Consider the following 144,179-nt stretch of genomic DNA (forward strand, 5'->3'; position numbering starts at 1 on the left):
TTTGAGGCCGCGTCGCTCTCTTATGAGCTGAAGGATAAGGCTACTGTCATGCAAATGACGAGTCCTGCTACTAATAGGGTCTTTACACCAAAGATTTTAATTCCCTTTTTCAGTAAATGGGTGCAAGTAGAAGTTTTCTCTTTTTTTTCAATGGCCAAACAGGATAAATACATCAGTCTTTTGCGCCGAGGGAGAGGTCTGAAGGTGGCGGGGGCTTGCTTACTGTAGAGCGCAAATCTGGACTCTTTTGAGTTTGTTTAGGGGACGTTTAGGGGGGCATCGACGTTTTGTGACAAAGACACAATGAGCGTATTCATTCAAGGCTGTTTTCGACAAGAGAAACAACGTAGATGTCTAATATGATACAAGAAACATCTTGTATAGGTTCCTGGTCTAATACGCGCAGAATATAAAGAGCGAAATGAGGTTTTAAGGGAGCCGCCTCTTGAAAAGTGTGAATGCTGTGGTGGTACATTACAGAAATAATACACTTTAAGAGAACGTACTTAAGTATGAACTTAATGTAGATGCTTGAAATTTCAGAGGCTTAACTGCAATTAAGTGAAATTGACCGACAAGCATCTATGATAAACGTAATTGTGCTTTAATGTACTTTCTATTGAAACGTGTATTTAAATATACATGGACAATGTGATTTAGTGCATCTAACTTATATAATAACACACTGAACTTATTTAAAGCATAACATAAATTATGGAAAGCAAACGCTTTAAAATGTGCTTGAGAGATTAACAGTTTTAAGCATTATTACTTTTTTTAAAACATACATATAAAAGTGCACTTAAAAGTGTTTTTAATATTACTTTAATCATATTAATGTGTGAACCGCACCTCAAACGTACATTTTAGTACTATTAGGCTTTAGTTTTTTTAGTTTTTTTTTTTTAAAAGGACTAATTGATAAATAATTAAATAAATAATTGATCGTTTTTATTTAACTTACAAAAATTAACCAAAATTTATGGTAACTTTATTAAAAATGTAAATATTTTAATTTTTATTTTCTATTTAAAATATAAAAATTGTTAGTGCTGTCAAATTATTAATCACACAGTTTGGTTTACATAATAAATGTGTGTACTATGTGTATATATTGTGTATGTATTTATACACACACACACATACAAGAAATATTTTGAAAATATTTACATGAATATATTGATATTCCTATATTACATATATTTGAAATTACATATTTTTTTATGAATGTATTGTGTGTGTGTGTGTATGTATGTATGTATGTATGTATGTATGTGTGTGTGTGTGTATATATATATATATATATATATATATATATATATATATATATATATATATATATATATATATATATATATACATATATACAAACAAAAACTGTTATTAATCACGATTTATCAGTTTGGCTGAACTATTCCTTCATGTCCTTAAATAAATCTGCAGCAAGTTTGCGATACTGTTTGCGAATATAAATTCGTAAAAACACCAAACTGCCGAACTATGTTGGTAACGGCAGAACCTGCGACCGACGAAACCCACCTGTTCCCAGACTCACGGTGTTTGCATTTTTTCTGGGAATTAACCTTTAAGCTTTTTAAACATCTAGCGGAGTAAGAAGAACCCGAGCCAACAAACCATTCTCAGGCTTAAGTAATTAGCGCTGTTCTCCTCTCTGGAGTCTGCTAATGTGGATGTGGCGGGCAGGTCGGCTCATGCCTCGCGCGGAGCGTTACGGATGGGGTTTTCTGGGTGGAGAAGGTCCCCGGGGTCCTGTTTTTGTGACTGCAGGTAACTCTGTTTTGCTTAAATTCCTCTGTGCAGTGTCTCGCTGGAGGGAGGAATCTGGTTAACGATAAATAATTCTCATTAAAGTCAAGTGAAGCTTGAACTGCTGCTGAATAACGCAAGGCGATATTAGCACATCGATTCTTGGATGACGCTGGTCAGTTGTTTGTGTGCTGGTTTGCCCAGAGCTGTGTTTAAGCGTGACTAATGTAAAGAACAGTTCGCCGTTCCCGTTTTTCCCCTTTAGGTAGGAATTTGCTCCCTCTGTCCTTACTAAGGATTCCTGGATGATGGATTTTGACAGCCTTGTCAAGCATGAGAAAGCTCTCGGCTAGCCTGACTAGCTGCTTCACCAGTGTGACAAAACTGTTAGCAAGGCCTGGCTAACACGGGAAACGGCGGGAAAGGGATTAAAAAAAGGAAGGCGTTAAACTTCGAGACATAACACATTATCACTTTTGTGTACATTTCAAATGTGTAATATATTTCAAAGTAGGACACGCAAGTTTCAATAGATGTTGTTGTTGTTTTTTTTATCGCAGAATACATTAAATTCAGTTCACACTTAACGGTACTCTTTCGTGCTGTTTCCTTAAAAAGTGTATTTCTCTTTCGCAAAGAAACCGAGGAGCGTGTTACAGGCGATGGACTGTTCACTGACCCTCGTGGCTGACAGCCTTTATACCTGCAGGACTCCTGCACTACGCAGTTTTCAGAGAATCGAAAAAGGACACGATCCATCCCCCAGTCGCGTTCGCTGGGAGCAAAGCCGACGCTCTTGGCTAAACTCCCCGTCTCCTCCGCTTCCGGCTACACCCCCAAACCACGTCGCAAACCGCATTTGAAAGATTCCCCACAAACCGAATCTCCGTTCACGCCTGCATCTCCTTCTGATTTCATCACGGAGTCTCATTTCTCAAACGTAGCTGAGGGCTGTTCAATGCTGACAGCAACTCTGCCATCCTGTATTTATTACTACACACCGCTAACTCTGCGCCGCTGCATTGTGTGTGTGTGTGTGTGTGTGTGTGTGTGTGTGTGTGTGTGTGTGTGAGGTGTTGTTGTAGTTTCAGGCCTAGAGCTACAGTTATATATAGACTCTCAACGGCCTTCCAGACCGCATTCTGTTTCTTTCAACAAAGCTGACAGCTTTTACTGACTAGATTACAAAAGTACGTAAATTTAAAACGTGTTTTTATGATCGCTCGCGATCTGCTGTTTAATGGCGTAGAATATAGAAATGTAATGTTACGCCTCTTTTTAGCAAGCCTCGCGATCTAACGCATTTAGTACGTTTAAGTTTGTTCGATACAGCGAAGACCGTCCCTGTCGACATGCACTGGCTACGCCGATGTCTGTTTGGTAAGAGAGCAGATTGTATCTTTACAGTAGCTCGATGCTGTCCAAAGTGACAGGACGGTGAATGAGACGTGACCCGGAGGGCAGGACAGAGGTACAGGAATGTGCTAATGAGAAATAGCAGTTCAGAAAATGCATTTGTGTCTTTTTTTTTGCAAACACCGTTTTAGGGTGCAGTATTTATTTATCCATAATGGAGCATTTATCCATTAAGACCGCTCACGGCCATTACGAAACTAATTTGTAATGCATATTTCCTATGAGCCTAGGAAATAAAATCATGTTTTTTATTTACGGTAAGTATGAAGCCTTTATTTATTTACTTATATAGGTCCTTCGGGGTATTTTGGAGGGGGGCAGGTGTCCAAGTCGCAACATCTAGCTACAGGGGTGCCTCAGGGCTCATTTCTAGGACCACTTCTTCTTCTGTCTACACGGTCTTTCAGGTACATATCTCATGTCACTGCTAAACTGATGACACTCGGTTCTACTCTCATTCCGTCCCGATGATATGGAACGATACCTATAGGTCACACCTCTTATCATCAGTTTGCGCTGGCTACCAGTAACTGCTTGCATGAAATTCAAGGTATCGATGTTTTCCTGCAAAACCACCACTGGCTGTGAACCAATTTACCTAAATTCACTACTTAAGACTTGCGTGCCTTCTTTTTGTTTTCTGAGGTGCACACATATATGCTCCAAAAATGACCGAAAAGCTCAAAAGTTCTCACTTCTGTCACTTCTTCTCACTTCTTCCCCAATTAACAATTATGTAAAAACTGACATGAATGAGAACTGAGAGCGACGTCAAATAACAGCAAATAACAATTTAACTGTCAGGTCTGTTTGTCACGCAATTCTTTAGAAGACTTGGAATACAGCCAAACCAGGCTCATTTGGAAAAATGCAGAAACGATAACATTCTCTGCAAAATGCAAATGTGAGATGAGAGCACAATTGCTGCATCGACTACGCCATTAACTTACTTTTACTTGCTTTTTGAGACTTTTTGCCTTTTATTGAGACTTGTGTTTTTCTGGGACTTTTTCCGTCAAAGTGCTCTGCTTTGCTGCTACCGGCTGCGCTGATGAGCAAGTTTTCTACTTCAGAAAACTCATATGTGTGGAGCTAGTTACTATGGTAAATGGTTTTTTTTTGGAGGTTATAACATAGAACTGGGCAGTAGGGGTGTGGGGAAAATGAATGTCTTTCTTCTACGGTTTCGAATCCGTTCACAGATATGAAAAAAGAAGATTTTGATGTCCGTTAATAGCATGAAAGTGGCCGTTTATGATGATGTTTTACTAATTAGAAAATAACTTTGTCATGCGTAGTTACTGGCACATTTTACGTTTTTCTGGCCATTTTGCCACCTCCTGCATGCACAGATACTTTTTACACATGAGGCACGCAACTGAGGGGATGAACGATACCTGTTTGTAAAAGTGAATAAAAATTATTTTCTATCTGAGGCCAAACCATTAAATATTGAATATGCACATATTTTTATAACTCCCAACAATCGACTATATTATACAACAATCGCCAATTTTTTTTTTACGCTCTTCAATAAATCTCTAGGTGAAAGGTTGCCATATTTCATAAAAAAATTTCATTAAAAAAGCAAAATGACTCAATTGAAATAAAAATCATGAGATTCCAAAAGATTCCCACTGCTACTGTGAAAGAAACCATACAAAAGTGAGTCATACAATAAATATATACGTTTTTACATTGCTTTTTTTGTCATTTTTGTGTCTTGACAGCCTGGATGTTCTGAAAGAGAATCTTTTTAATCTTGTTGTCACTGAGGAAAGAAGGTCATGGCAGCTTAAACAACACGGGGCGAGTAAATGACAGTATTTAATTTCTTAGGTGAAATACACCTTTCAAACTTGTCTTTTTTCCATTGGTTGATTGGCAAGTGTAATTTTAGACCAGGTTTGGGTTTGAAAAGAATCTCGCTGAAATTCACCGTCTCAGTCAGCTACACTGATAACTTATCTGTGAATCTAAATAACTGTAACGGGGCACGCATAGATCTGGGGTCAAACGGTGACTTTTGTTACCCTAGAGATGTGCCAAATTCCTTGTTAGAGTAAAGATCAAATGCTCCAGCTTTAATTATGACTCCTCCGGGCGTCTACTCAACTGTAGTTATCAATCAGTGCGAGCATGTCAAAGAGAAGTGACTGCTGACGGATGGCTTTCTCCTCTGCGCTTACTGTGAGAACTCGGCTTCAGCTGATTTATGTTGCGGTCAGGAAGCGCAGGTTGCTCATGCATAAACGCACACTGTATACGTGAATAACATTATTATGTTTATAGTAATTCAGACAGGTAGATACGATCTGAATCCAGCTATGATGAAGACAAAATTGTTCAAAGCGTTTGCACAGGTTGAACCCATGACCCCGTCATGTTTCAACTTATTTTATGCCCGATATTTACCCAGGCAACATTTATCTTTTCATTTTTTGGTTGATGTGCTATGGTTTGTTGATGTATTAAAATAACGTAAACTAAAACGTACTCAAAAATGATATAAAACGTTTCATTACGAAACTGTAATAACTTGGACCAATTAAATTTTAAAACTTTTCATTGAACTTTTCACGTTTAAGTCACGGCTTGCTGTAAATGCACGACTAAAAATAACTTTCTCCAGAATCTGTTTTTATTTCGACTCTGCGGCCAGCCTGGCGAAGCACAACATCTGTTCAACCAATAGTGCGCATTTCGGGCGTGGTCATTTGTTTTCCAGCCAATGGCAGATGAGGGGCGTGTTCGAGAAACGTATTAGGAAACGATCGTTCTCTTGTTCGTTGCGCACTTCACACGTTCTCCTTTCTGTACGCTTCATAAATTGCACCCAGAACACACTGGAAATCGATTTAATAAGAATATGCACAGGTGGAGGACGCTCTTGTAAAGTTGTCGCGTTTGGGCTACTTTTGCGCGCCGCTGCTCATAACATTCAACCCTCTGGCCATCCTCTGGCAGACAGCCAGCTGGGTGGAGACGGAGCTGTAAATGTGTGTGAGCGTTTAAAATTGCACTGTCCATTAAAGAGAATGGTTTTAATAGGTGTCTATTATACTGAATGAATTACTGGGGGCAAATACCTTGGCATTTTTTTTTTCAGGGATGCACGGGATGACCTTTGTGAAAATCAGCCCAAGGCCAGTATCTGTCATGAGGTGTAATGTATTTCAGCTTTCGAATGATTTCTCAGCTTGACTGTGCTGCTTTTAATGACTATGTTTGGATCGTGTGTTTTGCTGTGAGTTTAGAACTAATTGTAGGGAAAGTCAGTCACAAAACAAAAGTATAACTGACTTGCAAATCTTCAAAAAATCTTGATGCCCCTTCTATGAATATGGCATATTTTGTTATGCAGTTATGTATTTTAAAGCATTAGAAGTGCCCGGGTCCTATTTTTCCTCCCTTTTACTGTCATAAAATAACAGTTGACTTGCTCTGCAGTGAATGGGTGCCGTCAGAATGAGTCCAAATACCTGATAAAAACGTAGCAATAATCTACAAGAAATCCAAACCACTTCAAGTTAACATTTAGTGAAGTGAAAAGCTGTGTGTTTGTAACAAATATGTTTGCAAACTAATTATTATCTTGCTCATCTGTACTGACAAGACCAGAAAAGGTCATATTTTACAGACCTTTTGGCACTAAGAGCCAATATTTAACAATTATTTTTACTCCATTAAAAAACTAAACTGATTTAATGAATCAATCACATTAGAGAGAGACACCTGTTTAGGATAAATTGATTCACTTAACTTTAATTCACTTTTTCAGACTGTTTAGTATGAAGTGATTTGCTGACTTTCTTCACCATTTAAAACGAACTGAATCAATCTAATGAATTCGATTTTCCTGACTATTTAAAATAAACTGATTCGCTGGAATGAAATAAACTTTCCAGACCATTCAGAATAAACTGATTTACTATAATCAATCAAACTTTCTTATCCATTTATAATGACCTAATTCACAAGAATGAAAGGGCCTTTCAGACCATTTAGGATGAACTGATTCACAGGGATATATACGAGTTAAAATGAATGACAGTTTCCTGACAGTTTAAAATTAAAAACTGATTCACTGGAATGAATAAAACTTTAAAAACTGTTTAGGATTAGCTTGTACGCTGGATTGAATAAGACCATTATGGATGCACTAATTTGCAATAATGAATCAGACTTTATAACCATTTAGGATAAAACTGATTCACTAAAATAAATACAAGAATCAAAGGTTTGTTCAATTAGAATGAATGCGATTTTTTTTTTTTTTTTTCCTGACAGTTTAGGATGAACTGTTTCGCTGGAATGATTCAGACTTTCCCAACCATTTTGGATGAAATGATTTGTTAGAATATCTGACACTTTCCTGGCACTTCAGGTTGAACTGATTCACTAGAATGAATGAGACTTTTCTGACTGTTAAAATGTAACTGATTCACAAGAATGAGTGATCTTTTCAGACCGTTTAGAACGAACTGGTTCATCAGGTCACACATCAGTACACTTTTTATGATGAACCAAGTCACTAGAATGTAGCACAAACAGATTCACCTGAATGAATCAGAATTTCCTATGCTGTTTTGCGAAACTTTCAGCAAAACTTTCAATGTGATATGGATCGATTTTGTTTTTTTCTGATAAATGTTGACAACCAATCAGAATCCACCTTAAAGCAACAGCGCGTACTTATAATAAACAGTGCGTTATTGTCCATTGGCTTGTATGTTAAAATACTTAGTTATCTTGGTATTTATCATTCATGGTTTGAACTGGCCTTGAGGCTCCTTTTGTTATTTTGTTTTGTTACATTGCTTTTTTGTTTTTTCCGCCAAGCACTGAAACGTACCCACAATCCCCGAACTTCTTCAGTATGCACAGAACAATTTGTTTTGCATCATGTCACAGGAGGAACACATTGTGCATGTCAGCGAGCGCTTTGTGAGCGCAGTCAAAGCCCGAGAAGGTCACACAGTCAGCAGTGGGCGGAGCTGAGCGTCGCTCCTCCCCTTGGCTGTGGGTGGATGGATGATGGTCCTGATGGGGAATGTTGGACAGATGGGCTTGGCAGAAAAGACAACTGACCTCTCTCCACTCCCCCTCTGGCCCTGAGCTGCGCCTGGGAAGAACGGATCTAAAGTTTTCCTCCATTAAATGTCGATTATGGGAGACAGACTGCAGGGATGGCAGCTTGTAACAAATGCTCCCTTGACCTCTGAAGGTCAAGCTCAAGAGAGACAAAAACAATAAAACCATTGCAAAAGCTACACAAGATGTAGGCATTGAGAAAAGCAGCGTTGGTACAAAAAAATATACAGCATAAGAAGAGTCGTTATTATAGGTGGAGTGGAAGATGCAAACGAGAACCGTTTCAATTTTAGAAGATTTCTGTCCATGCGCTACCTGTCAAAAGTCTGGAATAATGAGTATAATGTTAATTGGAGAAGTCTCTTTATAATTTTCTATTCTTCAAACAATACTGAAAACAATATCACTGTTTCTACAAAAACAGATGATAATACAAACCATTATTTAAAAAAATAATGGCAATAAATCAGCATATTAAAATGATTTCTAAGGGATCGCGTGACACTGAAGACTGGAGTAATGATACAAAAAATTCAGTTTTGCATCACAGGATTAACATATGTATTTTAAAACTAGTATTCTGATCAGATGAGTGCAGAAGAAAACATTTAAAAAATAATAATAATACAAATTCTAAACTTTTGACCAGTAGGGGAGTATATTCCAATGTACTGTAAAGTTCACAGAGTGATAATTTAAACTAATTCAATTTTTAAGTGAATCCACCCTAATTATGTGAAAAAGGAAAACAGGAGCGACTCTAGAATGTGTGATGATTGACAGTGATATCAAATGGGTATATGTTTTGGAAATATGGATGCAAGCAAAGCTTTTTTTATATATATATATATATATATATATATATATATATATATATATATATATATATATATATATATATATATATGTGTGAGAGTTTTGTGTGTGTGTGACTTGTTGACTTTATTGTGTGTGGAATGGTTGTGTTGGTTCTGGACTCAACAGATGGTCCAGACACATAAAGGAATCACCTCCTGGTGTGTCTCTGATGCTTAAAGAATATTAACATTCCCGATCCACACTGATCTCTAGGAAAAGAGTGCAATGACCAATTAATATTATTATTATTATTATTATTATTATTATTATTATTGGTAATGTTGTGAAGAAGTTGACTTTAAAATACTTGATTATAATTTTACCTGAATTGTTTAATCCAATATTGTCATATTATGTAAGTACATCCCGATATAGTGTCATTTCTACCAAGTTCCACAATAAAAATGACATTTTTTGCTCTATTGTTTGACTTGTTAGGGCTAATTTATAAGATTTTTATGTGTTCTACTGTGAATATGCACAAATGAATAATATTCTCACACCTTCTTCCAAATATGACAGTATAGCTTGTTTTGACTTTGTCATGATCAGATCTATGCAAGATTTTTACCTGAGCCTTCCTGTGCTAGCTGTGCTAATATTACCCACAACTCCTTGTACAACCAACCCGTACAACACAAAATATGCGACATTTTAGTGGAACAAAAATGAAAGCGAATGCAAGTCTGAAGCAGTTTCTATTTGTGTGAACCTTTTAAAGTAAATAATTTCTTATGCGGGGTATTAAATTTCGCTAGAAGCTAAATGCTAATGCAAATGCTAACAGTATGCAAAAAAGGGAGTTTGTGGTTTTACTTACTAATTTTATGACATATTCCAACATTGTCAGTAATCTCACAGCTGTCTTCTCCCTCAATAATGGCAAAAAATAAAATAAAAATGAGAATCCTGCCCAAAATAACCTAGAAAATTCAATGGATTTAATAGTAATAATAGGAATTGTATTGGTTTTAATGGACACTATGATGTCGCCTACTGGTATATGGTGGATTATATTGGTGGGAAGTTAAATATTATTGAATAAATCGCCAAAACACACTATAAAAAGAAATAATGCAATGGTTTTTACTGGAAAAAGCGAATGGTTCGTAGTGGTTATTTAATGGAAACCACTGGAATTGTGATGGACTTCTATTGTTTTTTTTATCAGGCAAATTTGCCAAGACTCTAAACCATGCCAGCAAATTTTAATCGTACAAATTCCTACACAGCAGTTTCCACTGATTCTTAAATTTCTGAACTGAGATGTCCAAAGTCTTGCGAGCTGTGAAAGAACATCTTCCAACAGGCTATTGTCATATGTATGTTTTAAGCAGCCGTAAGTCCTGAAGTATTTCCCACTCACCCATCTGTTGGCTACATATGGCTCAGATAGGTGCATTATGTAAACTCCAGAAATCAAGTTCAGCCTGTAGACAAGCATTCAGCCCATCCGCCCATGCCTGCTGGCCCCCCGTCCCCTGGAAGAGACCTTCACGGGGCCGGCCGTCTCAAGCTCCTCTGCCAAGAGACTGAGAGAGCATGCAGTCTAGATGGTACCCAGCCAGGCACGGCCCCCCGAGGGCCCTCCCCGCAAAAGCCCTTTGGGTTAAATCAATTGTTTGGCCCCATTGATCCCTGACTGGCCATATTGTGGCTCTGTGGGATGTCACACGCACAAAAGCAGAAGGCCGCATTGTCTCACACTCCAAATGAAGAAGTTCACTGGAAAGCAAAAAAATCTGAGCTCGAGGATGTCAGAGGTCGGACTGAGGATATGTGTGTGTGTGTGTGTGTGTGTGTGTGTTTCTGGCCAAGGTATAAGTTTGAGGACATAAAAAAATGTCTAAAAGTATATTTTGAGAGTTGAGCTTAATTAGTGTTTGGTTAAGGGTTAGTTACTTGGGCAACGCTTCATTTTAAGGTGTATTTGTAACGTGTTACATGTACTTAGTTATAATAACAATAGTAACCCTAACCCTAATACAAATCATAATCCTAACCATATAGTACGTACATGTAGTCAATTTATTTAAATCATTAATTAAATAATTATAGTAACAAAGGCACCTTAAAACAAAGTGTAACCGTTACTTTTAATTAAATATTATTTACAATTATTGGTATAGTAAGTACCAGGTCACCTTTAATTAAAAAAAAAAAGCGTTACCTTTTTATAAGAGCAAGCCCCCCGAAGCCAATATATTATAATTAAGTATAATATAAATGTGCATGTAACATCTGCGACTATGTCACTTTAAAATATAGTGCGCTCTAGACAAAGTGATCTACCTGAGAGTTAGGGTTTAGTTTTGGGTCAGTTACTTGCAATTATGCAAAATTTACTGTTGTTACTCGAATAAGTACATGAAATGTGTGTAACATAAAAAAAAAGTGTTATCTTTTACAAACCAAAAGTACTCGAGGCCATTTGTTACACCGATTTTACCAAAGAGTTAGAGTTTGGTTTAGGGTTGGTTGCTCGTAATTATGCATAATTTGCTTATAATATGCACATGTAACACGTGTAACATCATTTTAAAATAAGGTGTTACTTTTTAGAATACCATTGCACTCAAGGCAATGTGTTGCAGTGGTTATACCTAAGAGTTTGGGTTGGGTTATAGTCACCTGTAATTATGGATAATTTACTATTATTATTATAACAGGTAGCTGTAATGTGTGTAACAGTGTCACCTTAAAATAAAATGTTACCTTTTATAAGCCAAAAGCACTCAAGGCCCATTTGTTACATTGATTTTACCAAAGAGTTAGATATTGGTTTAGGATTAGTTACTATGCGTATATTATCATGCATATAGTTGAATAATTTACTTATTACTAAAGTAAATAACGTGTAACTACGTTACTTTAAAATAAAGCCTAGCCTTTTAGAAAAGCAAGACATTTAAGGCCACGTGTTACAATGATTTTACAAAACACTCCAAATTTGTAGTTAGTTACTTGTTACTAATACTAATGGTAAATAATTTATCGTTATTACTAAAGTAAGCACATGTAACAACTTTTATTAGACTGAGGCACTCGTGTTACACTGATTTTACCGACGAGTTTGGCTTTGGTTCTGAGGTTTGGCTTGTGTCAAAAAAAGTCAATGGGAACTGACCATTCAATTAACCTAGTTGTGTGTTTGCGAGGAAGAGTTTATTTACTAATAATACATCAACCGTCATTCGTTTACCTAGATCCCTCACTCGGATGAGTTGAGGCAATATTTGAACCTGCAGGAACTTCCCGTTTGCATTATTTCTACAATCTACTTTCAATCTAGTAAAATGACATTTGGCATTGTTTTAGATCGTCAGCAAGACTCAATCTCAACGTTCACCGAGCAATCGAGGCGCTTGTTTTAAGTTTTTAATGCAGATTTGTTGATAATCGGAGATTAGCGCAATTAGTTATAATCCTCATTGCCAGTTCATTGCTGGCGCTGCTTTACAAACAACTTTCCCGAACTCTGCGCAGTTATAAGGATCTGGAAAATGAGCGTTCGCGTTTTCTACTTCTTCCACAAACCCATAATACCACTCCGCAATGCAAACCGCTATCCAAAGCCTTGTTTTCACTCATTAAAACAACTGTGTCCTTTGGAGCCACTTCACCCTGTTGGGTTTCTTTAGGAATTGAATTGAATTCAGCGTTTATTGTGCAGGCCGGACAACCGACTTTCCTAAAATAAATACGGATTGATATCGCATGTGTCATTAAAGTGTCGTTACAAACATAGGATTCCCTGTTTTATCAATTCCACAGTACAAATCCAATGTTTGCATGCGTAGTTTGACTTACAAATAGTGCCACTTTGCATATTTGATCTCACCGACACTTACAAAAAAAGAAGTTTATTCAAGTGCGCTGTTACTAAACTAAAAATAACTCCATTTGTTTGTAGTTCATTTCTGTATGAGATACAGCTAGTGCTGCTAATAAAGCTAATAAAGTTCAAAAGATATGCTTAAGTAAGTATTTTAAGTTCAATTGGCAGGTGATGCTCATTAATTTCGCTTTTGGTTTACACTTGCCGAAAATACAACTTATGGGGGGTTTTGCCCAACCCAGGCGGCAAAAATTAACGCAAAAGTAACATTATTCATTATTTTGTTGGAGAAAGTTGCTTTTAAATGCATTTTAATGCATTACGCTATGTTGTTGCTCTATAAAAAGTAACTAATCGCATTACTTGGTTACCCTTTATGGAGAAGCACAATGAAAAATAACGTTTAATAGGTAAAAATACCTGCTTTTAATACATTTTTAATAGAATTGAAAAAAAAGAAAATACAATGCTAAACTAGCCCTTTTGGTTAAATTTAGCCTTTATATAAGCTTATAGGTAGCTAAAAGTTTCATTTATAATGTTAATTCAAAATATGTTCTACAGCGCTGACCTTCACGAGCATGCAATAAATATTAAACTCATACGCAGCAGCATATCCTACAAACAAAGAGTTAAAGCTCATATTTTCTCAACGATCACCCCTCCAAGCTACCTTGAGTTCACCTCACACTGGAATTTTCCAAACACACACACACACACACACACAGCCTTGCAAAACACGGTCTGATTAATCTTTTTGCCCTTAAATATCCAAGCAATGAGTCTTTTATGATTTATGTTATTACTCTTTGAAAAGAAACCAATGAAACCGTGGTTGGCGAATATCCAGGATAATAAAAAAAAAAAAAACTTGGCTGAAGGGGTTCAGGTGGAATATATGGAGCTAATGATATATCTTTAGATCAGTTTACGTTTGGTTCCTTTGACTAGCCTAGCCTAGGGTCGAAGCAATTATGTTCATTTTCAAGTACAATATCGTGGATATAAAAGGAGAAACTCTTCGGTTTGACATAAATGGCAACTGAAAGCTCATTTGATCTAAAATGAGGCCGCGAGAGCCCATAGGCTACATGTTTGGTTGACATTTAATGTATTTCACATTCCTGTCCATTCCTTGTTTATTAATGTTGTAAAATAGTTGTTTAGTCAGGTTGCCAGGGTGTTCAAGGTGGTTGCTAGGTAGTTACCTTCAACGTTAAATGGTGCAAGTGCACGTCTACATTACGGACGATGTTAAAAAATGATGCTGATTGATAATGAAGTTGTAAATGAAAATTTACTGGAGTGTTTATATGTATATTTATGTTCATATACTTTACACTACTATGTTTAAAATATGAACATAACATATTTTTATGAAATATTTACATTCTGGTTCTGGTGTTTGTATTCAGATACACAAACACACATATATATATGTATATGTATGTATGTATGTATGTGTGTGTCTGTATGTATATATATATATATATCACACACATACGTTTTTATTTTTCAATTTATCTATTTTTTCTGAAGAAATTAGGTTGTTTTTTTTTTTTTTAGAATAGCATATCTAAAAATTACCCATACAGCAAAATAAAAAGAAATAAATGTAAAAAATATGTTAATATACTGTATCATAGCTGAAAAATACTGTTTAAAGCTTTTTTTAAAAAAAAAATTAAAATATGCATCTAGGGAAGTAAACGGGGGGAAAAGAATAGTCAATATATTTTTTTAAACTTTATGTATTGCAAAAAACAATTTAGGTAGGCTTGAGGATGGTACCATACGTTAGCATTTTTTAATATTGTTTGAAGCTTTACATAACAATGGCTCTATAATGATTTAATTTGATATAAATGTAAAAATACGTTTGATATCCAGGGTTTTTGGTATACTGCAAAAGACATATATTATAAATAAGAGCAATATTTAAAATAAATTTGCACTTTCAAAACGGCACGTGATCGTATTATCTAATCAAAAATAGTATTAAAAGAAGTAGCGACAAAACGTAAACGTTTCCCTACGCGTTTGCCTCTGTCTTTTGTCTTTTCTAAATGACCGATGGTTCCTGCGCTTGTTTGTACGTGTAAGATCTCGGAGGCTGTGAAAGTCGGACCTTGACCTCCGTGTTTTTCGAGCTCGGCTAATGCCTCACGTCACAATACACGGCACAAAAAAGACAGTCAATCCCAAAAAGAGTAAGACTTGTCAAACAAAGTGCTGCATTATCAACAGCCCAAACTCTCCAACACATACATGCATAATATGGCCGCCCGTCTCTATAATGGCAAATTCCCTTATCTTGGCCTTTCAGTCGCGCGAAGCAGAAAAGAGGTGCCCGGGCTTTTTTTTTTGTGAGTCCCGCAGCGCGAGGGGGGTTTTTGTGGATCGCTTGACGCCCCTTCTTTCACCCCACGCCAATCCTTCAGTTTTCCACCCACCATTGTCCCCTCCATCTTTTATTCCCTAACCAGATTCGTCATGTATGTTTTTATAGGTTTGGGGGAGGATGTTTGTTGTGTCCGACGGGCCGTCTTTTACGGATCCGTCCGTTAAAACAACAAACATCCAGGAGCCGCCGCTCAATCGAATTACTCTCCTTGTGGTCGCTTCATTTCGAGTTTTTCGCTGAGCTTGGAGGAATAATGGTGACTTGTGACGGGGTCTCGGGGGGTGAGCGGATTATGTCATTGCTCTAATTAACTAATGAAATTATGAGCTGGGCTCTTGGCTCATCTATCACCCCGGCGCTGCTCGGAGGAAGACTCCTGCGAACCTTCTGCTTTTCTTCTCGCTTTCGTTTAATCTAATAACCAAAAAAAGGACGTCTGAGAACTTCTGAGAACTTCTAAGACCTCCAAGCGTGCAAAATCACACAGGCTTGGTCTTAAAAGCTCGTCATTAAAGCGCGACGTTTCGTGTTGTAGGTCAGCTCGTCATTGCAAAACTCACCGCTGCTTAGATAAGTTTGCTTTAAGCTTTAAGTGGTTTAAGTTGATTTTTAGGGTGTTTAATTACTGTATACCGAACGTATGCTTCTGCGGTGTACTTTTGAATCTTTAAAATATGTAAAAATGTCCTTGTAGATAATGTTAATTTAAATAAAATGAAATTTCTGTCATAATTTCCATTTCCTTATGCATATATAAATACACATAAGATACGTGGAAAATTATTTTTATAAATAAATATACACAGTATACACACACATATATTATATAAACAATATATTATGCAATATATTAAAATATTATTTGAAAGTATATTGTTTCTAAGTTCTTTTTAAAAGTGTACTATTTTTCACAAAGCAGGTGTTTTATTTATTTATTTTATTATCATTTATTAAATTGTTTTTTTCCCCATTAGCTCATTTACTATTCAACTTCCCTCCTTAGATGAAAATAGCTATTTATTTATTTATAATTAAAAAAATTACCATGGTATTTCATTCAAAAGGATCAAAAACCAATCAAAAGAATTCTCTCTGGCAGCCTTCTTTTCGTTCTTTGGGTCTCTGGAGGTTCCCCATGGAAACTATCTGTTGGTTGGACATGAAGGAGGGAAACTATTGGCAAAAGGATGACATCCACGTGTGTGAAAAAAAAAAAAAAAAAAAAAAAAAGCCTGGGTGGCCAATTACTTTAAGAGAAAGAAATACCTCTGTGTCACTACGGAGAAACTGGCAGATTATTTTATAGTCTAGTCTTTGCTTCCCCATAATTTCGTTCTAGCACTATCTGTCAGCAAGCTGTCAACATTTATATTACGGTTTATTTGGTCTCTAGTTTCTCCTGCCAAGTAGAATGAAAATCAAGAACATATTTCTTCTCACAATTTTATTATAAATACTTTTACATGCATACCTTCTACCTGATCAGTTTGTTAGTCATTCTATTATAGTTGCCAAAATGCATTGTGTATATAGCAAACGTGTTAAAAAGCCAATGTATTCCCTCGATTCTCAGCCTGAACCGGTTCAAATGAGGTTAAGACCGCTGTGCAGAAGCTTCTCGTCGTTGTGCCTCCCGAGGGCTCGGCACGTCTCTAATTAACAAACCTGTGAGAGCTTGTGGAGTTATCGAGCATCGTGGGGTTGAGAGGAGAAGACTGGATCTGCCCTGACGCCAAACACACGTCACAGAGTAAACAAGAGCCGTGACGAGTGTGTGTCTCATTCTGAGAGCCACAGGAATACTGCTCAGACGTTCTCTTTGAAGGCTCACTTTCTGGTGGTCTTAGTTTTGTTTGCCTCCTAAAACTCTTTGGGAGAAATAGCAATAGACAGCAACTGGACAGGTTTAGGCTTTAGCTGCAAAACTTGACTTGCGATATTTAAAATATAATTAAAAATATATAAATTCTGTGATATGACGGTGCTGAATTGTTGAATGAAGTCAACAATTATTGTAGTTTTATTTCCGTACAAACAGCATTCTCTTCATAACGTTACAGATTGAAACACTGATGGCAGATGGACTATTCTGATGATGGCTTTCATATTTTTCGGGACCTTGACAGCGTTATTTACTCAGCAGTCAATAGGACAGTCACAAGCATCCCATTTTTTATCCAAAAGTGTTCAGAAAGATGAACAAACCTTTTACACGTTGGGTCATGATTAATGACCAACTGTTAACTTTTTGGGTGGAGTATACCTTTAAGTTCTATTCTTGAAGAAAGCATTGCAAAACGATGGTGTTTGTATTAACCAATGTTATGCGACGAAAAAAATGTTCCTCATGGTGACTGATGTTGGAAGGTTTACGTATCTCACTAGCTGTTATTTTTAAGCGAAGTAGCGCAAAGAGTTGCTTGAAGGGTAACTCTGCTATACTGCTGAGAAATTGAGCAATTTGGAGAAGCTGAGGCAATTTCTTCAGTGTCTACCTCAAGAGGCGCGATAATCAATGAGCTTCGCGCTGCATCATGGGATGGCGTAACACGCCAGCGTACGGCACCCATTGGGTTGCGTCTCTCGCTGGCGTTTGGGCAGCATGTGCAGTAATTTCGAACAAGCGAGGGGCCTCTTGGCCGTGAGTGCTGGATTGTGCCTGACTAATTTGTGTGTGGAGGGACGTGCTCGACGCTGGGCTGCGTGCGCGAGGCATCTTTGTGTCTGAGGCGGAGGTCGAGGTCGACCTCGCGGGGCTCTGCTAGGGGCCGAAACAAAAGCCACGGCGGGATAATCCACCCTGGGACAAAGTGCGCGATTAGCATGAGAAAGCGGCTCGGTTTGGCACCGCTGCCTTGGGCGGAGAGAGAGAGGAGAGGTGGTCTACCAGCGTTTGCGGCGAGAGGCATTGGAGGCGCAGATTAATGCACCGATGCGCAAACAAAAAGGCCTCGGAGGTGGTTCTGTTGATCTAAGATGTTCTCGGATGGTTGTCGGAGAAATGGTGGATGGATGGGGTTTGGTGAGAGACTCGGATCTATGACAAATCCCCAGTCCTGCTGTGATGACTAAACTGGCCCATTGAGTGGCCGCTGTCCTAAGCCCCCAGCATGTAGATTTGGGCCTTTTCACAAACTTTCTTGGTCCTGCAAATTAAGAGGATGAGCCGAGCTCCGCTATGTAAACCCCCTCCACCTCCTAGGTCCCTGGTTTAGAGAGTCACAAGTAGCATTTGTTTTGTCTGGGAAGAAATATCCTCCCAGTGAATCTCTTATCCTCTCCGTCTTGTCCGAGAGCGTTTGATGTGTTGAAGCACCCTATCAGATGGCCTAGCAGATGCTGCCATTTCAGTGTCTTCAGTAGGTCCTTTCTCCTAGGATCGTTCTAATTCGCATACATGAGATTACATGAATCGCAGTCACATTTTGGATAGGAAAGTTTGTCTAAAATTGACAGAAATTCCATTCTATAAACATATATATGCTTTATGCCAACAAACACCAGTGCTGAAGAGGGCGGTAGAGTTCAAATGCCTTTTAAGATTCGCTATTCAGATAATTAACTATGGAAGCTATTTTACACCATGAAATAAAAACATGAAAAAGGTTATTTTTTTCTCGGAATTCTGCATGTTTAATCGGAAAAGGTCAGACGTAACGTTACTCAATTGAAAGTTCCAGCATTGTCAGCATTGTGACTTTTTTTTTTATTTTATTCCGTGGTTCCAAACAAGGACAAACTTTTTAAGCGATTTTCTTCAAACTATTTATTCCCGAAATTGACACGAAAGAGAAAACTGTAGCAGCAGCCATTTTAATCTAATGCTCACTACAGCAGAATTTTCATATTCTGAATCGCAGCATTTTTTATCGAAAACTTGTCCTTTCAATACTTAAACGATTTGCGTCTCAAAACTCTAAACTTCAGCGGTGATGGAAAAGTACCTTTGAGCGTTTGTGATTAAATACGCAGTGTTTTATATCACCACACAGTGTCTGGATATGGAAGGCTAGTTAATTGCGTTAGCATTTAGCTGAATTCTATCCAGCATCGAAATAAATAACACTAGCTTCATGCATCAAATAACGGTTATAGGCCTCGCGTTCCTCGCGAAGTTTTTCAACTGGCAAAGCCGAAAGAGAACAGTCTCAAGCTGCCCCGGACGTTGTTAGCAACGTTAGCCAACAAAGTTCATCCAGGACGTACTTTAATTTCAGATGCACTAATACGTGGATAGCACGCAAATCGGGACACAGGGTGAGTCTCGGTGCTCGTAATGCGTCAGTAATATGCAAATAATGACCAAATTGTCTTAAATCAATGGCATCTCGGGTTCTCCAAAGGGTCAGAAGTTCAGCATGCCGCCGCCTTGACCAGCAATATTTACAGATGTCTTTTTTGTCTGGGGTTGCCACTTTGTTTTGGTGCGTGTATATTACCCCGTGATATTTTACGACTCCATTGTGTCTGCAGGCACCGTCTCTTCCTCTTTGGGGTAGAAAGCAGGTCAGAGCTTAAGCAAGACATCTCCGTTAAGTGATGCATTGTTGGGCTTTTGTCCGTAGGAAATAGCTGCGGAGATCGCTATAGAAACCTTCGCTTGAAGTACAGTTACAGGAAGGCGACCAAATTCGGAGCGACAAAGAACCATCGGGCGGAGAAACAAAGCTTTTTTTGAACTTTTAGATCTCGCAAAAGATGAAGAGAAAGCATGTCTGGATGTGACTCATGTATTCCCTCATTGTTTGAAGGCGGAAAACGAGATACTTAACGCAAGCTAAAGAAACTTTAATTGACCTGCTGTATGAAGTCAAAAGAGAAAGTGTTGGGATGTCGCGTGCAGGAATCGAACCTTCGTCCTCTTCATAGCAACAACATGCAACCTACGCATTGTATCGTAGATCGCTCTCATAAAGCCACGTGCTATAGTATTGTTATTTTTCATATTTATTCATGTCTGCAATGCTAAACGAGTCTGCTTTCGGCGGTCACAAATCAGAAACAAGGTCTGGGCTAAAAATACCTCCCCGCTTCCGCCTTTCTCTCTCCTTTTTTCATCGGAGTGTATTCATCCCCGTACCGGTGGGAAAAAGATGGCAGAATAGTTGATTTATTGAACCAGAACGAATATATATGTACTTTTTTTGGGGGGGGGGAGTGAACAAAGTTTGGCCTAAAAAAAATGGCATGATTCAGCAATGGATTTGAAATTAAGCAGTCAGCAATGAAGTTCTAAAACTCCAGTGCGAGCCGACTTAAGAGGATAAAGTTATCTTACATTTTATTTGATTATAGAAGCATAGTCCAGATTTTAATGGGAGGCAAATTCTGATATGGACAGATATTCATGTTTTTGAAGAATGCTGAAATGCAGCCGTGGGCATATTCATAATAAGTGACCGGTCCTTATCTAATCTTTAATTATTTAATAAACAGACACTATAATAACAAACTATATTATTAATAAATTATCATAGAAATAATAAAAAATACTAATACATAATTAGTTATACTTGACACATTTATTGTTAGATTTTTTGTTATGTAATTATATAACCAATATAAGATTATTATTATTATTATTATTATTATTATTATTATTATTATTATTATTATTATTAAACCTATTGCCATCAACAATAATTTATTGGTTCGTTTAATCTCTTATAATCGTGGTAATAATAATGAAAACAACAATAATAAAATGTAATATATCAAGTCAATAAATACAACTACTACTAATGATGATAATAATAATAATAATAATAATAATAATTGAACTGACAACAATAGCAACAACCATAATAATGATGATGATGATAATTATTAATAGTAATTATTATTAAATCTTGTTGTTGTTGTTCTTGTCATTCTCATTAATATTGTTTTTCATAATAAATAATTATATTTACACAATAATAATAATAATTATTATTATTATTATTATTATTATTTGGATTGACAGCAACAAGAACAGCAATGCTAATAATTATAATAATTATTATTGTTTTTGCTGTTGTTGTTATTATAATATTATTATTCTTATTGATAACAATAATGTATTCACTTTAGTTATTCTTATTGTTATATTTTTTCAATAAAATGTGTGGTTATTCACTAGTTTCCATTGTAATATATGTTCACGTAATATTTACTATATTATGTATATGTCACGCGCACTTAATTTTTGTAGTTAGCAAAAACCAACCTGCCTTTTGAATCATAAGGTATTATACTAAAAGCTGATATCTAATGAATTTATATTGTGTATCTTAATGTGTGTATTATAAGTTATTGTAACTACATCTGATGTTGCATGTTTGCCAGTTGTGACAGAACTAATGTACATGAAATGCTATATACCTCATGAAAGATTCACACACACACACACACACACACTCACACACACACACACACACACTCACACACACACTCACACACACACACACACACACACACACACACACACACACACACACACACACTCACACACACACACACACACACTCACACACACACTCACACAGCAGGGCAGAGACCCCCAGATGGCTCAGGCTTCATGTGGTGATAGAGAGACTTGTTAATATGACCCACAAGGAAGGACATGAGTATTCATCCACCACAAAAAGTAGTCCCACCATGACCGTAATCAATAACAATACTTTATATATTTTATTATATAAAACGTCATATAACTACACCTAGGATGGCTTGAAGATGAGTAAATCGTGGGGACATTTTAATTTCTGGGGTGAACTATACCTTTAAATTTCTTCAGTGGTGCTTTCAAATGATATATCGTTCAATTTCATCCAAAATAAAAGTTTTTGTGTACATAATATATGAGTGTAAGCAGTCTAATATATTTATATATGGTTTAAATTATATAAACGTAAATGTTTTTGAAATATATGCCGTATGTGTGTATGTGCAGGATAAATACAGCCATGCAATACACACGCAAATATTACGTAAGCAAAATATTCATTTTGGATGCGATTTAATCGTAATTAATCATTTGACAGCGCTAACAGAAAATGATAAACTCTTCAGATCTGAAAATGGCTAAACCGGCGTAATAATCTCTTTAGTATTTTGTTAAAGGCAAAATATTGTTTGGTTACGAAGTTGGCGCAAGATTTATGAAACACAAATTTTTCTAAAAATATTTAGATTGCGTGTTGATACAAATCATGATTTTCAGCTATTTAAGACATTATAAATACATTATTATTTTCTTATAACATCTTGCAATCCGTAACAATTAGTAAAGAATAATAATATATATATATAATATATATTTTTTTCTTTTTAAATAATGTTAACCCCGCATTAATCATAGAATCACTACTATAAGAATATCACAGTTAACAAGCTTCAACTGAAATATCAGCTCGCTCACACTTCAGCGCAGAAGTGTTTTTTTTGTAGGTCACAAAGAGAGTCTTCCAGTGGTGTCAGTCACCGGCGGAGCAGACAGCGATGTTTGACTTCAGGGGTGGATCCCTCCGGCCCCTTTGACAGCCTCGAACACAGAGAGGAGCTGGTGACCGGTCCCCGGGGCCCGCTGAAGGGGAGGGTGCGGAGACTCGAAACAAAAGCCCGACCCGCGCTTCTGACCCAGCTCCGGCCCCCGGCCGCGGGAATATTCATAAGCGGGGCGTAGTGTGCTGAGAAAGCGCTGTGTTTTTGATGAATGCGTCTGCGCGGGGCTCCGGCGCGTACACGGGAGTATTCACCCGATGCACACGCAGCACATCGCATTTATTACCGATGCAGAAACTCGTACATCACCGGGAGACAGGCACGGGGGCTTGATAAAGTGTAACGCTGCTCGTTTGAGACCACACACACACACACACACACACACACAGGTTTTACTGCCAACAGTACGCCGGCTCCTGTAATGCGCTTTACAATAAGGCCCTCATTGACCTTTAGGCCGCCCTCTATTGTGCGAGCACCGTCATTTTCGTCTCTTCCAGTCCGTTTCCATCTTGCGGGCCCCGCTCCTCAGGCCTTTCGCGCGTTCGTGAATCGGACGGAAACGCATAGCGACCGCTTCGGCCGCGCAGCAGCAACGTCCCGGCCCCTCAAACCGTTACGGGAAGAGTTCGGCCAAAAAGAGTTCGCTCGCGATGGGTCCCCCTGCGAGTGAATGGGTGCCGGAGTCTGAAAAGAGACCCGCGGGTCCATCGGTTGTCCAAAAGATGCGCGAGCGTGTAAGAAACACAACCTTAAACTTTCTATCCAAACACGAGCGGGTTATTCGTAATTCGAAAAATGCGATCCGTTGTTTTATTGTGGATTGCTGTGATGGACTCTCATTCCGACGGCACCCATTCACTGCAGAGCTACCTAACAGATGTGCTTCTGATTATTGTTTTTAGCCACAGATTTTTACTTCATGTAGAGGAACTGAACTATGATTCTTACAAGGTTGAATTAAAAACGACGTCTGGATTGAATTAAATGTATTAATTCATTTAGATGTTTATTCGTTTATTGATTGGTATTTAGATCAGATAACAAAAACTTTGTGTGTGGTGATAAAAGATTCCTTAACGGCTGACCTGTGTTTGTTTAAAAAAAAAAAAAAAAAAAAACGAACCGGCATGTTTAACCCTTTAAGTTTAAAAGGTTAAAATAAGAAGTGGCTCACCGAACCATTAACTATGCAAACGCCATGCAAAAGTGAGATAACAAGCAGCAAAGTGAGCAAAGGCTCCTCATTCAGCTGCTCTCAATGTTTCTTTCTGTGCGCTTGTTGTCTATGTGTGCGCAGCACAAGCTGGCCGCTCTCTGATAATGTCACAATGGGGATTTCTCTGTTTGTAGACGTCTTAGCGTGCCGGTTCCCACCCTGCCCGGAGTGTCTGCTCTCTCTCTGTTCAGGAGCCGCACGTGGGGACGCCGCCAGCTGTGCTTTTCTCCGAGCGACCCGAGCCTGCCGCCGTGCGGACCCCGAGCCGGCAGGGCCTGCGCGCCATCAGATAACGCCGCCGAAGCCCTCCCAGGCCACTCTGCGCTGACAATACGGCCGTCATTTACATGTGAAAACACCGGGCCTTATCTGGAGTTCGCCGGAGCTTGAGGACAAGGGGACTCGGCCGGCTCGTGCAGGGGATGCGGATCTGTAACAGGTAGGTCTCTGGCGGAGGACGGAGGCCGCGGCGCCACAGAAAAACTGACGGAATCGTAAAAAAAAAAAAAAAAACTTTTACTGTGAAAGCATTCAAAGAAACGTGTCACTCATTGGTGAAAATGCTAAATGACAGCACACAGCATGAAACCATCAGGCAAAACCTAACTCTGAAGTATTCCCTTTCTCAATAATTCCCTCACAATGTGAATAATGGCGAGGGTTCCCGCCTGTTTGTGTGGATTCTTATCGCCACCTACTGGGTAACCCGTGAAAACGCTGTAGGGATACACTCTGGGAAAAAGGACCCTGTCAAACGGGGATCTGAATCTCAAAGGATGAATCTTAGTACCTTAAAAGGTACGTTTGCATCATATTAGTGCCTTTTGAAAGGAGTCTGCCCCTTTTGTTTTTCCTCTGAGAATAGCGTTCTGCAGCAGGCTACATATACTGCGTACTAATGAGACAGCTTCATTTTACTTATTTTTTTGATCACAATCAGCACTTTCGACGAAAGTTTACGCTATTTTTGTTTGTTTTTATCTACCCTAGTTGTGATATATATTACATTTTAAAATACTCGTAATCAGACTATAGTTACTTTTTTTTGACTACATGATAACATATTATTCACACAATAGCAATATATTATTCATAATTGATTCTCCATAATACTTAATAATATATATATATATTATTATTTATATATTATATAATATATATATATATATATATATATATTTTTTTTTTTTTTTTTTAATTTGCCAAAAATAAACTGCATGAGTCAAAATGATCACTTTTTCTTTAATGGCAAAAAAAAATATTTCCCTATCCTAACATTTCAGATGACGTATAATGATGCGCAATCGGAGAACTAGCCCTTATGACTGGTTTTGTGGTCCATTTAAAATCTTCCCATGTAATATACAAAACAAAAATTCAACAGGGCTGTAACATTCATTATATGACAATATTACAACACTAAAAGAAGCTTTCTTATTTGTCAGTAAACTAAATAAAAAGCAAGTGGGAAAGTGCAGTCATTTGATCAGCATTTAATTTTATTTCATGTCATAACTGAGAACAATGTTATATACAATAGGACCGTAAATTCTTCAAAGAGTGAAAATGTGCTTTGGTTTTCATAAACAGGTTGCAAATACTTCAGCGTCATCATTTCGGGAACAAAGTACTTGACATTTCAAAAGCGTCTGAAAACCACATCAAAACCATACATGTACACACACACAAACCTGTACTGCAAATGCAAAGAGCTGCCGAACCTCCTGAAGGCGCATTGTGTCGGTTTTGGAGAATATTGAAGAAAAAAAAAAAGGAGAAAGAAAATAACAAATAGCTGCAAAAACATTGGTTAATGGCGCTTTATGGTTCAAAAAGTTGGGACGTGTCCCTAAAATGTTCCCTGAGGTTTGCAGAGGATGCAAATGAAAGCGTTGTCACAGTTTTGAAGTTCAGTTTCAAGTCCCATTATGTATTAAAAAGTTCCTGAATATTCTAGGATCCTACTGATTTAAAGACAGTGTCAAATAATCATCTCAGTATAAAGCAAAAACAGAAAAAAAGCAAGCACAAAAACGATCAAAGAGTGCCTGAAAAAGTCCATTCAGCGAATCCAATCTGCCGTTTAAAGTACCTCTTCTGACATTACTAGATCAGGCAAGCAGCTACAAAACGAATGAATTCGACCTCGAAATTAGGTATTGTTTAAAAAGCCCTCCAGCGTGATGAAAACCCACGTACGACGTACAAAATACCCGACCAGAGGTAGTTTAAAACAAACACAGGTGTAGAAGAAATAAAAACACAATAAGAAAACGATTTCGTCTCTGAATAAGCAAACGTTTCAGTAATATATCAACTGATAATAATGTGTCAAGATACCCAAAGACATTTACAGTAGGTATTGATTTTTACGCTTTTGGTCTCATTTCAACACTAAATGCGTGAATGCAATCTGCTAAACCTAACTTTTTTTTTCCTTTTTCATTCGTAAGAATAATGCACATGCCGCGAGAAAATATGGACAACATGCTGTATAAATTAAGCCATTGGTTGAAGCGTTGAAAGAAAAAAAAAAAACCCAAAAGAAAAACCCTGAAAAAAAAGCTGAAAGACTTTAATATAAACCTGAATTGAAAGAAGCATAAATTAGACTTAAATATTTAGCAAGAATATAGATTTGGTTATAGTTTTACAGTATTTCTTAAGCATTTCAACATTCAATATTTCTTTGGAACTGTACATCAAAACACCCTAATTGCTCAAGCAATACGACTTCACTAGCTCAGATCGCGACCCTAAAGTGAAGTATTACCTGACCCCCTGAAAAGTGTATATTAACACAGGCAGTGTGTTCTCCTCTGCTCTGAATCAGATGTGGCTTTAAGCTCATTCGTTAAACTAGACAGAGTGACTGTAATATGGAAGACACTGTGTAGTTTCTCTTCTCTAATATGTATTCTTAATCTCATACAGGCTAATCAGAGGGTTTGGTTTAATCTGAGGTAGCAAGTTTGTGTATTCAAGTAAACAACCCAGATAGCTTTATTACAGCGGTCTGTTTCTGAAGCATAAACTCTATCATGACTCCTAAATTACATTCGAGAGGTATCGCAAGTCACTGCTGCAAAATAACTGGTATCACCAGGAACATTCGGCTGTTTCAGTTCTGAGAGGATTACTAGCTATTTGAGGTAATTTTCATTTAAAATCGATTAAAACTACATCGCTAAGTGGATAAACTTGATAATTTTTTTTTTTAGCTACACACTAACAATAACAAACAATTCATGCACAAGAATAAGAAGATATGAAGAAAGAGGTATAACAGCAGGTATTGGCTGAAGTTGGCATTCTGATGCTTATCGGGGAATGGCATCGCCATCCTTCTACAGAGATCTAGAGAATTCTTTATAGCTTTCTAGAGGATTTGCTTTGGAAACTGAACTCTAGATTATCGAAAAAAAAAGTTAACTCTGAAATAATCCAGTTTTGAAAGAATGCCGCAAAAAGAATGCTTTGGGTCTTCTCTAAAGAAGCTTCTTTTTGAACTAGAGGAATCTTTGGAGAATCTGTGAATGAAGATGCATCCTACATTATGAAATCAGTACAAATCAGTACAGAGAAGGTGTAGAATATTTTTGTACTATTCTAAATGTGATACAATCGGGATTCTAGACTACCTCAAAAGGTAAATCTACATCTTAAAGTGAATCTTTATATTATTCTTAAAGAAAGTGTTCTATAGACCACAGAGGTTTCCTTTTTTGAGATGATCTAGGGTTCCATTTTGGAGAATACTCTTCACTGAATCCAATGACTTATGAACAGAATCCTGTATTTGCTCAAAAGATAGTGTGTGTGAAGAAGATTTAAATTAATCTTTATAGAAGGATTTGAGGCCAGAATTTGTGGCCAAAGTTGATCTCTAAAAAAACATGACAGCGGTTCCGTTTCAGAGAAAATTTAGGGTTTAGTTCCAGCCACAAATTCTAAGTCTACAAGCCTAATTATAGATCAGGGTTTCACAAATTAGGTCATTTGTTTTTGGGGTTTTTTTTTTTTTTCAATCTAGCGCCAACCATAATCAAAGACACCTGAAAATACTAATCAAGGTCCGTAGAGTTACAGGTTTGATCAGTATTAGAGCAAAGCCCTGCAGAGCCTCCAGGTCTGGATTTGAGTAAGCCTGTTCATGAATTAACACCTTACCTAAACACAGCTGAACCAGCTAGTAAAGGTGTTCTTGGTGCGGTTTTGGCACTGAAGCCTGCAGAAGCCTTTCAGGTGCAAGGTTAGCTACCCATGATCTTAATCTGTCTACCACTGTGCATTTTTGATTTCGTCCTCATCTAACACACCCAATTCAACTCAGACGAGAGTGAAAACTTTAAAATGGTGCAGGATCCTGCAGAGATCTTCAGAGGCTTCCAAGTTGAGCTAGAAGAATCTTTGTAAAAATTTGTGGGTGAAAGCGAACACCAGATTTATTCAAAAAAACAAAAGATCTAGTGGATTTCTGTAAAATTCTAGAGGAGTTGTGGCCCGAACTGAACTCCCAATTAGCTCAATAAGTAAACACTGTGAGAAAATCTAGAGGAATTTGTTGGATGCGTCTCCAAAATAGTACCCTAGGATCGGGGTGTCAAATTCAGCTCCTGGAGGGCATCTATCCTGCAGAGTTTAGCTCCAACCCTAATTAAACACACCTGAACCAGTTAATCAAGGTCTTTGTGATTACTTGAAACTTCCAGCCAGGTGTTTTGGAGCTACACTCTGCATGACAGTGGCCCACCAGGACCAAAGTTTGACACGTGTGGTAGATTACACTACAGATGCTTCCTTTTTAAGCTAAATTACTTTTTGCAGAATTGTAGAAGATATGTGGGTAAACCTAAACCCTTCATTGGCTTAAAAAGGAAACCCCTGTAAAAAAAGATCTAGAGGAATCTTTGTAGTGTTCTGAAAAACTTGTTGGAACTAAACCCTGGTTGAAAGAACCCAAACCAAAGTACTATGGAGAACTGTGTCTGTGTTGTCCTAGTTTAGGGCTCTTTGACCTGTTCTAAGATACTGAGGTATGCATCCGCATATGACTAATGAGGTTTCTTTGTTGCGTAAATTTCCCACCACAGACCTGGCACTCATACGGTTTCTCCCCTGAATGGACACGCATGTGCTCAGTGAGGCGATACTGCCTGGTGAAGCGCATGCCACACTCCTCACATGCAAATGGCTTTAGACCGAGGTGGCTGCGCATGTGGCGGGTCATAGTGCCTCGCTGCGTGAACATCTTGCCGCAGATGTTGCAAGGAAAGGGACGCACGGTGTCAACATCTTTGAGGGACTTTAATGGACTCTGATCCAGGCTTTCAGGGGCTTCCGGCGAGACTCTGGTGACTCCAGCGTCTCCGTCACGTTCCTCTTCCTCCTCATCCTCAACCTTCACATCCAGATCTTCATCCATATGACTTTCCACATGGGATTTAAGACTCTCTGAGGAGGGAAAACCCTTTTCGCATGGTATACAAACGTATGGATTGTCCCCTTCAGATTCTTTGAGAAAGGTCTCCTTTTGATAAACAAACTTGGTGCTGCCGTTGTTTGGTTTGTGGCCATCAATTTCATCTATTTTCCCTCCAATTCCCTTCTCTTTCTTTACAGACAACTGTAAAGTGAAGGTCTGATTCTGGCTTAATTGACTTCCAGCCCTGCTATGCGGAATGTAACCATTGACCTTAGATTTTCTTCGGGATCCCTCCCTTTTTCTTTCCTGACCTCCGTCCAAAGGAATTATCCACTTCTCTTCCTTTGGAACACACTTCCCATTTATTCCCAGCTGCATGTTTTTGGAGATGGACAGAAAACCTTCTTTGTTAACTGTTGCCTCAGAATTTGAATTCTTCTTGGACAAATCCAACCCCAAGTCCTGCTTTTTCCTCGAAATGCATCTACTTCCAGCATTATGCCGTTTTTTGGGAGGCGTCATACACGTGTATGTTTCGGTGTCTGATGAGTGGTCTTCATACAGGCGAACTGAAGATTTGGAGCTTCCACGAGCCACGCTACTGAGGGACCCATTTTGGTTGATCTTACTGGAGCACAGGTTTGCGAGGTCATTGAGCTGGAGAAAGTTCGCTGTGGTGAGCAAAGAGCTTAAATCCACACCATCAAAGGTCTCATCTGCCAACTTGCCGGTGTAAATGAAATCCAGAATTTGCTGGAAAACAACTGGATCTACCATGTCAGGGTCAAGGTGGATGAGGTTATCATGAAGGACAAGGGACTTGAAGTAGTGGCTTGTGGCAGCGAGGACACTTTTGTGGGCCCGGAAGAGCGTGTTTTCAACCATGATAATGACATCGCACAGGAAGCCCTTGGAGCGCTGCTGATTGAGCTGGAGAAGCAGTTGACTGGCGTAGTTTGGGAGCTCCATCGCCTACCCTTGATGTTTTGCATTGGTGTCACTGTAAGAAAAGATGGCTAGAGGTTATTTTGGCATGACACAAACTTATCTTAAAGATAATCGCTAATATCTGCATAGTTTTAACAAGCTAACAAAACACAGCGGATGAGCAGTAAGGGAAAAATAGATCTCTATGCCAATGTTTTTACTGATAAGGTGCTTAGACTCCTTGTCGTCATATTTACAAAGTCAATCAATAATTGTGCCAATGTTATAAAGTCAATTGATTTCAGTCCCACTTAATATTAAGTGCCCATAATACCTGTGTACATAGTAACTAGATGTGTACATAGTAGGTAACCACAGTGTAAGTACACATTGGCACATAGTATGAGTAAGTACAAATGTGTAACGGGACATTAGTAACAACACTTTTTTTCACTTCACTAAGTAGTTACATAACAGGAATCATATATCTACATTTTGTAACAACGGTATGTATAAGAGTAAATGGAACAATTTGATCAAGGACGTGGAGATGGGTAGGTTTAGAGATATGTAAAGTGGCAGTAGTTGGATCCAGAGCTGGTTTAATACTCTGTCCACTCAAAATGAAGTGCAACCTTCTGAACACCATCCACAATTTATATGCAAAGCCTAAAAAATTAGATTACAACAGGGTTTCACTAAATTTATTTCAGATTTGTTAACTTGCACGTCAATGTGTACGTTACCGTTGCTAAATTTTTTGAAGTTTTAACTTTTTTTTAAAATAACATGTTCGGCAGGGAACATTACATGACTAAACATTAATAAACACAAAAACAATGACGTGCCCAAAGTCTTCCAGTTCTGAGATATTTTTTTTGACTTCCAGAAGCAAGAATTACTGAAGGTCATTGCATATGATGAAGAATAGCTACACATCAACAGTGTAACCTCCTTCAAATTCATTTACGCAGCATTTGTGAATAGTCAAAGCTTAATTGTTTACGATAACGAACGATATTTAGAAAGGAACGTTGAAAAAAGGAGCACCAATAAATAATGTATAATTTGCCCCCGTTGTGTGAATAATATCTAACTGTAATCTGATTGCACATGTGATATTACAACACAAGTACTTGCTTTTTGGAGTCTGATTATGTAATCTGCGTCATTTACCACAGCACTTTTACAATGAGTAGACTGGGAGTGTATAATAACCAGCTATTGATTGAAATGCGTGTAAATGCTACTGAATTTTTCGAATAATGTTTTACTTTTGCAAGCTAATGTGGTCCTTCAGTTCACACAATAGCAACAACAATATTTACAATATAACAGCAACTTCATATCAACCAAGTCATCAAAAAATAATAATAATAATAATAACACAAATGTAATAATAATCCGATTCCTAAAGCTTACACTACAGTTCATTATGACTTTACAGTATTGGCGAAAAAGGCATAAACCACGGCATTTCCGCAGATGCTCCGTTTCGATGGTATTTTTAAAGCCACTGGCATAAAATAGTCATAATTACAGTACGATAACGATCCAGTTTTCCGGTTTCTCGCGTTCTGCCGAGCCTCAGACAACAACAACGTAGAACAAATAAGACTGCGAGTTACAGATTAACAGTTTAAGATCCCCCAAGACCCCAACGCGCATGTGCTAATTAATTAGGGCTGGTCTTTGATCAAAATTGCGAAACGACGCGCGTTTGAAAAACGCGTTTTGGTTTCATTTCAAAACGTTACCGAGATAATAACAAAAAAAAGCAACATTTGCTCGTCGAAAAACGGCACGTCCGCGAGCGACCCCCGCCCGGGTTCGTTCGAGCGCACGGTGGGGTTTGAAGTACAATATACACGTATCTTTATAAACGCGGAACTGCGAGTAAACGCGCGCAAACGGCAAACGCATCGCTACCCACCGCGCCTGAACCCGACGGCGCGCGAGTCTGCCGAGAGCTACGCGACGAACGATTTAAAAGAGCGTTGAAATAAAAACAGGAAATGATACCTTTGCCAGGCTGCCGTGGGTTAGGTAAGCGGATCGCGAAACGCGTTTAAAGCCGTCGCTGTTGTCATAATAACCGCCGGTTCTTCGGTTCGACGCGGCGCTGGTGCTTATATCGCGTTGGTGCGCGACAGAAAACGCGTATAGGTTGTATTTTCGAATACCTTTTAAACAAGGGCAGGGGTCCTCGCTTCTCCCGTCGTCATCAAAACGCCATCTTAGGAGCTTGTGACGTAGGCAGCGTGACCCCTGACCCAGTCGAGATCGGTCTCACCCCCTACCTGTCCTTCTGGAGGTATTACCATAGTATTAGCTCGGGTTACTGTCCCCAAGGCTCGATGATACTGATAGAAGACCGTGGTTGTATGAAATAGACGTTTTGAGACAACGTACAGTCAAAGCTAAATGTATTCAGACGCCTCACACAAAATGGTAATAAAATATGACAAGTATTCAGTGGTCATCAGTTATTCTCGATCTGGTGGCTTTTGTAGGAAGGTATGGGTTTTACACCGTTGAATTAAAGCAGAGTAAGATCAATTTAGCTTGATTTTGTGAAGTCCGTGGTGAAAAAAGGTTGCATTAGGAATTGAAGAGAAGTCAATGCGACTGAGTAATTTTTTTTACGGGTATAATATGCACTTATTTTGCTATCTTCGCTTACATAAACGCAGCCACTATTAAAAAAAAAAAAAAAAAATATATATATATATATATATATATATTGAATTATTTTGGGCTTTACTGTACAAATGACAACATACTGAAATGAAATTGTATAAAAATACATTTATTAAGTGCAACTAACTGGTTACCGTGTGTTTTCTGTAAAGCATAAATATGACAGCATAGTAAAAGCATGTAGTGCATTATGGACATGTTATGGAGAAGTGTTTGGTGACTAAAACATTCATTTCACGACGCTTAAAACAACTTGGGGGTAACTCCACAGCAGCGTCCGCACAAACGAATGCGGTTCGCCTTCATTTTAACCGATTTTAACGTATGCGCGCTTCGGTCTGATCCGGAAACGTCGCGGGGTTAGAGAACCGTGGCTTCCTGGATTGCTTCAATCCATCTAGGAGGGAAAAAAAAGAGGGTGGCGTTTAAATGGCAAAAAAATAAATATATAAATACGTCTTTTATATTATAGTCACCTGTCACAGATCTGGCTGTCACTCGCTCTGAAGACGTAGTACAGAGTGTCTTTGTGATAAAGCTTAAAATGCGAGGAAGATTCGGGTTTCTCCGTCCGGATGGAAAATCCTAGAAGAGGCTGACTTTCCAAAGCCGCCACGTCCTGGATGCGACAAATAAAAGTCAAAATGCGAATAAAAATATTTCTCAAAAAGCAATGAGCGGCCCCGTTACGTATAAGCAATACTGGATGAATCCTAAAACGCGAACGGAAATAGCACTGCAAATAAATAAGTACAGTCATCAAAAATAGCATCTATTGAAACTAAACAGGAGCTGTATGTTTGCCGACAGAAACCTGAACACATTAACACATGATTGCCCTCGTTTACACATCAATGCCTGTCTGTTTAGAAACTGGACCCACCCAGTCACTATCACTGATACGATCACTCCAAAACACCAAGAGCAGCGGGACCTAAAGACGGACACCGTTTAATGGTTCACCGTTTAGATGTTCTCACCTCACTGGCAGCGTAAGTGTAAAGGACTTTGTTCATGACGACGAACCAGAAGCGTTTCCACTGTTTTCTGTTGGCTTTCGTCCGCTCCATATAGCCGCTCATGGAGGAGCCGTCGGTGTTCGCGGAAACCTGCAATAAATGCGTGAATTAAATTGACCGTTATTCATTTTTAAATCTCTAAATGAAAAATCGCAACCAAAATAAACGTTTTTCTTTGCAAAATGAAGAGTTCAGATGCCAAAGGCCTCTAAAAGCCATCTTATTACTGGAAGTAACGGTATGTATTTCTACTATGTTTAGGTTTCTAATTAAAGTAACGTCGTGACTTACTCCGGACGTCTCTCAACGAGAGTTTGGGAAATCGAACTGGCATTGCTTCTTTGAAAAAGTCACTTGTACATTTAATAAGTAACGCATTAGTTACTTAAAAAGAGTAATCTGATTACAGAGGTCACGTTACTCCAAAAAAAAAACCCAATGATTGTTTTCGAAGGAGAACCAATCTCTGGATTTGCCCCCCGTTTCTTCGTATGTTTTTAAATCTATTTTTCCCTCATCCAGATTTTTAGTTCATTTTGTTCTGCCCACCGTCTCGCCTCAAGAGAAAACACCCCTCGCTGAACAGGGTTTGCAGATGCTTCGGGAACCACAAAAAATGTAATTATACATCAGACGGAGCATTTTTCACCTGCCATAAATGCTTGTAAGAAGACGTGACGTTTGCATTGATAAAACAACCCCTTACTGTTATAGATATACCACGAGTCTTTCGGACGGTTTGATTAACTGAGACAGCACAAGATCTTCAGCGGCTGGAGCGAGAAGGAAACCTGGCTTTACGATATTAGGTTAGATAGCATACGAAAGACAGTTGTTTGGATCATCACCTCTTTAAGGGCTGCTGGTATTTTCTTCTGTTTTCTGAAGGGAAAGGCACCGGGCGACTTGCCAGTAGGTGACAGAGGCGAGTTACCGGGGGCCTGGTCACCTAATATTAGTAATACGAATACACACTCGTATTAGAAATCAACGAAAGGCAGAGGCTTTAAGCAGACGGTTTCTGTGCCACGAACCTGGATTATTTTGCTGCAGAGCTGAGAAGCAGAGATCGCAAACTCGCGCAAGGTGATTCTTCAGATACTTCAGCGGCTGTTTGTTAGTCGAACAGGCCTGACATACAACCTACGTGCCAAGAGAAAGGAATGCATGCATAAGCACACGCGAACAATTACTCACTGACAGACAGACTGAGAGAAATCTGATGCATGTGAAAGTTAACAAAAAAAAAAAAAAAATATATATATATATATATATATATATTTAAAAAAGCATCTGCCAAGTTCATGTTGGTTTCAAATGGTCTTAAACTTATATGTAGCTTTTAACGATAGTTTAATGCATATTATAAAACAATGAAAGTGTTTTTTTGACTTTGCATGCATGTCAACCTGTTGTCGGGGACTCCCAAAACCAAAATACGAACCTTTCATTACCCATAACAGAGGCACTTTAAATGGCTAAGGCACGTATTGGCCAGGTTTTGGTTTGTAAAACCCGCCCACTGCCAGTTTACCCAATCGTGTTTCGGAACCCCCGGGTTGCCAGTTCAATCTCACCTTTCCACAGGCTCTGCAATGGTGGCGTCTCCAGGTGAGGGTGAACTCACAGGTGCAGATCATGCACATGGTGGTCCTCAGGTCTGGGATCCATATCGGGGCTTTGGATCCCAGCTGGGCCCCGATGTCTGGAACATCTTGGGTCGCCTGGAAAATATATCGCAGGTTGCTAACAAAACAGCACACGTGATTTAAACTCAAGTTATAGGTGGATTTAATCAGTTGGTTTACCATCTCAGGGTTTCTAACTGAGGTGAATGTGGTCTCTTTCTTGGTGTAATCGTCGATTGCGGTGGAAATGGCCTGGAGCCACTCGTCTCGACACGCAGCAGAGCTTTGAGGGTAAAACCACAAGATGTTTAATGTTTCCAGAAGAGAATCAGCCTCTCAGAAAATTAGGATTTTTGGGTGAACCACCTCTTTAAGGTTAACGAATAAATTGGATAAAATTAGCACCACATATTTAAAAGTTTAGCATTTTATGGGAAGATTCTCACCTGGCAGATAAAATAAAAGACCGTTCAACACTTTCAATGTTCAGCTCATTCTGATACCCTTCCTGACTAGGTTTAGTGACCTGAGCGTAACACAGACAACGATGGAACATAATAAGACATTCTCAAATGTATGCAGGATTGCATTTTACTTTGGCGATTTAAAAATAAACTAAAAATCTCACCTTCATTTCAGCCAATGATAGCATGTTGTTTAGTTTGAAGTTACCAGCTACCGGCGTGGTATACAGAAGACTATCGTTCAACTAGAGCAAGAAATGGAAATTAAAATGATTCGTTGTTTTCCCGAACAAACTGAATTGAGCCTCATTACAGAAGTGGCATTGTGAACATTGAATATTTTCATGCCATGTTTAATAAAACCGAACGAGTTAGATGACGCTTACTAAGAAGAACATTCGGGGCTGCATCCCTTTCCTGGAGAGCTTCATCAAGATCCCTTCCTTTAGCAAAACCTAAAGAAAAACCCATACATGAATACGTCACAGGCATTTACGATTAAGAAGAGCTCTTCAGGGATTGGCGGTTGTAAATGTACCCTTCCTGGTTGGACAATCACATGATTCCCAGTCAGACGGCACTGAACCTCGTAGAGCTTCTGGCTGTTATCCTGCATTAAAAAAAAATTAAAAAACGCATCTCAAAATATAAGCATAATATACTGCGTGTATAGCTCTTCTAGAAACCGCCTCTGAATTACCTCGTGTCTTACGATTTCGTTCGCATGATTAGCCACCTCCTTTACTATTGTCAGGGCAGCTGTTAACATATAGAAAGATATTGTTTATATATCATATAATGAGAGATTGAGATTTGTTGTTTGCCTTAGAATGCCGGTTAGTTTCACCTTCTGCATCTTTGTAGTCCAGTGCTTCTTCATCTAGATTGTTCAAGTAACCTAAGGAAAATAATACAAGTGTACAGTATATTTAATGAGTTTTTTTTCCCTGCAAGTGCTGATTGTTTTCCATGATATTGGTGCACTTAGTTTCTAAGAATTTCGAAATTCATCCCCTTGATTAATGTAATTATAAGAGCTAGAATAATCCATAGTTTGAACACATTTGCGTAATCAATGCCTTTGCATTATTATTGCTACATGCATTGTTCACATTTTTTGCAGCATTAAACCTGAACTGCTTACACAACGCAAACATGCAGGAACATGCGGCTCAGACTTCTGCTTTCTCTGTAAAGCTGATTAGGTGTGAAACTAATGCATACAACTGACATATCGTGCAAAAACGTCTGAAAATGTATTGCTCGAGTTCAGATGTTACCGAATGAGAGCGTCTTTATTTGTGCTATCTGCTGTCAGGCGTCACTGTTCTCTTGCTTTTAGTGATTTGTATGGTCAGGTATCAGTACGGATTTCTTGATTCAACTGATTCACAAGCTACCCTAGCAACTTTACCTACCCTAGCAACCACCCACAATAGCTTGGCAACTGTAATGTTTTACGCTAATCGGAATATTTGGCAAAAACATTTGGAAACAGTAATGTGTTAAAACTACTCAGAACACCTTAGCAACTGCATAGAAATACCCTGGAAACCCAAAAAGAAATTTGTTAAGAAACTACAAGAATACCTTAGAAACCACAAAGCAACACCCCACAATACCCTGGAAACCATAATGTGTTGAAAACTGTTCATAACACCTTAGCAACCGCATAGAAACACCTTCGCAACTACCTACACTACCCTGGAAACTGTAATGTGTTAAACACTACTCGAAACACCATAGTAACACCCCGGCAACTGTGTTTAAAACCTACTCAGAACACCTTAGTAACTGCATAGCAGCATGCTGGTCACCACCCACGATACCCTGGCAAATCTAATATTTTATAAAACTACTCAGAACTCCTTACCAACTTTATGGCAATACCCTGGCAATTGCAATGTGCTGAACTACTCAGAACACCTTAGCAACTGCATAGCAACACCCAGGCAACCACCCCCAATACCCCGGCACTAAAACAACTTAGCAAGTGGAACGCATTTCAAAAAAACGCCCCAAGTGGGTCCTCACTGGTCAAGAGCAGCTGATACTGTGGAATCCTCTGGATGGGTTTCAGCATGTAATGTTTCACCGCCAGGTTTGCACAGCACGGAAGGCTCTGTACGAGGGAGAGAACGCAAGAATTTAAGCAAAAACAAATCAACCCGATAAGACCATTCACATCACTACAAAGACTGTCAATCAAACTAACTAGGGCATCCTGGTTTACTACTGTCTGACGTGAACTGAACAAACGGGTCGGAGTGGTTCTTTCACCTCAAACTCTCGCACGGCTTTGGCAAACGCTGTGTTTTTCCGGCAGTGCTCTTCTAGAAGGGCCACATTCTTGTCGAACTCGCGAATATAAGTGGAGTACATTTTCAGATAAGGGCCTTTCTTCACAAATATGTCTGCTACACTGCAATGCTCATTCCTGTTTGAAGAAAGAAACATCTATAAATAGTACACATAAGAATACATACATATACACATATATATATATATATAGAAGAATGGGCTGGTTGCTCCTTTTGAGAAACAAATCAGTTCCATTTTTGAATGAATCAATTAAGATTCAGATTCATTTGACATTAAAACTCATTGCTAGTTGTCAAGAAGGGCTACTAGAGATGTCTACATTTTCAGGATGTGTTTCACAGAAAGTTATGATATTGCTTTAGAAATCAGGTCAACGGTGCAAGAAGCATTTAGACTATTTCTATGGTATTTCATTGTGCATTTGGTTCAGTTTTAAATGCAGCCCTTTTCATTGTCACTGCATGGAAAGGAGCAACTAGCACACGTTTCTTATTTTGTGTCGGAAGAAAGTCAGTACAATTTTTGAATGAGAAGTGGGTGAGTAGATGAGTAGATCAGTGACCTACAAACACATTGTAGCTAATGACTTCCCAGCATTTCAATATATAATAGGAAAGTATGCAGACTTGTGTGTTGATGTTTTAATTACCAGTGAGCAACCCGTTCCTCCAGCTCTCTCAACAGATCACAGTTGAGCTCGTACAGCTGCGGCAAATAACACAAGATCTGGTTCAAGACTCGCTCGTCGACTACGGGTTTTCCCGCCTGACAGGAGGCCTTCAGTACAGCGTCACGAAAGTCCTGCAGGCCAAACGGAAATGATATGACCCTTATTTTAGGATGCTTTTACAAAGAGCTTTTACTATCAGTAACACCGAAAGCTCTGAGATCTTTGTAACTTAACGCAATAAAAATATCATAATAGTTCAAATTAGGTCGGCTGACTGGAGCCTGGCAGATCCAGTTCCCATATTATACTTATTATTTTACTAGAATGTTCCATGTTAGTTCTCCTCACGGAAAAAGAACTACGCTCGATTCATACGGGTTTGGAGAAACAGGAGGGCGAGTAAATAAGGGCGAAGTCTTCCTTTACGAAAACAATGCCTAAACTGGTTTTATTTACTTTCTCTCTCCCGCTTCGAATCCTGTCCTCTCTACAATGTTCTATCTGAAGTCAAAAACACCAACGATATTTCAACGAGATCTCTGAGACCCTAAATGGACAGCGTGGATCCTTACGCGATCAAGGCTCGTAACGAGGAGATCGTTAAAATAGTCCACGCTACATCGGTGCTTCAACCACAATTTTACGAAGCTTCGAGAATAAAAATAACATCATTATTCAACAATCGTCTTGTTCGCATCACCTTGTAGCAGTGTTGCCAAACGTACGACAATTAGCTTACTTGGGCGATAATTAACGTATGTGTGAAATATTGTAAAATGTAGAATCGATAATGAAAAAGAATCTCATAATGCTTCAAATGCTGGTCTTTTTAACCATAGCGCTTCTTGGCTAAGTCATCTAGCAGTTAATAAACAGAATCGAATGCGCGCTACGAAAGAACTTTGGACCTTCTCGCTTACGATAAATAGCGATATTCTGTATGACTACCTCATACGTGATCATTTTGAGCTTCTGGTACAATACTTGTACATTTCCAATCTGGCAACCCTGCCCTGTAGCTCCATTTTGGAGAGTATCACATGCATAACATATGCGACGTAGGTAAGCTAGGTAAGATACATTGTTTACATTCAGATCAAAGCTTAAACAACGTGTCTGCGTAGTGCAACTGACATAAAACAACATATGTTGTGTACATATGTGATAATCTCCAAAATGGGCGACGTGGAGCAGACGAATAGTTGAATAAAGTCACTATTTTTGGAAATTATGGACTATTTCTGTTATTACTGTTTCTGAGCTTTGATCACGTAAGGATCCTTGGAGGGTTTGAGGGCTCTCAGATTTCATCAGAAATATCTTAATTTGTGTTCAGAGTATGAATAATAAAAAAAGAGATTCATTGTATTACTGCTATTGCAAGTCAGTCTGCTTTCGCTAATGGTGTATAAGAAGCAAAGCATTAAAAAGCAGATTTAGAAAAGAGCCCCATGTGACTGATTTACTCACATGTCATGAAACAGGTACAAAAGCAGGGCTTTGCATGAGACGTTACATAACGTGATTGTGCCTAAATCAAGTCATAGCAAACACTTACTACATGCAGAAGCTTCAGCACTTTCACGAAGCTGGAAATAAACAGAGAAAGAGCACAATAATAAGAATTTTAAGAAAGAATGGACATTGTGTGTCTCAGAGGTAAAAAGAGTAGTGTTCAGTTTCTTGTAGTTTCTTCAAACCGATGGTTTGGTATCTTTGGACATCAATGTATCGTCACGAACCGCAGGGTTTCATTTGGATTTGTCTGTGCATGTTTTTTTTGCTCTCAAAGATTGTGTTCTCATCGACTTCCATCATTTGACATACTACAATGGTTTGAGTTAAAAATCTTTGTCTGTGTTCTACTGAAGAAACAAAGTCGCCTACATTTTGGATGTCCTGGGGGTCATTTTTGGGTGAACTACCCCTTTAATCGAATGCATTTTGTGAACAAGACTTACATTTTCTCTGAAGACGAGATCTCATTTACAATGTGTGCAACCTTGGTCTTCTTCACTTTAGTCTAGACAAAAAAAAGAAGCATTACGTACATTCGGTATTGAAAGTGTTTCTATAGGCTACTTCATATAACCCGTTCTGTAATATTTCTGTTTATTTTTTAGGATTAACGAAGTCATAAAATTTCTTAATGATGCGAATACAGTACCTGTTTTTCTCTGTTGACACTGTTATCCTCGTCTTCCGAGCTGCCTTCATCTTCTTCTGAATCGTCCACTTCTTGCTCTTCTTTCAACGCGTTTCTATAGAGAAATCAAAAGGAATGTGAGAGCTCATCACCAAATTTTCCTCCTTCCCGCCACAACAGCCACAGACGCAGAAGAGTGGCTATTAATGACTCAGAATCTGTAGTATGAATTAGATGTAGGTCAAATGTGAAGTCGTTCAGCAAACACCTGTTCAGAACAAAGCAGCCATTCCTCAGATTCCACGTCGATCGGGTGCATCACAAAACCCAACAGAAACGTTTTCAAGTTCGTATCGGTTGAATTTTTGTAGCGTAAGCCAATAAGCCAATAAGCCAAGACAGCCCTAAAGCGAACTGACCGTCTGTCAAATAATCCCCTTGCTAACGTCTAGTCTTAATGAAGCATTTTTGTTATTGATGTGCTTTCGAAAAATTGAATCATAAATTCGCTTGCTTTCGAATCAGTTGGGTGATATTAGTTATTTTTAGTTTATTTTGTATTTTAAAAATTCTATGCAAAACAATTAAAGAATTGTCAGTGTGTCAGAAAGTGGAAATTGGCATTGAATGACAGGAATACGAATTTACTAAATATGTTGCAAAAATATTTTGCAAATATGTAAAAATTTAAAATTAGAAACAATCGAAGATCATCTTGACAAACGTTGCTTTTCTAGAGAGTTTTAACGGTTGATTTGTTTACATTTCGGTTCATTTTAATTCTACCTTACATTTAAATTCAAAGTGCAAGACTGCTTACTACTTAAAGGGGTCATATGACTCCATTTCACGCTGTCCTTTGTCTCTGGAGTGTTACGAGCATATAAAAGATCCATAAAGTCGCAGAGATCAAAGTCTCAAACCAAAGAAATACACTTTATGAAAGTTAATGTTCATCCACACCTTCCTAAAACGCCTCATTCAAATCTACGTTACTGTTTGGGAAGATTTGCATAACACCGCCCAAATGTTTTGGCAAATAACGAAGGCGTAGTTATTATTTATGCTGTAGATTCTTGTAGAGACGTTGCGCGTTTCCAAATATGGTATGGTATTCAATCACGTGTTTGAGGTATTCAGCCAATCACAACGCACGGGATAGACGGCCAATCAGAGCTCACTGCGCTTTTCATAACAATGAGCTTTTTGTTGTTTTTTTAAAAACAAATACACAAGAATAATGTTCTTTTTAACCATGTCATATGACCTCTTAAAATTAAAAAGTTATCTATATTTCATGCTGTTTCTAATGTTCACGACAGTAATTTACCATTGACAAAAAACTTTCGGTTTTAATTTGTTAGGTATTAGGTTTCAAAAAATAGCTATAAGTTCAAACATAAATATAATTGGCTGACCTGCATTGGATATTTTTGTCAGTTTTTGACCTATTAGCAGTTAGGAAGAGAACTGAGAAAGAGGGGGGCGGGATTAGAAAAGATACTCCAGTCGCGATTGGACAATTTTTAATGAATAAACCTGTTGGGGTGTGCGTTATGTATCGTCTGCGACAATATCGTAATTGATGCTGTAACAGTGTGCGATTTGACATTTTCAACAAAACACCTACATTACGTGATGCACTCTAGACTAGTGCTTTATGAATGAATAAAACAAATTGAATATGATCGCAAGTTCAAGATATGGCGTCAGAAAATGTGCTCATTTATACCACTTCATTTAGTAAATCAATCATTCATATCTAGCTGACCACCGCTGAATATAAAAGAATATCAAAAACTTAGTGAGTCAGCTGTCTACGGTAGTCCTTAAGATACCAGCACAATAACACACTCAGCAAAATGTCATCTAAACATCTTTATCAATAAAATCTTAGAGCTATTATTTTATGTCAATACAGAACACCACTATATCCAAGCATACTAACCTTTCAAGAAACTGCTGCTCTTTGTCATCTACGCAGCGTTCTAGGAACACATCGGGAACTTCATAAATGCCATCATCCTCATATTTTGAAGACTGGTATTGGTGTTTATTGACCTCCTGTGCCTTTTCAGGGCTAAAAGGAGGGAGGTTTTCATATTCTGTGATATCTTCATATGCATGGATATCTCCATCGACACTCTGCTCAGCCTCTAATACTTTCCCATTCACCATTCGCCTCAAATGCAGTCCATCCGGGAGTCCGTTGTGGAGAGGCATGGGTTTCTGAGAAGACCGCTCATTCAACACCGGAGCGGGATCGACAGCCTGTCCGCTCTTTACAGATAGCTTAGGCATTCTTTTACCAGGGTCAAGGTCCATGATACTAAGAAAAGAGGTCTTCTTGAGGCCATCGGGTTTATGAGTGTCTGCTGAAGATAAGGACTTGGATTTCGGCTTGAGAGTTTTCTTGTTTGGCACATGACTTGCTTGCTGCTTCTCAACTGCAAGAGGGAGATGTCCTTCAACAAGGCCATTGTTTCTCAGTGGAGACTTGGATGCTGCCGTCTTTTTAGGAAGCCTATCTACTGAAAGCTCTGTAGCCCCAATGTTGTCGTGCCTGTGGCTATCAGGTCGAGGTTTTTGAGTCTTCTGCAGGTGTTTGTTGCTTGATACCAAGATCTCAACGACCTTGGGGGTTTCATCCAGACTCTGTGCTTTCTTTCCAGCCCCCTGTCCACCAACATCCTGGGATTTATTTTGCTGGATCCGAGGGGTTTTCTGTGGCGGGACTGGTGTTGGTGCCCTTGAGGCCTGAGGGTCTTTGTTCTCTCTAGAATGTCTTACAGCACTGATGTTAACCTTTGGATTTTCTCTCTGTAAGGGATCTGGATCGTTTACATCAACAGGTAAGACAGTAAACTCTTTCTTGGTGAGGCCTGCCGACTCCTGAAGGACAATGCTGGATCGCTCCTTCGTAGTTTTGCACTGCATGACTACTAGTGGTGCTTTTTTAGTTGGCTTTGTAGGGGACGGAGAATATGGAGTGCTACTTATGGCTCGTTCACATTCTAGAGGATCTGGATCGCTATCAGCAGATGACTTGGCACTAGAGATAACGCTGTTTTGGCGTTTTCTAGTCGTTTGCATCTCAGAACCTCTCTGAGGTGCCTTCAAAGGCTCTGTGTTCTGGGAGGTTTTCTGAGGTTTTTCAGTTGGATGGAAATGATTATTATTGGATGATCTGTGCAACCGCGACAAAGCAGGTGTCACTAAATGCTTCTGTTCTTGTGGCGCTTTTAAGGGAGGTTTTAAAAGGCTCTCTCCGGGTCCTTCGGTTCTGCTCGGCTTATACTTATCAGGACTTTGTTGACGAACATTTTGGTTGTTTTCCTTCGGTGAGCAGTCGGCGCAGTTTCGGTCATTGCATACGCAGATGGGAATGATGTAATCCCACTCTGGCTTGTGGCTGGTGTGAGTTTCATTTCTGAAATTCAAAGCACCGACGCTCTTTGTGATGTCTGACTTTTGCTGTACAACAGCTTGATGGCCAACCTTGGACGTGAGGCGTCTGGGATTGATCGCAGGAGGTGGGAGTTTGGATATGCATGGTTTTGGCGCCACAGCAGGCTTCACTTTGCATTTAACAGCTGGAGGGGTGTGCTGGTAAACACACAGCTTTGAAGCAGGTGGATGTTCGGTTCGCATCGGTGCTGGGAGAACCTTCGGTTTTGGGGCCAAAGGTGGTTTCTGATCACCGGCTGAGAGGACAAAGAAAAGCACATGGAGAAATATGAATTTCTAAGTACGTAGGACAATTTTCCGAAAGAACATTTTTCCACTATAAGAAATGTTTTGTTGATTTGAAAAGGATAATAATAATAATAATAATCTGAGGAACCTTTTCTACTATTAAGAACTTTTTGTGGAAGGAAAAAAAAAAAAATTATTATTATTATTATCATATTTTTTTCTTAATTAAAATTCAGTACAACACAAAGAAAGTAAAAGAAAATATACTTTGATATTTTTATGGGTCAATTTCCCCCCAGCAAACTACTGCATATTTACATAAAATTAAAGTATGTAAAATTCATATTTATGTTGTTGTTTTTTTACCTGAAACATGTTATATCTTTGCAGAGTTGGGAGGAAAGTTACTTTTAAAATAAGCGCATTGTAATATTGTGATACTTCATTAAAAAAGCGTCTGCGTCACCCCGCCAAAAAATATTTTGCACATTTCTTGTTTTCAATACTACACCTAAATATGCTTTACACTGCCAACTCATAAAATTAGGAAATGTCATTGAATGTTAAATTAGCTATGGAGTCTATCAAAACTCATAACAGATAAGCTCCTTTAAGATGCTGTCGTTTTCAGTTTCTACTTTGATCACAACATTTCAAAAATGCACTGTACATGGAAAGTCCCCAGCTTCAATAAAAGCAAGTCAGAATTATATTGCATGTTCTACTCTCTAACTTTGTTTATTTTACTTATATATTTCGGGTTTTTTACAAATAAAGTCAAACACCTCCTCTGAAATAGGTATTTTCCTTTCCTTTTAAAAACTGATTTCAAACAAGCATAACCTTATCTAGAGTTTTGTGTTTTTTAATTATACACGTTATTTAAAAATCCCATCAGTTTATGGTATAATTAAAATGGTTGTAGGTGTGACTTTATGTTTATAAAAAAAATAATAAAATAAACTCGCTCACCTGCTCTCTTCATCGTCCTAATATTGACTTATTCCTGGCATTTATGCGACCACCAGGCTCGTGATTTGAGTCAAGTTTAACGACACGATCCAAGGCGATGTTTGAGCCCAGTTTAATGAGGAAAGACTGTGATCAAATTCTTGGAGAGGCTCGGGGAGGGCGGGTTACATCTGTACACACGTGCCTTTGTGTGGAAAGTCATTCAGGTTTCAGTAATCCCTTCCATTGTGCGCCTGACCCTGTTCAGGTTATTACTGCGTTCGTGCTGAAGATAAAAGTCCCGTATTGGCGTCAACAAACTGAATATATGTCACTTTTGTGGACGCTATACATTGTGCCCTCAAAATCTAGCCTGACATGTTGGCTAAATGTGGGGAATGCTACGAATCCCAAAATCCTTGTTTACGTTTTGCGCGGTTCTCCACGTGCACGCGCCTGCTCGATTTGCGAACGAATCGATTTTCGATTTCGAATCGGATTCACGAACCGCGAGCGCTCTGAAAGGTTCAGTGAATCAACGACGCGCTGATTCATTGGGGAGACACGTTTATACGCTTTTGTTGGTGTTTTTTTTATGGTTTGTTGTTTAGAAATTGGTTAAAACGGGATAAAGAAAGGGCCCGTGTCGGACAAACGTTTTGTTACGCTACAAAAACAGATTCAGCATCGATCCCCACATAATGAATCTTTTTGGTGAATCGTTTAAAAAGTTCGGAGTCACTGAACGAATCCCATCAGCAACAGATTTGAACAGATTTGCGATCTTCATACAACCGATAAGTGACGATTACATTTTTAATCGTTTTATTACTTTTTTTATTTTATCTTAAAGGAATATAGAACCTCAAAAATACAAACTCAAGTTCATAATAAATCACAGGAAATCACAAAATCGTAAACATTGGGTTTTTCCTTTTCTGTATTTTTCATAGACAATCTTATACACAATTTTACTTATTTATTTTCAGTATTATGCCAGTATTATGTACAAGTATTGTTACAGTATTATGTTGACTGCCTTTGTTATGTGTATTTTATAACTGTATTTTAATTATATAGTGGCGCCCTCTGGTGATTGAGAAATGCAATGTCAATTTTGCAAAGGTCAGAGGTCAAAGGGTAATTTAAGTTTGTGTGGTGTGTAGTATTTTCTTTAATGTAGCCACCAACAACCACACCTTTCAAGAGAGAGAGGATTAGTTCTCTTGATATAAGAATATTAGAAAAAACATTTTTAATGTTGTGAGAATGCTATTTTTTTTATGATGGACGAATGTTTCGGAGGCACTTCATGTGTTTCAGTTCATGTATTTCAGACAAAGATTTCCGACTAAATGCTTGCAAGCTATTAAATGGTTGTGTACATTTTCTCTTTATTATAATACAATTTTTACATTCTCTGTTTGCCTTTATTAACCATTTTCCATCCTTCATTTTCAAAATATACAAAAATTTGGACGTGCACAAAAAATTCACAAAATTCAGTCCAAAGCAGATGAAGACCGGAGCGTGTGGAGACTGCTGTGTTTGTCAGGACTCTGAGGACATCTTCAGAGACGTGTAGAAGAAGAGTGACGTTCAGGATCACGTGACATCTGACCGAGACTCTCCTGTCAATCAAATCCTCCTCAACAACCTCAGACCTGAGCTCATCTGACCCACGATGCATCAGTGCTCCCCAGGAGTCTCCGGCGGCGGATCTGTGTGAGTCTCTGTCCCGCGGCTCTGGGTGGAGGAGACGGAGACATGGAGCAGCCCGATGAAGAGCTGAGTCTCAGCGTCTCCGACCGAACCGACCAATCAGGAGAGCCTCCGGTGATGTCATCACTGCTCAGACTGTGACGGCCTTCATCTTCATCTTCATCTTCATCGCTGTGGTGGATCCTCGTCACCTGCGGCTCACGCTCCTTCTCCATAAACAACAGACGTCTGTCGGAAGAAAAGAAGACTTTAACAGGAAGTGTGTGTGTGTTCCAGGAGGTCTGAGTGTGTGTGTAGGAGAGAGAGAGAGAGAGAGAGAGAGAGAGAGTGTGTGTGAGTGTGTGTGTGTGTGTATGAGTGTGTGTGTGTGTGCGTGTGCGTGTGTATGTGTGTGTGTGTGTGAGTGTGTTTCAGGAGGTCCAGGTCCAGTGTGTGTGTGTGTATGAGTGTGTGTGTGTGTGTGTGTGTGTGTGTATGAGTGTGTGTGTGTATGAGTGTGTGTATGTGTGTGTGTGTGTGTGTGTATGAGTGTGTGTGAGTGTGTGTGTGTGTGTTTCAGTACTCGTGCTCGATCCTCCAGGTTCTGAGTTCATGAAGCACATCTCGGTGGTTTTCGGGGCTCGTCTCTTCCCTCGTGTTTTCAGGAAGAGAGCTGGGACGGGTTTGAGGAGCAGAGTTCTGGAGCTGGACCGATGGACAGATGGACAGATTCTTGTTTTGATGGGCTGATATATATATATATAATAATTGTTGACCATGTTCATGTACGGTATTCACCTTTATTCTCTGTCTCCGCGCTCGAGCAGCTTGCAGAGGATTCCCACACAGAACTCCACCAACACCTGAACAAACATCAGCTTCACAGTATTTATAACAATTTATTAAAGTTATTTAAATGGAATAATAATAGAAAATATTAATTGATGAAATAAATCATAAAAATATTAAACCAAACAAGAAACATTACTATTATTATGTAAATTTTTTATTTAGATTTTACATCAATAACAAATTAACTCTATTAAAAGAAAATAAGTATTTTAATTAACTATTTTTGTTTTTAATAACATTACTTTGTTTAGTAATATTATTAGCAGTATTATTACTACTGAATATTAAGTAAAATTATTATAGTATTTTAGCATGTTTTTGATTTCATTAGTATTTTTATTTTTATTATTAAAACATTAAAAAAGTATTATTATTAACAATAGCAAAATGTTATACAAGCTTTTACTATTGTATAATTAATAATGTATCATTAATAAATGATAATTCATTAAACAAAACAAGAAATATTATATTTATTATTATTAAAACAAGTTATTATTAATAATATAATAATAGTAAAATGTAATACTTTTATTGATGTATTATTAATAACAAAAATATCTGATAAAAAAGAACTAAGAAATATAGTATAGAATATTCCTAATGTATTATATTAAAACATGAAGTATTTATTAAAATAATGTAATGTCTTTTTCGCTGTGATCTTCTGATTATTTCGGGGAGTTGTACCGTTGGTCAGATCACTGGCCTCGTGGTTCAGGACGCTGAGGTCTGCTCTTGATCCGGAGCAGGAGGAGAGAGGTCTGGCTGAAGCAGGTCTGACGGAGCTCTCTTCTGATGGAGACACAGACTCTTAACAAACACACGAGTGCTGCTCGAAGCGTCTTCAGAAGCTGCTGCTGGTCTTTACCTGCGAGCTGCAGGCCGTCTCTGACCGAAGCGTCTTCGATGGAGTCTCTGAGAAGAGAAGGTTTGTCCTCTTCAGCAGGAACGTCGTCGAGGAAGATCAGCTGAGGAATCAGCTCTCGCACCGAAGACCTGAAGATGAAGCCTGACGCCTGCGGCACAAACAGGTCAGATCACATGCGTCACGAAAGAAGGAGAAGAGGAGGGCGATGACTCTCGGTGTACCTCGGAGGCTCCTGGAGCGGGACGGAGGCACACAGGGTTTCCTTCCAGAGACAGAGTCCTGAGCTTCACACAACGGCCCAAATACCACAACTGAGCCAGATCTTCAAGCTCGTTCTCCTCCAGATCCAGCAGCTCCAGATCCTCCAGCAAACTGACTGGACTCAGCTCGGAGATGCGGTTGAAGGCCACGTACAGCTCCTGAGCAAAAACCAGGAGCATTCACGACTCATTCGGTAAACGTTTAACACAAAAACATTCCTGTGTACCTTTAAGGAGGAAAGAGCAGAAATGCCCTCCAGGTCGGTCAGACCGCATCGAGCCAGACACAAGACCTGCAGGTGGGAAAGACCGGTTCCCAGATCCCTGAGGAAACACTGAGAATAATGAGCCGACATCACTTCCTCTGTCTCTATTAAATGTTCATCTTCTGTGACGTTTATGGGATCTGTATTCTTTCATAGATATTATTTGTTTGGTTCTGGATGACGAGGCTGTAGATGTTCATCTGCCTACTTTAACTTTTATTTGTAAGGACCACATTTATAATGTTTATTGTTATTGATATTTGACTTGATATCAAAGCTGATGAGATACAGGTCATAAAGGTATGAAATAAGTAAATGATCACATATTTCAAATCTTTGATGAGCTAGTTCTTCATGGGTGTAATAAATGAAGATCTTACCGCACAGATGAGATCAAACTGTTGTTCATTTTCAGCTGGGTAAGTTTGGGCAAGTAGTTTCCTGTGAGACAAGACGACAAAAAAAAACCCACAAATATAATTTTGTTATTCTCTCAGTCATCATCTAAACTTCATCAGTCTTCAAACCTGGACCATTACTGTTTTTCACCTCCTGAAGTGAAAAGTAAAGGTTTTAAGGCAAGTAAAATTCTTATAAAATTAATAATACTAATACTAAAGTAAAGCAGTAATGAACCTGACCGAAGTTGTCCAGAGATTTCTGTCGCGTGTCAACACACATCTCCAGTGACGTCACCGCGTGTAGATCGTCTGATCCAGAAATAATTTTCTGGGAAAAAAAACATATTTTTTAAAACTCTCGTTGGTGTTTAATTCAGAAGTAATGAGGTTTCCCCTGTGCACGTTTGGTGTTATTCTCCTCTTCGAGCTCGTACCAGTTTGTGAGGAGAGAGTCTCTGATCGAGCAGATCTTCTTCAGGATCATCTTCAGCAGGTTTGGGGTTTAAGAAACCAGATCCACTGAACTCAGTCACAACAGACAGAGCTGAGCCCGGTCTCTTCTTCATCGACATCTAACCTTTATTGCATCTGCCCTGAATAAATATCTGTGCTGTCCGCAGCAGTGCCTGCAACAGCTCTTTAATTATATTTAATATGTAACTGGTCTGTATTTGCTCCGTATCTTCATAAAGATCGATGCTCTTACCTTTTAATGTAATTGTATTTACATTCTGAGCGTAAACAACATGATATTCAGCGTCAGGATTGACTTCTGCCTCACAGCGCGAGTTTGCTTAGCAACGGAAACTACTTCCTGGATACGAGGCCAAGTGGGATTTGTAGTTCATTAAAAAAATTCTGCTGAAAGTGCAATTTTAATAAAATGTTTTGTTTATGTCCTTAACAAACAACAGTTATTGATTATTTTATTGATAAACAATAGAAATAGGATGATTCGTAAAAATTTCTTTTTTAAAAAATGGATATATCCCTGCTGAAAAAACAGAAATAACTGCCTAGGCTGGTCGTAGCTGATTTAAACTGGAAGTAGCTGGTTTTAGCTAGTTGTCTCCATATCTTCAAATTTACAACACATATTTATGTCAGCAATGAAACTATATTTCTGCAATATAGGCCTATTACTGTACAAACATCATTAATGAGCAATTTATAATAATAATACTAACGACAACAATTAATTAAAAACCAACAACAACCAGAAAAAAGTCTTGATACACATATACAGAGAAGTATGTTGTTTAACAGTTAAAAAAATAAAAAATATTGACATTTTGATTGAAAAAAACTATGGTTAACAAATACCACAAAAACATGGACAAAACCTTCACATTAAGATCAATAATGTATGGATCATATACAGTATATTCATCATGTAGGCTACTGCAAGTAAGCAAGGTTTTGGTAAATCAACCAATAGTTCAGTATTGGTTTAAATGATATGTTTATCCTGATTTCGGGAATATTCCTGAAAGGAATAGATAGTAACTTTGCCAGTAGTTATAGTTACAGATGTTAAGATGTGCTTCATTCATCATTAATCATCTTCTTCCACCATTTTCAGGAGCATGTCGACCAATACTAGAAAGGAAAAATATAAATATCAATAAAATAACAAAAAAAGACCTTTGTTCATAAGTTATATATTGCTATTTTCAAAAATAACAATGTGTTCTCAGTCAAATATTCACAATCTATTTGCGAAATCTTGTTTATAATGATGTTGTGTTTTGTCAGTAAGTTTATGTCTTTATTGGGTTCATTTTTTATTTTTAATTATCCCAGCAAAAGTGTGTGTATATATTATAAGAAAAGGTAGCAAAGCTGATACTTCTGGTGTTTCTCAAGGCTTTGTATTTGACCCGCTTTTATTCTACGTTTTTAGCAAACAAAATCATCTCATCCAGACACAAACAGATTCAAATGAATCACCACGATGTCCTATGAGCTTGTAGACGACTTTTTCTCTCTGGAGAAAATCTGTGTCTTTTCTTTAGCTGTCAGCTGTGCTTGCTTTGGACTACACCATAGGAGAACTCCACTGAACGTAAGTGGACGGCGAAGTGGACTTCACAAGGTATTCTGACATCTGAAGTGAGATCCCATTCAACACTGAGAACGGCATAGAGACTAAAGGAACATCTGTACATCACTTCACAGGAAGTAGAGGGAAAATGACCCAACTGTCTTTGCGTCACCAGTCAGAACTAACCATAGAGCAGAGCCTTTGAACGAGTTTTTGTAAAGCATCGGAAATGAAGCATCGGCAATAAATGCACAACTGTATGAAGAGATATCGTTTTTTTTCACTAGTTACAAAAATATATCTGTTTGTATAATTAGTACAGCATTACTACTCAAAGAATGGTGTGAAGACCCACTTGTGTAACTGAGTTTTTCTGTAAGTCAGGGTCTCACCTCCTGCGGTCGGTCGTAGGAAGGGCTCAAACGATCGACAGGCATTGATCAGCTCCTTCAGCTTTTTAGGACAGTCTGCTGGAAGCGGCTCCATGACCTTCTCTACAAACACTTTTTGGAAGATCTGATCGGGGCTTGTACAGTCTGAAAACACAGACACAAAAAAACTATTTCCATGTATTTAGTTGACATTTAAGTAATATCCAGGGCAAATGCAGTATTAATAATGATAGTGTTAGCAATGCATACCTTTGAAAGGAACATCTCTTGTTGCAATTTCCCACAAGACAATGCCAAAACTAAAAAACAAAAACAAAAGCAGCTTCAGTCAGTGACCGTCCTTTATTTGTATGATATTTGAGTGGGACCGCCGTACCTGTAGATCTCACACATCTTGTTGTAAGGACAGTTGATGTTCTGAAGCTGCTGTGGAGAGCTGTAATGGAAAGCACCGCTCCTTTTGGATTTATTCTTCAGAAGAGAAGTTTCTGTTTTTGCCAACTCAAAGCCTCCAAGCTTGAGAAACATACAAATGATCATAAAGATAGATAGATAGATAGATATAAATAACTGAATTGACCCAATGACTTTAAATCAATTCGTATCTAAATACAACATGCTAAAAATCAGGGGCGTTTTGTTATCTGAGTTTTGGGAAAGTCACATTCTGGCATCACAGACAAATATGTTGTTTCATGACCATAGTGTAGACTACTGTAAGTCTCTTTACCTTCACTCTGTAGCCAGCGGCCACCAGAAAACTACTGCTTCTGACGGAGCCGTGCACTTTAAACTTCTCCTCTGACTGATGCAGCCTGTACCGGGCAAAAAACAATGAAACTGATACGACAGACACAAACTCGTGTGAATAAAATAAATTAGAGACAGAATAACAGTATGTTGACTTTATTATGTCTAGCTAGACGTGGACCTGTAGAGTCCCTGAGCCGCATCCAGACACATCTGTGTCTTTCTCTCCCAGGGTAGATTGCACTTGCTGTCCAGGACTTGTCGAAGACTTCCCTTTTCACAGTACTCCATGACTATCAGGTAACTGGGATTTGGTCCTGTGTGAGAAGGTCACAATAGCAGTCAGATGCATTTATAACTAAATTTTAAAGTCAAACTGGGATTATTAACGCACCGTTCTCTTCCTCGACACAGATCCCAAACATTCTTAAGATATTGGGCGACTCAAAACGCTTCATGGTCTCCACCTCCTTGTTGAAAACACTCCTCAGCTCACTGGAGAGAATGGAAATCAGTCATAAAATGATTGCTATGGCATGGATGGATTTTGTTTAATCCTCTACCTGGGGCTGGTGCACAGAGGACATGAGTATCTCTTGATGGCCACGGTGAACTTGTTGTACGTCCCTTTGTAAAGCTCTGAATGCTTGTTCTTCATAAGGGGTTCATAAGGAACACTGTAAGTCAGTTCTTCTGGTTTAATCTCTCTGATGTCTTGTAAATGAAGGACAGGTTTTTTCACTGCCAACCAAACACAAATAAAACCGTTAAGCGCAGACACCTTTTAAAACATCAACAATGCTAAACTAAAAAATTACTTTACACTTCATCTCTTTTTTTAGGATGCTTGGCATTTTAATTGCTGCGCTGATGATACTCAGTTCTATCTGTCTTCCAATCCCTTAGGTTCCTTTCTTCCACCTTTGTTCAGTTGTTCCGAAATTAAAGATTGGCTTTCAGTCGATTTTCCTAAAACTCAACAGCAGTTGTGTTATAGACACAACATATATTCTGACAAGATCTGACTGTGGCTCTTTCCTTCCCTTCAGGTTAAGAGTCTGGGTGTCATCCTCAATATCACTCTGTCCTTTGAACATCATGCGTACTGCATACTTTCATCTAATATCAATCATCTCCGTCCGTCTCTCACAATGAATAAACGGTACCGCATTCCTTATCCATGCACTGGTTACTTCACATATTCATAACTGTTATGTTCTCCTCTCTGGTCTCCTTTCTAAACTTCAATTGGTTCAGAAATCTGCAGCTTGTGATCTTTGAATGAATAAATTAATTGATATTTGCCTTCCCTTTCTGCATTAAAGCTAAAAAAATGTCATTTGAAAAAAAATCAGCATTTATATTTTGTGGGGAATAAAACTGTACATAATGGAATGTTTTACTCAGCATCATCCAGTTACATTATTTGGGCTATTTTTGGGCTTTATTTTTCAAGATGCAGGGCTATAACAATTAAGATATTTGCACTCACGTGTATTATATGTACGTTAAGAAAATATGTTAGTGCTTTTTAATCGATGGTTGCACCACATGACATTAAAATAAATAACAGAAATGCATTTAAACTTTCGAGGTTTTACCAATTTTTAAACACTCTTATTTGTCACTGACCCAGATACTTACATGATTCCAGGATCTCTTTAATGTCCTGCACATCTTTTTGAGTTTGGTCAACTGTCTTATGTACGGCGTTAACCATTGTGTTCGTTCCCTTGCTCTCCTCGACCAAAGACTCGAGCACTATAGGAGACAAATTTAAGTACACAGACTTTAAATACACAGATTAAAGCAGAGTTGGGTTTAGCTTTGTTTAGGTATGTTTAATTGGGAATGGAGTTAAACTAAACAGTGGACCTTCAGAAACAGGCCTAGCTTAAAGGTTCCTTACGTTCTTGAAGTTCCAGAGAGTCACTCTGCCTGTCCTCTTCATCTTCCCGCCGCCTTGTCGCTTCCTGAAACACTTTCTCTATACTTGCTCTGTGCTCGACCTGAAGCGCTAGAGAAAGCACCTGAGCGGCATCATTCAGCCTCTCGTTCAGGCAGCTGAACTCCTCGCCGAGGCGATGTGCTTTGATGATACGTTTTAAACGGGTAAGGGACCTGTATTTCTTCACTACCTGCTCTGCTGACTCCAGAGTGAGTTTTAGATTTTCAAGGCCATTTCTAACCTGTTCGGGTTCAGCCCCAAAGCCATTAACCTTTGCGGTCTCCACCAGCCCAACCAGAAAGAACACACGGCCAGCCAGGCGCTGCAACGATTCTTGTTGGTGTTCACCTCCTCGCAAAGGCTGTACAGCTTTTCGGCAATGGCTAGGATGGGTTCTATGATGTCCATTGCAGCTGGAAATAAACACAAAACAAAACAAAACAAACAAAAATTCTTATATTCTTGAATGACTGAACATCATGTTCCCCTGATGCTGTTAAAAATATCTCATTTTGAAGAACTGAATACTCCAGTTTGGCCATAAAAAATAAGTTAATAAACTAATTTCTGGAACAAATGGAAAAAGGTAACACAAAATATCAATATCTGTCATATAAATTAAAAGCAATTAATTACCGTTATAAAAACAAACCAAATACGACAACTCTCCCCAACTTACATGAGAGAAAAACATTTTAATTTAGCACATTTTACTAAAATTATTTTAAAACAGTAAGCATTATGAAAGTGAAATATTGCATTGTAAGACATATTATAGCTTAGCTACAAATATTTGTAAGTGTTTTTGTTTTTGTTTTTTTTTTTGTGAAGAAATGAAACTTACAAATGCAATCGTGGAAAATACTTTTGTTGGCAATAATTCATGTCGAAAAACGGGAAAAAAGGTCTTATGGCATCTATTCCTCACACAAATGCACTACAATAGGCTACAAGGGGAAATGAAAGTTGCACCATCAAATCAACAGAATTTCTTCATTCCTATTAACAACAAATGGTCTGTTTAGAACATGAAGTAAAATCATCAAGAATGTTTCTAATAAAAGGGTTGTCACAAAATAATCAAAGAAAATGCAGTATTATTGAAAATCAACTTAATTTTCACATCTTGTCTCTTGGGAAGAAGTCCATCCACCAAAGCGGGAACCACATGCTGCAGCGTTTTATCAGAGTGAACTGATTCAAACGACAGCTAATACAGCCTAATTATTATAACAACTAGCCTAAAGGAATTACGGTTGTCGTACAATACAGTATGCACAAGACATATATGTCAAACAAACAAACAAAAAATGCTTCATATATACTTACTATACGCTTTATAAACTGCTTTATCCCTTCTGAACAAGCGAAAGTCTGACACAGGAATATGAGAAGATCTTATTTGGCTCCTCTACTGCTTTACCAGCCTTAAGAACAGCTTCCTTTTTGAAACTGAAACATTTATTGTCAGAGGTTTATTAGACTAGTCAGACTCTCTTGACACAAAACCTGTGCGAGATCACAAAAACCTAAACACAGTTAAGAGATCAAGTCGGTATAGTTTAGTTTGTTTCATTAAACGTGCAAGAGAAGACAAAGAATTTACATTTTTTGTCCTGTTTGGATCCTGAAAGGACTCTCTCCATGGACCAAACTAAAATGAAACGCAAACATACCAACATAGTTATGAGTAGCTGAAACGGTTATTCGCATACAGACTTTTAGATACGAGTATGCATGTCTCTGCTAGATTTCTTGTATTAAAAAATAATATACACAAATACACACTTTTATTAATACATTTTTTTCATTGCACATTATCAACACGACAAAATTGATTAGCTTTGGTCATGACAAACAAAATAGTCTACATGCTTAATATTATACTAGTGTAATTTTTTTAATCAGACATCATACAATCTTTAGGCAACCCCCCAAACCTGACACTACCTCCCTCATCAGCTCAATTTCAATAAACTGGGCAGGAAGAGGCAAGACTTGCTGCCTTGACACATATTAAGGATTTATACATTTTAGATGATCTAAAAGACCTCCAGACCAGTTTGGGCTCTTCAGTCCATCGGAGAGCAGCTTCACTCCTGAATCCTGCAAGTCATTGTTACTCGGATGCAGCTCTCTCAGGACAGAGTTTAAATGTCGTAGAGCGAATGACACATGTTCACAATGTTGGTCAGTGAGATTACAGCCAGCAAGACTGAAACAGAACATAACACAAAATAATCCAATTTTTAACCTCATTCTACAATTAGCATTGCAGCACTATCTACTTAAGATTCAGAGCAGGAGCTAGCTGTTTAGGACCAGCTTAGAATTTGCAAATGACCAGGTTAAACCAGCCGATACCAGCAGTCATGCATTTAAAATATAGGGAACTTGCTGTTTGTTTAACAGGGTCAAAAAGTGCAATTCCATTCAGAAAGGACTCTTTATTGTAAGACATAAACACTAACAGAGATTTTCTGCAGTTGGTCACAGCTGGTATGAGTCTGCTTCTACCTTCATCTGATGTGTTGTATTTCTGGAGGTCCAGCTCATCCAGCACCTCCTCTGACATCTGAATCATGTAGGAAATTGTTGAGCAGTGAGCAGGGCAGAGTTTTTTGATTTCACAAACTCCCGAATCTCTTTGGACAGAGTCTGATCCTTGACTTCCAGCAGACAGAGGAACAGATTGATGGACCTTTTAACAGAAACTGTTTGTCCATCTTTGTTCTTATCTTCAATGTAAAGTGCTTCTTCTCATGGTCTCTGAGCTGTTTTCTTTGTGTGTCAGTAGATGCTGTAAGAGTCTCTGATTGGACTCCAGTGAGATCCCCAGCAGGAACCGCAGGAACAGATCCAGGTGTCCATTTTTACTTTCTAAGGGTTTATTTACTGCACCTTTATGCAAACTGTGCGTGAAATCCTGAAATCCTTAAGGGCCTCCATAGTGTTATTTAAATAGCTGTAAAACACATTAAAGAAGCAATGATGAACACTCCTCATAAATCTTTGAGCCCAGGTCTAGAAGCTCAGGATGAAAGTCCAGCAGAAGTCCGTGAAGACTGTACTGATGATCTTTAATCAAGTTCAGCTCTCGAAATGGAAACACAAACATGAAATCTACATCCTGATTGGCTTTTCCCTCGGCCCAGTCTAGAATGAACTTCTGCACAGAGACGGTTTTTCCAATTCCTGCAATGCCTTTAGTAAGAACAGTCTTGATTTTGTCTTTCTCTTCACATCTTGATTCAGGTAATGGTTTAAAGATGTCATTACAGTTGATTGGATTGTGTTGTGAGTGTTGTTTTCTGGGTGTTTTCTCCATCTGTAAAACCTCTTATCCAACAAATATGTTTTCTAGCACTGATAACCATCTGTATGAATATCCTTGAAGAGTCTTGTTTTACCGTTTGAGTTACAAAAAATAGAAATTACCATGATTAAAAAAAAAGTTGCGAAAGTGCTAATCTTACCTGGAGACATTGGATGTCTCTGTCGCATCACGGCGCAGATCACAAATGTAATTATGATACAAAGTTGAACAGCTTGATCTGGGAGAAGTAGATCTTATTTCAGACACAGAAGATTCATTCTCTCATTTTCATGGGAACTCATTTTGGAAGCGCTGCCTTCCTACTCTAAATAAGACATACACAAATATATAAAATAAAAAATACACCAGATACATAAATCATGGTTACATTTGATTATCACGCTAGATGACCTTACACTTCACTCTGTTATAGAGTTTTATTTCAAGGCCACATACCTTCTCTTTAGTTTGTCGTTTTAGTTTGGGAGCGGGGAGTCCTGGTTTGTTTCTATTAGTTTAGTTACCTTTCTTTGTTGCTCCCTGTCTATTATATATATTTTTTAGCTTACTTTTGTGAGTAATTTGTGTTCAAATAAATTATAAATTGGAAAACACTGGTTGTTATGTGTCTCTCTGACTCCTAGGCATGTATACTAGGGACCGTAACACACTCTATTAAAGCAATGAATAAGCTTAACTTATCCCCCCCTGATTTCACAATTTCAAGATAAAAGATAGACGGATGGACAAGTAAATGCAGACTATTATTCAGTAGCTTTGGATACCTATAAAATAAAATGTGAAATGAAGAAACATTTCTGAACTTTCTTAAATGTCCAGGTACAGGTTGAGCCTTACTTTCATTTAGTCAGCTGGTTATGGTCACTCTTTACTCTTGTCTCCTTCTCGTCTTCTTCTCCCTCTAGTGGTGAAGAGCATCTTCTCAATCTCAGGTGGATCTCTAAGCAGACGTGCTATCAACACAAACTACTTTAGAGTTAAATAAAACTGTCACGTTTATGTTGTGTAATGGGGCAAATATGAACTAGGGACAGCGAAGACAATTTCTGTTCTTTTTGCTGCTCATCTTCCTTCAGGAACCGATTGTGTCTCAGACTCCTCCATTTGTATCCAGAGTCGGGAGGTATTGATGAATTAATTATTTATTGAATATTACATGTGCATAATAATATATAAGTATTTTATAACGTCATGTACGGACTCATTGGGTTTGTTTTATCAGCAGTTTCACAGGTTAGTTTGATGTCTTTTCCAGGTCATGTTGAAGCAGATTGCTTTATGCATATGGAAACATGAATAAACGACAAACACACTAATTCCTGTCATGTCAAGTTGAACTACTTCAGTCTTCAGTGTCACATGATCTTTTAGAAATCATTCCAATGTGCAGACTCAATGCTAAAGAAACTGAATAAAAAGATGAATTTCTTTACCATGAACTTTTAAACAAGTCTTCATCTATATCTTTTATACGTCACTTGTTGGTTTAAAAAAGAAAATGCTAAGCCCGGTTTTGATCTGCAGTAAAGTGAAATACAGCTAATGAGGGCATCCTTCATTTATCACTTCATGAATATTCATATTCTCTCACTGAACACTCGCCCCAGATTTCTGACACAGTCTGACTCAAAACAAACTTGAAAGCAATAAAGGAATGCCATTTTTTCCAAAAAAAAAAAAAAAAAAAAAAAAATATATATATATATATATATATATATATATATATATATATATATATATATATATATATAATATTTTATATTTGTATATAATTCTAAAACAGATAATAAAACAAAAAGTCAAATAATACTAAATAGCATGACATAATATTATTAACATTTATTATTATTGACTTTTTCTTCTGCCCAAACATACAACCTAAGGATCAACAAATTAATCAGTAATCAAGCATTAATATTCTTTGCAAAAATATTTTTCAAACAATGTAACATTTTATTCTAGTAGAACATTTGTTCAACATTATCTGGTTTTTAGTAATGTTCTCAAAACATTATTTATACACTGTTCATAGACTGTTTTTCAGAAAATGTTTAGTTGGACCTTTTTAAACTACTAACTAACTAGATAAAGAAAGTTTGAAGAAAGTTTTAAAAGCTTTGAGTTTGAAGTAGAAATTTCAAATAGTTTTAAAAATTAAAAGTTTGAATGTCCATCAGAGAAACGGAAAGGATAAAACCTGCTAACTTTAGCTGGTTTTAATAGGTTTTAGCGAAAAACCAGCTAAAACCAGTTCATTTAAGGAAAACCAACTAAAACCAGTTCATTTAGCAAACAACGGCTAAAACCAGTTAAACCCAGCTAAAAACATCAAAAGCAGTTAGTTTAGCGAAATTGAGTTAAACGAATACACGAAAACCAGTACAACCAGCTAAAACTGGTTTTGCGAAAACAGCTTAAACCAGTTGATTTTGCGAGTGGAAGCTGAAATGAGTTTGAATTTGAAATGTTTTAAATGACTCAGAACGATCAGAAACATTGGAAACCAAAATTCTAAAACGGAACTTTTTAAAAATGACGATTTGAATATTCAGAAAACATTCAGAAGCAATGTTTCCATATCTTGTTAGCTACATGCTATTAGAGCATATTTTTTGTTAGCTGGAAATGCACTACCACCGACCTTCCTATCAGTCATGTCTCTTGTCTATTTCACTTCTAACATGAAATGTATTATTGTGTCATTTGTGTAATGGATGAGGTGGGGCAGCATTACATTGAAGTGCTCAAAAGCAAGTCATTGTGATATAATGGGCTATATGGAGACATGGTTATCTTTCTGGACCATTAGTCTGCTAGACCACAGAGAAGCTGAGCCTCATCGCTCATAAACTCTCGGTGTACCTCGGAGGCTCCGGGAGCGGGACGGGTGCACACAGGGTTTCCTTCCAGAGACAGAGTCCTGAGCTTCACACAACTACCACAACTGAGCCAGATCTTCAAGCTCGTTCTCTTCCAGATCCAGCAGCTCCAGATCCTCCAGCAAACTGACTGGACTCAGCTCTGAGATGCGGTTGAAGGCCACGTACAGCTCCTGAGCAAAAACCAGGAGCAAGGGTCGCAAAGGTGGAAATTTTCATGGGAACTTCATGTAAAGTTTGAGGAAATTCACTTAAACTGGATACCAACTTATACATAACCATTCTGTTTGGTGATCATGAGCTTACATGCAAGCAAAATAATGACATTTTTGACTTTGATTGAATTGTTAATTAGAACTTCATTTCATTGGGCAACACAAAATAAAAAAACCCACATTTCCTTTTGTTTGCTTTAAAATGAAAGCACTCCCCACTAGGGCTGCAACAAACGATTATTCCGGTACGGTATTTTGCCAAACTGCCGAGAACTTTGCCTTCATCAGACAAAGACAGCGAGACATGAGGATTCTCACTCTTTCCCAGTGCGTATCATTTAACATCTTGTTGGCACTGGCTGCAGTCTGGGATATGGCCATCTCTTGCAAAGACTCTTTCTCCCACCCCATCGAGTGATGTTGAGGAGCTTTTCTTTTGGCTTAGAGTGATAGATTGCTGAGGCTACCTGCATGCCCTTTACATATTTCACTACTAGCTTCGCTGTCTTGTAGAGTGTGTCCATTGTATTCAGTGCCGTGAAGGAGAAGATTAAGAGCATGGGCAGCACAGCCAATTGGTGTTATGTGAGGGTAGGCCCCTTCCATGTGTGCCCACCTTCATGTTTGCAGCATTGTTCGTTACAAGTGCACAAACCTTCTCAGGTCCAAGAACATTGATGACTGTTTTCAGCTCATTGGCGACGTACACAACATTACGGATGACATATTGGAGTTCAAAAGATTTTTTTATGGATTTTTTTCAAATACAAATATGATCGTGGCACCATTTACTCATAAACTTTAATAATAAGTAGTTGATTGAGTACACTATAATTTAAGAAACAGCGCCACTTGTTCATCTTTTGCACAGCCACACTTGAAAAATACTTTGAAAGGCTGTGCGCAAAACACAAGATCCGTATTCTGGCGGGTGTGGATTGTACTAATCCGATTGGTTGTTGTGCTTTTGGAGGCGGGACCTAGCCCTGTGATTGGCTGCGTTCTGGGTCGCTCAGCCTCCCAGGCGCTAAACGAACCACTTTTCTGGAATCGGCGAAAGATACCCTGCAACGTCACTGGGGTCTACTTAATATACATGAGCCGAGCCTTTGCCGTGGTGTGATTGGTGGCTGGGCCGAGGGGCGGGGCTGAGTGTCGTGTGGGGCTGGGCGTAGGCTGTGGCGCACGCACACACACACATTTACACACAAAAATACACACTACAGCGGAGCACATTGTTCGCACTGGACTGTCTGCTACATCTATGCAGCTCAGGAAAATCTCGAAATAAACGAAATCTCCTGGAGAGTGACTGTATCCGGGGATTCAGAGGTGAAGTGACCTTTTTTTGTTATTTAAGCTGAAACCGTTTGATTGCAGTGTAATATTGTAAGGTGACCAAGTGGACCGACTCGTAGTAGCAAGTATTGTTTACCTAAAACACGTATTTGTATGAATTTACACACACAGTTACATATGTGGAGATTATTGGTGCGTTTTTATACTTGCATGGAGAATGTTTACATTTGTGCGGACGATCAATCATCGATGGATTCCAGTACTATTCTGTACTTTTAATAATCAGCGTTTTATTATAAATGATTTGGTGAAAATATAAATAAAAAAACACATAGAATTAATTTTTTTTAGATTTAATTTTTTTAATTTTTTATCCAGCCGTCACAATGAAACCTGCTCAAGCATCTAAACACTGAATCAGATCAGTTTACACTGAATCAGACTCTAGTAATCGATCAAACTGACCGTTGCTTCTTTTCCCGCCAGCTTGTCGTTACCGGGAAAGGTTTCTCGCCTGACTCTGAAAGTAAACACGTTGTCCGTTGTCTAATTTGTTAAGTTTTGGTGGCATCCATGTGACAGTTATGAGCCTCTCTGTATAAACTCGGGTGACGCCCCATAGTACCGGACGAACAGTTGCAAATTCCTACTATGGCAAAGGCGAGCACATTAATATTTAACAGCGTGCTCCAATCGCGAAGGACTGTTTGGCGAATACAAATTAGTTTCCGGTGACGTCGATCGGCAGCGCACCAATAGCAAAGGCTCTGCTTATGAATATTAAGATACCTCGCCATAGTAAGATTCGTAATTTCTGAAGCAGTGCGGAAGTTTAATAATCTGTTTCAACGCAGGTCAAGTTCGCTTAAGCACAAAAGTTTGATATTTTATAGCACCTGTTATAGATTTTATACTGTGCTACGAGTTTGGTGGATTTTGATACAAAATGCAAGTATGTTCTTCTGAAGGCCATATAGACTGTTTGCTGTTATTTAAGGTGATGTTAATAGGTAGGAAATATCATGTGATCCAGTTTGATCAATTCATAGTCGATTATGGTATCAGTCAGCTGGTTTTAGAGGGGTTTTAGGGGTTTAGGTTGAGAAATCAGATAGCCTAGCCAAAGATCTGCCAGATTAGACCAGCGTTGGATTATTTAAAACTAAATTAATAATTTTTTTTAAAATTCTTAATTGAAAATTAAATGAGGAAAAACAGCCTTAAATCAAAATTAAGCAAGTAGCTAAAATAATCATTCTTAAAATGTAAAATAAATAAAAACGAAAGAAACGGAGAAAAAACCCCCCATAAAATAAAAAAATAGACTGTCACCTAGCAAAATGACTAAAACGTAAGTTAAAAATAAATACCAAAATATTATTAAATACTATAATAATACTATACGAACAATACTAAAATAAATTAATTCAAATACTAACAAAAAACGTTTAGGTAAAAGTGCTAAATTAAATTGAGTGAAATCATTCAAATGACAGTAAAAATAAAATAAAAATAGTTAAAAATAAATGCTAAAAATTAAATTAAATGCTGCAGTAGTATAGGAACAATAATAAAATAACACCAGCAAAGACCAGGCTATCCAACTACATCCTAAATACCGTTGCGTTCACTGAATTTGAGATATGGAAGCGTTCACATTTTTGTTGGCATTTAATGCAGTTTGTCCTCCATCCCGTGCAGTAATGCATTCAGGCCAGCGTCGTCTTGAAGTGCATGCGGTGCAGGGCAGCACATTTAGGCTAGACGGCTGTAATGATCTGGCCGGTGCTGGTTATTTTGGGGGATGATGTCAGTCGGTCGCTCGCTCAGCCTGGGTCTGTTATGGTTCCTCAGCGTTCGATTGCTTCTACTGTCTGAACCCGACTGGAAATCACTTAGGCCTGCTTCTGTTGTGGGCCTGCGGCTCGGGGGGGAATAGATACCGCATATTCTTTTGAGACCGTTTACCTGTGCCCTGACATAACGTTTATCGACATGTGATTTTTAAATGACCCTAACTGTCGGTTCACAGCGATTAGGCCGATCAGTTTAATTTCCGGTCCGACGTATATTGGATGTACGTCGGTGTCTGTTAAACGCAGAGCCGATGGTGTCAGTGAGTTTATCCTGAGCGTCCAGAGGGACTATAGGGTTTCATATTGGCCTCTCGTGGTGACAGGGTGTACGTGTGCGCCTCCGAAGTCTCGGCAGATCCCAGAACCGATGTCTAGTTCTTTTCTTCGACGATAAATCGCATCACTTCCCGACGGGAGGAACGCTGTCGCCTTCCTAAGCAATCGCACTTAACGCATTCATATTCTTTCTCTAACTCTACTCGTAACTGGAGAAAACAGCATCGCTCTAGGGATGATTTAAAACGAGGTGTTTAGAGGAAAACCGCATTTGAAATTAGTCGTAATTTAGAAATTTTGAGTTTAATTTAAGCGCTTTTATACCCCAGCAGAAACTACTAGCTAAACTAGTAAAGTCAGTAAAAAAAAAAACAACAATTGTACATATTTTGCTTATCTAAAAATACAGAAATGTGACTAAATAAATCGAAATACTGCGTTTTTATCAACTAATATTTTTATTTTACGTTTTTATGTGATAATTAATAAGCAGGGAAGCTCAAATGTGATTTGACACGCCAAATCTGATACTAAATTAAATGGCTGATTAAAAAAAAAAAAAAAAATATATATATATATATATATATATATATATATATATATATATATATATATCCTTTTAACAGCATGAAAAAACATGTTAGCTACAAGAAATGGGTTAAAATATATTAGCAGTGTGTTAAACCACAAACGCTAATTTCAGTTAGCAATGTGCTAAAATGCGCGAGCTGAAGGTTAAACCTCGGTAACCACTCGCATTTTAGCAATTTTCTAGAACACTGTTATTCAAATTTCCTTGACTTTGGAAAAACTGAAGTCGAAAGTCATTTCCAAACAAGGCTCTTCCAAGCCAACGTCAAAGTAGCTGGAATTTCGTTGCATCGCTGCTGTAGTCTTGGGTCGGAAACACTCTAGAAACTTCACACCAGAACCACCTTAGCAACAACCTATAAACACGCTTGGGACATTTTTGTTTCGCTGCCGGACACCCAAGCTATTCCCGTACAGCTCGGGGCTACGGGGCTCATTAAGACCCTTTGAAGCCCCACGGCACTTTGGCACTAATTGTGAGTCTTAGCAAGTGTGGGATGGGGCCTGCGGTCTCTACTGATCCAGTGTTCATCCTAAACAATATGTCACACTGACAGAAGGTCCTAATCAAACTTTCATTGCCGTGTGTGTGTGTGTGTGTGTGTTACTCATTCATCTTCCCCTTGCTGTGCCCTAGTTTAGTCGGAGGGCTTATTCAAACGATGGCCTGTGTTTGGGCAAACTTTGTTGATCCGTGCTAAATTGAAGCTAAAATTGACACCGTCTGAGATTTTTAAAAACGACAAACATTTGAAACGCATAACACACTTCCTTCATTAATGGGCTTTCGGTTTCTAGCGACTTTAACCACAAATTATGATATATCTACTCTAAACCTAATCTCGCTACGTGCAACTGTGCATAGAATTTTTATCAAAATATTATTTATTGTTCGATTTTCGGCTTTTGTGTTATTTTTAAAGTTTTAGTAAGTTTGATCTGTATTTTGGGGCGTTTTTATAGTTTTTGCTGCCTTTTAATGTCTATATAGTTTATTTATCTGTTTTGAAAAATGCTAATGTTGCCTCGCTGAAATATAAAATGTTTATTAAATCAAAGATATTTTTGGGAACGTCGACTTGTATTGTTCTAGCTTAATGTAATTTACGCTTAATTTTTTTAAAAATGCAATAAGAAACAAATGTTTACATGTAACGCTAGAGATGTCATATGGTATCATCGTCAAATACATAAAAAAAATAATCGATTAAATGTGATGCACTTTTTATATATGTGTGTATATGTGTTCTAAACGAAAATTAATTTTGATATTTTTGGGGACACATAAAGCCACAAATGTCAGTGTGGTGCGACTATCCTAATATAGCGAAGAAAAAAAGCCTAATTAAAACTACAGGCTACATTTATTTTTAATTATGGTAGTATAATATTTCTTCGTTGTGTTTAACGACACACAAAACCGAGATTTTTTGTCTTTATCTAGGGACCAACATATTACAGATCTCAGTTTAAAAATATAAATATGTAGTTATATTAAGTCTTTATTTCTTTTATTGCGTTCACCCCAATGTTTTGTTTGGCTTTAAATTATTTGAGGCAGTCGTACTCATACAAGTGTCTATCATGTACGAACTCCCTGCCCTTTGCCTTTAATAGCTCAATCGTGTGTGTGTGTGTGTGTGTGTGTGTGTGTGTGTGTGTGTGTGTGTGTGAGCGTGCGTCAGGAGTGTGTGTGGAGTTACTCATTAATCGTCCAGCACTCACAGATACACTGCACCGGACTCTCATTAATTTCAGTCTCCATAGCACCAAGAAACTTAGTTTTCATTAATCATTAACGGTGCAGATACACCTCTGCCGATCTTGAGCTACGCTTAAAGCCCGGCCGACGACAAATAGATATCTAATAATAAAATCCCACACCCTGGGACTAATATAGTCTGTGTGGTGATGTGCTGTCAGGGATGTTCACCACTGTTGTGTCTTGAAGTCAACTCTGTAGTGAGTTATGTAGCAGGGTCACTGACAAATAACTTTAGACTCCAAATAATATTCATGTAACAATACACTGTATTCATGTTAAATATTGTATGTTTTTACCGTATGTTGTATCGCTTTCAAGAAAAGTTTAAATATAGCACTAGTAACACCAACATTGTCTCGTGGTATAACCGTCAAATACGTAAAATGACACACACGGAATGACTTTAATGAACTTTAATGCCATCTTAGTATATGACTTTCTTCTTTTAGACAAACAGTGGGACTTTTTAATAAATGTATCCAACTCTTTCCAAAAAAGCGAGGGGTGTTCGTTCGAAGAGTTTCATCTTTCAACAAATCTAATTGTAACGTCTTATGGTTTAGTTAAATTTTAGCCTTGTAGTCCTCGTACATTTCGATTGTGGCCACGTTTTAACCAAAATAAGGGTATAAATTAAACGGTTACAGAAACGAATGTTTAATGTGTAATTTTACGGTGTAATTTACAGCAAAAAATAAATAACTCCAGTCAGATGCTAGACTAGGCAATGCTAGACACTTTGGAAATCCAGTTGTAACGAAACCACAGGACCTCGCAGTCATGAAAACGTCAACCACCTGAAACCAGCAACACCCAGACTACGATAATAAAACCCGTGAGGGACGGTAGCTGGATCACATTCAGAGTTAATGTTGTTTTGGACCGTGTCGAAACTTGAACTGAAAGCCACAAAATGATCAGTTATCAGATCCTGCAAGCTTGGGTCTGAAGTCAAACGACAGAATGCTTTTCATATTTCATAGTTTGTCTTTCTTGCAGTTCTCTGTGGGTTTGTTCACTGAATACTAAACAGAGGAACATGAAAGAGCATTCCAGATTTCTTTAGGATAAATTCTCCATGATTCTTGGTTTCGGTGGACTATGGGGTGTTTGACAGCTAAACACTGAAACGGTTCGTTTAAGCAAAAAAACAGCATTTCCTTGACGAAAATTAACGTTTTATTATGGTAAACGTATAGTAAGAGATGTAGTTCTACCAGCACAAAATTGCAATGCTGTTTGCGAAGGTTTGTTGGGTTTGTTTGATCTGTTGCTAATAAGGGAACTTGCGATCATAGTTGGTTAACAATCCTTTTAGGAAACACGTTCTAGATTGGCTGCTCTGTATGGAAGCTTAGTTTCACCGCTGAATTAATAAAAAGAAATTAAATTACAAGTTTACATCTTACAATTGCGAGAAATAGTCAGAATTGCAAGTAAAAACACTTTTATCGATTTATGCAGTCGCGGAAACGGACAGTTGAGTTTCGCAAACTAGTACACAAGCCCCGAAAAATTCGTCAAAGTGACAAATTGAGTGAAATACGCAGCGTTGCTTGGTTTATATTCGATGTATTTGCAGTCATAGCACTCACTGTTTCACTTTTTAGAGCGACGCGTGCAAACTACCGCCCCCTGCTGGTATGGAGAGCAATTTCCTCTCAAGCAGGTGCAGAACATGCAGAAAGTGTGTGGTCGCCTGTAGTCTTTGTGTGGCGTTCAAACCTAACCGTCTGACCGCCTGGTCCTTAAAATGGATGAATAACTACAGAAAAAGCACCAGCTTGTAATAATTTGCAGGCTTTAGTTGAAATGTGTCGTCGTACAGTAAGAGATCTGGGAGAGTGAGACTTTGGACTTCTTTTATGCTAATTTCAACAAAAGCGCTCCCGACAAGCGTTGCGTCCGGCGGATCCTTTCGTAAAACGTGTCCTCGAGGTCCGCGCGTGTAACAGAAAGGAGAGAGCCTGGAAGCAGTGGGAGGTTGCTCTGTATTGACGCTGGTTTCTTCTCAGGTGTGGCGAGAGGTTGAAGAGGAGCGAAGGAATGACTGAATATAAGCTGGTGGTGGTGGGCGCTGGAGGCGTGGGCAAGAGCGCTCTCACCATCCAACTCATCCAGAACCACTTTGTGGACGAATACGACCCCACTATAGAGGTAACACTCGTGTGTGTGTGTGTGTGTGTGTGTGTGTGTATGTGTGCGCACTGAGTGATCTTTCCAGTAATGCATACTGTATCAGCTAGGTATAAAATATCATCAGGGCACTGTGGTTGATATCAATACATAATCTATAACTGTACTTTTTCTGTTTTTACCCTGTCAGCCGCAGCTGCAGTTTCTATTTCTGTTTGACGGTAATTTTATATTTCGTAAAGTACGATCATACTAATGATAATCATACAACAGTAGTAGTAGCAGCAATAGTTAATGGGGTCCGATGTTGTTTTGACCCCATGTCCTATGAATTGTAGCTGCGCTATTGTATTGGATTATTAGCTACCTTTTTTTTTTTTTTTTTTTTCATTTCATGGCAGATGGCGGTCGGTGTAGAAGTGCAATACTGCCATCTGCTGTGTTGGAGTGTCAGTCACTAACGTCTGCACTGGATTATTGCAGCAATTACTTTATTACATTAGTTTGTATTATTTGAGGATGAGTACGTTTTTGCCAGCTTTTGAGTTTTAGAGTTAACTAATATTAAAAGAGTAGTTCACACAAAAATGAAACCCCTGTCATGAATTACTCGTGTCGTTCCAAACCCGTAAGACCTTCGTTCATCTTCGTAACATGAAATAATAGGATATTTCCTGCGAGCTCTCCGATCCTGATGTACTTAAACGCGATCAACATCCAGAAACATAACAAGGGCATTGTTGAAGACGAACGAAGCTCTTGCGGGTTTGTAAGGGTGACTGATTAATGACTGCGTCTCACACCATCGTGAAGTCCAGCCCCAGCATGCACTGCTTCGGTCTGTGTTTCTCTGCACACTCGGTGTCAAATAAACGGCAGGAGTTTCCCTTGGCCTGCGTTTGCTCTCGTGTGTGTGTGTGTGTGTGTGTGTGTGTGTGTGTGTGTGTGTGTGTGTGTACGTGCTTCTACACGTCCTTCGCTCTCTCTGTCCTCTTTTTCCCGCCACGCCCGTCTCTGGACAAACAATGTCCTTTTTATGGCTCGTTCGCCTCTGCGCTAACGCACACTAGCGCGAGCGTTTATGTCTGACACAGCTGTCTGTTTACCGTTTCAGTCGCGTCCGCTTAGTCCCCGAAGTCCTTCATTTGGCACATTTCAAAAAATAAAGACATCAAATCGTTTTCCCGGTGTGTGTGTGTGTGTGTGTGTGTGTGTGTGTGTGAGAAACGGCTGTTGAGTACGAAAAAAAAACAAACAAGAAACGGTCCTGCTGATGAAAGCAGGCTTGAGTCTGGTGTTGGTTCGTCTCCGCAGGACTCCTACAGGAAGCAGGTGGTGATCGACGGAGAGACGTGTCTCCTGGACATCTTGGACACTGCAGGTCAGGAGGAGTACAGCGCCATGAGGGACCAGTACATGAGGACAGGAGAGGGCTTCCTCTGTGTGTTTGCCATCAATAACACCAAGTCCTTTGAGGACATTCATCAGTACAGGTGTGTGTGTGTGTGTGTGTGTGTGTGTGTGTGTGTGTGTGTGTGTGTGTGTGTGTGTGTGTGTGTGTGTGAAGATCAGCTGTTAGGGTTACTTTCCCACAGAACATTATTACATTCACGTTATTATTATTTTTATTTTGTTTATTAAAAACCGCATTATCTATGATGCAGACTGTCTTCAATATTTTATTTTACTTACGAATATGATTAACATTTTATAATTTGAGAGAAGTTGAGAGAAGACATTTAAATTATTAAAGATTACACATGAACTAAAAGATGTATAGTATGCATAAATAAATCATTAATAATAAACAACATAACACATAAAATTCTGAATATTATTATCATTATTTATTTTTACTTCCTTCCTTCCTTATATATTTCTTTCTTTTCATTGTGGTGTAAAATATGACATGTATGTATTTATTTATTTATTTATTTATTAAGTTCCTAAGACCAAGAGCTAAAAGCTGATGTTTTAAAGGGGAGGTTCACCCAAAAATGAAAATGTGATTTATCTGCTCCAAGATGTAGGTGACTTTGTTTCTTCAGTAGAAACACAAACAAAACCCAAACCGTTGCAGTCTGTCAGTATATATATATATATATATATATATATATATATATATAGAAAGTGAGATGGTGCAGTGCCAGTGAAATCGATCCCAACTCGATTAGACTGAGAGAGAGAGAGAGGGAGAGACACAGAGAGAGAGAGAGAGAGACAGAGAGAGAGAGAGAGAGAGAGAGAGAGAGAGAGACAGAGAGAGAGAGAGAGAGAGAGAGAGAGAGAGAGAGAGAGAGAGACAGACAGAGAGAGACAGAGAGACAGACACAGAGACAGAGACACAGAGACAGAGACAGAGAGAGAGACAGACAGAGAGAGAGAGAGAGAGAGAGAGAGAGAGAGAGAGAGACACAGAGAGAGAGAGAGAGAGAGAGAGAGAGAGAGAGAGAGAGAGAGAGAGAGAGAGAGAGAGAGAGAGAGAGACAGAGAGAGAGAGAGAGAGAGACACAGAGAGAGACAGAGAGACAGACACAGAGACAGAGACAGAGACAGAGAGAGAGACAGACAGAGAGAGGGAGAGACACAGAGAGAGAGAGAGAGACACAGAGAGAGAGAGAGAGACACAGAGAGAGACAGAGAGACACAGAGAGAGAGAGAGAGAGAGAGAGAGAGAGCTTTCGAGGACATGAAAGGAGAAAGCAAAGAGGATAACTGGATTACATCAGTGTAGTGTGTTTGTAGTTTGTGGGTAATGGGCTCTAGATAATGCATTTTTAATACAACAGTAGCAGTGCACTGTTTAATATCAGATGCGGATGACACTATCAATCGAAAGTGTGTAAGAGATGCGATAGATACGAAGTCTCACACACATCTGCATATTGTTAAAATGATTTCTGAAGGATGCCGTAAATTCAGCTTTACTTCACAGGAATAAATTCCATTTTAGCACGCGTTCACGTAGAAAACCATCATTTTACATTGTGAAAATATTACTGCTATTTATTCTGTGTTTTGATCAAATAAAGAAGAGACTTTTCATTTTTATTTTCGGGTGTACTTTCCCTTTAAAGCCGGTCTGATCGGCCGTCATTGTTTTTATTGACCGTAAAAAAAAAATTAAAATAAACACACTTTGAATGTGAACGTTATCGTCTCCTGTTCGCAAAGAACGATTTTTAAGACGTTATATGAGACGCTTTTCCACTATCGGACCGAAGAAGCGTTCGTTCGTTCGTTCCCAGCCCTTCGGGCCGGTTACGGTTGCCGTGGTAACGCAAAAGCAAAACCTATGCATAAAGCTGATTGTGATTGGTGTCGGCTCTCAGGGAGCAGATCAAGCGCGTGAAGGACTCGGACGACGTGCCCATGGTGTTGGTGGGTAATAAGTGCGACCTCCCGGCCCGGACGGTGGACACCCGGCAGGCGCAGGAACTCGCTCGCAGCTACGGCATCCCCTTCATCGAGACCTCGGCCAAAACACGACAGGTCTTTTACTTCAGCTGCTTTTTAGTTATTTGTTGACTCGCACCACAACTAGTGAGAACTACAACACAGCACTCTGACCGGGTTTATTTGAAACAAAGTCATCTTTGTTTTTGCTTTTCTTTACTTATTTAATTTTCTTATTTTCTTGTTTTATTTTATTTTATTTTTTAAGTATTTCTTTGTTTTTGTTTTTTAAGCTTTGTGGTGTTTTTTTTGTTTTTTCCCCCTTTTAGCATTGCTTTTGTTTTTTTTAAGCTTCTCTTTGTTTGCATTTTTGCTTTGTTTTGCGTTTTTTTGCTTTGTTTTGCCTTTTGTGTACGAGATCTTTTCAAAGAAACATTTCACCCCAAAAACTAAAAATTAATTTAGACTGGCGGGGTTATTTCAGGTTGTTTTCATTTCTGGCTAAAATATTAGCTCATGTGTTTACACGTCCATTATTTTTGCGTCAAAATTAGTTGCCGCTATTATTATTTTTTTATTAAATGCTATAATTAGTAATTAATTATGTAGCATTAATTTGAATTAATAATAACTTAATTTCAGTAACACGTGAGGCACTCTTACACTTTTTTTAAACTTTTAAATATTTGTATTTTCAGATTTTTAGTTCGATTTTTGGTTAAATGATTTCATAGTTTTATTATTAATTGCTTTATTTGTGTAGCTTCGGTAACTAGCTGAAATAAGAAATAAAATAAGTTGATTTGTTTTTTTGTTTTTTTAAATCCATTTTATTTTGGGAAATAATAATTGATTAATTATTATAAAAAATGTAATAATTAATTTAGATTTTTATTACATTTTTTGTTTTAATTCCAGTAAGCCATAATAAACCTGCCTCAAACTAGAAAAAGTCTCATATTTAAAAAGACTTGTTGCTGATTTGTTTCTTTTTGAAGATTTTTATAGTTTCAAGGACAGCATTTATGATATATATATATATATATATATATGGTTTTTTGAGGCTTTTCTAAGTTTTCTGTTTCTGGGAGATTCTTTGCTTTTACAGTATTTAGTGCTGTAATATTCTCCTCTGGCCACCTACACACACACACACACACACACACACACACACACAGAGGGTGTGTTGTATAACACTGCAGGGAATGACTCACTGCTGCTTTGTGTTTTGCCGATCTGACGAGAGCTTGAGGTAAAGGCCGAGAGCAGTACCGCAGTGTATCTGGCTTCACGCAGAGACCCGATCGGCCCGAGTCTCTCGATAGCGTCTGCATCAGTGTGTGTGTGTGTGTGTGTGTGTGTGTGTGTGCGTGCAGGGTGTGGAGGACGCGTTTTACACGCTGGTGCGAGAGATCCGTCAGCACAAGATGAGGAAGCTGAACCCGCCGGACGAGAGCGGTCAGGACTGCATGAGCTGCCGCTGCGTCGTGTCGTGACCCAGGTGTGCTAAAACACCCGTAAACACACAGAGGACATGACACGCGTCAGCACATGTTAGAGAGAACTAGTGCATTCATGTATTCATCAGTGGAGATTGCTAAACTATCGTCACACATGATTAGAATAATGAACATTTCAGTTTTAAAAAGGCTGTTTTCTATAAAAAAAAATATATATATATATATATATATATATATATATATATATATATATATATATATATATATATATATATATTTAGTTATATTGCTGAATTAATTATCATTAAGTTAATATTTATATTTCATATGAAAATGTTTAAATCTTATAACCAAAACAAATTTACTTTTTATTACTAAATTTGTGTTGGTCATGAAAATGTTTTTTATATATATATTATTTATATATATTTATGTATAAACTTTAAAATATGCAAATATTAGAATTTTTATATATATATATATATATATATATATATATATATATATATATATATATATATATATATATATAATTCTAATATTTGCATATTTTATAGTTTATACATTATAATTGTGTTTGTCGTACTGAACTAGCTTTAATTTATTAATAAAAATGGATATAGGTTTTTGTTCAATTCAATAAAAAAACTACAAATATATTACAATGTTGGGAAGAAAAAACCTAAAAGATGTAACAGTCAGGAACAATTTTTGTCATTACGTTAATAAGAATTTTATTGATTCGAAAAAGCAAAACGTGATTTTTTTTATTTTGATTTTTTTTTTCTTTTCCTGTTGATTTTTCAGTTTTGCTCGCTCTGATCTTCACCTGATGTTTTCCGTCTTCAGCTGACGGCGCGAGTCGGGAGAAGTTTACCCATGGTCCCGTGCGGCAGACTGGAGCAGAGAGGAGAGACGCGGCGTCTCACCCGAAAGCCCGCCGTTGGCGAGAGCGTGCGAAACGTCAGCGGCGGGACCTCTCTGGACGTCCACGTCTGCCTGATGAACACCGCTAATGACTGACCCCTTCTCCTCTCCGTCTGCTCACGCTGGGCGGCTCCCTGGAGTTCTGATAAATTATTGTTCTTGAAGTCTCAACACTGGACTCGGCGCGTCACGTGACCTCAGCGCACACACACACACACACACACACACCTTCGACGGACAGACCGGACACCGGTGACCTCATCCCACGACCCCCTCCCGGCCGCAGGAAAGCATATACACACACGTGTTCACGTCCGTCGCGAAGAGCCGAGACTTTCTTCGTTTTTTTTTTTTTTTGTTGTTGTTGTTGCTTGACGTGCAGGTTGTTTTTAACGTAACGTTTGTGGAGATCGACGGTTCTGTCGCGAAATGGGCCGACTGAATTTTGCTAAATAAAAAAACTCTCGAGTTTGATTTTAAAGTTCTGTCTCTGTGGTATTTAAACTGATTTACCTCAATAAACTTAAAAAAACAAAAACATGCAAACAATATCGTTTACGACGTAGAGACTGAAGCGGGGAGATAACGGCGCCCCTGTGTGGCTGGTTTATGTGTTTTTTAATAATTAATAATTGGGGCGTTGAAATATTACTGTTTTTTTGAGCCTCTCCTGCTCACCAGGACTGCGTTTATTTGAACGAAAATACAGTAAAATTGTGAAAGGTCAAAAGAAAGGGTTTTTTTATGCAGATATTATAAATAATTTATTTTTGTGATCGAAGCTGAATTTTCAGCAACGTTGTTCGGTCTTAAGCGCCACGCGATCCTCCAGAAATCAGCAAATAAGGGCAACTATAATGAGCAGAACATAAAAAAGTATTCATAGTTAATGTTAAAATTATATTTTTCTCATAATAACTTCTGATCTCATTCTCTTGCCAAATGGTGCATGTGTCGTACCATATTATTTAATAATATTTAATATTTACTGCACTTATCCTTCTTAACTTTATTTCCTACGACACGTATTTACAGAAAACTGCTTCAGACATATTTTTTTATTTAAAAAAAAAAATATATATATATATATATATATAAAAATAGAAATCCTGCTGAAAAAATTACTGTTTTGAAATTGACGTTTTCATTTTTTTTTTAATTGATTTTCCAACTCTTTTGACGTTAACGTTTGTGTTGTCTAAAAGTAAATATAACAACTGTAAACGTGGCAGATTATGTTTTACTGTAATTTGTAAACCGAACATTTTCAAGTGGTCTCGAATTTTTCATCGAAGACCTTCGGCCTTGTCATAGTTTATATTTTGTATGAAAAAGTTTATTTCTTTCATGACTAACAGAAACTTGTTCTGGACACAAGAACAGCTGTTACTTCTTGCCTAAATGGTTCAAAATATATTTAAAAAATATATATAATCATAAGAAAATCTGGAGTAGGAACAACCTCTAAACCTTGATGCCTTTTTAAAAACTCAGTTAAACTCAGTATCGTCAAATGTTTCTAAAACGTTTATACTATGAGGCAGATTGCCGCAGCATAAATTTTAGGACAGTCATAAAGTCCTCTTCGCTGAAGTTTCACAGATTTAGGAGCTAGTTTTAGTGCTAAAACGCTTTTATAGCCGCTGTTTTTAAGGTTTTGTCTTTTAGCCTACTTTTAGCCGTTTTGTGAACAGGGCCCTGATGTCGGTTAACGGTTGCTAGCGTCTCGCAAATAATCTCAGTCGGTGAATAAAAGTCTCTGTTTAAACATTTAACATGTTGAATTGTAAATAAAATATGGGTCCGGTAAGGTAAGATCCGGAAGTCTTTTAGTTTATTCACATTTACAAAATATCCCAACATTTCCGGACTGTTTCTGGACACAAATGTACAAAGTACACACACACACACACACACACACACACACACATATATATATATATATATATATATATATATATATATATATATATATATATATATATATATATATATATATATATATATATATATATATGTGAGCTCTACGGGGTTTGAGTAGTTTATCAGTTGTTTGTGTTTGTGTTTGTACGGCCGACCGTCTCTCGCGTCGCGCGGTCAAGCGGTTTATTACCGAAAGACCTTCAGCTCGTAGATCACAGGTCACGACGGTAAATGCCGCCATTGGCTGTGTCTGGCGATAACGCGGTTTATTGGGCTGAAGCGAGGATTCTTAACCTCACGAGCTTCCTGAAGAGGAAAACACCCGCGGTCTTCACGACACGACGCGTCCGGAGTCATGACGGTCACACCGGTCCGAGATCTCAGGAGGGTCTTGCCTAAGGTGAGCGCTTCTGATGGAAAGGTCGCGCGGTTTGTCTCTCTCACGTGCCGTGGCATTAACATCTCGTGTGTGTGTGTGTGTGTGTGTGTGTGTTTAGACGTATGATCACAGAAGAGAGGTTCTGTCGGAGATCTCCACAGTTTTGTCTCAGCATCGGTACCTGCAGCCAGTGATGGAGAGATTCGGTGAGACATCCCTATAAACTCTAGCTTTACTGGCAGCATATAGCATACAGTTTTCCGGTTTGTTGCCAAGCAAATCTACAAAAGCCCTACAAACGCCATCCTACTCTCGACGTTCTTGTGCTTTACGTATAAACTGTATAATAATCCCTTCCTTTATTACTAAATAATTCTACATTGATCTGCACGGTTAACATTAATACTGTTCATTTGAAAATTCTTACTTTTACCACTTTTAGAAAATCTGTTAACTTAAGTTTAGGACGCCGCTATATACTATTATATGGTTTATGAATATAATAATTTAATTTACAAGTCACATGTTTGTGATTTAGTGTATGCTTCAGTGCTTTCCTAGTAATTCATACTGTTTTACATAAAATATGTTAACCATGTACATTAATATAGAAATACAAACACATGCATGTATATATTTATAAATGTGTATATAAATATATATAGTTATAAATGTATATATGTATATATGTGTGTGTGTGTGTATGTGTATATGTATATATATATATAATACAAAATGCAAAAAAATAAATATTCTGTATATGTACTGTATGTATAAATGCAAAATAATTTGAATATGATATGATTAATACAATATTTGAATTAAAAAAATATTTAAAATATTCTTTTTGACAATAAAGAACATGACTTCATTTAAATATGACATCATTAATAAAGAATATATATTTTTTATTATTTATTTATTTATTTTTACAATGATTTGTCTTTTATTTTACATAAAGAGAGTTTAAACGTGTCACAGAGAACCGCCGAACCTTGTGTATGTTTACAAAATGTGTTCAAAATGTGCTTATCTGTTCAAGGAAATGAGTTTGTGTTTTTTTGTGTTTCCTCGCAGTCTTTAACGACGGCAAAGCGAAGACCCTGGTCGGTTTGACTGGAACCATTGAAGTGTTTTACGAAGGTAAAGATCACTGGCACTAACGTCTGTTTTACGGTCCGTAAAGATTTCTAAGAAAGCGAACGCTTCGACACGTTGTGCTTCAGGCAGGCGCTACAACATTCCAGTGAGTTTGTGGCTGAAGGAGAGTTATCCACGCAGCGCGCCCATCTGTTACGTCAAACCCACGCCGGAGATGGTGATCGTGACCGGCAGACACATCAACAGCGACGGAGAGATCCTGATGCCTTACCTGGACGAGTGGAGACACGTGAGTCCACGCCGCAGCAGCTTTGACCCGCCGCGGATCTGTTTTTATGACTTTATTTGTTTCTCTACAGACGCAGTGTGACCTGCACAGCTTGATCCAGGTCATGAGGACTGTGTTTAGCGAACTTCCTCCCCTGCGTTTGCGTCTTTACCCGGAAGATTGTGAGTGTAGTTCATTTGATCCTTCATTTCTGGGTAGAGCAGCTTCACTCCCGAATCTCCGTCTGTCTTTATTAGTTCAAGGAAATGGATAAACAGGCAGTTTAGACCTAGATTTGAAATCAAGCGTTCAAAGGTTGATGTGATTTTATGTTTTTATGAGCTGGAAATAATCACTGTGAAAAATAACACAGCATTTCGATGCGCTTGCTGTATTGGTTTGTTGCTGTATATGCGTTCATATTTTTATATGATTTATTTTTACAGCAGGTTCTGCCTATCAGAATTGCTCAGTCGGGGAAATCTCACACGTGGTGCTGGACAGAGAGGACCATCTTCATTTCTCTGAACATGATGAAACCGTCTGCTAGCTCGCTAGACCTATTTACAATTCGATATTGTTGCGGATTGTACGCATAGTTCCTTGTTAAAGTAGACATTGGCGGGACATTAAATGTTTGTTTAAAAACTATAATTAATGTTAAATTTGCACATTCTATGTAAATATGAAGCAGTGTTTCTCTAGTGATACATGCTCAGTTTGTTCTCAGCCAATGGCTTTTCTCTTTTCTTTTTCTTTTCATTCATTCATGTTTTGACCTGTATCATATCAAAAATACCTAATGTAAATATGCAGGTATAAACAGTGGAAAAACTAAGTTCCCACAGCGGATAAATAACAATCACGTCATATTTACTCACATTTTATGGACTCACTGTTTTATATATATTAAAAAAAGACTCTTACAAAATAGGATACGTTTACGTTGTATTTATTAAATTGACAATCTATTTTGTCTTTGGAGGTTTCTGTATATATATATATATAGGTTTTATATATATATATATATATATATATATATATATATATATATATATATATATATATATATATATATATATATATATATATATATGGTATACACTTTTCATGTTGGACACTGTTCTAGGTTTTGCCTGTTTTGTCAGTAAGATTTTTATTTTTTCTAATTTAATACTCAGTACAATTTAATAGACTTCCCTTATTCCTTAATATATTTAAATGTGTATGTCAGAATAAGCATGATAAGTTAGAATAAGTTGTTTGAAATTTTACATAAATATTGTGTTACGCTGAATGACAATGTTTCAGCCAAATTTCAACATTTTATTCGTTAAAAACTTAAAGCCTTCAAAGCAGGTATTGTCTCATAATATATTTGGTCATAATATATATATATATATATTTGTGGTAAAACCTTATAGGACTTTTATTTTGAACGTCCCGACACACTCCCGCCGGAAGTGAAACTGCTGTAGTGACGCTCGCGTCGTTCGTCTTGTTTATCTTCTTCGAGATGAATGCTAGTCGACTTCGCCTATATTTATTGAATTCTCACTAAGTAACTATCATTTCGCCTATGTTAGTGAGTTATTAAGGTGTTTAGAGCGTGTTTGTTCCGGACAGCGGCCGTTAACGGGACTGTGTAAGGGTTTGTCGGGTGTCTTGGCCTGTGCTCACATACGCTCGTACAGGCTGTTTTATATTTCACACATCTATCCTTTTATTTCTCGGGAGTTTAGTGTCTTTATTTATATTTGTGTAATATATCATGGCTGTTGTCAACGAAGGAGCTCTTAAAAAGATGCTGAAGGTCAGTAGCGGGAATTTTGTTTTTATTTTTTCATTTGAATGGCTTTAGAATATAATGGCTTTAGATTTCATATCATATATATGTGTATATATATATATATATATATATATATATATATATATATATATATATATATGTATGTGTGTGTGTGTGTGTGTGTGTGTGTGTGTGTGTGTGTATATGTAGGCAGGTTATTTGTCTTTGTTTACATACAGATATGTATTTCATATAGGGTTTGGGTGATTTAATATGTTTTAAAGTCAAAATAGTTATGTTAACACGATTTAAGTTTTTGCATATTAGGCTTAGCAGAGCATTATTGGATGTACATTTAACTAATTTTTTTACGTCAGAAATATTTTTCTATACAATTGTGTTGAAGACTTCTAAATACGAATCAGAGAATATTAAGAGTGTTATTTACATAAAGTTAACTTTTTTTAAGCATCATCATATTTCTCATTTTTATTTGTGTAAATGAAAAATAATAAAGTATATTTGTACCGTATATTAAAAATATACAATGCTATTTTTTGGAATTATTAAGCCGTAAGGATTTCATCATCATAATCTATTTTTTTATTCACAAATGCTAAATTTTAATTTGTTTTTTAATTTTCATTGTTAATTTTATCTACTGTACCGGCAGGTTAGTTGTCTGTATTTAGATAAAAATGTACTAAAATAGTGGATTTTGGAGATTTTTACCTTTCGAAAGTCAAAATAATATCATCAATATTTCGTAAAAGCTTTAATAACACAAGCAAGCTTTTTTTTTATGTATCCTATATTAAACAGATTCCCGTCAAATGCACATTTAAAATTGTATAAATTAAATCGCAATTGTTTTTGGGGGTATTTTTGTATATATGTATATTATGTATTTTTTTTATATATATTCCAGCAATATAAATACAGAGATCTGACTGTCCGAGAGATAACAAACGTCATCTCTCAGTACAAAGACCTCAAACCAGTTATGGATGCATACGGTGAGATTCTCTCCTCCTATCTGCGTTTCTTTGTGTTTTTTTTTCATCATGAATGATGACCGATATTTCCTTTCCAGTGTTTAATGACGGATCATCCAGAGACTTGATGAGCCTCACAGGAACTGTTCCAGTTAGTTATAGAGGTGAGGTAGAGAACCGTTTATACCGTTGTAGATATACACGAAGCATTATAGCACGTTTTTTTTCTGTCTCAGGGAACGTGTACAACATCCCTGTGTGCTTGTGGCTGCTGGATACGTATCCCTACAATCCGCCGATATGTTTTGTGAAGCCCACCAGTGCGATGATGATCAAGACCGGCAAACACATCGACGCCAACGGCAAGATCTACCTGCCCTACCTGCACGAATGGAAACATGTGCGACTTACGTCATTCTAGCGTCTAGATTTTCCCTCGTGTCTCACGGAGCCAAAAGGTGATGTTTTGTGCTGTTTTCTTTCGGCCCATCAGCCTCAGTCGGATCTGTACGGGCTCATCCAGGTCATGATCGTGGTGTTTGGTGAAGAGCCGCCCGTGTTCTCCAGACCCACCACACAACCTCCTTACCAGGCCTTCCAAGCGGCCGGACCCCCGAATCGTAAGAAAGAAACTGAAGCTTGCTTTTAGCATAAATATTGTTTTGCAGAATTTCTCATTTGTGTTTATTGTAATGACTTTGTGACATACGTGTATTGCATCAGTAAGACTTTTTTTTGTGTGTGTGTGTGTGTGTGTGTGTGTGTGTGTATATATAATGTTATAGTATTTATTTATATTTTTAACTTTCATTTTACTTTACAGTTTGAGTAGTTTTGTTGTTTGTTTAATTTTTTTTATATGGCTTTGGTCATTGTTTTTATATTTTAACTTCACTTTCGTTTATTTTAGGTTTAGTTTCTATTTCAACAATTAAAAAAAAATATATAGATATATTTAATTTGAATTCAGTTGAATTTAGAAAGTAAAAGAAATATATATAAAATGTTTTGAACTATTTAACTGAAAGTTAACTGAAATGAACTGTAATACTGTAATTAATAGCAACAGTATGAATTTAATTAATGCTTAATTGTGTGTGTGTGTGTGTGTATATTTTTATATATATATATATATATATATATATATATTTAATTTTTATTTACAAAGTTTCTTTTTGTCATTATCAGAAAAAAAAATTTAAATTAAACTTTTAATTTAATAATTTTATTTTGGTTTTTAACTGCTTTTTTTCTTCGTGTTTTGGCAGTAGGATAGAGACATTTCTTGACATCATGAAATTGTATGTCATTACAGGATGCATTGCTGTAAAACGTAAAAATCTGACTCTGTTAGGAGGATGTTATGTACCCATATTTTGGCCATTGAAAATTTAGACTTTCATGTGACTTTTTTTTATCTCAGATTGCATATATCACTTAACCGTTCCCAGTTTTCAAAGATTACCTGTTTTAAACAGCAGATGTCTCCCTGCACCAGCAGTTCATTTCTAAGTGTTTGTTTATGTGTCCTTCTCCTCCTTCCAGAGTCCTATATGCCAGGAATGCCGGCGGTATCTCCCTACGGGCCCAACCCAAACCCTTGGTAAACATTTAATAAACCTTCTAAATTTATTTGTATTTTTTCCAAAACTCACGACATGCAAACACTTTGTATAAAAAAAGCCTGTGTTGTAATTACCGAGTGTGATTAATTGGTTATGTAATGATTTCTGTCCGCTCCAGTGGTTACCCAGGTTACCCTTACCCAGGAGGCAATGCTTATCCTGCCACAGGCGGTCCAGCACATTACACGTCCCAGACTCCCGTCACTACCGTGGGTGAGTTGACACGTTTGCCTTTGGCTCAGCTTTATAGTTGCACTACATCATATACGATTTATACTGGAAGTCGCAGTAATCCTCCAGGTTTTCAGGTTGTGTTCTTAAGCCCGTCTGAACTGGCAAGATTTAATCAGCATCAGTGAGTTTGCAATGTTCTGACTAAATCTGAGTCTTGATTTCATTTGAAATGGCAAATCAAAAAGAGTGAATCTGAGTCATTAAATATTAATGTGGGTTAATCTGAATCAGATGAACTGAAGTAGGTTCTGAATTCATTGGAACTGGCGTTCAGTGTCAGTTGATCTGAATCAGTCCCTGTTAAACTCAACCGCTAGAACTGATTTTGAATGTGAATTAATTTAAGTTCACTGTGAGCATGAGCTGATCTTAATCAACAACCATTATGTCTGAATGTAAATTAATCTGAATCGACGGCACTGAATCGGAATCGTTAGCGTTCAGTTTGAATCTGACTTCATTTGATTTTGTAACATTCAATTTGAATCTTCGTTCATCTATATTTGTGGCATTTGCTGTGAATTTATATCAGTAACGTTCATTCTGAATATGAGCTGATCTGAGCCGGCAACACTGAACGGCTGAACTGAAATGGTAGCTTTTGGTTTGAATCAGAATTAATTTGAATGAGCCAAATTCAGTCTGAACGAGAGGACATCTAAATGTGTAGAATTGAATCTGAATTCATATTAGCAACATTAAATCTGAATCTGAGTTCATCCAAATTTGCTGCATTCAGTATGAATATAAGTCAATCTTAATTAGCAACATTCTCAATTGGCAGCACTGAATATGAATCGGGTAAATTGAATTGGTAGTATTCAGTTTTAATCCAAATTCATTTGAACTGGTAACATCAATATGGATCTGTTAATCTGAATTTGTATTAGCAACATTCAGTAAGAATATGAGTTGATCGGAAATGGCAATTCTGAATCAGATCTGAACTGAAATGGTGCAATTCAGATTGAATCTGATTTTAATATGAATTGCCAAAATTCAGTCTGAATCTGAGTACATCTAAATTTGATTAATTCGAGATTACGACTCCATTTTAATAAGCAACATTCTACATCTTAACTGGTGTAGTAGGATTCAGATTGAATCTGAATTCACCCGATTGGCAACATTCAGTCTGAATCTGTGTTAATCTGAATGACCAAACTTTATGTCTGAATATATATAATACTGAAGCATATATTGAATCTGAATTAATTAGAATTGGTAACATTTATTCTGAATTTGGGTTAATGTGAATTGGTATGTTGTGAATATGAGTTACTCTGGATTAGCAGCCTTTTGAGTTAATCTGAACTGCTATTACATACAGAATGCTTATACCATATATTCATTCATTCTTTAACTAGACTTTCACTCGGTCGTCAAGAGTGCATCGCAGTCTTAAGTGTTTAGATCTAAAATAAGATGGCATATTGGACACGACACAACGTGTTAATGTCAGGCTCATAAAAGCACGCTCTACAACGCGCTTCACCTTTCATATTCTGCTCTGTTGTGACCCTGACCTCTGGCCTTCAGCCTGGCCTCGTGCCTGCTTTACAGTGACCTCGTTGGACTGCTCTGAAAGGTTGGGTCTGTAACTAGATTCTGAGCTGCTAAAGGTCAGAGGACTTCATCCAGTTCTTCCCGCTTGACAGAGAGGGTGCTGGGGTATATTTAGAGTGGCAGGAGAGGGAAGAAGATCCCAGTCCTCAGGGAACTTTCATCATTAGGTTTGAACCATGACATTAACTACAGTGCTATGCGGAACGTGTGAGTCTGTAATCACTCCCGAGTGTTTCACAGACTGCAGACGCTCTCGGGGGCAAAACTTATGTAATATGGGGGGAGGGGGCCGTAGGAAAACATTTTTAAATTCACATTTTTATTAGTCACCAGACTTTCAGTAGTGGTCACTCAATGGGAGATCATACGGTTGCGAATAATATAAAATTTTTGTGTTTATTTCTTGGCAATGCACACTTTTACTCCTATGAAATGTTCCATTGTTCCATCGAGCTCATTATAAAATGAGCATTCTTTACTTTACGTGTAATTCATTTGCAGATTTAAGAATCGAAGACGTTTATTTTTCAAGGCTCTCGTGACCGAATACACAAAAAAACAAGCAAAGCTTTGATATAATCTTGACGTCTTGGAATGTAGCAATTAAAAAATGCTGGATCAAAATGGAAAGATGTGCATCGATTCTAAACATGTGCATAAAAAAACGTTTGCAACGGTTGCTGTTATGACACTTCTATATAAAACTTTGTATTATATGCTTGCTATGGAGTGTGTGACGCCACATGCACTACTGCGGTGGCGTGGTTGTTATGGCGACCGATATAGCCCTTAACATCAGCCTTCTTTGATCTGTTTAGAGAATTCTGCGCAGGACTTGAATGCCTGTCACCGGATCTCGCAGCACTGCCGTAACAACGCCGCTTTTCATGGACTGTTCTGCTTTTAGCTGCTTTTAGTGAACCTGTCTCTGTCTTCTACTTCCAGGTCCAAGTCGTGATGGCACCATCGGCGAGGACACCATTCGAGCATCGCTGATCTCAGCCGTGAGCGACAAACTGCGCTGGAGAATGAAAGAGGAGATGGACAGAGCGCAAGCCGAGCTGGACGCCCTGAAGAGAACCGAGGAAGATCTGAAGAAAGGACACCAGAAGCTGGAAGACATGGTGTCCCGCCTGGACCAGGAAGTGGTAAGGCTATCGCTGTAGGATGTTCTCCATTAAGATCACGCTGTTTTTGAAGAAGCGCGACGCCAGATGTGTTTTTGTGCCGATCGTAGGCTGAGGTGGACAGAAATATTGAGCTACTCAAGAAGAAGGACGAGGAACTGAGCGAAGCTCTGGAGAAGATGGAGAACCAGTCGGAAAACAACGACATCGATGACGTGATCATCCCAACGGCCCCGCTCTACAAGCAGATCCTGAACCTGTACGCGGAGGAGAATGCCATAGAGGACACCATCTTTTACTTGGGAGAAGCCCTGCGCAGGGGAGTCATCGACCTGGAGGTCTTCCTCAAGGTTTGTTCGACCATCCGTCTTTTCAGAGTTTGAGCACAAAGCTAATCAGCTATTCGACTATTAGCCCTAAAGGCAATATATTTAAAATCGCAGTTACATTGTTTAGATATCGGGATACTATTGTAGCGTGACAGAAGTATCGCGGTAATATCGTATCGTACCTAAGTCTTAGTAATGTTTATATTCGTCTTCGGTTTTTTTGTGTTCAGCATGTGCGTCTGCTGTCCCGGAAACAGTTCCAGCTGCGAGCGCTCATGCAGAAAGCCCGAAAGACGGCCGGACTCAGTGACCTTTACTGACCTCGCGCTCCCGCTCGGATCGCACGTGCCAGACTCGGATCTAGTCGCTCTGTGGTGGTATGTCAGTGGGGAGTTCAGCCCGTTTTACGATCTTTTACTTCTGTGAGAGTTTTAGCTACTGTACCTGCTTTTATTTTCTCGATTTGGAAGAGGCAAAATGGGTATGACATTTAAACTCTGAAAGGTAAAAACTAGAGCAGAGCGTTAGAAGCAAATGAGACGTCATAGACTTCGTTCCTTCTTTCATTTGAGCTTCTCGCGTTAAACCGGCAGGCGTTCGGGTCTTCGGCTTTAGATACTACTGTTACTAACCGTACAAAGCGAAAACTTCTAAAATGCGCAGGAAGCGTGTGAGGAAACGCTCTCAAATGTGGATAGCAACTTGTGTTTTCATTCAGGCACCGTTACGAAGATGTTGTCATACCATGGGAATCTCACAGGAAAATTCGCCTCAAAATAAATAAAATATTTTCTGCTGAAAATTACGAAGGATTATTAAGATTTTTTTTACATTGTGTAAAGTATTAGGGACATTTAAGTTAAATTTAGGTGCATTTCACTCCCGAAAATAATAGGAAATAAGTCAATACTGTAATACAGTAATAAAAATAATCCAGTCCAAACATAGTTTTATATTAAAACCAGCACAAATTGCATTTTGTTAAACAGGTTCTATATTTGAAATATATTTTAGAATTACATTTTTCTTTACAGTGAGAATTTGACTTGAGGGAAATGGGCTTTATCATGATGCAAAACAATTTTTCTGCATGTTTTCTTTACTCAAAATAACCTATTAGCCTATTATCATTAATAGCCTATTCATTTCTTTTTGGATTTTGGGGTGAAATATATAATTTATCGACAGCTTCTGTGAGATTCACCCAATTTATGGAGAAGAGTGACAACTTATGGTTCCGTATTTCAATTCTATGTTGCCGAATTTATTATTTATCTCATTGCAGTTCCAGATTTATTGGTATGTTGTTACAAATGTATATCATTTCGCTGTACAAAGTTTGGTTTGTGACTAATAATGTTTGAAACCTGAAAAGCTATAAACTGTACTGTACTTTTCTTTCAAAAGTCAAAAGAAATGAGCATTTCTTACTCGTTGCATTTCAGTCGTTTGTTTTAATGCACTTTTGGGAGGTGAATTAGATTTTTAAGTCTCGAGCTGTTTCTTACTGAGACTTTACCCCCTTATCTGCTAATATTTGTTCTTATTTGTACCAGGCTGTAGATTATGATGTTGGCCAGATCAATAAAAGAACATGATCTTGAATCATGATAGATTTGTGAATGGTCAGCACCTTGCGTCGTGTTTTCGCATCGAGTGTGCTGTTGATTTATTACTTGATGTGTATTTTGACCTTGAGGCATTGAACTCTAGTCGAGCCTGATATGAATGCTATATACCTACGTGCACCAGAAATGCTCTAGTAAACTTTTGACGCATAGATTTTAGACAACATGGTCCAGTAACCCAGTTTCTGTACAGCTGCTATTTCTATTCAGCCAACGGAACAAAGAGACGGATAGAAACCTTTGTAGTTAGTCACAATGTTTATTCAGACACAGTGGGCTGTGTCTCAATTCTACAATCACACGCTTCAAGTAACAGCTAGAACCGCCGCTGTGTATCACCACACGGCTGGGAGCGCGTCGTTACTCTTACGAACCAACACTGAGAAATAAAAATACATCGACGACAGCATTTCGTTTCCAGCCGATACGTAAGGTGTACACTTGGATTACAAGAAGATGGATCAAAACAAACTTTCAACGCCCTAACGTGATTTTGCATTGTGATATAATTTACAATAAACAATTGCTAAAGGTTTTATTCCAAGATATGTAAAAGTAGAGTCTAGAGTAGACAATCAGTACACTTGTGGTTGATTTTCAGTACAAAGTCATTAACTTGGTTTATGTTGCGTGTATACATGCACAATCAAGCAATTTTTTTACGATGTTAGAATGTCTTAAACTCTTCTGGTCGTGTAGTCTTTGTGTGTCAAGTTATTAAATGGACTTTTTGAATCATTCGTAAAGACGGTTTAATGCAAATTGTTGAATTCAATTCAAAATTGATGGTAAAACTAAGCTAAGGGAAACTGTTGCGTTCCATTCGAAAGAAATAATTTCAAATTGTTCGTTAACATTTTTACCAATTTTTTCTTGCTTGTACAAATTCTGTTCGCAAAATAATTCTAAAAGGTAAACATTATATATATTAATTCAGAGTAACAATTTAAAATCTTAACCGCGTTGGTTATGTAAAAAAATGAGAATCTGAGAATTTAGATCAATAGTTAAAAATTCTATGCGGCAATTGAAAACTTTAAAGTTGTTCGTAAAACCATGCCGAAGTAGAAGCATTGCATTAAATTGAAAGTGCCATTTTGAAACCATTCAAACTATCCTTTTAGAAGAGTTCCAAGTTATATTGGAACAAATTCTACGCAACAGTTTAAGATTAAATCGTTGAGTTAATTGTAGCATTTAAGCGTAGAAATTCTAAATCTTATGCAAAACAACTCTAGGCTAAATCAATGTGAAAAAGTTACAAGTTTTACGAACCAATTTCCACATTTGTCTATTGTTTGCGCACTTTAAATCTTGATGTCAACCCTGCAAAAAAAAAAAAAAAAAACCCAAACACCATCTCACAAAGAATATGACTTTCCAGCACTGATAATTTTCGGAGCGGATTTTTAATGTATATAGTTTTATTGTACATGTAAACACACCGTGATATTTCATAAAACTAATACTTTGTAGCTTTGGTTTTAAGTGTTGGTCTTGTTGAAATGATCAATTGCGTGATGCAGGACGTCAAGTACGGAATGATAGTTGACCTCAGAATGGAATTAAATAAGAGACTCAAATTGCACATCACCTTGTTCACAAGTGCTTTGTTGGATATACAATAGTATGCACAGACACAAACTTTCACAAAGGATGATGATCTTTGTCAAGACAACAGGAATAAACGATTTCTCCTCTGCAGCTAAAATAAGGAGCGTTACAATCTGAAGGTCTGAGACTGGCGTGGAGATATCTGATGGTTAAAGGCAATGAGATTCGTGAGGTCAGGAGAGAAATAGGCAGGACTCGTCGAGGTTTGTAATTTGTGACACTGGCTACATTTTGGAGGAGACCACGGTTCACAGGGTCAGCTCCTTCTGAACGCCCCACAGGGTCTCGGCGCTCTTCACCAACTGTTTCTCCTCTTCTGGTTTGAGGGTCATGTGGACAACGTCGGTCAGACCGCTGTTACCCAGGATGCAAGGCACGCTGAGGAAGACCTCTTCATTCACACCGTGCATTCCCTGCGAATACACAACGAGTGTCAGATAATTGTGCTTCGTAGCACGGTTTCAAAACTTAGCAGGCTAAAAATCAACAAACAACAATTTTAGACACCATAGGCTGTTCCGAATTAAATCCTGCCGTGTTAGATAACATCATTTTAGCTTAGCTTAATTCAGATAGCACTGCAAACTGTGACGTTTCAGCCAAAATTGCTGAAAAATCTTTTGTTTACAAGATGCTTGCATAAGATCTGTTGGAACCAACTGTGAATGGAGTCATTTAAATTCTTGGGCATCACTCATCTCACAAAGCAGAGTTGTTCAGATCAGTTATTCAAATGCGAGAGATCAATCCAATTGAAATGTTTGTGCTTGCGCTTGGTTAGCTTAGAAAAATGGCAACGCAAGATGTACTGGAACCTACACTGAAATGTTAAACAAGACTTGCATGAGCGAGCATAATATCCAACTGTTAAGATACTGGAAAAATCATTAAACATTAATCAGTTCTGTGTAATTTAAGTTCGCATTGCATCAGAGCTGATGTCCATGAAGAGTTCCTCAACTCCCCTGGACTTGGACCAGGACGTTGCCATAAAGGTAGCTGCTAATGTACTCTTTAGATGGAGGGTTGGAAGACTTTATTATATACGCACACACATATTTATGTTCTGACTCTTGGTACTAGAAAAATGGTTCACAATATTTGGTTAATCTCACCTTGACCAAGGTTGAAACTGGATGACACTTGCGTAGGTTCTTCAGGATGCTCTCACACAGGTCAGCTACAGACATACCAATAGCCCAGGAAGTGTATCCCTTCAGCTTAATAACCTCATACGCACTGCCAATACAAACCAGATTAATGTTAAACACGCATAAACCACCATGAGTCCAGACTAAACATTCACACAAGGACTTGATTTATATGCTTTCTAAATGGCAACCCAGAGTACACATCTATCAGAGATGATATACAAAGAGAAACAACTTGGCCTCTTTTCCTCCAAAACCTTTCTATACATCGTCCTGAGACAATTATTAGTGTACTAAACCACTGTGTGGAAGTCTAGTGGGTTACAACTTATTCACCTGTCAACCACCATCTTGTGGACGCTCTTCCAGTCCTCCTTGTCTTTATCTGTTCCCATGTCAGGGTTCAGACCCTGGAGGGACACTCCGGCCACATTGACTCCGCTCCACACAGGAACTACAAAAGAGAGGGCATTTCACTTAATGAAGAAAACGACTGGCGTTCATTGTGCTCTTGATCATCTTTGCGGTCCTCACCGCTGGAGTCTCCGTGCTCTCCAATGACCCAACCGTGGCAGCTAGATGGGTGAATGCCCAGCTTCTCTCCCATCAGGTAACGGAAACGAGCGGAGTCCAGGTTTGTGCCGCTGCCGATCACGCGGTTCCTGGGCAAACCGCTCAGCTTCCAGGCCACGTAGGTCAGGATGTCGACTGAAGAGAAGACCACATGAAGTCAACTGAAAGCTTTGAGCACAAAAGGACGCTGGCTCGTAATGTCGGCTCAGGTATGACATACCTGGGTTTGAGACCACTAGAAGGATGCAGTTGGGGCTGTACTTGATGATGTTGGGGATGATGAACTTGAAGATGTTGACGTTCCTCTGGACAAGGTTCAGGCGGCTCTCGCCCTCCTGCTGACGGGCTCCAGCGGTCACAACCACCACTTTGGAGTTTGCAGTCACGCTGTAGTCTGGAAATCACATGGAATGATCCATTTTAGAAAGACCTCACATTCCTGTCAAACACGCTTTTAAGGCCTGTTTAAAGACCAAGCTTAAGTAGGTTGATCGGACTACCCAATTCTGTACCTACCTCACTGCACAAAGTTCAGCTTCATCCCGGATCAAAACAACTGAACTAACAAATAAAAGATCTTCAGGAGCGCTTGATAATTACAGAAAGGTGTATTAGATCAGGTTTGGTGCTGAACTCTGCAGGTAGGCGGATCTCCAGAAACTAGGATTGGTCACCCCTGGTTTAAACAAGGTTTTCAACCCTGCTCCTAGGGACCTACTCTCCAGCTAAGTTTATTTGTAACCTGCGTCACCTCACTTAGTCTTTGATATATTTTTTTGTGGCTTGCTTGTTTTAAAAATTTAGCCCAGATTCTACCGCTTTGATTGGTCTGTCATTTCTGGACATTTAGGGCAACATTGATTCTTCTAGCACGTAGAAAACTGGTAAGTTATTCATCACTATTAATCGTCTTTCCTTTTCGAAACATGTTATGGTATAACAGATTAAGATGCAGTTCCCTTTTAAATAAATGACCAATTTTGCACTAAAATTACATCAATACTATCAATTTTGAATCTAGGTTACCTACTGGAACATTTTATCACCACATCAACACTAATCAAACAGTCTGCTCCGTATCAACCATAAATTCACATTTTCTTTTAAGGGTAGGTTACGAAATCTGACCTTTATCCGCCACTATCTTGTGCGTCTTGAGAAAGAGGCTTCCATGTTGCAGGTCCATAGCCTCTCCTTTCAGCTTATCTTCCATCACGTCCACTAGAGCGAGTTCATCAGTCAGATCCTGCAGAAACACATTATTTGACAAACACTACTCGACTGATAACACACTCCTATGCACCTTCTAATTGCCAATACACACTGGTAAGTGTTGTTTGGGGTTTAATTTTATTACCCATTCGATTTATATTATGCATTTTAGGTTCGGCAACTGCAATTTACACCAATCGAAAAATAAGTGTGATGCAAACTCAAGAATTTGCTTAGTCTCCAGATACGAGGATCATGTTTATTTTTTTGGCGGAGGTTCAAGGCCTTCCTTCTCATTCAGAAATCGCTCTACGTTCAAAGGTCAGGAAAGATTTCAAAGCCAGTGTTATTTCCTTGAGCCACAGTGGCTTTCATTCAGTTCTCACTCCATGCGTTTTGTTCAGAGGTTATGGGGGAAGAGGAAGAAAAGAAGAAGAAGAAAAAAAGCGTCTAGTTATTTTATTTGAACCTACACAAACTACAAATTCTTACCAGTTAAAATCCTCATAAAACGTATTAAAACTCATTCAATTTATAGTAACCAAAGCACATTTAGGTTCTTTGTTACAAAATTATCTAAATCAATATTTTTTTTTTAATTCTATACAACAGCATTAAAATAAATTACAAATAACCATTATTCAGTAGGTCTAATTTGTACTTTGTAATACATTTTTTTAATTAAACAAAAAAAAAAAAAAAAAAAAACCCTCAATTCTAGAATTGTATTTTTTTTTTAAAAAAGTCAAAAAAAATAAATAAAAACATACTCCGCTTTTTGAAACGTGTATAAATTAACTTTTAAAATTTAATCACTTCATTTAAAGAGGAAACTATATTAAAATGTTCTTAATTTCAGGTTTTTTATATATATATAAAAAAAAAAACCTAAATTTTAATAATTTATAATATGAATTAGTAATCATTTAAAACATGTTTATTATAATAATTAATTTCTATATTTTTTAAACATTTTTAAAATGTCAAAGCCCGAATGCTGTAGTCAGTTACATAACATGAGTGATCTGTTGATGTAGTGCAGTGACTCACTGACCTTGAGGAGGATGCTGACGGCGGCAGCCATTCCAACCATCCCCACACCCACCACAGTCACCTTGTTAGTGGGCCCGGCGGGCTCCTGCTTGCTCACGTGAGCAATGAGCTTCTCCTTTGTAGAGGCCATCTTCAGCTGGGGAGACAAACTCATCAGTGACCCACTTTCTCTTGTAAATGATCCGTCGAAGCGGTTTTTCTTTTCATGCCACCGAGGGGTTCCCTAAGGGATGTAGCCATTTCATGTTATCTTCATGTCGAGGGCAGCGATGGAAAAGGTTAGAGGTCTAAGAGCAAAGAGCTATTTTCATCCGTCACGTCCTCCAGCCTCTGCAGCGGTGTGTGTCCAGACGCACGTAGAAGAAAGGATCTCGTGTAAATTGGATCAACAAACCTTCTTAAGAGCCCCTCGCTCGTGATTGATCACATGCACTCCAAACACAAGCGCTTTAGAGACCTTCCCTAACATCTGCAGTCATTCATCACCACTAGAAAACCAAACGCTTTAATGAATTATGCTAATGCTTGAGAGACACGCAGAACATGCACTTGTGGGTGGATTAAATTTGCTTTCGCCATTTTACGTATTAGAATTAAAGTTGGATAAATAGTAAACAAAAATATTTTATTTAGTAGACTGGAACATTTTTATAGTTGGTATATTGTTGGATATGTCGTGCTAGCGCTTTATTATACATTATATTATTATAATAAATGTGGACAAGAAAGGATTTTCTTAAATGTACTTCATTAACTAAATCAAAAACGGTTGTTAAACCATAGACATTTAGTAAATAATAATTTAAGACAAACTTAACTGTAAAAATAAAAATATATATAAAAATAAATATATTTTTAATTAAACTATGATACTATGGCAACTGTATACTTAAAACAACACCTATTCTCAGTCGGTTTTGGGTTTTTTTGTAATTGAAGATAATTTTCCCGGAAGAGGCCGGTGGTAAGTTGACGCAAATTGTGTAAATCATTCCGAGATCATGAATGGGGAAATTCTACACATGCTGGATGAAATACTGACTCAAAAAAAAAAAAAAAAAAAAAAAAAAAGCAAAACGGGACACTTATGTAGTCAGGCATCCGAGCGTCCCTAAACGCACCTTTAAAACCTCAAGTACCAGAATCCTTTGCAGTTCAGGAAGCAAGACGTGCATCAAGCCAGCCGCATCGGTCCATGCTGAGGATTTCTCGAAGCACGTAGGCTTCAGGTGACTCACAAACTTCGATTATACACCGACATCCGACAAAACGGAGCCATATGCTCCGATATACATTGAAATGCTCGCCAATAACGAGTGCGTGAAAGAAATGTGTGCGTTTATACGTCGATGCCTGGAAACAACCGTTATTTTCTAACCACCAGCAACAGGTCGTGTTTGAGTTCACACACACACACACACACACAAAATGTGAAAAACGCGTTAGAAATATTATCAAGTCATCGTATTCGTGATGTGTGTAACGTTATGCACAATTACGTAACGTCAGCCAGACGGCAATGTCGCTTTTAACAGAAACGAATGATGATTAGCGTTCAACATCAAATCTCTGCAGATTACAGTAAATGTATCAAGTCACACGCATCCTACTGACAGTAATATACCATATATAGAGTTTATTATTTTATTGCATATATTATGACGAGAAACTACCACCCCAAAACGCACATTCTGCGCTTTAATACTATAACGGTTTAAATAAATGGGTTTTAAATGACTAAGTAGTGGCAGCTGGTGTCTTACCTGTCTGTAGTTGTAATTTCGACAGTGATGTTCAGACCGCTTCGTTATTCCGCACTGATGCTGAGAGGAAGGGGCCGCGCGCTTTATAAAGCGCAGAACGCCCGCACGCTGCGTGCGTCATTTACATATTAATCATATGGGCGTGGCTTAGCGTCTCGTGGTGGAAGTCACGTCCATCTGGGGAAGCGTCATGGAAGCGGATGTTGTTTCTTAACCACACGTTTAATCATGTCGCACATTATCTGGCTGCAAAAGATATTCAATACGGAAAATAACTATTGCATGTTTGATGCAAGTCTTCTAGTTATTCGTTTGTTAATATTAAGCTAACAAAAATGCCAATAACGTTCTCATTACGTTGAATGAATGCTGTCTGAAAGTTCAAAACAAGAAACTACATTACAGGCTATTGCATGTAAACAAAACTGCACTTGAAAATGTACATAATATAATAAAATAGATCAAATTGCTAAATAATAAAAACTCTAACGTGTGTGTTGGTAATATTCGGACCGCTCATGATTGCAAGACGCTGCGTACACGTACAAAAAGCACAAAATTAAAATACGCGAAGCAGTTTCGCAAGAGGATGCTGTGAAGTACAGTGTGCTTCAGGAATAATCAGAGTCAGATGTGCTGTGTCATGGTTAGCTGGCGTGAAGATTTCACCAAAACAAGGAAATGGATGCACAGGAAAAGCACAAATGTCAGTAGATAGTGTTGTAACAGTACTGTAAAAATGGAGCATCTTGTCTTTTAGAATAGAGAATGCGTTAATTATATCATATGATGCTAATCGAAGCGTAAGCCATTCGTTTTAAACAAATAATTTGTATTAAAAAAACTAACAGACTGATTAAGTTGTAAAAAGTGCATTCTGCGCTGTTTAACTTTAGTTTTTTTATAAAACTGCACCATCTTGTGGTGAGAAGAGTTTGAGAATTTAGCATTTAGTAGCCTGTGTCCGATGCAGGCCAAGTCTGGGGTTTAAAGGCTTCAGGTTTAGTCGTAGTCAATGACTGTGCAGTAAAAATGTCCCTTTTTGTACAAGCGGTGTTATTTATCGACAGGTCATAGGTCATACATAGTACCACAGGTCATGGCAGGTTACGTGGTATTGCTAGCTTTTGAAAACGCTACTGTTACCGTTTCTGTGTGAAACCACGAAAATGCTAATTTGTGACGTCAAGCACAGACGATTGTTATGTATGCACATGGACCTGCGTGAACGAGGATCTTTTTGATAATGGCTAAGTTTACTCTTGCCGTTGACAAGAGTAACTAACAAGTGCCGCTAGAATGTGGTAGGGGGCGCTAGTTCGCATCTTCTGCACAAATTTACAAAAAAGTGAACAGATGCAACACCATCATCTGACAAAATAGCATCAAAAATGTGCAATAATAATGTCAACTGATGTGTACTAAAATGCTGCTACAAGTATTTAATTAGTAAACTATCAGTATACTTTTAGTACAGTTGAAGTAAAAGCCAAAAACATTGAAGTAAACTAGTTGTGTACTCAAAGTTTACTACTGTTATACTTAAAGTATATTTGGTGTAAGCGGGCCGATTTAGTTCCAAGGAGTGGTGAAATAGTACAATTATACTGCTAGTACACTGATATTAAAGTATACTTGATTTTTACTTAAATATAGACTACTTGATAAACTTGAAGTATACTACATTTCGGTAAGGGTTGTGATCTCAGTGTAACGTATACACAATCCAACCATTGGGTTAGTCAGTGAAGAAAGATGGAGAACCCAAAATTTGCAGAACCACTCATTCTCTGTTTTTCCACCACAACGTGCAAAATAAAACCCACCACTTCAAGTCAACTTTGCACCGGGACCATCCTTTGATACCTTTGATAAAATATCGAGCGGGAAAATTAGATCCAATCGGTTATCCAGATAGAGAAGTCCTGATCCGATCTGCTTGAGCGAATCACGTTGAAAAACATTTTCATTTGTACTTACTGTAAATTAAGCGTGAAATGTTAAAAGCAGGGTTTAGAACAGGTGCAGTGTGAAAACCCTTAAAAAACAGAAGGAGGAAATAACACAAAAATACCAAAACAAACTTTAGAGAAAATACAGTTTTTTTTGTTTGCTATATACAGCAAGTTCAACCACGGCATTTGCTCTGCTAACTCAAGAGAAAAGAATTCATTTATTTTTCCAATGTTTACTCCCAATCCATCATGGAACATTCGTTTGTGTCTTCGGGGTGAGCTGCCACAACGTGGTTATTGCGCAGAGTTTTGAGACTTTTCTCAGCTGATGGCAACAGTCACGTGGACTGAGCAAATAATCACATCACCGCTTTCGGCAAGTTTCATTTCTCCAATCTGCACTGGACCACACAGGTGCTACATGCAGCAACATTTGTCATGAAATGTTGCGGTTCCACGCGACTCTACATCCCGCTGGCCTTTTTTTATTTTGTGCTTCAACTTCCCCATCTCTCCATCCAGCAAAGCAAACTTTTCCTTCTCTCCTTCTCATTTTTGGTGTGCAAAGCTCACAGCAGCTCATCGTGTAATCTCCTCATAACTACAGCATTTCCAGTGAGGTTATTTTAAAGCCTAATTAACCCCAATTAGACATTGATAAAGACTATCCGGCTCCACGGAGATGCACCACGGTAGGGACCGTAATCTTCATGTCATCAGCTTATGTCATATTATGGCGCCACGGGGAAAGCAAATATCCCCAGGGGTTTATGCCTTTATCAAACGCCTTTTTCTAGTCAGTCATGAAATCGGTAGTTAGTCCACGGTTTGAAATTAGGTGTAAATGAAAGCGGGGTTGGATTATCAACCTTAATTGGTGCCCTTTGTGCCACGCTGTGAGTGACTCATATCTCTGTGTTAATTTGAAAATCGCTGAGAGAAATTCAGCTGGACATAAAATAAATTAACTTTCATTTATTTGTCGATCTGTTGACCAGATCAAGCTCTGCAAATGCATAAAGCTTCCCTAACATTAGTTGTATGGGAAACAATAATAACGTTAAAGTTTTTTTTTTTGATACTGTTACGTTCATACACAGTATGATTACGAGTGTGAAAACCGCATTTTCATGTGTTTTCGGCAACTTACAGTGACACAAAAAGAGTTTCATTTCCCGTCAGTTTTCACCTATCTATCCACATTTAAAAGCTGCTGTCGGTTAATGAAGGTTTGTCGAAAGAACTTGCGGTTAAATTGGACTCTTGTCGTGCTAGAAAGCGATAAGATTTTCAGTTTTACGGACGTCGCCATTACGTTATGGTTCATGCAGACAGTTCATACAGATAGTATTCTAAAAACAACCGCAAGCTGCTGCGCAAATGAGGGATTTCGAGACTCACACCTGTAAAGAAAATGTGGTTGTCAATCCCAAAAACTGTCAGTGTGAACATAGCCTTATACAGACCATTTCGCAATGTTCTAGAAAACTGAGAGAACATTGTTTCAATAAAGAAAGTTCCCTTTTGGCATTGTCTCTTGAGTTGCATGAAACGTCTTGAGGAAACTCTGTTTAGGGAAACTGATTTTTTCACGTTCATGGAGCTGCACGAACTCATGTCATTTCCGCTGAGTGCCTACATGAGCTATGGTGGTCTCAGGTCATGCTCCCTCTACAGGATGGCAAGAGACCTCCTTCTGTGGGCTCAGTGCAATCACTCAGGTTGTTCACGTGCCGGACAAACTGAACCAAGGGTGGACATTCAGTCTCAGGGCAATGTATATATCCAGGAGAATGGAGACTACACCCCCAAATGATTCAGATGATTTGATCGGTCTTCAAGAAGGCACTTTCACTGCCCAACTTATTCCTCGAAGGAGCAAGATGCCCTGGTCGAGTCTAGTCGGGGAAGTCTGAAGCAGCCCCCTGGCTGATACCATTCAGGACAGTCCTACTCTCCCTAGAGAGAAGCCTGATTTGGTGTCCCTGGTATCCCTTCATGTTTGGTCCCTCGACAGTAGTCTTTACAGCTCTCTGCAAGGGTAACTAACACTATTTTGGAGAATCTATGAATCCCCCATGCCCTTAATTGGTCTGTGTTTTCAGAATAAGGACCCATTCTTGTGTGGCATGTCATCTTTTCTGCAAGAGTTTCTGGATAAGTGGTGCATCCTATCCACTCTCAAAGTGTATGTGGCAGCCATCACTGTGAATCACCCCCTTGAAGTTTCAATCTAAGTTTGGCTCTAATGACTGTAAAGTCATCCTCAAATCAAGATGGGGTTTTGTCCCAAGGTGTTCTTTACTTCATTCAGAGCACTAGTGATTACTTTCTGACTCTCCCTACCTCAGGGTCTGTTTTTACAGTGCACAGGTTTAGGCTCTTGCACTACAGTAACCATTTCATACAACATTTGGCAGAAGTTCCTGGCTTTTTGGCATGTTTGCACCCCAGGAACTAGGTACGTATTTAGTTTTACACAGCTTTTTTATAGCTTAGATTTTTGGCCTTGTTTTCAGATACAAATCTACCAATTCTTACATCAAGTATTGTCTAGGCAAGTAAAAATGATTGTCTTCTTTTTAGGATAAACAAGCTTTGATTTGCACTTACGTTACATAAGGAACTCTAAATATTTCTAGGAACCAGAATACAATTTTCTCCTAACGATCTGGAAACCTAACATTTATTGGAAGTAGGGATTCTGATTAGGTTCTGACTGTGTTGTTTTTGATTGTCTTTAGGTTCTGATCCGAGTTGTTTTTGAGCAGTTCTGTTGAGTAAATGGTTTAAAGCCTGACCCATTCAATACATCAGAGTCATAGGGCTAGCGGTTAACGATGTGTATTGGTTTGGTAATTAAAATAATAGGCAAAGTCTAATTCATATCACGGCTCTGTTGTTTGGCCCTTCAATAAAGCCAATTCATTCTAAGAGGAATTTATTAACTCCCAACAATTTTTAGTAATGATTCCCTGATAATATAAAAATTTTAGATATATATAAAAGAAGTTCTACAAAAGATGCTCGTCCATCACTCCTATATGGTGATAGGCTGGGATTCACCCCTCTGAGGACACAATTTAATGTACAGTGGCAAGCAAGACCTTGTGATCCCATCGTTAAGAGAGGAATCAGGGTTAATTGAGGTGGTTAGAGCGATAGTGTTTCTCCCCGAGGGGTGAGATGGTAAAACCACACCTGTGCTCTTCTGTCATTGACTCATGTGGGTGGTAAAGGTCAAATGTGCATCTCTGTCCGGTCTTTCCTCCTACTTTCCTTCACCTTCCTCATCCCTCCGATCGCTCCCTCCTCCTCCTCTCCGGTGACCTCCTCTAAAACAACAAAAAATACATGTTATTACTTTGATATGAAAAGGTATTATCATGGTAATATCATAGTACCATTTCCAAAAAAGAATGCTTCCAAACAACATTGTACAAAAAATAGTGGTGCATATGCAAACCAAAAAACCCCAAACGAAGACGTGTTTGTATATATTGCAAAATATTTCTCAAAAGTTATATTACTATAACATGCTCAAAACATGATGTCGTCATGGTAAATGTGCAAAAACATCCAATATAAGTGTAAGGGAAGATCTGGGAAGATCCTGGTGTGTTTTGAGCTCAGTGTTACAGTCAGAGCCATTAGGTTAGGATGGGTCACAGACAGCCATTACCCGCACAGCCCAGCGAGAGTCTGTCCAAACGCTGCTCTCGATCAATCTCTGTGCGCGCGTGGAGCGAGTCAGACGCAGCAGGGATAGAGACATCTGCAGAAATACATCTGCCATAATCACTCCGGCCCTGGCGTTCTGACCGCCCTGTACTTACAGCAGCTGTCGCCAGCTTCCCCCTTCTCATCCATCTCTTCTCCTCCTTCATCAACCCCGTTCGCCACACAGGAATCCCTCAAAAAACAAAAACCTGACGATCACCAATGTTGAACTCAAACTCCTCACTCCTGCATGTGTATGGGAAATTACAGCATTGCCAACAACACTCGACATCGTGTAAATTAAACATCGATATGTTAACATTTATATATTAGTTGATAATAAACGAACTAAGCATTAAGTATTTGCCATTTGACAATATCTGCATTTGTAAATGCGTCGCAAAATTCTATTTAAAAATACATTTAACCACATCTTCACTGATACGAGTTGTTATAAAAACGTGCACTTTTTATGCAACACTGTTTTTACGTACCTTACTGCACGTTTCGCAGTTTCAAAGAGAAATGTCGCTAAAACACAAGTTCAATACATGAACCCTGGCACATTTTATTACCATATAGGCATGTATTGCGTTTCAGAATTGAAATATCCGAGGACTGTCGCTAAAAGTGAGTGTCGGAAATATGCCCTACACCAAAATCCAACCTAAACCAACCTAAAAGTGTCAAAAACTGATATTAAAAACGCGTTAGGTCATTTCAACTTCCTTTTGCGCAGATTTGAACTGTTTTGTCGAATCGTAGTTATCTCCTCGTCTCTCAAGAACGTCTCTGTACTCCGCTTGATACGTGCGACGCTAACGTTCAAAAGCATCAGTTCTCAAATCTCCCAAATTATTAATATTGTTCTGAAGTCATAACGTGATGCTCTTCAAGCGAGAAAATTACGCTTAAGTAATCAAAACAGTAACATTAGCTAAATTTTAGTAAAATTTCACAGGCAAAAAGCAGGCCCAACATTACATGATTACACGGGTATTTTACATCTTTTTTTATTAAGTATAAGTTGCTAACAAGCTAAAATAAACTAGCTGACAAAGCACATCACGTGAACGTGTGCTAGCTGCAGGTTTTTGTTGTACAAAACTTTTATGGTTCTCCTTTCAAGCTTATCACAGACCTTATTACGCACTTAAAACCAGTATTAAAATAATATCACATCAGGAAAACCCAGAGGGAAACCGTGGCTATAAAATGCTAATTTTCTTTTAAAAACAAGCTACTGAACAGCAACAAACTGAACCGCTCTGCTCTGAACACAGCCTTTGTTTTCTCTCGGCAGCGAGATAAGCGATTAAAGCTTTTAACTACCTTTTAACTTTCTTTTAATCCAGTAACACTGATGTTCAAATGCGCCCAGAGATGAATAATGATGAACGGCATTGCAGCGTTACAAGAAAACCCTTCAATTTGGCCACAGCTTAAACTGACAGGAAAATGTCTTCCTGAAGGCTGACACTGGCCTTTATCATTTAAATACCGCTCCGGACTGAACCCAAGAGCAATTAATATCAAATCCTTCCTTTCGGACGGCCAAATAAGGGTACTACGCGGCAGACAGCACTTTACAGTGTACCGAAACATCCCGCATTCCTTTCCTTTTCAAGCAACGAGGAAAAGTTAGAGCCGTCAATCAGCAGCGCAAACCAATCAGATTCTAGCTGAGGCGAGGAAGACGGGTCTAAGGTAGTGATTTGAGATGTGATTAGCGACTAATTGATACGACTCCGGCTGATGTTATTGCATTGTTTTCCAGTTGTTTTCCCTCGGCGTAGTACGCAACCTGTAATTATTCAGACACTGCAAAGCTAATTATCTGAACCACCCCCAAATTCTCAGTTTGACTGTAAACAACGCTAGTGACTAGCGTTAGCGTCTCAAGGCGACGGCTGCGTCTGAACGCGCATGCTTCCCTACTGCTTAGTGAGTTAGGCCGAAACGAACGATTACGGGGCGAACTAACCCTTTAGCAATAAAAGAAGTACAGAGAAAATGTGATTTTTTTTAGACGCACTGTGCTGCAGACAGCTGAAATCGTGCAGCTTTTTGAACAGAAAACGGGGTATTTAGCAAATTGCCAGATTTTCAGGTAGAAATAACCATAGACATGATGTGTGTATATATATATGTGTGTCTGTGTGGAAATAAGCAACCACTCAGAATAGCCTAGCAACCACATAGCAACACATTAAAAACACTCAGAGCCAATCAAAATGGCAACAACCTCTCCAGTATAACTTCTTGTAAATAGATTGGTAGAATATGGTATTAATTCACGACTTTACCATGGTTTTACCACCTTCTACCATGATGTGTTCTAGTGAAATTTAGCTTCCAGTTTTAGCTGCTTTCAACTGGCAACGCTTTTCGTACTCAAGCTTGAGGGGGTAAAATTAAAGCAGAACTACAACGCAGTGACATCGTGTGACCAGAAGGTGGCGGTATTGGGTTGCGTTTTCTTCACTTGTTTATACAGAGACGCCCGTCTTCAGATGTCCAAAATGTCCTCACAAGGATAGTAAAACCTTAATTTTCTGACAACGACAGTAAATGATGTTTACCTGAATGTGTAACAGCACAAACCTGCAAGGGCTAGGTTGGGTTTAGGGTTAAGGTTCAGTCAGGAGAAATGGAAAATAGCGTTGGGTCAGTAAAAAAAGTAATAGAAGTCTATGGAAAGTCCCCACAATTCACAGGTATGTGTTGCTTGAAGGCACAATAAAGCTGCAGCGAAGCTGGAGAATGTGTCGCGGCCAGTAGATCAATCACTCTCCCGGGGCGCATGGCTGAAACGTATCAGACGCCGTATTTGCGCACATTCGGGCCGTCCGTTTAAACTTCGCCTCTACAAGCGCGCTGTCACACGCGCAAATTCAGTTAAACCCGACCCAACAACGGATAATAAACAAACCTGCGGCTAAATTGGCATGCCACATAAATCGGCTTCTGTTCACTAATCTAATAACGCGACATGAAAAACAAGCTGGTGGAGTTCATGGGGCCGCGCTCTTACAGCAGGCCGAACGAATATAGAGATCCTCGTCGAAGCGAGTCACTTCCTAAACCATAAAGGCTACTAAATACGACAAAGAGCTATTTATACAGAGCTATTTATTTATTAAATAAATATACACATTGCACGAGTTTACAAATGAAAAACACACAAACACACACCGTAACATATCTTTTCTTTTCTAATCTTCACCCGGTATTATTTCTATTATCTCAAAAAAAAAAAGGATCCCAGGTTGAAAACTCTTGCCTTGGATCATTTCATGCTGCTTTGAAAATATTATTACAGCACAACAAAAGGATCACTGGAAAGCAAATATAAAGTGTGAACACCGTTCGTAATGTTCCTGTTTATCAACTCTGGCATCGCAGGTATATATTTCATCATTCTGGGTTTTCTCTTCTTCCTTAAATGATCCTATCAGAGTTCACCACAGGCATCGGTGACGGTAACGTCTGATTTCGCCAGCGCTTTCATTAGAAACAGAGAAACACCCCACGGTTCCCCTTCCTTCTGCCCATGCTGTTTTCAGATGTTCTTCGCTCGTTCCTCCTCTATTATCCTCTATTTTGTATTGTCGGGAAAAACCTGATCTTTAAAAGTTTGAGAAGCTCTGAACACAACTTCAACAAATACATCAGACGTAATCGCACGTCGAAGCGGAAGACCGTTCGTAGAAAGGTTATAAACTGAAGTCGATGGGCAAATAAAATGGTTTCTTTAAGCCTGGCTCATGCGGCAGCGAGCATGAGGGATGCAGTTGTTGACTCCAGCTCCTAAACGCTTACAGATGGGCCGTAATGGGCTTCCTTGTTTGCCGCTGATCCTTCAATTAATCACACCACGCTTCTTCTCGCACTGATCCTGGACCAGCTTCCTCTACCTGGATCCAAACCTGATCTATCACTGCGAGGAGATTTGACGTCTTTTTTTATCGTTTTTTTGTTTGTCAAATACGTGCACTGAATTTAACGGTAAGAGACTGTAAAGATACTACAGAAACGGTTAGTTCCCCTACCGTCAACGTATTGGACGTTACGCGTAATTTTACGTTTTTGAAAGTAAAAAAATCGTGTTTTTGTTGAAGTAACTATGCTTATTCTTAGTTTTTTCTCGTCAGTTTTGAACATTAGGGTTACATGTTACAACTAATGTTGTTCAGTTAATGTTTATTGCACTATTTCACTTGTGTAAATTGTACAGATTTGTATTTTACAGTTTGGCTTGACGGCTTGACTTTCATAGGTATCTCTTTTACACTCAGATTTTATACCTGATATACATTTATAGAATCTTTTTGGTTCTCTCTCTCAATTATAGAGTTCATTCTATTGAGTCGGCTCATCTTAAAAGCTGGAAAGTGAATTATTTTAGTGAATCGGTTAGCAGATGAAGAGACTAGCGGTCCACTTAGTCCACTTGGGGCATTCTAGAAGTAATTTTATGTCAACTAATTCTTATTAGTTTGCAACTACATGCCTACCAACACTCGGTAGGTTTAGGGTTAGTAGAACAAGTTGACGTATACTTTCAAAGTTTCCCGTACTTTGTGGAGCCATCAAAATTTAGTGTTAGAAGTTATGAAGTACTGGGTCGTTTCTGAGCGATTTGTTTTATTTTGAACAACTCTTTAATGCGACTTGAGAAGAAAGAGTCGTGTCGTGATTGGTTTGTTTGTGCATTCACAGTATCCTATAGGTTCTGTACTACTGGAATTAGTTCCCCTGTCTTCTGGTCGGAGTCGGAAAGAAAATTGATCAGTTCGTTGTTAGAATTAATATTTTCTGTTTCCTATAGCATTATAGTTTTGTACTGTTTACCAATACTCTAATGACTGCTAGTTCACATGTAGTTGCAGAGTTACTTACTGTTAGTGGACTAATGAATCGGTTCATCCTAAACAGTTCTCACTATAGAGTACAATGCACTTTACTGAATCCTAAACAGTTCTTCTCTAGATCAAACTGATTCATTAGTTTATCACTGATTCATTAGTGAATCGGTTTATCCTAAACAAAGAAGAATTTAAAAATCTGATACATTTAGTGAATCTGATCGTCCTGCACGGTTCTATTCTAGATAAAACCGATTCATTAGTGAATCGCTGATTCATTAGTGAATCGCTGATTCATTAGTGAATCAGTTTGTCCTAAGCAGCCCTAGATGAAGAGTTTAACAATCCGATTCATTTTAGTGCATCTGATTATCCTAAACAGTTCTAATATAGATAAAACCGATTCATTAGTGAATCGCTGATTCATTAGTGAATCAGTTTGTCCTAAGCAGCCCTAGATGAAGAGTTTAACAATCTGATTCATTTTAGTGCATCTGATTATCCTAAACAGTTCTAATCTAGATAAAACCGATTCATTAGTGAATCACTGATTCATTAGTGAATCGCTCGCTGATTCATTAGTGAATCACTTATTTATAAGTGAATCCGTTTGTCCTAAACAGCCCTAGATGAAGAGTTTAACAATCCAATTCATTTTATTGAACGTGATCATCCTAAACAGTTCTAGTCTAGATAAAACCGATTCATTAGCGAATCACTGATTCATTAGCGAATCACTGATTCATTAGCGAATCACTGATTCATTAGCGAATCAGTTTGTCCTAAACAGCCCTAGATAAAGAGTTTAAGAATTCGATTCATTTTAGTGAATTGTTCGGTTCTAAACAGTTCTCTCTCTTACATGTAGAGTACAAAAGGTCCAATTCATTCCATAACGAATTAAAAAAAAAAATCTAAATCAAATTTTATTTGTATTCTGTTTTACGTCCCACAGATTTAATAAATAAAAGGTTTCATAAAGTGTCGCATTTAAAAACATACTCCCTAGTAAGTTTCAATCTGCTTTCCCCAACATCGTTATCGCTTTAATATCAAATAAACAATTTGTAGCCGCAAGCTCCTAAACTGCACAGAACAAATCTCTGCGTGCGATAGCAAATATTTGTAAGTTAGTCTGTGTTACAGACAACAGGCGTCTCATCTCATCATCATAAACTTCAGAAATGCGAGACAGATTAGCTCAGATTTGTAAGACCTTTAGCGGACGTTCCCGCGTAGCATCTCGCCAAGTCATTTCCTGCCCTTCAGATCTACAAACACTTTCCTCAGATTCACCCGTCTATCTGATATGTACATCTGCATCTCATTAGCATAAATCTGTATAATATTCCCGTCTCGCCCGGCAGCACGCGCGCGGGCGACGGGCAATGGTAAATCAAAGGTGCAGAGGATGCCGTTTACCGAGTTTATTTGGTTTGCGGTCGTCGGCATGTAAACAGTAAATGGCGCCGCCGCTCGCTGCGCCTCCTGATTAATTTCACAGTCGTCGTGATGCAGGGGAGCGAGAGACTCGCTGGCAACCTTGATTAGACACAACGTGTACAGATGTTCCTCGACGCTTCAAAGAGAGATCCTCGCCGAGAGCTGTTATCGCGGACGGGGAGGTGAGAGTCGAGGCTTCTCTCGATGTTCTTCTGGATCAGCTTCTCGTGAACGACACCGACCCAAACATACTGCAACTTCAGTATTCATCTAATCCAGTTTATTCTGCAATTCGGAGGAACCTTACGGTATTCTGGTGTATGGATTCATTTCACGTTTTGGCTTTTGGAGCTTAAAGGTTTGGATTGCGTTTCACGAAACCGTTAGAAGATATTAAGTCTACTAATACTCCTATAACTCCTAGTTGACAAAAGTTGTCTAAAGTGGACCGTCGAAATAAAGTGTTACTGCTTTTTCCAGTAAAACCATTACAAAATTACTTTTTATGGTGTGTTTTGGCCATTTTTTCCAATAGGATTGAACGTTTTCCAATAAGATTGAACGTCCCACCAATAGGATCCATCGCGGACCTGTAAACACCATTATAGCTTCCATTAAAAATTATAGATGGCATAGAATAGATTGTATTTATAGATCAATTTCATGGTACCTAAATGTTCATATTTACTGTCCTGGAGTGAAACTGAATGTACGGGTCACATGACCTGTATTTGTTCATACTACACACTGATGTTTCTACTCGGAGTGTGCTCGTGTTCGGCGGTCTTTTAAGGAGCAGGATGGACCCGAGGAGCAGATCTCACGGGAGAACATCCAGTTCTGTTTTGAAGGAACCGATCTTCTTCCTGACGTTTAGTCTCAAGCGTAACCGTCGTTAATGTGTGCGTGTTAAGACGAAGTCGGTGCTTCACACTCGGGAGGAGGATCGCCGGCCGCTGCTCTGAGGTCAGCAGGTTGTGAAATAAACACACTCTGCTCGATGAACCTCAAGCTTCTGATCATAGCAGAAAAACTGAAACAAACAGTAAAAATCTAATACATCTTAAAACAAGAGAGCTCTCTCTCTCTCTCTCTCTCTCTCTCTCTCTCTCTATATATATATATAGGCAATTTAATCTCTATTTAATTTTTATTTTTATTATAACTAAAATATATTTTGAAATATAATATATAACTATTAGAATTTTTTGGACAAAATCTCTTTAAATTCCTCTTTTTTATATATATTTCTGTTTAACAAGTTAATTAAAAAACTTTATATATTGTATAATTTTATATAAACTATTTTGTATAGAATTTTATGTACATATGAGTACAAACAATTCACAGAATTGAATTGAGAAATGAATAGCCTACGTTATTATTAAAAGTCAGTGCAAATTATATATATTTTTTTTAAGTTTTGTTGTTTGTTTATTTTTGTATGCGGTTGTGTTTATTTAACACAGTTCCTCGCTTATTTCGTTCTTAAAATGTTTTACGAAAAATATGCCTGACGTGAATGAAATAAAAACATGCTATATCAACGCAGGCTGCATAAAAATAATCTCGAAGGTTTTACGTTCATTTCGTTGCTGTCTGACTGAGGTTGCGGCGCACAGACGCTCGCGCTGCTTGGCGAGCTTCTCCGTCAATCAACATTAAGCGCTGCGGAGCACGCGCCAAATTACCAACCCTACTACGACGAAGGCGCGTCTCATTAATATGTATTAGAGCTTGCTGACGTCACGTGCCCATCGCCCAATGGCACGGGCTTAGCTTCTTTAGCGGATTTCATCTACATTAACTACTTGCCAAATATAAACCACGACAATTCATAAAAGCTGAGTAAATCAATAAATACATGAAATATTCAAATAAACAAAAACCAACGCAGGACTAAATAGTGAAAAAATACATGTGTGTTTCATAATAAATACGCTCTTTTTGATGGTTTGGTTTGTTGGACAATATTTGGTTTAGATACAAAATCTGGATTCTGAGGGTGCTATATATATATATTGAGAAAATAGCATTTAAAGATGTCCAAATTAAGGACTTAGTGATGATTATTACTAATAAAAATTATGTTTTGATATATGGACGCTAGGAAAATATCCTCATAGATCATGATCTTTACTTAACATCCTCATAAAAGAAAAATCAATAACTTTGACTCATGCAATGTATTGTTGGCTACAAATATGCCCGCGCTACAGAGTGCTACAACTGCAATCATCATCATTTACATTTATTTATTTAACATACAAAATGAATTCCTCGTCTGATTAATGATTCATTAAAAACTTGCCCTCTTTTAGGTTCTTTCAGTTTACCAAAAAAAACGCCTTTTTAATATTAATTCGCTTACGCTGACGTCGCTGGCCGACTATCCAATGGCTCCGCTCCGCTCATGAATATTAATCAGCACGCCTTCGCCGTAGTAGCGTCGGCGGATTCGCAGACCGGCCACTGGCGGACACAAGCTGTGCAGGTCTCCGCAATGCCAGTCGGATCTTAAGCCGCCCGGTTCACCCCGTGACAAGGAAAGGTCAAAAAGAGCCCAGTTCCCGCCCGAACCGCAGACCACCCGTCCGAAACGGGCAGGAGAAAGCAAAGCAGACAGCAGCGTTGAATCGGAGTAAAGCGCGTCCTCCGGTGCAGCGCAGCGCAGCTATAAGAGGATTGCCGTATCCCAAGAACTGCAACGCCGCCTGAAGTGTGTTTAGACGGGGGAAAATGTCATTGTCTGGGAAGGAAAACAACACTACCCCTCATGCCAATTACGTGGGACCGTACCGCTTAGAAAAGACCCTCGGGAAAGGACAGACAGGTTTGTGCTTCCAGTCATTTCAGCTGATTCGCGTACTGCGTTGTAATCTCCACCGGAGAGATGTTGCGCGCGCTGCGCTCTCGGACGCGTGTGTCGGTGACAAAACGGTATCCGCGAGCTTCTCCTTTCCCCTTCTCCTCCCGGTTCAGCTCGGGCGCGTCGCTCGCAAGCGCCGGGTTCCCGCCGAACGCGCGCTCGCGAACTTCTCCGCGCGAGTTTTTGACGCGACGCGTTCGAGCGGAAACGAGGAGAGCCCGAGAGCTTGAACTTTTTTTTTCTCCTCCTTCGGGGTTTCCTTCAGCACGCGGTTCACAGGTGCACGACCCGCGCGCTTTCTCGCGACCGAACCCCCCGAAACGCAGTCGCGCAGCGAACGTCAGATTCGTTGCCCTCCGCAAATTCGGCGTTCGGTATTTATTATTTAATAGCGCGCGTTTAATATCCCACTTTAGTTGCGCTTTGTGAACCGCTAATTCTATATAGTGTTTTTTAAAAATGTTTTTGTGCGGTGTTGTGCGCGAGCAGCGGGTGTTTTGTACATGTGAAGCGAGCATGTGTCGGGGAGGCGCCGGATCTCTGCAAGGAGCAAGTGATGCAACACTTTATTGCCGTTTCGGCCCATCTGCCGTCTCCGAAGATTACAATAGCCGTGATTTTCTCGCGACCTCTTCAGCAGAAGATGCTTTCGGGAAGATGCCCGTGAGGTCTGTTAGGTATGAGCTGAAACCAGGATGATTGGTTGGTTGGGTTTAGAGGTCTGGTCTCTTAATAAACGAGTGGCGGTTTGACCACTGCTCCTAACATTTGTTTTCTGGCTGTGCAGGAAGATCAAAGTTCTCATCCTCTCCCTTTCATGCGTTTATTGGTTTGATTCGGTGATCTTTTCAATTCGTCGACAAGCGTTTAGTCGCTTTAGCAATGGGCCGCATTAGAGACGATTATTAGATTAGAGTTGGTACTAAAAAAAAAAGAAGAAAAAACTTGAGTCTTGCTGGTTGAAGTTGAGGAAATGCATAATTAATACGTCCATGACCAAGGTGACTTTACAAAGCCAAGGCAGTTCTGTGAAAAGATGCAAAAGGTCTAACCCTAAAAACGATGTGCATATTTACAGCACGCTAAAAGACATTGCTTTCAGTCGGTTTTTAAGTGTGCCGCTGTCTTTGGTTTCGCCCAGTTTACCCATTTAAAACAAAGTGAAACGTTATTTGTTTCCTTAGTCTTCATCAGATTCGGACGAATGTAGCATTGCGCCAATGGATGCCCTGCGGCGAATGGGTGCCGTCACAACAAGAGTCCAAACGGCCGATTAAAAAACACAACAGTAATCCGCTCCAGGCCATCAGTTAGGCCACGGCCATGTGCTTTTTACAAAAATAAAATCTGTTAAGATGTTTTAACTTCCATCTAAAATAAAGTCCGAAAAAGTCCATTTCCTTTTGTCTCTAGTAACAAAAATATAACATATTTGTGCAGAGCTGCTTCGGACTTTCTTTGCTCGTAAATGGTATCTGCTTCAGACGATATATATCTATCTGTTTTGGCCGGAAGCAACAGTCACCGAAGAGTTTTTCTTCCAGACACGCAGCTTTCGTCTTCTCAAGACGTTGGCTGATGAACCGGGGTGCTGTGGATTGATCAGCTGTTTAGACTCCGGTTCTGACGGCACCCGTTCACCGCAGAGCATCCGTCACCGGCGAGCAGGCAACGGAGATCTTAACCGGTCTCGGATTTAACCCTTTCTTCAGACAACGAGAGCGACAGTGACTTTGGGAGCTGTCCGAACGTCCTACATCAACTGTAAACCGAACCTACGGGAATCGGCTTGTTCCTCGTAGATCAGATGTCAACTACCGCTTTTCTTTGTGTGAGTCTGCTTAATCAGATCACGGGCACGTTTGAGACGCGTCTAATGCGTCTGACTGGTACCATTACGCCCTCTGATGCTGATCCGGGTGTATCCTCCGGGAGACGACCGGCCAGTGATCGTTGAGGCCGGCTCTGGGTGATATTTATAGCGTAAGGCCCGGGCTGATCCACGCCGCGGTCGTTACGTGATTAGGGCCCGACACAAACACACGTGTTGTTTGTAATTCCTCACGGGAAGCCTCCCGCTCACGCTGTCTTTCACGTGGACTCGGAGGAAGTCGAGTACGGCCGAGTTTCTGAAGTGAGAAGTTGAGGAAAACGGCGGCTTGTTTTAACTGCAGCTTTAATTGCGTAGAGAGTATAATTTCATATCCGCCGCCGCTGCTGCTGTGTATAGGCTGGCGGTGGAAGCGTGTGATTTGCTGTGACGAAGCTCTATTGCAAGTTTTATATTTCCACTTCCCTTCGCTGATCTAATACTGGACGCATGCAGGAGAGTTATAATGCCTCTGAGTATGAATGAATGGAAAACCTGGATGTGCTCAGACTGTTTCAGATTGTTTTATATGTATGTGTGGGTTTTATGTGTGTGTGTGTGTGTGTGTGTGTGTGTATGTATGTATGTATCTCTCTCACACACACACACACACACATACAGATACAGACACATGCATACAGATATACACATACATACAGATACACACACTCACATACACATACATACAGATACACACACACACACACACATACATGCATACACACACACACACACACACACACATACACATACATACACACACACACATACACATACATACACACACACACACACACACATACATACATATACACACACATACACATATATACAGATATACACACATACACACACTTACATATACACACACACACATATACACACACATATATACATACACGCATATATATATAATTAGTATGACACATTTACGTATTTACATATATATTATTTATCTTAATATTAATATAATCTACATGCATGTGTTTGTATTTATCTATACATATACACAACATTATAAACAAACTTATTTTAGATGTTATTAATCGTGATTTATTGGTTTGACATCACTACATTTGTCTAATATAATAGTAATGATTTTGTATATTTTATTTTTAATATATTTTTATTTAAAGCCAAAAATTCTATGCGTAGAATTTCAATCATTCAGGATACTTTAAATATCATATTAAATTAATGGTCAATCTTATTAATAAATTACACATTTTTAAAATGTAATCTCTCATTTTAACAGCACGTTTAATGTTAGTAAAATAAATATTCAAATAAAATGCATGCACTTTTTATTAATTTGCTGATAGTTGGGGCGCAGCAGTTTCTGGCTTTAATGTTGGTATTTTGGATCTTTCTTTGCCGGCGTGATGACGACACGCTCGGTTTTGTCGCCGTTGCTGTAGTTTTGACGGCTTCCACATTAACGAGGCACAATGAGGCAATCAGGGTGTTCGTTCTCCTCATCTCTGAACTCGGAGCTGCTCTGAACTCTTCCGATTCAACAGAGCAACCGTGCTTTCAGCGTGCCGCTTTTGTGCGTTTTCGGGGCAATATAGCATGCTTAATTGTTCGAGGGTTTTTTCGTTTTGACTCCTGACTCAATTATTCAGTACGTGAGCGTAACACTCGAGCCGAGCTATAATACGTTTGGGACTTCTGTGAAGGTTATAAGCGTTTCTTTAGTAATTGACGTTCTCAATCTCCTCGAAGCATCACGAGCCAAAGCCGCTGGTTGTTGTTGTTCATTTCTCTTTTCTCCGTTTTTGACTTTTTTGACTTTCATTTATGTTATTTTTGGCCTCTCGCCACTTTATCCTGCAGACTACACAAAGTTCTTTCAAATTAGAATTTTCTTTCTGAATGTGTTTTTTTAATATTCTTTGGAAATTTTCATTATTTGACCTCGTATTGTTGCATATCCTGGTTTATTCGTGATTTTGAGTTTATACAGTGCATCGAACGGTTGCTTTGCAATAATGCGAGTTTTCCGAAATGTTACGTGTATGTATGCAAATGAGGCGTTGTCTGTTTATGCATGCATTAACGTTGACGTATTGGGTAAAACGGCCCCTCCAAAAACCAGCCCCAAAAAACCCCCCTCGCTGTGTTTTTAAGAATAAAATGTTATGTAAATCAGTCTGAATGATATATGATGAAATCGCTCTGTAAAACAGGTTCAGAGTATGGACTAGATGGGAGTCAAACTGGAACGTTTGTTGTATTTTAGCGTAGATGCTGCCGAAATGCATATCAACATTCACGTTAGTAAAATAGTCCATGTGACATCAGCGGTTCGACCGCAATTTTACGAAGCTGCGAGAGTACTTTTAATCGACGAAAAGCGCCGACCCAACAGCATACGCTGTTTGCGTTCGGCGGATACTCTCTAAAACGCCACTATGGTGTGATGCGGAGGACACAAATTGTTGAATGAAGCGGTTATTTCGTAAGTATTTTCGTAGCTTCGAAAAAATCGTGGTTGTCGCATCGATTGTTTACCGAAGCCTTCATTGTGGCGGGACTCACTGATTGAATAAAATATCTCAATTTGTGTTTCGAAGATGAATGAAGGTTCCACAGATTTGGAAAGACATGAGGGCGAGTAATTAATAGCAGAATCGTCTTTTTATTTGGTGAACTATCCCTTTAAATTGCGGTAGCTATAATGAGCGTAAATTAGCGACCGATGTTACTTTCAAATACAATAGAAAGCAAAGATCAAGGTGAGAGCATTGCATCGTGGGATACGGTATTCCAAACGCTTTGTTCTGGTTAATTACTCCGCAATTTAGCGAATGTCAAAGACCTTCTGCAATGTGCATATAGATTGATTATATATACAGAGCATAGTGCTTGCTGCCAAAATTATACACGGTTGCAGTCCTGAACGTAGAGCATTTCTACACGGCAAGTGAGCAACAACTTCACAAGCTGATCACAAGCTCTCCAAAGTGCCCTTGCGCCTAATGTAGCAAATTTGCAAATGCGTCAAAAGAAATTACAAGCTAATCACAAACCTGTTTCTGACCTGCAGCGAATGAATGAGTGTTTATATGCCCGTGGCATGATTACGTAGAGGTGAAAATTCAGCTCCAAACAGATTTCCCATCACTCGGAGAAGTTACGATGTCCTCACTGATGTTCAACATTTACGCCAACACTTGTGTGTGCAATGGGACTGAATGGAGACCGGAGCTTTTAGGTCCCTGCACAACAAGTATGATAACGATAAAAATACAGTTCTAAAGATCCTTCTCAATATTAAACGGTAGCAACGATAACAACGATAACGTTTGAATCATTTTCAGAATGCTTTTTTTTCCCAGCGGATGAATGATGCAAACATCAACAGCCAATCGGAATCGATCCTATTCTCGCGAGCTCGAGAATTTAAAGCGGCAGGCGCGCGCGATTTAAACGCTCGTTCTCAAAAAGCACCATAAAAATGTCCGTATGGCTCGTGTAGGGCTGCGAAAAAGCATAATTGTCGATTACTCTGTAATATTGTATATCCGATTAAAGAGTTAGTTAGAATTGCGCAGTCCTAGAACCGTGCACTGCTTTCCGAGTCTTCTGTGTTTAGGTGAGGAAAAGAAAAACACAGGCTCTTCGAGGGAGTTTAGAATTTTAGGCGCGCCGTCTCTTTAAAAGTGCCTTTCGCGTGGCGCATTGGGGTTTGCCGGGCAGGTTTTATTGAGCTCCGTTTGCGGCGTAACCCGGCGTATCGGAGGCCGCTGTTTTGTCGTCAGGTTTTTGACAAGTAGAAAAGCCCTGAAATTGTCACGAGCGATGGGGCCGCTACGCTCAATTTTCCTTCGATTCCAGACGCTATCAGAGATTTTTCTGTTGTCTCGGCCTCCCGTCGACCGGTGCGCTGATAGGCATCCGTGCCGTCCCTCCGTTTACACGCGCGATACATTGTCAGGCGAATCCGATAAACAACATAATCAGGCTCGCTGTGTGCCGTTTAACGTGAAATCGTATTATTGTGATTGATTTTTGAAACGCGGCTGCAGTTGGATGCTCAAACACACTTTTGCAGCAGACTCTCTCCGCTGCTGGGACGTGATAAAATAAAATGCTCTGAAACGCATCCACCGCTGTTCGAAAGCTTGCAGTTTCTTTAAGAAATTAATGCTTTTAGTCGACAGGGATACATTAAATTGATCAAAAGTGACCGTGAAGGCATTTTATAATAGTCAAAGAATCCAAAAAATTCAATTTGCGTCTTTTTATATACTATATATTCAAATAGGAATACTATTTGTAATGATATTTCACAATATTACTGATTTCATAGCTTTGAGAAGATTAAGGGACTTCCCAAACCTGTTGAATAGCAGCTGCAATTTATTTAATTAAACGTTTAAATGAAATCCGTTTAAGGATCCGTTTAATGAAAAATGCGTAGACCTCAATAAAATAAACCATAACTCATAAATACCAACAACTTATCCATTTGTTTTTAACGTTTTGTCCTATACAAATGAACAAAGCGGCAATTTTGTTCCGCAAAAATGTAAATCTGTGGTTTGAAGAGCGAAAATGATTTTTGTTCAGTTTTCGAATTCGCGTTTCAATTGTTGGAGAACAGGAAGCCGTTGCTTTGTAACTTCCTCGTCCGCTGATTTGCATCTGCGTATTTAATTTTAAGCAGGATTTAGGATTTCTGACAGCTGCTCTTTTTGCGGCCTGGAGAGTTATTTTGTGAGGATTTGAACCAGACGTTTAAGATTGGGTTAATCGCAAGCTTCGTGACAACATGCCCCAATGAGCTGTTACAATGGAGCATGCTATTACGGACGTCTTGGTAGAACAGTTACGAAACATAACAATTCATAAAACGCTACAAAAATGCTAAATATAATAGTCACGAAACATCAAATGTGGTTGAGGCCAACCGATACCAGAACATAGATACAATTATAAAATGTCCGACAACTTGCAAAGGGAAACATAGTTGAAACTTTCAGTGAAAATGACTCGAAACCCGCCTTTTAAATAAATCAATAACAAATCGAAGAAACGCTTCGTAAAATAAGTAAAATCTCAATTTGAACGCATTGTGTTGTTAAATAATAGTCTTGTTGCGCACGATGGGTGGAGCTTATTCTCTTATTCTTATTTGCTTTTCAGTGACGTCGCCAAGACCTAATTTTTAGCCCCTCCCCCCCAAAAAACTCTTTCGTATCGGCCTCGCTCTAAAATAAATCGCACTGTATTACAATTTTGTTGTACACGTGTTGCTGTAGGTTTGATATGCAAAGAGAAAACTTGCATACTGCGTACTCGGTACAGCAGGAGGCTTTTCTGAACACAGCCTATGGGAAATGGTCGGAGATGATGATGATGATGATGATGAGTATCGGAAAATTGAGCAGAGGGAAGGAAAATGGATGAAGAGCGATTGAATTGAACACGAGCGTAGGTTTATCTGCAGCAGTCGCTCGAACAACATCCACACCGACGACTAGCTCGGATCGCCGGTGACATCACCACCCCTCGCTAATGTGCGACGCCGGTTGCCATGGCAACGGCACACTCGCGCGTCTTATTTTCCTCTAGCGTGTGTTTTTTTTTTTTTTTTTCCCGCAGTCCAGAATCACCCTTAACAGAGCGATTCACTGAGGTTTTTAATAATTTCATACATGGCGATTAAATCTGGCCGGCCGCTAATGGGATTCTCTCAGTAGGGTGCGCGGACCTCTCCCACATAATAACATTCAATTACTACAAGCTCTCTCTGGCGCTTTCCCCTCCAGCTCGCTCCGCTCCATCACCGTCCTCACACTTCAGGAACCGGGTTTTAGGGCGCTTGCAGGTTTCTGGGTGCTTTTAAATGTGGGTTGTTGTTTTTTTTTCGAAAACGGAATCGGCGTTGAATCGCCGTTCTCCAGACAAATAGCATTTAAACTGTTCGCACTGTATCTGAAACTAAATGTTTAGCCCCCCCCCCCAAACCTCTGACCTCTGAAGGTACTTCAATCCAATCCATTCTTAATGGGTAAAATTTTAAAAATTTTTTTCTCTCTTTAAGTATTGTATTACTGTAAAATACGTCTCCAGAAGTATGTTATGGACACCACAAAAATAAAAGATAAAGAAATATTACTCTTTGCACATATCTGCAGCATGCCAGGGTGTTTTTGTTCATTTATTTATTTATTTGTGTAGTTTAATACAGTCTTTCCTACTTTTTTTGAGATTTGTAATACAGTAAGTGTTATTAATTGCATTATGGCAATGTCAAATAATCTTTGATATAATAAATAAAAATGTAAAAAAAAATATATATATATAATTTATTTATTTTTTTAATTTTTAAGAAAGTCACAATATCACAAATATATATAATATCTTTGATATAATGAATAAAATGAAAAAAAAAAAAAAAAAAAAAAATATATATATATATATATATATATATATATATATATATATATATATATATATATATATATATATATATATATATATATATATATATATATATATATATATTTATTTTTTTATTTTTAAGAAAGTGTCACAATATCACAAATAATGTAACCACCAAATTACCTAAAACACAGAAGAAATTATCCTTTGAAGCTTCGTTACAGTAATGCATCTGGGTCTTTTAATAAATAGAGTGCAATAAATGCCACATTGTTTTATATTATACTATATTATTTTTTCATAATAAGGTCATGAAAACCTTTTCCTATTACGGTAATGAGGAATCGGGTCGGGGGACTTAACCGTCATAATGTCACAATACAACAAATGTTAGCTGATTCTAAATAAAAGCTGGATTTTCTTTAGATTTTTGGGGTAAAATGTTACCCACAGATGTTGTTGACGAGCTTTGTTCGTCCAGCGATTAACAAATGTTGCTCTGTATTGACAACAACATGACAGAAAACAAGAAAGCTGGTGTTTAAATGTGTGCAGGGCGATGAGCTTCTGTCTTGTAATGTGCATGATGAGGCTTTACTGGCTATTAGACGGGCGGCCTCATTAAATGAGAAAACACACACACACACACACACACACACACACACACAATCCAGTGACTCATCCTCTTCAAACCCCACAGCATCCAGACCATAAAACATATCCAACAGTTTAAATGTTTACTTTGAGTCTTTGTGTAAAAAGGGCCATTTAGGGCCAAAATTGGCTTCACAAAGAACATCTAATGGTGGTTTTTATGGAAATGCAGTAATTGCACGAGAAAGCGGCTCTCTCTCAGTTCAGTATTTTGATATAAATTACATAGAAGTTTGGAAAATAGAGATTGCAGTCATTTTACACCATTTAGGTTGCATTTGTTGAAAGACTAAACAGCGGTGAACCGAGGCACTGCATCTTTCGTAGCATTACGAAAAGATTAATGGCGTACAGTTACAGACGGTCGGATTCAGAAATTGTGATTGCGTGCAATGCAGGCCTCTAAAAAGCACTTTAAACAAGATGCATATATTAGGATTAATTAGCAATTGACATTTTCATATTAATATTTCAGAACAAATCCTTAAATGACTTTCCTTTAGTAGTTATAAATTATTTATATTAATAATTTTGGTCTTTTTTTATGATTTAAATTTAGCTTTTTATAATCCTAGTACTTCAGTTTAAACAATTATTTCAATTAATTGAGTACATTTATCTCTACACACACTCATGCGTTTATTCATTTATCTTTTCCCTTTTTTTTGTATGCATGTTCTTGGTTCTGTGCCTTTTTACTAAGCACGGCGTCAAGATTCGACCTTCTTTCTCGCTCAGACCGCAGAGCCGAACACATCAAGCGCTTGAAAGCAGCCGAGCGCTATTAAGAGTCCTTGACCCCTCGACCCTCGGTCAAACGGCGCTCTGTAAGTCACTGACTCATCCCGCACGAGTTTTTTCCTCTGGTTTTCATCCCGGTCCTCCGCTGGTTTTACGGTCAGGACCTCTGCCGTACAAACCACCGGCGGTGAATATTCATCCATAAATCACAGGACAAATGTCACCTTCACGATGGTCTTAATGGACTGTGAACGGCGCTGAACTTTACTTTCCCTCACGTACTAAAAAAACTTGTAAATGCATTGGTATCATGGGAACTTTGGGCTATTTTTGGTGTTCGTTGCATCAAGAGCGCTTGCGTTTTTTGAGTTTGCGCGCACGCATTTAAAAAAACGACTATTTTGGCGACGTCGCTAAATTGAACTCGATACCAAAGCCTCGACGGCTACATCCGACGACGGAAAGCGGCGAAAGGACTGGGGGAATGCAAAGCGTCCAGCCGTTTCCGCACACTCATTAATACCGTCTCTGCGGACGGCTGAGATTTATTGCGAAGGGCTGGGAGTTTTAATCGACTGGCGGCGTCCTCGGAGCTAATCACCTTCAGTCTCGTAACACTCGAAACCCGCCGGAAAAGCCAAGAGCTGCGACAAAAACCAAGAGAAGAAGAAACACTTATCGAGCATGAGGCTTCCTATGGTATGTTTGACAAAAAAAAAGCATTTAAGGCTTTCTGGTTCTAAGTTTTAAATTCAAAGCGCTGTTTATTTTCGAAATTTTATGGCAGTTATATCTTGGCCCCGCCCACACTCTAATCTCATTGGTCCAGTTTCTTGCCCTAGAAAACTACAAATTAAAGATCACACCCGATTGGCTGTTGTTTTGCGGCTTTGCACAGAATTTATCTTTAGCTGAAAAGTCACAAATAGATTGTTTTGCAGTTACCATTACGTTTCCCACCTTTTATTGTGTACGCTTACTGTTGGTAACTAAAACTAAAACCATCAACTTTTTTTTTTTTTTTTTTTTTTTTGAAATACTAAAATAACAAGAATAAACCAAAACGAATAAATAAAATGAAAAATATTGCGTAGATGTTAAAAAAACTAAAAAAAGGAAAATATTACTACTAATGACTTCAAATAACATAAAAAAGTGAAAAAAGAAAATGTGATATTAAAATCCAATTTTAAATATGAAGAAATACTACAACAGTACATGCTAGCAGTAGATACTAAAATGACATTTAGAACAATAATTTAATTTATAATATTTAATTTAATATATTTTAAGATTTTATATAGTTTATTGTTTAAAATACTAAAATAATTAATATTAAATAAAAATTAAGTAAAGCTAATAAATACAGTGTAGATGTTAAGAAACTAAAAATAGAACATTCTATGAAAACAGAAAATACTAAAATATTATCCTATTTAAAATATTATCATTGAAGTTACTAAAATGACACTCATTTAATATCACTTTTTTTCATTTAATTTGAGTTCCGTTAACAAACTAAGCCATCTAAATAAGCGGCTAAGATCACTAGCTTCATCAAAGTGAACTTCAAGAACAAACCTCCAACTCTTTCCAAACAGGTTTCCCAACAATCCTCACATTGGCTGGTCGCAACGAAAGTCCCGCCCCTGAACTCACGCCATTGGTCGAGCCACTGTTGCCATGTCATGTTTTGCTAACAAGCAGAGTTTGCTTCTGTAGCATCAGATCCAGGAAAATACACGTCCGAATGGCTTGCTAATTTTTTTTTTTAATGAATAGCATAATAATTTAGGAATCTTTTACGTTACGACTGAAAGCAGGAAACGAGCCTCTGCCGAGCGCGACGCTAACGAGCCTCACCTCCTGTTTTCCGTCTTCGTCGAGTTTTGTGCTTATGTCACCGCAGAAATATCGAGAGGCAGCAATGCAAAAATTCTCTTTGAAATGGAGACTTAAGGCCTGATTCCTCTCCAGCCCGAGGGCTCGTATCCTCACATGCTCCGTCAGAGCTAAGCGCATCAATCCCGTTTGCTCGTAGTTATCTTGAGGGGAGCCGAGCGGCTTCAAAGCTCAGTTCCTTCGCCTCCTAATAAAGGAAGAGACGGATGCTTCTCCAGTCATTACTCAGCACCGCTCTCGCTTTCCTGCTGATCTGAGACCGCGGTCAAAGAGCGAATGAAGCTCTGAGGTGAAAACAGACGCCGTTCGGGGGAAAACAGATACATCGCCGTCATCTCTAGTGTGTTTTAGTAGCAGGAACTCGGTCCGACTTCATGACGAGGTGAATGTCATGCGGAGCGACTTCCCCAAAACTGCATGAATTGCTTTACTACCACTACTACTGCTAATAATCAGTGGTTTATTTTGTTACACGAGCTGATATTTTTCGTGTCAATTCAACTGAATCGTGAAAGTGGTATAAAGTATATGACACCAGTATGAACACAAGAGGTCAGGGCAGATTTCACACTTAGCTTTTTGGGAATATTGTAGTCGTTTCTGTACTGTACTGTACTGCTGTTTGTTTTAGGAGTAGCCCAGTGTTGCTAGCATATATTTAATAAATACATGAGTTCATTATTTTAATATTATTTAATATCATTATTTTATTTAATGATTTTTTTATTAAAATTAATATTTATTAATATTATATTTTTATTATCTATAATAAAAATAATTACAGCAACAGCAACAACAACAATAATAATAATAATAATAATAATAATAATAATAATAATATTATTATTATTATTATTATTATTATTATAGTAGTAGTAGTAGTAGTAGTAGTAGTAGTTTATAAAACAAGAACAACAATGCTAATAATAAATATTATTATTGTTATTACTACAAATGCAATAAAATTATAATTACATTAAACAAAGATTTGTATTCATGAACTTAATAATAATAATAATAATAATAATAATAATAATAATAATAATATACAAATATTTATTTTAAATATTTTGTATTGTTGTAATTTTATTTATACAATAACAATAACGCTAATAATACATATTATTATTATTATTATTATTATTATTATTATTATTATTATTATTATTATTATTATATCATATTAATATTATATATTAATAAAAATAAAAACAATAACATTTATAAAAACAATATATTAAAATATATCAAATTAATCTACTAAATATAATTATTTTTAATATAGCTCTAATTTTGTCATTTGTTTTGTATTTATCTAATCAATCAGTTAGCCAGCACTCTTAGCCTGGCTGCTTCCTCTCTCATGGTATCAGAGGCTGGTCTGTTTCTGTAAATCCCGAAGCGGTCCTAATGTACTGATGCTGGAGGTTCTTCTGTACGTTCTCCCTCCGGCTGGCGACGGTTTCTATGGCGACTGCTGTGCAAGCGTGCTCGTCTCTCGAGGTGCGTGTCGCTCGTTCGAGACTCTGTTTTACACGCTGTATTACCACCAGAGTGACCCGCAGAAATCACCCCTGGACGCCGGAGACAGCCTCACACGCTGTACTTCTGATTCACGCGGTAAACAACTGGCAACCGCGCATTTACTAATACTGCTTTACAGATGCACCAACTCGAAAACTTCTATTTTTAACCTGTTCTTTGTGATTGGCCGATACATGTCAGGGTTTCTACGGTCTGACCGTCAGTAGAGTCTCTGGAGCGAGTTTGTGCCGCTGCAGACTCCCAGCGTTTGTTAAACCACATTTCTACACAGCCTTTGATGTGCGAGTCTCTGAATTACTCGCTTTCTCTGGAGGAGAGAGAGGAAACGAGAGCAAACGACATATAGAGAGTGAAACCTCCATGACTGTCTTCCTCCTTCCTCGCTATCTTTAGAGCAGACACCTGCCGCTTTCACCTGCTTTTACTCTAAATACAGACTTGTTACACTACAGCAGCTCTGTCTCGACATTATTAACACCCAGCTGCATTCAGACGATCCTGATGTGTGTGTCACACGAGCTCATTTGCATATCACCGCCCACATGTGCGTATCATCACCTATAAAGATGAGCATGATTTCATGAAAAATACAATTTTTTCATTTTTTATTTTTTTTTTTTTGGGGAGATTCTCAAAGGAGATTTTCCCTTAATTTAGCATAAATTAAAATACTAACATGATGCATTAATGCTTAAAGAAATATTATTTACATATAGATTACTATTTTTTAAATATTGCCATTATATGAATAAACACATTACTTTATTGTATTTATTTATAATATTAACAAAGTATTATTTAAAAATAATTACAACAAAATAATATTATTAAATTACTTTTAAATAAACAAATTATTATTATTAGCATTTAGTATTATTATTACTTATTTGTATTATTTAATTTGTTTATTTTTAAGTAATTTAATAATAATATTATTGTTATATTTAACAGCAAAATAATTGTATGTAGTAATATTATTGTCATCATAATTATGTTTACTTTTTATTTATTTTATTATTAACAATAGTTATTGATATGAATAGAATATTTTATTTTTGTTTATTTCAAAGTAATTTATCAGTATTTGTTATTGTACAACAATATTTGCTAGTAACATTATAAATAAATACAATAAAATGTTAATTTGTATAATGATGATAAAAATAAACAAAAATAATAATAATAATAATTGTAAATTATAATAAATTATAAAATATAAAAAATAAGAAATTATAAGAAATTATCATTTATTTAAAAATGTATCAGCATTATTTTGTTATGCTTATTTTGTAATTTGTATTGTCGTTTAATTTTTAAAACAGTTTATTAATATTCTGTTATATTTTATTTTAGAATAATAGTTGATGTTTTTGTCGTTGTCATTTATTTAGTTTATTTCTTATTTCTTTTCAACGTTATACATTCGGGCTGAATGTTTTACCGATACGTTATTGACAGGTTTAATGAAATTTTGATATCAGAGCATTTCTTAGAAAGAGATTTCGTAGGGGAAAAAAACCCAGCAGAAGTGAGGAATATCCAAGTGCTAGCTACAAAAGCGCCTACAGCTTTACAGTGTCGTATGTCACAGCAAACCAGGCAGATACTAAACCGCAATGAGATGCGGTTCAAGAGAAAGACGGAGCGAGAGAGACATCAAACGCGGACGGAGGACAGGGACAGGACAGAGAGGTAGAAGTGAGGACAGGGAGAGAGAGAGAGAGGAGGAAAAAGATGAGAGGGAACAAAGATTGTGGATGAGAGGATTAAACCCTGCCTCCGTTAGTAATGGACGAGCCTGTTGGTCGTGCAGCAGCAGATGGCTGGCCTGTGCTCTCTGGAGGTTATGTAACCAGACAAACCCTCTCATCCCGCACTAAAATCTCTCTCGCTCTCTCTTTCTTGCCCCGCTGAGCCGCATGCGAGCGCAAACCCCCTCCGCACGCCATGTGCAACATTTTAAGCTGAACTGCCAAATCAGCATTTGCTCAGCAAAACCCTGCGCTTCATGTAAAGAAATAGAAGGATTTCTTGACCTATTAATGACGGGGCGAAACTCTCGAAACCTGTCAGTCGTATGGGATCGTATTGACTCATAAAATGCAGCTTTGATCGTTTGTGAGCTTTTAGGTAGTTAAGCTGATTTAAATCGTGCATGCGTTGAGTACAGCGTCGACAATAATAGGAACTGTGAAGTAAAAAGAAAATACAGTAAAAAGGTTACGCAATAAAAGTAACGTCAAAATGAGAACACATGGATTTATTTGTTAAAAGCTGGCCGCAAATTAAGAAAATAAGAATAACGTTTATTAAAAGTAATAAAAGTATTCAAAAAATAAAAAAATAACCTACAATAATTAAAAAAAAAAAAAAAAATAAAAATATATATATAAATATTTAATATATATGTATATTATAAAAATATGTGTATATATATATATAAATATATATATATATATATATATATATATATATATATATATATATATATATATATATATATTTTTTTTTTTTTTTTTTAGTGCAGTGCAGATTGTTTCAAAGCAGTTTAACCATATTACACGAAAAAATTGTGTGTTGAAATACAGTGTTTTGTCCTCTAGCCAAAGGAAACCAACGGTTTAAATCTAGGCTGCAACAAAGACTAGATTTGTAGGTATACAGTAAGTCGTAGATAGATGGTTATTTTGAATTACTTCAGTGAGCAAAGGTCAGAGGTCGATCTAGATGAGCACCTGCACTTTTAGATGTTCTCCAATCATGATTAAACATGACTAATTACAGTTTGCGTAAGTGCTTTCGTATTCATTTAATCACACATCACCATTATTGGTGCAGCTTGAGGAAGTGGACCGTGTGAGGTGAAATATATCCTGGATTTAAAAAAGGGCGAATTAGTAACTTGATTTCAGCACACCGATCTTTCAGCCATGTATGAAAACGAAATCCAGCGGATAAATAAACTAGCTTATATCAACTGAGATATAAAAAAACGAATAACGTAGTTTTTGCACGATGCTTCATCCGCACCACTAGGTGTCAGTATAAGAAAAAGCTGGTACGAAAAAAGAGACATGCTCAAACTCCATAAATGTACCTATTCATGCAATTCACCAAGGTTTCCAGCTGAAGTGAACGCTAGTAGCAGTAAAACACCAACAAACTTTATTCCTTTTACACAAATTACGATTACAGAAGCAGATTATCGATTAATGAAAGCTTATTTTACCGCAGTTCCTCGGGCCAAAACCTATACGGTGACCTTCAAAACACTTTTAGCATTGGGTATAATTTGTAAACTAATGCAGTTTGATGTGACGCGTAGCTCAGCTTGCTCAGCAGCGCACCCGGTACAGCATCGATCATGATACGAAACGCTTTGTTACGAGTCCCGAAAATCACGGAAGTCAAAATAAAAGAGCTCGAAGACCTTTAGAAGCAAGATAAGCTGATGTTTTCCTTAACGTTTGCATTTTGTCTCTTGTTTGTGCCTAACGCTGTCAGTTCGAATTAAAGTTGGGTTTATCTTATTTCAAAAAGCAACAGAGCGGTGACATTTTAGGGTCACTTCCTGGACGCAACAACTAATACACGCAACAACTAAGATAGGACGGCTCACTGGACATTTCACTTTGAAAGTGTTGCGAAATCTGAAAGACGCAACGTAATGTTGTTTCGCCGAAATGTTGCCATCTAGGCTTTTTTTCTAATGAGCCTGGACTGCTGAACGCTAAACACATCTTTAAACCTTGGTCAAAGTAGTCCACTTAGTAGTGTTTTATGTCGGAAGTTGCATACATTGGCTAGCTGTTAAATAAGTGATCGTGGACGTTTTTGTTTACATAATATATGAATGTGTAGCGTGTATATTTATTATGTACACATAAATACAAACGAAAAATGTACGTTTATAAAATAAATGTATTTTTTTTGTGCCATCAAACAATGAATCGCATTTGTTACATAATTCTGTATATATAAATACACACAAATACAGTATATATCTTACAATTATTTACGTGCATGCATAAATATATTTATATTCTATTTTATATTGTATATAAATATTTAATATTTAGAAATAGAATATTTTGCATGTTTGCATTTATCTGTATATGCATAATAAGTATACACAGTACAACTTTTCTTGCGATTAATCTTTTTTATTCAAAAAAAAATATGCAAATATAAATATATATGTAAATATTATTCAAACGTCCCGTGTTTGTGTTTTTACACGTACATAATAAATAAACACAGTATATGCACATGCATTGTGTTTTATTTTGGATGCGATTTATCGTTTGACAGCACCGCATGCATAAAGTATTTACACAAATGCTGCTTCATGGGTTACGCCGATCTCAGAGGTGAACCCTGCAGGTGTGTGTGTGTGTGTGTTTGTCCACTCTTTTACACATCTACTATGGTGTGATTGTGTCCATGTTCACAAGAGCCTAACAAATCTATGGCTAATTGAAACGGCTGTTTCTCGCACACACTCACAGTGGCCATCAGATCCCAGGGTCTCATTCAGACGGGTTGCGTCATGATTGGTTTCCCCCGCAGCAATGTGTCTGCAGCGGCACTAATAGGGGTCTCGGGGACCGAGCGTTAAACTCCTGCTGAGATGTCAAGCCTTTCCTTGCTCTCCGTTCAGTTTCCTCCTCCTTCCTCCCGTCTCCTCCATATGCAGTGGTGACAGGTGGGACACGAGGAATGAGATGAGACGTTTGTCTTTGTGGAAGTCCTCTTTTTTTTTCCCCCCATCTTTAGCACACGGAGTGTCTCATCCTCATTATGTTGCAGGAGAGACGGGACGTACTTAATATAGCCACGAGGCGGACTAACGTATTTGACAAGACTGAAATCCAAAATAGTGTGCATATGTTTTAACCCCAGACTGCACTAATGGCAAAAAAAAAAAAAAAAAAAAAAAAAAAAAAAAAAAAAAATATATATATATATATATATATATATATATATATATATATATATATATATATATATATATATATATATTAATATATAATTGTATCACGTTAAACAACTTTTCACACCACCTTTTCACACTAATTATTCTTTTATCACAATATTTCTGTTTTTATTCAGCCATTATACCGCCAATATAACGTTTACCAAGCCACATTGCTTCAATCCCAGTTAACATTCACCCAACTATTATCAAAAGTATTTCTAAATAGATACAACAATTCTTACGTGAAATATTACGACAAAATAGATTATGAAGACATGCACCCGTTCTGCAGCTGCATTAGAGCTAAAATTAGCGTCATAAGACAATTTATGAGATTAATAGTGCGCTTTTACTCGAACTCGCTTTAAACCACCTTCGAGTGTTCGTAATAACCTCCTTTTGTGATCGCATGGGAAATTCGGTCATTTGCTATTGTTCAAATATGCTAACGTTGCACATTCGTTATTATGAAAATATCCAAATCTCCAGAAAATTGCATGTAAACCATATCCTATCGTAACCCGTTTGTCTGATATAATTCATAGAGGTTGTTTTCACACAGACAACCTTTCCTCGCTGCGATGACGGCAATTGCGTTAAAAAATATTCATGCGTTGATTATTATTTTTTTATTAATCTCGCTAAACGATTAATCACATCCCAAATAACATTTTTGTTAACATTGTGTTATTATGTACAGTACATTTGAAAAGATATGTACATGAATTTACATGCGTTCAAGTTATTTAAAAAATACATATTTAATATAGAAACATAACATCTTTTTTTGAAATATACATGCATGTGTGCAAGCATTTATTATGAATAAATATACGCAGTAAACGCACATATTATGTAAACAGAAACTTAAGTAATCACGGTTAATCTGATGGAAACGGTAAGGGGAAGCGTTTCAGATTCTAGAGAGCATTTGATTGGTCAGAAGCTTAGGTGCGAGGAGACGCCAAACAAATCGTTGAATGGTTGAAAAATGGTCGTTTTGGCCGAAGCGATGGAAGTTTGAACGCTTATATCTTCTAAATGCAAATTTTGTCACTGTTTTGGAGCACATTGGCTTATAGAGAACTTTAAGACTATATTGATACCAACACCCAAAAAAACCTTTTGATTTCAGGGGAACTTAAAACCAAAAAAAAACCAAACACTCTGAGGGCACAGCTGGAATATTCTACGACCTGTTCACACCAAGGACGATAATTATAAAACATGATTGTCATGATTTTTCACGTAAACGGGTCTTTAAACTCACCAGCGAAAGGGTTAACAGTACTGTTGTACTACCCAGCCCACTAACAGAAGCCATATTTAATTTGACGTAACCGCTGTGTACGTGAGTATTATCATTTATATCACAACCTTGAACTGATCTCCAAGTGGGACGCGTCTGTCATACTGAGAGGACGAAAAAAACAACCCGAAATGAGGACGAAAACAACACAGGACACCTACGTGCCAATGCAGAAGAGCTTGGGCTTCAATACGTAACGCTTTGATCAGGGGAGTCGCGCTTTGATCCGTCACGTTGGGTTGCTGTCTGACAGTTGTTTGTGTGGCGTGTGGGACGCATCCGATGTTCTCCTTTTGTTCTTGGATGCCGGTCAGAGTAAACAAGTAAACAAATAAACAGCATTAACACTGTAACGGCGTTAGCTCCATCCCGCCGAGGGCCCGGGGGGAGATGCAGCAATTACTCTGGAGAAAGTGTGGTGGGCGAATCGATATGTTTCTAAGTGAAATGTGCTGAGACATCCTTTCATCGCTGTCCTGCTCCACCGCCTCGGGCGCTGCTGTGGTTCCTCCGGCTCTAACGAAAGCGGAGGGAAATTTGAGGGGGAGCGCTGTCCTGGCGCAAACCCTCAAGGCTGGGGGTTGAAAGGGGCCTTGATCAGAGGGTTTGGGGACAGTCGGGACAGACTGATGGCTGTTGTAATTGGCCTCTCGGCGCGGTTAACGTGGAGGGTGGTGAGAGCGGGCTCTCAGGGGACCAGTGGAGAACAGGCTAACTGACAGGTGGCTGCTGGGGAAGGTCACAAAAGGTCAACTTGGTTTCCATGGGTGGCCAAATACTAAAAACCAGCGTGTGAGATGTTGTTTTGGCGTTTTCGTGACTAAAAGCGCGTTTTGATGGATCTGTGGCGCGTCTCGCCGATTAGCTCGCTTGTTGCAGTGTGGAGTTTACGTACAATGGCAGATGATTGTGATCACGCCGGTCAAAGTCAAAAGGACCGATTTTAAAAACGCAGTTGCTCTTAAATCTAATTGCCCATCCTGACAGGATGTCAAAGTCTGAATGATGTTGCGAAGAAAATTTGTATCATTTGGGCGGAGCTCTAGATAATGAAGAAAGCGAAGAAAGTCTGCAGTTTGGGTTTCTGAAATTCGTCAGGCATAGCTGTAATGCAGCTTCTGCAGATTTTTTTAAACGTTCAAAATGTTGATTGAATTATTTGACAGTCATTGCTTAAAAAAAATGCTTTCCCAATTTTTCTTTTTCATGCTTTCAAGCCTTTCTGTGAAAAGTAATAGTTTAATTTCTATACTATTAAGTTTTTTAACATTTCAAATTTGTTTACATTTTATTTTTTGCTTTTAAGTCTCACAATGTTGTTTTAGTTGAGTTGTTTTTATGTTTTTTTCATTAGTATTTTTTCATCAGCTCTCTCTGGGCTTTGGGATTGTGTATATGCTGTCGTTCTCACAGGCGTGAAATTTTTACATCCCGTCCCGTGTGTGTCTGAACGAGAGCGAGCAAGGTCACGTGATGCTGAGCTGTCTGGAAGAACCAGAGGATGATGCTTTCTGTGAATGACTGCGATATGAAGAGCTGAAACCTGTCAGATATACTCCCAAACCCAGAAAGTGTTAAGAAACACCCGAGTTGTATACAGTGCCCTGTGAAAGTATTCATATCCCTTTATTTTTTTACTTTTTGTTTTCCCACATCAATCTACGCTCCATATGCCATAACAGTACGGCAAAAAAACATCATCTTTGCAAATTTATTAAAAATAAAAAGCTAAAATGAATGATGATTTCATTGCGTAAGTATTCATACCCGTATCTGGGACAGCTGAATTTTAGCTCAGCAGCATTCATATTGCTTGTAGATGTTACTACACTTAGGGCGAATTGAACCAGTGGCAAATTGAATAGAATGGGTATTATTCAGGTGCACTTGTCTTAATAAAGGGTCTAACAGCTGATAATGCATATCAGACCCAAAACCATACATTAAAGTGAATACAAACTGCCTGAAGAACTGAGGAAACAGGTTTGTTTCAGGCCACACATCTGTGGAAGAGTTAAAAAAAAAATCTGCTTCACTGAAGGGTCACGGATAGTCTTTGTAAACCTTAGTGGAACCTTAATGCTCTTCCTTGATCTAGTCTCCTGGCAAACTGAGCAACTGATGGAGAAGGGCTTTGGTTAGAGGGGTGACCAAGAACCTGGTGGTCACTCTATTAGAGCTTCATGATCATTTGTGGATATAGAAGAAATCTACAGAAGGACAAACATCACTGCATTACTCCATTGATGTGGGCTTTTATGGCAGTGTGGTAAGACTCAATCCTCTCCACAGTTAAGACACATGAATACACACTTGGAATTTGCCCCTCGGATTCTCTGTTCTGATTAACTTTGATTGGGAGCATCATGTTTGAAGGAAACCAGTTCTGCTAATCACCTGAAGAGTACCATCCCAAAAGTAAAGTGTGCTGGTGTCAGCCTCGTGCTGTGGGGCTGTTTTTCAGCGGCAGCGACTGAGGGACTCATCAGAGTAGAAGGAACGTTTAGTGCAGCAAAATATAGAGATAGCTTTAAAGGAAACCCAGTCCAGAGCATTCAGAAACTTACCTTCCAACAGGACAGTGACCCTAAGCACCCAGCAATGGTGGTTTGTAGACAACTCTATGAATGTCCTTAAGTGGCCCAGGAACAGCATTGGACCCAATCAAATATTTCTGGGGAAACCTGAACATGTGCATCTGCCCACATCCAACCTGACAGAGCTTGAGAGGTGAAGAGGAGAGGAGAACAGTGGCAGATAATTGACAAATTGCTGATGAGCAAAGATTGTTGCATCAAACAAAAAAGACTTGAGACCGTAAAGATGCTTCAGCTAAATATTTAGTTTAGGGCATGAATACTTATGCAGTGTACTCATTAAATGTTTTATTTTGAATAAATTTACAAAGCTGTACTTTAATTTTTGCCGTACAGTTATGGTGCATGGAGTGTAATCTAAAGCAGTTTAGTATAAGGCAGCAACAAATGAAGGGGTATGAATACTTTTGTAAGGCACTGTGTAAATGTGTGTGTGTGTGTGTGTGTATATATATATATATATACACACACACATATATATATATATATATATATATATATATATATATATATATATATATCTATCTCTGGGTGTGTGTATATATATATTTTGGGGCAAAATGTGAGATGTCGGTGGACTATGTGTTGGCTGAGCTTCAGCAGAGCTGCTCTTCAGCGAGTTTAACCAGCGTTTAATGGAGTTACTGAAGCCAGACCTTACTTTATACTCCTCACGATCATGTGAGTGTGAAGAGCCAGAGTTCGGTCAGATCTCATTAACATTTGATCTTCAGATTCCATAACAATGTGACAACGCTATAGCTGCTTAATGTAGCTTTACATCCATTTATTTAGGCTTAATTCAGTTTCTTCATACGGCGTAACTCTGTGCTGAAGTCATGTGACGGTGTTTCTGCTATCGTGGTTGTCGGTGGAGGTTTCTGACTTCCTCTGAGATTACAGAAACACGTCTTTCTTTGCTGTTGGTTGTGCGAGAGAAAGCCTGAGGCTCTGCACACACATCCTTGGGCTCCAGCTGTACGCTTATGAAATATCATGAAATTCACACGCCGAGACCTGCGCCCAAATTGATGTTTTTGATTTCAGTAGACTTATGATTAGAAATTAATATGTGATATGTTTCTTTCAGCAGAAATATGTGCCTTTTTAGTTTTTCATGGAATATGTGAAAAGTCGCACCGCATGACAGCTTCAGGGTTCAGCTCCGAGAGATGAAATAAAAATTAAATTATCATGTATTTTTTTTTTTGCCAAAATGCATGTGTAATGAAACCATGTTAGTTTCGTTCCTAATAATATTCACATTGGTTTATTTATTTATTTGTCTAAATGTCAACCATCTGTGTACTCAATAAAAAAAAAAAAAAAAAAAAAAAAATATATATATATATATATATATATATATATATATATATATATATATATATATAAGTTTAATTTATTTGTAGAATGTATTTTTCTACATAATAATTTTTCATATAATTTCTAAATACATTTTTACAATTTATATTAATATCATTATTTAAAGTGTATTTATACGTTTTAACAATTTATAATCAGGTAATTGTGTAATGTATAATATCTATAATTAATATTTATTTATTGTGTTGCATTATAAAGTTTTATTTAGTTGGACTTTGGCAACAGAAATGTAAGTTTTGGATGAACTAGTCCTTTAATTAAGCAAAGTTTAATACTTACTGTATGGTCAAATCTTTATGCTTATTCTGCGAATCCATTCAATAGTGATCCTCAAAGCCTCGTTTTCATTCAAATCACACTGAATATGGAGTCCACATCTAAGGTTTATGGATGTTGGATGGTCATCTGTTGAAACCTTGACTGAATTTCACAGCTCATCCTGTCTAAAATCGATCCTGCAGCGGTTTGGAGAGCAGAGGCGTATGGCACGGTGTTTGTTTGAATTCAGCTCACCATCTCACCATCCTGCTGCTGGAAAATAGCTTTTTTTATGCATGACATGCAAAAAAAAAAAAAAAAAAAAACAGCTTTGTAATTCCTGACGAAAACAATGTCTTTGATCATCGTGAAAGAATACGGAGAAAAACACAGGATGACTCTGCTTCTGGTTTAAGTAAAGCATACCTAGTACTTGAGGCGAAAACTCAGCAGGAGCGAGACTTGGAGAAGAAAGGGCAAACAATACGCTTTGAAGTTAATGAATCGAGAGGAGCAATACGAGAGAAATAGCAGCCCGAGTAAAAGGCTACGCTTAGAAATATGGCGGGAACCAACTTTTAGGGGCTTCATTTTGATTTGCTTATTAACCGTGAAATTTGGCATTTGTATTCTGACAATGAAACGGGAGAGCTTCAGAATTCAATGATGTCGATGAGTAGCGCTCTGTCTCCGTCGGGAATAGAAACCTCACTCCGACGCTTTAATCCGGATCCAGCCATCAGAATTATCAATGCATTGCGCCTTAACGTTCCTGGCAATACTGAAGTTTTGAAACCTTTTTAAAATCGTTTTTTCGCCAAATCAAAGTCATGTGGTGCGACCGGCAGAATCATGTGCACAACCATGCACAGGAATGTTATGTTGTAGATGTAACCTCAGCAGAACATATGAAATCCATTTTTTTTTTTTTCTCCTAATTGTTTTGCAAGTTTTCTGCTTTAAGTGTTTAATCAAAAAATAACTAACTTAAAAAAAAGATATATAAATATATATACATTTAATAAAATAATCAATTAATAGTAGCATCCATATACAAAATTAATAATTTTAATTATAATTTTTATTATATATGTGTCTCATTGGATCCTATGTATTGAAGCAAAAATTGTGTTATTACTTTTTATTTGACGGTTGCACCACATGACACACTTAATGTGCCCGTAAATAAAAACCATTGAATATGTTGAACCTAAAAAAGTTAAATTACATTTATTTGTCATTAACTTGAACAGCTCGCACTGCTTGTTGATTTTGCATTATTCCCACCAAAGAAATAAAGACTTTGAGAAGATAGAAGGCGCTTCGGCAGATGAGAGACCCAAGGCCGTGTTTGTGAAGTGAAGTGCACCTTATGCGAGCCTCCAGCGGTATCCGTTATCATAATCGTCCTCTTTGCCACCCGCTCCTTCAGTGAGCTCGGATGAAGGCCGTTGATAGAAGCTGATGGAGGAGAGGCTTTATCATCGTGATCTGACCTCACCGGTGCATCTGATACCATCCCGGCAGTTTAAATCTACTACCAGATGGCCAGACAAAATGGGGAAAACTCAAAATATTAGGACTGGGAGTAGGTGATTGTGATAAAAGCCTCTCGGTCAGATTTTATCGCATTGTCATTTAAATGATTACGGAGACCTGTTGTGAGAGAAGCACCGAACCGTCAGTGTAATTCCAATGGCTGTTTTGAACTGCGCTATTCAAAAGCTTCTTACGACTGACAAATCTCGTTTTTTTTTTTGTGAGATAACCTGTAAAAATGCAGCGCTGAGCTAGAGATGAACGTTTTGTAGTATCAAATGCTGCATGTTTTCATGGGTAAGCATCCCTGAAGATGTGAAATGCATCGGCTCGATGAAAAGCCGAGGTTTTAAAAAGCAAGGACTTCATCTGAATCTTAGAAATCATATGCTATAAAATTGTGCATTGCAATATAATGTAAAAATGTACGCTGTATGTGCCTGTAATTTATATATACATAATTAATATACACAGTAGCCACACACACACACACACATATTATAAACAAAAGCTTATTTTGGATGCGGTTTTAATATTTTTTGACAGCACATGTATACATTATAATATTTTTTGTATTTGGGTTTTATGCAAACGGTAAACGAAGCCGGCTGCGTTTCAATTAAAGCAACAAAAAGTTTGTTGAACCGCAGCGACAGCTGTACTTTTAATATATCAAATGCAAGAAACGTGGCAAAACATTAAACCCTCGTAATGTAACACACAGCTAAACACCTGCTCAGTCGTACTACACAACGTCTAACTAGGGCTGATTAGTCTGATTTGTTTTCCATTTCACAGAAAGTCAAACATTCACCGCATAAAGCGCAACACAAAAAACGCGAAAAGCCTTCATCAGCATTCATTTCACTCCATTACCGTTCCCCGTTTCCCCCTCCACTTTCAAAAGCCCCTTGATATGTCAGCTATTACCAAGCTAATTTGAGAAGGCTGGAGCGTGAATGTGAGAGAGGCCTAGCGCGCAATCGTGCCTTCAAATGAGTAAAACGCTCGACTGCCGTATCTCGCGGCTCCCTCAGTCAGCCCGCAGCGCCCAGCTTCGCCTTGCTCTGGGAAGAGCGATTTAGGATGAAACATTGGAAATTAAGCATGTGTAATCCATCACACCAAGTGAAGTATTCAAAGTTTCATTAGGCGCTTGATCAGTGGAGTCGTGACGGATGAGCCCCGAGGTGCTTTAGGTCATCTGGGGGTCTTTATTGTGTTGGTTTTCCTCTTGTGTGCAATCTGATCGCTTCACCTTGTCTGGCAAAATGAAGAGCAATGAATGAGCATTACTGCGCTAGTTACTTGGTTATTACTGTTATCAAAGTCCTGTAACGTGCAGTTCGTCCTTCGCCGGATGTGCTACACACACACACAGATGTGCTTTTTGTGCTTTGCCTGTCCGACAGTAACACAGATCTAAAAGAAAAAACCATCACAGTCGCATTGCCGTCTTAATACGTGTTTCAAGATGGACGAAGGTCTTACGAGTTTGGAACCACGTGAGGGAAGCAATGACAGAATTTTCGTTTTAGGGTGAACCGCCCCTTTAAGGCTGCAATATCAAAATACAAAGTCACAACTATGAGAAATTCTGAGAAATAAAGTCGCAGTTGTGATGAGAAACATTTCGCAAAAACAAGCGACTTGAAGAAACGTGAGGAACAAAGTCGCACAAGACCAATTCGTGCGCGTTTTATGAGTTGGGTAATTCATTCGAATTCGTACGACCACACGATTTTGTATGATTGGTCTAAACCCCAGTGACGGCTAGGTTTAATGGCGACGTTTAGTGCAGGTAATTTGTACAAATTTTACGAATCGTCAGCTTGCAAAATACGTCCAATTTAGCAAAAAGCACGAATCGTAAAATATGCACAAATTGACGTGAGGTCAGGCTGGCAAGACGTATATCCACAAAACAAAGTTACAATTGTTAAAAATCAGTAATTAAAAAAATAACGAATTTAACTGTAAACAAAAGTCTCAGTCGTCACGTTTCCGAGACTTAAAGATTAAATGAAAAGAAATTGCAGTTTTAAGTAATAAAGATGAGAACGATAGACATAAACTTGCAAATGCGCAAACAGTCGAAAAACAAAAACGCAGCAGTTAGCTATAGTAGTGCTTGCCAGACTTGCTATTAGAACACGACATTATTAAGAGGTTTCTGTTTTTTTCTTGTTTGTTTGGCCAATTATAATGCCCATAAAACGAAACTCCCAGAACAACTTAGCAACCACTCAACTAAACACATTAGCACCTTATTAATTCAGATTCGCTTAAGACACTGTCATGGTAATAATAATGGATATTGCTGCTCATTTCATATGCGTAAAGTTCACCGACATGTGGACGTCTGGAAGGTACGGTACGCTTTCTGTTTAATTCTCGCAACCGAAGGGTTCAAACAAGCTAATATCACCCAGAGATATCACCGCGATTCCCGCTTGCGCTGTATCAACACATCTGCTGATAAAGTGCAATTTCCTTTGATTGCTTTATGTTTGGCTGTGGGTGCCAGCGAGATTAAATTTGATTTATATGAGATTACCGAGAGCCACTTCAGATCATCGTATGCGACGGCGTTTTATGGGTTTCTCACACACGTATAAGACACTCACTCAAACGAGCATTAGTCCTGCCGACTCTGAAGACTCGACAGACCCAATGGTCCCTGTTTTTTTTCTCCTGGAGAGGCTTTCAGAAGCGTACACCTCATCAGAGGGAAGACGCGTCGAGAGAGCGCGCGCTAATTCACTGATGAGACGGGGCATGTTTCGCAAGACCTACTGGGAAATCACATCCAAACTCCACAGGCAAGAATTGGCAAGCCTGGAGGCAACGCCAGAATCTGATTTCACCGAGAGCGTTGCGTTGCCAGTTCTCTCCAAAATAAGCCTCCGCGGGAGCTGCGGGGTTGGCCGGTGATGATGAAGGTTATGGTGATGAGAACGAGTTTGGCAATGTGGAACCTGGCGAAGCTAGATCGGCGACGGCGGGCCGGATTACGGTTTATGTTTCCGTAGTTGTCAGTAGCGTTGGACTGTAATTTATTTTACACATTATTGGCTTCAAATTTATGCAGTCGCCGTCGAAGTCGCAAGAAACAGTCTGACTTAAGAGAAACAAAGAGGTATTAGGTCACAATTACAAGCGACGGAGGTGAGAGTTACAAGATAGAAAGATGCGAGGAAAAAAAAGGAAACAAGCAGCTTTGTTTGGAATCGAAAAAGTTGCAACTGTGACTTTTTGAAGGAAAACAAGTGAGTTGAGTGATACAACAACGTGAGAAACATATTCCCGAGACATAAAATGAAACAAAAGTCACGAAACTCTGAATATAATTGTATAATAATGATAAATTGCGCATAAAGTTATTAGCAAGTGGTTGAACTGCGAGACTTTTCTTAATTACAAAAAAACTAAATAATAATTGGGATTTTAATGATCATACATGTATTTCACATAGTATTTACAATCCCTTTGAATGAACTAAATAACATAATTTAGTTTTATAATAGTTAATCAATTATGAATAATTAATTAGTTAAATAATATTTTAATATAATTTATTTTAAATAAAATATTGCAATATTTGCATATTTAATTATTTACGAATTTAATTATTGCTCATAGTATTATTGTATTCGACACCGTCCGCCAAATATAGTTTGTTCTGTATCAGAAATGAGGAATACAATAGCTGAAAGGAATGATTTCTCGTTTATAATCGTAAGTCTATTGTAAGTCTATGCTCCGTTGTATGTAAAGGCCATCATAGACATCAGTAAGTGTTACTGAAGTATTGATTTCTTCATGTGTACTGTTCTGAACGAGGCCTCACAAGTTAAAGCGTCTTCTCTATTGTGCCACATTTAGTATTTTTTTTTTCCCACTCATAGCTGTAATCACTAATGTTTATCAGCTCTTATTATAGCAGCTTTTAACGCCTACATTGTAGTCTTTTACTCCTTTTACTCTCATTGTTGCTATTATTGGCGAAGCAGTATTTACTAAGGATTGGATAAATGTGTTATTTTTCCTCCAACCTTCCATTTTTAAAATGAAAAGAAGATCCATATTATTTAGTTTTTTGCACATGTGTATATTTGGATTTAAGACTCCGCGAAACGACCGATCTGGGAAACATTTGCAGTCTTCGGTGTAAACAAGAAAATAGCCTTTTGTAGTATTTGTTTACAGGATACTGCAGGATGTGTTTCTCTGTTTCCGTCTGTTTGCTCTGAGAATATCATGAATTATTGGTATGTGTTTAAGTATTAAGCAAGCGCGCTCAAACTCAGAGAAAGCTCACTAGTGATGCGCTGCATTAAATTTAGTTGTATTTATTTATTTTTTTAAATATGTATGGCCTTTCACTAATCTTTCACCTTCACTAAACCTTTTCCTAATACCTGCTTTGGTCTGAGGCTTTATGGAGATCTCAAATTCTCTCTGCCCCCAAAACCCCAGAATCCCCGGCTCTCGGTGGCCTACTGCGGGGATAATCTCTCGTAAACGCCGATAGATTTCACAACGTGTCTGTCTCCATATATTCACTCCTGACTCACATGTTTACATTCGCTTTTCCAGAGCTTTTCCAATCTGCTTGTAATTGTGCAAATTTATTCGCCTCGTTTTGGCCACCGGACAAACAATTATGCTTTCAGATTTAAATGGTGCTCAATGTGTTTTCTGTGTCCAAACATAATTATGTTTTATCCCGTGTTCCCATATGTCTGGACAAATACAGCCAGATACTGCGTGCTTCAAAGTCCGAATTAATCTACGAGTATCTGTGTTTGTTTGTATGGTCAGGATTGTTTATCCAAATCCTAATTTGGTCAGAAATGTAATATTTACAAACCTGTAACAACTTGTCTGATAAGTACAAAAGCTGTCCAGATTTTATCGTGTTGTCTAGGTTGTTCTGCTTATCCTGACAACCTCTGAGTGTAATTCCTTTGCAGTTTCGAAGGGCTGCGCTGTCTTGTCTTGCGGCGCCTTTAAAACGACTTTCCTTTTAAGCTGATGTTATCATAAGTAGTCAAGAGTGAAGTAACTATTTAGGCTTTGGCAAATTCCTGTAGAGCACTTTCTTCCTGGGCTGCTACTTGGATCGGGACTTGGCTCCCAGGGACCCACCGGAGGTTCTGGTAACTGGTATTTTTGAACAGCGAGGCAAACATGGTTCACTTTGCAGGTTATTCCGGCCTAGAATCACCAACTCAGGCAAGAAATTACTGTTTGACCGACATAAAAGGTCACCCATCATCATTTTAGATGTTTACTTGAAATAGTACCACGACAAGGACTCAGTCCTGTTGCAATATAGAACGAACGTATGAATGTAAAATGCAGCGATGATGGTATTCAGTGTGAATTTTTTCATCCTGAACATGAATTAACAAAGCTTCTGGATCTGTACTGCTGAACCGAGGAATCTTAATCTCTTGTAATTCTCACCGTCATTGGTATTAACGCTAAAAAAGCTTGGATCTCTCCACAGCGGCATGAATTAATTTGAACTTTTCGTCAGTTAGGAAGGGTTGCGATAATATGTGAAAATAATTCATGTAAGTAATTGAGAGGAAGTACTTTATATGTATTTAATATTAATATAATAAAGGTTTTGCAGTAATTATGTTGGCTTTGCTAGATAGATGCTTGCTGCATCTGCACATACAGTTAATGTTGGTGTTTAGAATATTTTTTTTTTTCTTTCTTGGTGATACAGGTACAGATTTGGAGACAGTCCCACAGCTCAATTGCTTCTGTGGGTCTGGCTCCAGGTGGGAGTGGGTTTGAGATGATAATAAAAGTAGGAATGTTTTTTTTGGCCCGTCCCCGGAGAGCACTTTCTTTGTGGGCTGCTGCTCGGGTCGGAGTTTGGCTCCAAGGGACTGACTGGAGGTTCTGGCAGCTGGTATTTGCACCCTAGGGGAAGTGCACCACTCTTGGACTCCAATCGCTCATGGGAACAGGGTATTCCTGGAAGCCTCTACACTGACTTCAAGAAAACCTGCTTCCTATCATACACTGATCTCTAGAGTTTTCAGCTCAGTCAAGTACTGGTGCCCTGTTATGATTAAGAATCGCATCGTTTTAGTTTTAGTTATGCCTGATTTTATTGCATTACTTGGGAGTCACTAGCAATTGCAACAAAGTTATATAGAGTATTGTGATGTTGTAATATTTGACATTTGCCATGTGATATGTGTATCAAGAATGCTTTCACTTTATGTGAATGCACCTATAACTCATTATTGTATGGATGCAAAAATTTTAAAAGATGTCCTGCACGAGGAGCGCTGTCCAAGGTGCTGAAAATGCATTTTGAATGTCTTGGGTTTTCAGACTTCAAGCTGCCTTTCACTTGTAAGCCTTACACTCGGTTACTGGATTGGTCAGATTCATACATGCCGCATTCACATACGTTTTGTAAGATGGATCTGCCAAAACATTAATAAGATTTGGCTAAAAATAAAATGAATTGTTCTTGAATCGGTCCTCACTACTTTCATAATTTTGACATTCTGATGTCAAAACTTTCTGTTTTACATTTTGAGTAAATTTGTTTTACGAATTTCTATGAATGTGAGCGATATGCTTTGTATGAAAACATCGGTTTATAGATTTAAAAAGTACGCAGGAGGTCCATCCCTAAACCAAGTCATTGATGATTTGCCCTCAATTTGATAAAATTTCTAATTGTTACAGTAAATTGGATTTACAGCAAATAATGTTTGATATTTGGTCTGTAAATTGTCATTTAGAAGACATGAGGATGAGTGAATAATGACCAAACATTCATTTTTGGGGTAACTATTAATATCGGAGAGTAAAACGGCAGACATTTTTAAGGTACAGTAAGCATAAATGTCTAACCGTCAGTGAAGTATACGTTGAGCAAACTAAAACATTTGACTGAATTTTGTATGAAGTTATACGTGCTCAATACCAATTCACCAAAATGTAAAATCTTAATGAATAGCCACGAGAATACTTTGAAATGCAGTCTTTAAAAGAAAGAAATGGTCTGAAATGAAATTATAACGAGCAAATAACGTTTGAACTTTAATCTTGGAAAAGGAAAGTTCACTCATTAATGAAACCGGCATGCAAAGTGCCAAAGAGCGTTAGGACAGATGTCGTACGGTTTTTACAAGAGCTGGGTTTACAGAAATGACAGAAAAATGGCCGAACGTAAAGCAGCAGACATGAAATCAAATCTGACCCCTTTTACTGAGCGCTGAAACGGTTCAATGTCTTCAGCGGGAGTAATTTGTAACAGAGCACAAGAGAAGCTAAAGTTCATGACCTCTTGGCTGACCTGACTCGAGGCCAACTAGCTGAAACACCTCCCTCCCCAACCCCATGCGCCCATGTCGGTTTAATCTCTCTCTGGCTCTATTCCCATCGCACTAATCCTGCCTTTTCTCTCTTGCAAATGTCAGTCCGTATCTCTCACCGTTCATCTGTTCCCTGGACAACGCCTATCTCCTCCGCTGTATGCATTCAGTGGCAGGGCAGATACTAATGAGGCTGCCCAGGAGAAGCGTAAGAGAATAGATCTGTCTCCTTATTCTTTTTCCTTTGACAGCCTTTGTGTATTCAGGCCTCAAGGCCGGATCTGACATAAACCCACTCAGCGGTTCTCCAGCGAACTGTATGTTTTAGGGACTTCAGCTTACGCTTGCTAGCTGTAAGCTGCCATCATCAAACTCCCCTAGAAAACCTGTTTATTGAGGGGTGGTTCACCCAGAAATAATGCTCTGACTTCATTGTTCACCGTCAACTCGTCTCAAACTCATATTATTGCCATGATCTTTAGGGAAAGCTTTTGGTTCTTGGCCAGTGGGGTCCAAAAATTAAGTACTAAACGGTGTTGGGCACATTACTTAGTATAGTTATCGTTACTAGTTACTTCTAGTAGTAATAGTAACTGAGTTACACCATTACAAAGTAACTAATTACCAGGGAAAGCATCTAATGCGTTACTTAAAAAAAAAGTTAACTTGGAAAAAATAACTTGGATGCCCAGCCAATATGGTTGGCTTTAGTTCCGCCCACTACCAAAGAAACGGGCAGTGAAGAATTCCAAAGGAACAAATTAAATAATTTCCAAAAATATTGTTTACAACCGTGAGCCTTAACACCAGGCTTTA

The 144,179-nt window shown here is 38.3% G+C and overlaps 9 protein-coding genes across 16 annotated transcripts in view; 4 read left to right on the forward strand and 5 right to left on the reverse strand.

Moving 5' to 3' along the window:
• Positions 1–25,558: 25,558 nt before the first annotated feature.
• Positions 25,559–32,985, reverse strand: hic1l (hypermethylated in cancer 1 like). Of its 3 annotated transcripts, none has more exons than XM_043227236.1 (2): positions 32,617–32,985; positions 25,559–30,506 (listed from the first exon to the last, which is right to left on the reverse strand). In XM_043227236.1, exon 2 carries the CDS (start codon positions 30,473–30,475, stop codon positions 29,105–29,107), a length of 1,371 nt encoding a protein of 456 aa, XP_043083171.1. In that variant the 5' UTR covers positions 30,476–30,506; positions 32,617–32,985; the 3' UTR covers positions 25,559–29,104. The 3 variants fall into 3 exon arrangements, with proteins under 3 accessions (XP_043083171.1, XP_043083173.1, XP_043083174.1); XM_043227238.1 differs by lacking the exon at positions 32,617–32,985 and adding an exon at positions 32,456–32,608; XM_043227239.1 differs by lacking the exon at positions 32,617–32,985 and adding an exon at positions 31,974–32,432.
• Positions 32,986–33,221: 236 nt separating this feature from the next.
• Positions 33,222–46,567, reverse strand: LOC122330315 (FYVE, RhoGEF and PH domain-containing protein 6-like). 2 transcript variants are annotated; one of them, XM_043227233.1, is made up of 21 exons: positions 46,051–46,561; positions 43,331–45,086; positions 41,404–41,497; positions 41,198–41,259; positions 40,795–40,825; positions 39,216–39,367; positions 38,525–38,681; positions 38,279–38,366; positions 37,092–37,142; positions 36,945–37,003; positions 36,783–36,854; positions 36,631–36,699; positions 36,409–36,489; positions 36,227–36,306; positions 35,961–36,063; positions 35,730–35,876; positions 35,187–35,295; positions 35,001–35,101; positions 34,114–34,242; positions 33,610–33,752; positions 33,222–33,530 (listed from the first exon to the last, which is right to left on the reverse strand). In XM_043227233.1, exons 1-21 carry the CDS (start codon positions 46,061–46,063, stop codon positions 33,494–33,496), a joined length of 3,534 nt encoding a protein of 1,177 aa, XP_043083168.1. In that variant the 5' UTR covers positions 46,064–46,561; the 3' UTR covers positions 33,222–33,493. The 2 variants fall into 2 exon arrangements, with proteins under 2 accessions (XP_043083168.1, XP_043083169.1); XM_043227234.1 differs by lacking the exons at positions 33,222–33,530; positions 35,001–35,101 and having other exon boundaries at positions 33,611–33,752; positions 46,051–46,567.
• A 325-nt stretch (positions 46,568–46,892) lies between these two features.
• On the reverse strand, positions 46,893–51,188 carry LOC122330318 (leucine-rich repeat-containing protein 56-like). Of its 3 annotated transcripts, XM_043227241.1 has the most exons (11): positions 51,087–51,188; positions 50,815–51,006; positions 50,621–50,708; positions 50,360–50,420; positions 49,941–50,037; positions 49,675–49,872; positions 49,454–49,601; positions 49,273–49,377; positions 48,529–48,593; positions 48,314–48,435; positions 46,895–47,979 (listed from the first exon to the last, which is right to left on the reverse strand). In XM_043227241.1, exons 2-11 carry the CDS (start codon positions 50,950–50,952, stop codon positions 47,700–47,702), a joined length of 1,302 nt encoding a protein of 433 aa, XP_043083176.1. In that variant the 5' UTR covers positions 50,953–51,006; positions 51,087–51,188; the 3' UTR covers positions 46,895–47,699. The 3 variants fall into 3 exon arrangements, with proteins under 3 accessions (XP_043083177.1, XP_043083176.1, XP_043083175.1); XM_043227242.1 differs by having other exon boundaries at positions 46,893–47,979; positions 49,273–49,374; positions 50,815–51,172; XM_043227240.1 differs by having other exon boundaries at positions 50,815–51,169.
• Positions 51,189–51,279: 91 nt separating this feature from the next.
• Positions 51,280–55,924, reverse strand: LOC122330316 (mixed lineage kinase domain-like protein). The gene is given in 11 exon segments (XM_043227235.1): positions 51,280–51,979; positions 52,817–52,960; positions 53,066–53,115; positions 53,193–53,332; positions 53,547–53,631; positions 53,748–53,883; positions 53,961–54,061; positions 54,130–54,307; positions 55,211–55,327; positions 55,476–55,838; positions 55,841–55,924. Coding segments are annotated over 11 exon segments (1,440 nt in total). The 5' UTR covers positions 55,923–55,924; the 3' UTR covers positions 51,280–51,935.
• Positions 55,925–63,124: 7,200 nt separating this feature from the next.
• On the forward strand, positions 63,125–76,136 carry hrasa (HRas proto-oncogene, GTPase a). 2 transcript variants are annotated; one of them, XM_043228576.1, is made up of 6 exons: positions 63,125–63,277; positions 69,748–69,889; positions 71,183–71,361; positions 73,201–73,360; positions 74,641–74,765; positions 75,532–76,136. In XM_043228576.1, exons 2-5 carry the CDS (start codon positions 69,779–69,781, stop codon positions 74,758–74,760), a joined length of 570 nt encoding a protein of 189 aa, XP_043084511.1. In that variant the 5' UTR covers positions 63,125–63,277; positions 69,748–69,778; the 3' UTR covers positions 74,761–74,765; positions 75,532–76,136. The 2 variants fall into 2 exon arrangements, with proteins under 2 accessions (XP_043084511.1, XP_043084510.1); XM_043228575.1 differs by having other exon boundaries at positions 75,574–76,136.
• Positions 76,137–77,735: 1,599 nt separating this feature from the next.
• zgc:123278 (uncharacterized protein LOC641569 homolog) lies at positions 77,736–80,256 on the forward strand. Its single transcript, XM_043227471.1, has 6 exons — positions 77,736–77,974; positions 78,072–78,159; positions 79,031–79,096; positions 79,180–79,343; positions 79,414–79,504; positions 79,769–80,256. Exons 1-6 carry the CDS (start codon positions 77,930–77,932, stop codon positions 79,870–79,872), a joined length of 558 nt encoding a protein of 185 aa, XP_043083406.1. The 5' UTR covers positions 77,736–77,929; the 3' UTR covers positions 79,873–80,256.
• Positions 80,257–80,766: 510 nt separating this feature from the next.
• On the forward strand, positions 80,767–88,610 carry tsg101a (tumor susceptibility 101a). The gene is made up of 10 exons (XM_043227255.1): positions 80,767–81,135; positions 82,040–82,127; positions 82,205–82,270; positions 82,343–82,506; positions 82,600–82,726; positions 83,652–83,709; positions 83,850–83,944; positions 86,477–86,679; positions 86,769–87,008; positions 87,218–88,610. The coding sequence occupies exons 1-10, from the start codon at positions 81,094–81,096 to the stop codon at positions 87,305–87,307; spliced, it is 1,173 nt and encodes a 390-aa protein (XP_043083190.1). The 5' UTR covers positions 80,767–81,093; the 3' UTR covers positions 87,308–88,610.
• Positions 88,611–90,005: 1,395 nt separating this feature from the next.
• On the reverse strand, positions 90,006–96,127 carry ldha (lactate dehydrogenase A4). The gene is made up of 8 exons (XM_043227256.1): positions 95,982–96,127; positions 94,220–94,354; positions 93,082–93,199; positions 92,174–92,347; positions 91,915–92,088; positions 91,717–91,834; positions 91,345–91,468; positions 90,006–90,642 (listed from the first exon to the last, which is right to left on the reverse strand). Exons 2-8 carry the CDS (start codon positions 94,346–94,348, stop codon positions 90,478–90,480), a joined length of 1,002 nt encoding a protein of 333 aa, XP_043083191.1. The 5' UTR covers positions 94,349–94,354; positions 95,982–96,127; the 3' UTR covers positions 90,006–90,477.
• Positions 96,128–110,438: 14,311 nt separating this feature from the next.
• brsk2a (BR serine/threonine kinase 2a) overlaps positions 110,439–144,179 on the forward strand; it is a 159,643-nt gene continuing 125,902 nt past the window's right edge. The window contains exon 1 of one of the 2 annotated variants that reach the window (XM_043228637.1): positions 110,439–110,800. In XM_043228637.1, coding sequence (XP_043084572.1) covers positions 110,707–110,800 — 94 coding nt within the window. In that variant the 5' untranslated portion in view covers positions 110,439–110,706. The remainder of the gene's footprint in view (positions 110,801–144,179) is intronic. The other variant, XM_043228638.1, reaches the window with a different exon arrangement.

This window comes from Puntigrus tetrazona, chromosome 25, assembly GCF_018831695.1.
Source record: "Puntigrus tetrazona isolate hp1 chromosome 25, ASM1883169v1, whole genome shotgun sequence".
Classification (NCBI taxonomy): Eukaryota; Metazoa; Chordata; class Actinopteri; order Cypriniformes; family Cyprinidae; genus Puntigrus; species Puntigrus tetrazona.

Coding starts and splice junctions, on each gene's coding strand:
- hic1l (XM_043227236.1), bottom strand. CDS start 30,475: ATGGAGCTCCCAAACTACGCCAGTCAACTGCTTCTCCAGCTCAATCAG.
- LOC122330315 (XM_043227233.1), bottom strand. Junction 38,682..39,215: donor GAGGAACGGGTTGCTCACTG/GTAATTAAAACA, acceptor TTCTTCAAACAG/GAATGAGCATTGCAGTGTAG. Junction 37,143..38,278: donor GTATCAGCTGCTCTTGACCA/GTGAGGACCCAC, acceptor TATTTTCCTTAG/GTTACTTGAACAATCTAGAT.
- LOC122330318 (XM_043227241.1), bottom strand. CDS start 50,952: ATGTCGATGAAGAAGAGACCGGGCTCAGCTCTGTCTGTTGTGACTGAG. Junction 49,378..49,453: donor AGACGGCCTGCAGCTCGCAG/GTAAAGACCAGC, acceptor TGTCTCCATCAG/AAGAGAGCTCCGTCAGACCT. Junction 48,436..48,528: donor CGCGGAGACAGAGAATAAAG/GTGAATACCGTA, acceptor CCATCGGTCCAG/CTCCAGAACTCTGCTCCTCA.
- hrasa (XM_043228576.1), top strand. CDS start 69,779: ATGACTGAATATAAGCTGGTGGTGGTGGGCGCTGGAGGCGTGGGCAAG. Junction 71,362..73,200: donor GAGGACATTCATCAGTACAG/GTGTGTGTGTGT, acceptor GTCGGCTCTCAG/GGAGCAGATCAAGCGCGTGA. Junction 73,361..74,640: donor CCTCGGCCAAAACACGACAG/GTCTTTTACTTC, acceptor GTGTGCGTGCAG/GGTGTGGAGGACGCGTTTTA.
- zgc:123278 (XM_043227471.1), top strand. CDS start 77,930: ATGACGGTCACACCGGTCCGAGATCTCAGGAGGGTCTTGCCTAAG. Junction 77,975..78,071: donor TCAGGAGGGTCTTGCCTAAG/GTGAGCGCTTCT, acceptor GTGTGTGTTTAG/ACGTATGATCACAGAAGAGA. Junction 79,097..79,179: donor CATTGAAGTGTTTTACGAAG/GTAAAGATCACT, acceptor GTTGTGCTTCAG/GCAGGCGCTACAACATTCCA.
- tsg101a (XM_043227255.1), top strand. CDS start 81,094: ATGGCTGTTGTCAACGAAGGAGCTCTTAAAAAGATGCTGAAG. Junction 81,136..82,039: donor CTCTTAAAAAGATGCTGAAG/GTCAGTAGCGGG, acceptor TATATATTCCAG/CAATATAAATACAGAGATCT. Junction 82,128..82,204: donor ACCAGTTATGGATGCATACG/GTGAGATTCTCT, acceptor TTTCCTTTCCAG/TGTTTAATGACGGATCATCC.
- ldha (XM_043227256.1), bottom strand. CDS start 94,348: ATGGCCTCTACAAAGGAGAAGCTCATTGCTCACGTGAGCAAGCAGGAG. Junction 92,348..93,081: donor CAAGATAGTGGCGGATAAAG/GTCAGATTTCGT, acceptor TGTGATTTCCAG/ACTACAGCGTGACTGCAAAC. Junction 92,089..92,173: donor TCTAGTGGTCTCAAACCCAG/GTATGTCATACC, acceptor TCTTCTCTTCAG/TCGACATCCTGACCTACGTG.